General features: G+C 42.5%; 1 protein-coding gene across 4 annotated transcripts; it reads left to right on the top strand.

Moving 5' to 3' along the window:
- Window positions 1-37,710: 37,710 nt before the first annotated feature.
- Window positions 37,711-100,266, top strand: SEMA6A (semaphorin 6A). Of its 4 annotated transcripts, XM_059834437.1 has the most exons (19): window positions 37,711-37,810; window positions 40,487-40,604; window positions 45,791-45,851; window positions 47,348-47,410; window positions 48,261-48,362; window positions 51,147-51,237; window positions 54,193-54,312; window positions 55,369-55,457; window positions 56,363-56,580; window positions 59,333-59,464; window positions 61,669-61,824; window positions 63,253-63,429; window positions 64,146-64,286; window positions 64,382-64,462; window positions 67,606-67,664; window positions 69,488-69,508; window positions 69,641-69,691; window positions 76,639-76,803; window positions 98,866-100,266. In XM_059834437.1, exons 1-19 carry the CDS (start codon window positions 37,711-37,713, stop codon window positions 100,053-100,055), a joined length of 3,135 nt encoding a protein of 1,044 aa, XP_059690420.1. In that variant the 3' UTR covers window positions 100,056-100,266. The 4 variants fall into 4 exon arrangements, with proteins under 4 accessions (XP_059690420.1, XP_059690422.1, XP_059690421.1 ...); XM_059834439.1 differs by lacking the exon at window positions 76,639-76,803; XM_059834438.1 differs by lacking the exon at window positions 69,641-69,691.
- Window positions 100,267-121,896: the final 21,630 nt, after the last annotated feature.

A 121,896-nucleotide genomic window follows, 5' to 3' on the forward strand; every position in this document is an offset into this window, starting at 1 on the left:
AATTGCTTCAAGCTATTAAATAGTTTCTGGCAGTAGTTCTAGCATTTCTCCTTGCTCATATGAAGTATATTTTCTGTAGCTCAAAAGAGTATTTAAATACTCTCCTCTGTTTAAAGAACTTCCAGAATTTAGAATTATATAAAGTTTTTGCAAGAAGCAGAAACACAGACTGCAGCAGCTGTATGTTGTCCCGGTGTTTAGAAGGATAAAGAAATATTAATTCAAGTAATTCTTTATTTTAAAAGTGGCTTAGAAATCAGCTAGAAATGGGTTTGACCCACAAATCTAAGGCCATTTCAATTTTCCAATCTTTTTTTTTAACTTCTTGAGAAACAGTGTGCATTTGGATTTGGATTTTGCCTCAGGTCAGTCCCATGTGAACTCAGTCTTTATTTTAAACCATTTTATTTGTGTCTTGCTTGAGACACAGCATCTTTCAGCCTTCATTTTCTTAACAATAGTCATATTACGGATCTGGAACAGGTAAAATGCAGATTCTTGAAGTGGTTCTTTTAGCCATCCAAGAGTTGCTTTTGCATTAAGGACTGAAGCCCAAGTGCTCTAGTCTTAACAAAAAGAACTTGTCGGGGTTACCATGTTTTGGGGTTTTTTGTTTGTTGTTGGGTTTTTTTCTTTTACTTCAAAGCAAGATACCCACGGAGAGAGTTTTGTAAGTTTTGGAATAATTGTGCTCCCACTGCTGTTGATCCCCTGAGATCCACACAGGCTGAGAAATCAGCAGAAGGGCAGCACAGCTGGCTGATCAAGATGCCTACACTCACATACTGATTTGGGGCCTCTGGACTTCCCTTGTGGCTTTAAATTTGTGCCTCCCCCGAATCCATCTTGCCAGGGTACAGTGGGCACCCATCTGGGGAAGACCTTTCTGAAAAGGTGGCATGTTTGTATTTGCATCTTGCAGTTGCTCTATGGACAGATGCTGGCTTCTGACCTCAGTTCACACCTTTGCCCTCCGCTCAGTCCGCACCTCAGTCTTAGATCTGCAAGCCTGCAGGTGGTTTTGGGCAACGCCTTGGGTAGAAGGCTGCTGTCAAGCAGCTGGCATTGTGTGTAGAAGAAAGGTGATGTGTTCACAAAGCAAGCACTCAGTTCTTCAGTGTCAACTGATCAGGTCTCACTTTTTTAAAAAAAATAGCGAGTTGAGTGTGTTTAAAATGTGTCATGGCTGAAACGTCTAGAGACTGAGAACAGAAACAACTCAAATGCATACATACATAAATCAGACGTGCCAAAAGAATTATGAAAGAGTCCAAGCTTTCTCTTCCTGGGTTTATCGTGAAGGTGATGCACTAGAAATGCATTGGTGATGCATGGAAATTCATCCGCAAATAAAGACGTTGCCCGATTGCTTCACTTGCACCTGTTACCTGCTGGTAAACCAGACTTCTCAGACCAGGCATTTGTTTGTTTAGGTTTCTACTTTGTGCGAGCTAGTAACTTCAGGTTTGGGCTTCAGAATTAAGACTGGAAGCCTCCAGTTCTTCTCAGTACAAAACACGGACTCTGTAGGCATCTGTCCCGAGTCCATCTCAATACTCACTGAATAGCCTGGAAAATAGGGAAGTTGTACATTGGAGAGAGTGTTGGATTTCAGTGCAACCAACGCAAGGTTGAGATGGAGAATGTGTTGTAGCACCAAGTCATCTTGCCGAGAGTGGCGTCTCAGCAGCCCTGGCTCTGTAGACATGCTGCCAGCTCCAGCTCAGGTCTCACTGATTCAGACAGGGAAAGGTGGTTTCTACAAGTCTGTGATGAACCCAGTTAGGATGAAACAGAGGTGCCACTGAGTGACAGGGCGGCTCATACTAACTAGACAGATTTATCTTTTAAGAAATAGGTGGGATAGTCCATAAAATATTATGTTACACTCTTGTGATGGAACCTGTGATTTCCTAGGAACATATGGAGTATTTTCATTGACATCAACAGGTGTGAAACAAGGACACTTTCTCTGGCCATTACTTTGTCTTAGAAAACACTAGGACATCTTAAAAGTCACTGCTGTCATTCTCTGCTTTAAACTCCGTTGCAACTTTATGTTATAGTGTGAGATATAAAACGATTAAACATTTTTCTAGAACCTGCAAGTCTAAATAGAAAATTGAGGACAAGATGTCTCCCTTAACTGCAGGAAAAATCCTTACTTTTTATCAGTTTCAATGAAACCCTCTTCTAGAACCGAGTACTTCATACCTAATGCCTATTTTTGGCATTAACTCAGCAGGCAAAAGATGGGAAGCTGTGTTGTCCTGCTGAAGGATACATTGGAGGAGAAGAAGTACTAGAGAATTTATCTACTTCAGTATTTGTTGCGTCTTTGAAGTGTTAATAATATTTGGAATAGTTTGTATGTCAGGTTAATGCCTGCTCTGTGAACGTGTGAGAGAGATTGCAAGAAAGCTATGAATAATTTTTTTTTTCCCGTAGCAAAACCACTAAGATGGTCCAGGTTGAGGTATCACTTTATCCTGGCCACATTTGTTTGACTGAAGCTTCACTCAAAATATTTTAATGAAGAGAAAGATGGTTTTGGTAGGTGCTCCCCAGTTAATTAAGTTGAACTTAAATTTATGGAGACATATCGACTGCTTTTGGTATATGTAATCTCTCAAAAACATTATCTTTGAAAAGATAACATCATGACTGAGTAAGTCAACAAGAAACCCATAAACCTTGAAATTATGAGCGGATACAGCTGTGGTACCATACTGCTCTTGCTGGATCCCAACTACCCCCATAAGTGGTGGGACAAACACAGATATGTAGAGTAACTTTTAAGGAAAAAATGGTTATAGAGAGCAAGGAAAGTAGCTGTAAGGTCGAGGGTGAGGGGTGGAAGGTTTCTAGAAACAGAGGGATTGAGGGAATAGCTGTAGGTATATGTCCATACTGATACTGAGGGATAGCCAGAGCGCTGAGGTATAGGAGGGTAGGGCACGATGAAAGTGCTGTATTTCATTGCTCTCTCTACCTTACAAACCGGCAGTATGCCGTGGGACAATTCCTTTCTAATGAGCTGTCACCATTTAAAATATGTAGGAAGCTTGGAGTGGAAAAAACAGACAGCACAGGGGAGATGCAAGTGACATCGTTTGTCTCTCTGCCTGATTTCTTTACCCTTCATACAGAATTTGGTAGGTGGGGGAGGAAGAAAGCCCAGATAGGACTCTCCTCTGTCCCCACACCCTCCTCCTTGCCCCTGGGAAATGTCACAAAACTCCTTCGACTTCTGTCACAAGCTACTGGTAGAGAAAAGAAGGTTTTTCATCATTGCCAAGCATCTCGAGTGATAGGCTTGGACAGGCATTTTTTTCTGTGGGGAAGCAAGATTGACACGTAGCAGTGCAGAGAGAAGAGACACAGAAAAGAAGTACAGTAAGCAATTTTGTTGTAATAAATCTTGGGCAAAAAAGGTGGCAGGAGGCTTTACAATATGTGCGTTTTGAGGGAAGCTGTTCATGGGCTGTATGGTCTTCTTGCTGCCAGGCCAATGGTGAATTGATGTCTTTGCAGCCATGAGGGAAGGGCATTGGCATTACCCTTTGCAGCTGGCTGGTCAGCTGTCTGAAACAAGTTCATGGCTTTTGGCCAGTTTCCACTGAACTAGTAAAAAAAACTTCCTTTAAAAAAATAATCCCTGCACCTGGCACTGTTTGGGAAAATTGTCAGTAGCCTCAGCGGGGAAGCAAAAGCCTGGCTCAACATAGAGGTTAAAATCCCTAAGAGTTAGATTTTGATTTATTGTACCTTTTTTAAAAAATGGAAGCCTGTGTTTTTGAAGATAGGGTTTTTCTGGGTGGGGAAGATAAAGGGAAAAGCTGGTGGCTTACAAGGCAGGAGGCCCCCAGGTCTGCTGGACCCAAAACTCTTGCTGAGATAAGCAGGACTTGCCTTTGTGCAGGCAAGAAGTATAGGGTTAGTCTTTGTAGTAGGGGAAGAAGAATATCGGCGCAAGGATCATCATTTTAAGGTGCGAGCGTCACGCTGTGGCTGTAACTGTTGATATGCTAGGAGGCATGTGAAGTTCAAAGCCTCTTTTCCAGCTCTGGACCTGGATGTCCGCAGAGGAAAAACCTGCTGAGCCGGCTGCTCCAGAGTGAGCCAGGAGTACAGCGTGCCGGCTGGACAGGTAGTACCAAGAGGCAGGGCAGTATGTGTGACAACTCTGCCTGCGTCGTGATGAACGTGAGCAATCTGGTGTTTGTCACAGGTCTTAAAACTAAAACCAAGTGTAAATAAAGAACTCTGCTGCAAGCGAGCAGGATTTTTATAGCGGTTTCCAGGAATGAAATCAAACCTAAACTGAGAGGGAAATATTCTCTGCCATATTCAGTTTGTGTACAGAACTTTTCAAATAAATGCACTGTAAAAATGATTTAATTCTGCTGTGATTATGAACTTTCGCAAACATGCTGTTTCATATTACTCTAAAATAAATTTTATTAGCAACAGCTGTGACTCCTTGAGCCCCCAAATTTTTATTTTCTCAATAGAAAAGAGTGGAAGAAATCCTCAAATTATTGTAAAGGGAAGATTTTGTTTGTACTTTAAGCTAAAATGTGCTTGACAACATCCCAGCAATAATTAGGTGGACATGCTCCTGCTTGGAGAGGCTACAGTGAACTGCAGTGAACTGAATGAATTGAACAGTCTTTTCAGTTCCTGGAGCACTTTGTGAGTATTAGTTGCTGCGTGCTGAACAAGTACTAAAATCTAACTGAGTTATAAACAGTGCTACTCAGTGACAGGCTGTTTGAACCCAGAGGCAGGCTGCTATGCTGCATTGTGAATTACCCCCCCACCCCACACACACTAGATGCAGACACTCCCTCCCTCCCACCCACGTATATTGCATATGTTTTCTGATGGTAGTGTTTGTTTACCACCTGTGTCTGTGTTGGTTTGTTCACGGTGCAGTGCTGTGTGGGACAAGAGAGCATTCGGATGCTGAGGACATGGGTTGTCTTTCCCACATGCTCCTCCCTCATGCAGAAAATGCACCCAGTTAATGGAGCGAGGATGCGCTCTGCTGCTCATGCTCTGTGCTGTTGAATCCATTGTTTGGCTTCCCCCCAAAGATGCCAAATTTCACTTTACGGCACAGTGTGCTGCAGAGTTTGACCTTCGTTAAGAGGACAGACTTCTCTGTCCCCAGTTCTGCCATACAGTGCTATTGCTGCCAGCGCTGGGCGGCTTTCTGCGTGTGTGATGGCAACCTACTTCTCCGCAATCCTTGATGTGAGCAAGGGCTGCAGGCATATTCTCCTATACAGCTCTGCTAATGAGCTTGTCTGCTAATTAAATAGAAAGACGAAGCTGGCAATGTCTTTGATATTTATTCTCAGTGTGGCCCTTTTGACTTGTTTAGAGTTTCAGGGTGGTCTTGAGGGAAGAGATTTGGTAAGCAATTGCTGAGTTTGTATTATGTTTTATCAACATTGAAATAAAGTTTGTAAAATATTGTTTTGTTCTTTCTAAGCCAGATAATGCAATACAATTAAAAAAACTAAAGCTTAACCCAGCCCAGACTTATAATTTAGAAGCAAAGAAAGCCATGTGGGAAAGTCCTTTTGAAATTTATTAGCGTTTTTGTATATGCCACACATGTTCAATGACATCCATGATGAATGACTGTCAGAGGTTAAATAGCATTTATTACACACTTTTGACCACCTTACTTGCACTTTGCTTCCTAATTCTCCCTCAAGATTACTTTAACCATGTCAGCCTTCTTGAACAGCTTCAGGCAGCTGCCATCTTTTAAAAGGAAAAAAACCAAACCAAAACAAAAAAACAGCCCAGGATAGGAAGGTTGCCTTTTTACCCAGCAAATGAAGAGTGTCCTATCTAGAAGTACATTTGCCAAGGGTAAAACACATTTTTTGCTGAGGTAGAAAAGAGGTTTAAAGCTGAGATCCTCTGATCTGGGAGGGTGAGAGGCAGATGGCTGAACCCCCAGGTGATTTCTATCTGCTCACTCACTGCTCCCTATCAACCATCAGCGCTCTGCAGTATGCAGAGCAGGAGATTGCCATACCTCCAAGGAGAAACACACTACTTGCCTCCTAGCTGTGTGACTTATACAGGTATCAGAATGTAAAGCATTAATGCGCCTAAAAAACCCTAGGCTGGGTCATTCCAAGGTTTATGATTTTTAATTAGTTACTGTTTTTTCCTTCCATCCTCTGTCTATCCACCTCTGTAGATAGACGCTAGGTAGCTAAAGCACTAAAGTTGAACATTCACAAAAATATGTGAGAAATGGTACAAAGCGATAAGACAATTTAAATATGTGAAATGCCACAAACATTCAGTAATGCTGCTTCTGTTCGTGGGTCTTCTCTGGAGGTTTGTTCATGATTGTTGCTGAAGAGGGGATACCAAGGTAGCTGCACTTCTCGTCGTAATGTCCAGTATGTCCATTCCAATGTTCTCATGGTGAGGAGAGTTTCGGACATGTGCCTTGGTCTGCTGTTCAGCAAAAGAGTTTCTGGTGGAAGTTTGTATGCAGATTGAATTTAAAAATTTAATGTTACGGCTCTGGCTCTTTGCTAGGGTCAGGTCAACAAAATAATAAAGGAAAAGTTGAGATAACCGTATGCCGCCTTGGTGACATGGTAATTTTCACGGATTTCCCATACAGCAGAATGATTTGTGACTTCCCACGGTTACTTCATAGTGCTAATTGCAAGCCCAAGAATTAAAGGACTGCATGTCTACTGATATTGAGTAATACCTGATAGAGTAGATCTCTTTGTAAACTTTTGGCAATCCTGGTAAGTGTTGTTGAATGTGTGGCGACTATCAGGCTAGGTGCTCATTTCAGCCGCACTCATTAAATGGAAACAAGTGTTGCTTATGTTTGTGTCTTCTGTATGAGAAAATTGCAGGTTCAGAAATGGGCATTAGGAACAGATTGTATTAAGAGGAGATTATGAAAATCTGCAGACATTAAAATTTGTGTTCAGGTGAAATCTCTTGAAGGATAGATGTATGTTATATAGGATGATCTCTAATTATTTCTTCGTAATTCATTAATATTCAGTATGTATGAGAACTGATCTAGACATTGTAAAGTAAAATGGAAATTTTTCTTTGTATGATTATGTAGTAGAGGAATGTGAGTTAATTACCGGAGACCTATTTACAGGCTGTATGGGAGAGTTGGACTGGCAGGGAAAGCACTGTAGATACAGTTATTTTCATTCTGTTGTCTTCAGTGATCATGACTGGGTGCTAACCACTAAATACATTGTCTAGTTTTTGCAAAACAGAAAAAAATATTATTTTCTGTGTAGGGACACGAAGAGGTGTAATATTAATTGCCTGCTCTGTATTTTTAGTGGAAGTACTAAGGAGCAATCAGTTTTATTATTTTGCTTAATAATAAAGGTTAACGCTAAAGGATATGTTCTACCGGAGATGCATTTGATAATTTTCCCTCTCTTACAAATAAAGAGATTTTAATGTTTTATTTTCTCCAGGGGTTTGCTCTTACGGTTTAGCTTCGTTTGCATTTGTGGAGGCTTAAGGGAGATGTCACGACTTTCAGAACTGCTGAATATTGAAGACTTCCTGGTGCAGTCGGTGGCACTGGAAAGTGCGGCACACTTTCGGAGGGCAGGCCACAGATCCGTACTTCTTGCTTACAAGACTAGGCAGCACAGGTCTTGTCTTTAACCAGATCCTGCAACTTCTCTTGATGCAAAATCCTCGTGGACGGTTGGCATCAGCTAGAACCAGCCCATCTGGTGCAGCCATCCCATCCCGCTCCACCCCTTGCCTGGGTCTGCTGGGTTGGGCTGAGCTCTGCCCGAGGGCCCGAACAAGCTTGCCTCTGTCTGCAAGAAGTGGTACTCGAAAAGCTCGTTTTTATCGGCGGTTTGAATTCCTTAACCTGGGTTTGACAAGTGGCGATAAAACACGTCACAGAGTTTTTCCTAACACTCGTAGGAGAGTGCTGTTATTCTGGAGTCTCTGGAAATACAAGGAGACACGGTGTTGCCAAGCTTCACTGATCAGGTCTTCAAAATGATGAAATAGGGAGGCTTGCCATGCGTACTGAGGGACAAAAGAGTTCTCTCACTCCTGGAAATTCATTTAATATCGTGATTCCAGAAGCCAGAGTATCAAAGAAAATGCTCAGTGTTATACAGCCTCTTGATAAAAATCATAGGAGTTGGCAACCTGGCACACAGGAAAGCTTTTCTTTAAAGGTATAAATATGCATTTCATTAGCTGGCAAGTGATCTTCTGGTGATTCTTAAGTTATCTTCAAAAAGGTGTATGTTTTTGTCAGCTGCCATTTAACACAAAAGGTGACTTGATGAATAAAGAAATGAAGAGTTTATAAACTTCGGTGTTATTGTTCATTCTTTCTCAGGTGTGTCAGAGTAAACAAGGAGACATTCCCTGTGAGCAGACAGCGTGTGAAACTAGTGGTGTGCCTTCAGACTCCAGGCGGGTTTAGTGATGGGTTTCTTGCAAATCAGTCCTTGGGTTTAAGTCGTGCTTTAAACAGCTTTATTCACAGGCTATGGGACTGGAAAGCAAGGTCAGTGTAGAGTCCATCCTGTAGTTACTAAAGCAGATGGTTGAAAAATGCAAGCAGACATCTGCATCTGCTTTGCATATTTAAATGCAAAATAAAAAAATAGAAAAAGCACCTCAAGTTCTGTGGGTCTTTTAGACAGCGAGGGTGTATTTCTGAGAGGAAACTAAGAATAACTTTAAAAATTGAGGAGTGCTAGAGCAGCAGAAGAGGGAAATTGGTAAGAGCGTGACTTGGGAAATAGTTTTTTACAACTCGTGAAGAATATGAAGAGCAGTGACATTGCAGTTTGATTCTTGAACTTTATACAAGAAATTTAGGCTGTCATCAGCAATCAGACTGTCACTGGGAAACGAAGTATCATCTGCACTGAACCCTTTTTTTTTTAAAAAAGGAACAGTTTTCAGAATTTGTATCTGATTGTCAATCCTATTGTATTTGAAAGTAGGAATTAAAGCGACTGAATCAGGGCTGACCGAGAAAAAAAATACAAAAAGTGAAGGTCGCTCTGAATGGGCTGAGGGTAGTTCCACATTCACCAGCACATCTAGCAATGACCCTATGAAAAAAATCTGCTAAAGAGCTGGGAATTGGTCCAGTAAATTTGCTGCGAGTACATTCACTGTCTGGTGAATGGATTTGCAGCAGCCCTGTGCCCGCACCAGCTAGGTGTTCTTGTGGAGCAAACTGGCAAGGAACAGCATTTTTAACCCTCTATATGTAGGCACTGGAGCGTAGAAACAGGAGGAGCATCATCATGGCTCAGTGTGCAGAGGTTTACGAACTGGCATTTTGTGATTTTGTGCAGAAGGCCTATGGCTTTGTCAGCACAGGGCTCTGCCAGGGTGAATAAACTCTGCTTTTTAGGATCTTGTAATAAACTCACTCCCTTGTTTGATGTAGGCTCACTGTTGTTTTACCTTTTCAATATATATATATGTGGAGCTTGAACAAAGTAATACGTACTGTTCCTATGGAATATTCCAGGAGACAAACTCATTTGCTTATTTCTGTAAAAGTGAAAAGGAGTATAAAAAACTGTAAACAGAAATATTTTCTGGTGATGTTCACAAATGAATCAGATAGGTTTATGGATGTTAGAGATATTAAGATTTTGCACCTGCTTGCAAAAACAGGATATAGCCTCCAGGTAAAGCAGATCTGTTAAATCGATGCTAAGTGGTATCTCTCTTTCTTACAGAAAGACCAAATGTTTGATAATTACTTGCCATTAAAAAAACCCTACTTCTTCAGTTGATGTACAAACCATATTTGCAGCCCACCATTGTAGAGTATGAACACTTCTGAAATAAAGTCAGTTAGTGGAAATGAATTTCCAACTGGAATTCACAGTGGTTGGAAGGTATTCAACCCCGTCTCATGTAGCTAATAAGCAGCTCTTTGAAACGTCCTGCTTTAGAGAAGTAACAATGCTGTAATTTTCAGGGTTTGGGGGGGGGGGTGGGGGTGGGCTGTAGAGCTGGACTGCAGACTCTATAGAAGAAAGTTCCCATTGCTTTTAATAGCTTGTAAGATCCCCGAGAGTGGCTGAAACCTGCGGGAATCCTGCACGTGGCATGACAAGCCTTTAAAGCAGCCCTCGGTTACAAAAGCCTGGCTTGGGGATGTGGTGGGGAGAGGTGTGTGAAAACCGTGTCACAGCCAGGGACCAGCCGTACTATTCCTGGAAATCAGTAGGATGCAAAGACGCATTGTTCACAGCCTCTTTCCCATCTTTATTTCCCATACAGTGGCGTTTTGGGAAGCAACAGTTAAGGACACAACCTGGCAGCTCTGTGCCAACATCAGACGACTCCCTTTCTGGAAAAGTCTTGCAGCTCAGCTGCAGAGGTCTGTGTCCAGTTTACCCTCAGAGCCAGGATGAAAGCACTGAAAGGGTCTGAACCAAGAAAACTTTTCCTGTGAGCTGGCCAGAAAAGTGCTGTTCATGCATGCATTCAAAAGCAGAAATAGTATTTTATCGTGAAACAAGAAGGGATAAGGAAATATTTCTTAGCTTTTTTTTTCAACTCCCTTTAATTTTAGAACACATTTTTTATTTTTGTTGCTCACTGCACATAAAACATACTAAACTGCCAGACTTAATCTGAAAACCAATTACAGCAGACCTCAGCATTTTTGCATGCCTCGTGGAGTACAACACCTGCACTCCACAGGACTGAACTCTCCATTGATAGGGCTGGAGCCGTCTTCTACCAGGGTAAACAGAGACTCCAGACATGGCTGGCTGGAAAGGGTGGGAAGAGTTACCCCACATCAGGCTAGTTTGTACTAGCTTTATCCTTATCAGAGAATTCAACAGCAGTTACTTGAGAAAAGGTATTTTTATTTTATTTGTTCAGTGAGCTCTTGTAGTTTATAGTCGAAAAACATCTCAAGCTTTTGTCTGAAAGGAGCAAGGGAAACAAACATCTTGTGTGTACAGATGTCATATGGGTAGCTGGAAAGGAATTAGGGGAACTTGCAAACCGCTGCTGGCAAGATTGAGGTGGTGAGTGGGTTCAGGTATGAGGGAACAGTCCAATGCGTGTCAACGAAGTCCTGCAGTCTTACTGCCTCAGCTAAATTTTTAACTAACAGGAACAAGGGAGGAGAAATATCCTGTGCTTTTACTTGAAATGCCTTTGCTGCTTTCATTGTTTCCTGTAGTAATGCACAGGATATCCAGCTGATTAGCCCCAGCAGGCTATGTGATCTTCACAACATCTACAGGAACCTTCTAGGATGTAATCTCTTGCTGAACCTGCAGAAAAAAACTTCTACTGTTTACCAGCAATTGCAAACATTACTCCTACATATAGGGGTTTTGGAGAAATGGAACAGAGATGAGGATGTCAAAGATCTGGTCAGTTAGGATAAAGTCATACCATTTTTTTTCCAACCAAACTTTTTCAGGTCTCTTCTTTTCTCTGTATCTTTGATCTTCTCATACCTTCTTTTCTCTATATCACCGTGTCCTTGTTCTCCAGGACATAGACAGGTAAGACTCATTATCTACAGCTATGCTTGTCCACTGATCCCTGTATGAGTGATCTTATTCTGAAGTGGCCTTACCTCAGCTTAACTCTGTATGCTTTGGACGATTAGTATGGTTTAAGAATTAACTTGGAATTCACATCTTTCTTCAATTGTCTTGACTTCCTCAGGATCCCAGTATTGACAAGTTCCTAATCTTTACTGCAGTTCAACCAAATCCTTTCTTCCTCTGAAGGATTCATATTTCAAGCCTTTCTCCTTTCTTCTCTGTAATTGCAGCTGCCTTTCTCTCTACATCTTGATTGCAGTGGTGCCTGCTCCTCCGTAGTCTTCTTTCTTTTGCTTCGTTTCTGACTCTTTACCTCGTTTGTTTGCCTTTGTCTTCCAGTATGTGACAACATCTCGGGAGGTCTGAGCTTCTGGCTCTTTGATGCCTTGTACCATCAGTCTTTGAGGAAAATCTGAATCATCTCAGATTTGGGAGATCCCTGGGAAGCAGACAACATTGTATTTGCTGATCCCCACATTATATTAATAAACATACTTTCTTTGTAAACAGTGAGTCTGGTGTAGAGATGAAGCATTATTTACGCACACGTGAAGAAAATGTGGATGTGATGCAGGATTTGAGTTTGAGTTCCAGTTGCAGCTGGCTCTTAATTTTTCCCCAGACAAAAGCAGCTACTGCTAACTCAACCAAAAATTAAATGTTGCATTGAAGGAGACGACTTGCATTCATTCTTCTGTATCATCGAAAATACTTTGACCAATAAATAACCTGCTAATATGAACAGAATCGTCACTAGCAGAGCTGTGGTAGTTAAATAATTTCTAATAGTGCCTGTTCTTGCAGCAACAGAAAGTGTTAGCTATAATGTGTGCTTGGGAATGAGCATCAGAGAAACCAGTCATCTGCAGGTCTGTCTACATGATTACCTGCAAAACATATACTTTTTAAGCTTTTGTTTAGGTTATTAACTTTTATGTCCAAAATAGCAAGAAATAGCCACCAACACATCTCCATCTTAAAAGAATGGGTGCTTTCCTGTTCTTCATCTTAATAAAAAATGGGTGCTTTCCTGTTGGCATCAGAGTGAGTGTGAACCTCACAGCAAGAGAGAAATACTTGCTCTTGTGAGGTCAGTGGAAAAACTCTCACTAACTGTGATTTTGTTCCAGGTTCTTGCAAGACAATTCTGAACATGTGTGGATTTATCCAGGAATGAAACAGCTGGGGTGCCCTTCATTACTCCCTGTCAGAGTGGTCTGTGCTCCCAGCCCTCTGAACTGGTAGCAGTCAGAGCTGCCTCCAGTGCAGATCCATCTCTTCTTGATCGTGTCCGGATCAAGGCTGCTTTCTCTCCTGTTCTGAAAGCTGGAATTCAGAAGGAGTACTAGTGCACACATGGGCTCTGTGTGTCTAAGAGCAGTATATACTGCTTCCTGGTCTGGAAAGCCTGTAGTAGTTTAAGCATTTTTATATTAACTCCGGTGCATACCTAGCTTGCAGGTTGTTCTGTTGATTTTAATGATAGTCAAAGGTGAAAGTAGACATGGAGGTAACCCTTCGATTGAAAATAAATTCTCAAAAGGGAAAGAGAAATGGAGGATGAGAAAAACAGGAAGAGTCAGATTGCCTTTCATGCCCCAGGTTCAGCTTGCAAGTGGATCCCAGAAGCAGTCCAGCTGGAATCCCTAGTGACAGGGGTTGTTTCAGTACATTAATAAGGAGTGTATCCAAGATACAGTTGCTCAGGTCTGGCCAGAAAAAAATAATGAGCACACCCTCTGGTACTCTTTAAAGTTGGGCCAGTTGCAGCTGACACTTTCAAACCTGTCATCACCTTCACTGCCTTTGAAAGAACGTTTTGCTAAAAGGTGAAGGTATATGTTTTTCCCCTTGTTTCATCTGCACAACTTTCATAATCTTCAAGTAAATAAAAATGCCACTTAGGCTCAAACAGGTCTCTAGTCATAACGCTGGGGTTTATGGAAACTCAGATTTATTAGCTTGTTTTAACATGTTGATTATTCATCACAAGCAGAGTCAACAAATGTGAGTGCAGGAAGTCTTGAGAAGGGAGCCTTGTAACTGGATAACTGAACTTTTTAAGAAGCAAAGAATGAAGCTCAAAACCTGTCAGAAAAAAAAGTGAAATTAGGGTATTCTGAAAGTTCCTTGATGTAGGAAATGCCATGACCTTCATGTGTGTGATCCTTGAAAAAATAATGCTTTATGCTTGAACTTAGGTGTTCTTCTTAGTCATTTGTAAATTGGGCTTCCCAGTTCGTTAGGCAAAGAGAAAAATAGCAAATAAATTGGAGTGTGAGGGCAATAGACAATGTGCGTTGTATTTATTATTTACATTTTTAGGGAGAAAGGCCCCCAAAATTGGCTTAGCAAAACACCATGTTATTAAGCACTGCAAAGGCTAAAAATGTATGCTTTCTAATGAGAACCATGAAGGTTGGCTGTCCGTTGAATTCTAGTAAAAAGCATGTTGTACGTCATTTCACTCTTACAGCAGAGGAAGTAGGGAATTATACCACTGAAGCCAATACCATTGTCGAGTATGAATCAACCTGGTGGCAGTTAGGTAAGAACCTTTTATTTCATTGGCAACCTAACGTGGAATTTTCCTGCAGAGCAGAATTTAAACAGCGAGAGTTCCTGCATAGTTTTCACTACTGCTAGCATGGTATTCTTTGCTGGGACTAGCAAGATGCATATCTTTTGGTAAATGGAAACTTAAAGTACTTTGCTTTGTTCCGCTGAAAGGAGCACCATGTCGGTGAACAAATGGCCGTGAGGACTGAGGCTGTCCTCAGAGTCTCTGAGCCTTCAGAATTGCTTCCTGCAGTCCACCAACGTAGGGTCTGCTGCGCGTTTTTGAATGCTGTTTTTGTGATTGAAGGGTTTTTATGAAATTTGGCAGAGTGAAATAACTCACTGAAATAAGAGAGCACTAATTTAATAATGGGGGTTACAGAAAGCAAAAAAATGTGAACAAGGGCGTGATACAGCTAAGCAGGAGAATTCCCGTGTGGATAAATCAATCTTCTTTAAGGCTTACAGAACTTAGAGCTTTTTCCTGTCCTAGATATCCAGCCGCGTGTAAGATAGCAGCAAGTGTGCTAGAATTACTACAGTGTTTGAACCTGTAATGACAATAATGTGTTAAGTACTGGTAGACAAAAGTTATGTCTGCCATTGTCAGTATATAATCATTAACCCTTTTCTGTGTCCATGGCAATCTCCTTTCTAGCAGTTACTTCAACTATATTTTTAGCGTGCCGTCTTGTATGATTTATTCATTCAGAAAATCATGGCTTTCAAATGAAATCTCTCTGCAGTTGTTCTTTTCTTCTCAAAATGGACACCTTGTTTGTACAAGACTGATAGATGGAAGGACTGCATTGTCTCGTTTCACTTCCAACAAGTTGAGGATTTTTAGGCTAAGTTACTTCCAATTAATTAGTAATTTGCTTGCGCAAGGCCAGCATGTAATTCAAGGTTTCCTTTACTGCTGGGCTTTTTCTCACTGCACCCTGCACCTGCCCCTTCCCCTCCCACCCCCCAAATCTGTGCAAGTGTTCACAGGGTTATTCAGCCTTCAGCCCATATGGCACAAAACCAATTGTTGACCTTCAAAGTCTTTGTCATCTTTTAGAGAGCTCTATAAAGACCTTTTGCAGCAGGGATGAGAGAACTGAATTTTTATCTTACTGTCGGTATAGCTTGTTTGAATTCCCATAGTTTATACTAAAAACTCTTCGACACTGACCTAACTTTGCTAGTGGAAATGTTATTTGCAAAGAGTTTTTGGCCTCGATTTGGAGACAGAGCAATAAACTGTAGCCCAAGGGCTAAGAGAGATTAAAATTAAGGAGGGAAAAGGGAGAATTGTGCCAGCTAGGAAAAGGGGGAATTTCCAGGGAACAATAATGTTGCCATACACTTGCCTAGCATCCTTTATTTGATTATCTTGAAGTGCATTATGAGAATTAATGGAGCCTCATAACTTCCTTGTGAAGCAGGTACTGCATTATGATACTGATTTGCAGATGAATAAACAAAGGCCTCGTGCAATCCTGGGACTCCCAGCAAAGTCACAGATATTCTCAAGAGAAGGTTGGTAAGGGATAGCAAAGATGAGCTAATGTACCATGGACTGGTATCTACCGGTGAACCACCCATACAGTGCGCAGTCTAAATTTGGCACGGCTGCCTGGCATCCCTCTCCTGCAGAAAATTGGCTTTGAATGTTAAGATGAGGATGTTAAAGAATCCCCCCAGAAAAGAACAAGTTTGGAGACCTGGTATTTCAGCTGGCTACTAGCTTGCCACTTTGAACAAAGTTATGTCTGCAACTCCAGTTGAACAGCAACTCCAGTCCTGCTCTGCCTTTTTCTCCTGATACTTTATTGTGTTTCTCTTCATGTTCCTCCAGTGCAATTCAAATGAATTAGCAGTGGCTTAACTGTCTCTGCTAACACAGGGTTCAACTCAGCAGTCTGAAGGGAATTTCCAACCTCTCATTTTTTTGGCTATGATTTATTCTTTGGGGAGAAAAGATTGGAAACTGGGAAAAATTGTGCATTTCCCAACCTTTAAAAAATAAGCTGCAAGACCACTATCTGGTGACAGCTTTATATCTCCTGTGTTTGCCCCTACGGGGGAGCACAAATAGTTACACCTCGTCATGAAGAGCAGGCTTGAGTTGCACTGTGACTAAGTGCTTGATGCCTGCATGCCAAAATACATACCTTCTAATTGACATGAAAGCAGCTTCTGGCTTGGTATTTAGGATGTAACACAGCTCCTAGCACAGGCTTGGTTTCCAGAATAAAGCACATTCTTTTCTACCATGCATGTTAATGCATTGTTCTTCTTCCTTCTCCTAATAGCCCATGAGATTTGAACTTGGAGTCAGCAAAGTAGAAGCTTTGTGAAGCACAAAAGAACACCAGGTTTTTATCACACCATGCCTGTATAAAGAGCTGTTCAACCATTCAGTTGCTGCTTGTATTGTGCAGCTGTTATTCTGCTGCTGAGAACATCTTGCTGTCGACACTGAAGTAGTACCTGCAGGAAACACTGGCACACTGAGCCTTTCAGGAGGAGCTGGGCTTGGGGGTTTGCCAGATCCCTGCGTGGAGAGCCGAGGTATTTTCTCCCCCCGCGCCTTTCCCATTCTAAAATCCTGGTAAATAAGTAACAAATTTTTGTCCGCCTGCCAGCATCTGTTCCGGGACTTTTGCACGATGATGTCTTCCTGATGGTCCATGTTTCTTGTCTTCCAAACCCACCTCTCCAAAGTTGGCAGTGGGGCAGTGATGGGCGATGGCAGCACTGTGCCGCCTGGGTCCCCGGTGGGGGGGATGCGGCTTTCTCACACAACGGCCCTTTCTTCACCGAATTGATGGTCAGTATCTGGTCAGCCTCATCTATTTAAAGTCAGCCAAGTAGGGATCCCAGTGCTGGTGGAGAGGGTGCTTTGTTTGCATATGAGTTAACAGGAAATTCAACTGTTTCGAATTAAGCACAAACAACTGTGTGAGGACAGGGTGAAAGAAGTGTCTGAAATCCACAGAAAGGAGGAGGGTCAGAGATAAGCTCAGCCTCATTCAGCCTCCAGGGCTAAATTTGGCTCTGTGCAACTGGGGGTACAATTCCCACTGTAGTTCAGGGCTGAAATTCTTCTGAGCAATTAATGCAAATGGCTATATTTTTAGCCTGGCATCCTAAAGAAAGAAGACTTGTGTGATTGTATTGTCTGTGTATACGCAGTTGTCAGCTCCCAGTAACTGAAGAGTTTTTGGGTTGACTTAGCCCAGGCTGCAGGGCAGTGGTTTTCCAAGGACCCTCCTGAAACCAGGCATGCAGGTGAAAGAGTGTGGTGGCTTCAGAGAGGCGAAGGGCATGCAGGGAACTCTGTCCTTTTAAAGACATCAGCGTCAGGACACAAATTCCTAACAACCAGGGTTCACTGGTTCCAGTGCTTGTTTAGTAGTAACGTGTCCATATAAATAAACAGAACGTTCCTGCTGTAGGGTTGTGTGAGGCTGAATTTGGTATGTTGTATTTCGCAGTGCCCGACACATCCTATAACATAAACTAGCAGACTAGCTAGTGCAGAATATTAATTTCATAAGGTCTGACTTGCTGGCTACACTCCCATTGACTTTATTAAATTAAATGGCAGTTTTGTCTGCCTACGTTTTTTGGGATGCAGACCCACAGTTTGCATATTTTTAACAGTTTGAAAGTATAACAGTGCATGGCTCCTGATCTTTGCCATATGGGACACTAACCTTGTATGCCTTGTGCGGGAGATGTAACCCCATTAAAATTAGACAGTATTAGGAAAAAAATGCATGGAAAAATGCATGGAAATCAATGAATGACTGTATGCAAGCAACGGCAATGTGTTGGATAACAGCATGGCAGGCTGGTAAGTGATATACCAATGTCAAATATCTATTGTATGTGCTCAGGACTTAAATGCTCTCATCTTAAATATTTGTGCTTTGTTTGTTGCTTTTTCATTTTGGGGGGACTTTTTTGAGAGGAAGAATGCTGAAGGCACATCATCTGTATTTCTGACTGGATCCTTTAAATCCAGTGGGAATCTTTCCACTGACTCTACTGAGAGCTGAACTGATGCCTCATTTTAAAAATTAACCTAGTCTTTCTTTCACTTTGGAGTGGTGTAAAAAACATTTAAAACCCTTGAAAGTACAATTTCAGGCTGTAAAATGGAGCATTGTAGATCCCCTTCTCACGTGGAATTGATTTGATGTCTGGGACTGCCAAATTCCAGTCTGATACAAATTGCAACAGCTGAGTTACAATTTTTAAATCAACCCTGAAGATGAGGGATTTATAATGGTTTCATGGGAAGGATGTTTATCTTTGCAGCTGTGTGAAAATAGAGGTCTATTCCATTTAGATTTGTCTACCCAACTCCCATGAGGCAAGTTAGGCACATGTCATGTTGGGCTTTCTGTATATATCCTTGCTCCCTCTTATTTCTTGCAGGTTCCCTTCCCACTGCCTGTGCTTCTCCCCCAACTTTGTCCTTCCCATCTTGCTCTTCTTCCATTCCACCTTGAGGCTTAGAAGCCTTTTCCTCTCCTTGTGGGCCATTTGTCAGTCCTCCCTGATGCAGCCGCTGACTGAGGTGTACGGTAGTGCTCTGCAGAAGGACGTTTTCCTGTGCTTTTATAACAAGTCCCTGTGCTGCAGGCAACAGACACAATTACTATATAAATCAAGCCACACATGGATACACACAGGGAGCTGGGCCCAGACTCCAAATCCTTCATCTCTGAAACATAAGGACAATTCTCATGCACAGGCAAAATTCCCTTGGCTCAGTAAGTCTCCAGGTTTTCTTGGTTTGGATCTCACAAGAGTGATATCGTTGTTTTGTGGACCACCTGCCTTCCCACCCATGATCTAAAAGCTGCTTTCCCTTTCATTTATGATTAAAATGCATCTCTGAGAGAACTACAGTGATTGCCGACATGGAAGAGTGCATTTAAGAAAGCATTTAATGTATTTTAATGTATTTAGATGGCTTGTGACCAGAGAGGTGCTGACAGAAGTGATGGGGAATTGTCTTTCCATCCAGTAGTGACCCATGGGACACAAAGTGGGAACCTGTGTTTGAATGTAGCCATAGTATTGGGACCTGCAGTCTTCCTGCGAGCCAGCTGCTGGGAGGGCAGCATCATTGCCTCCTTTAATACGTGGCATCAGTCAATATGCAGAAGACTCTCCTGGAATTATTTCTGTAAGTTTAAAAAGTTCATGAGTTAGTAAAGGAACAAAATAACATACAGCCATGAGACCCAATTTCCAAGCATGGACTCCAAATGAAAATGAGTGTGATACACAATGGTAGCTTTAACCATGTGTTTTCTAACTCTCAATTCCTTCCATCCAGCTGATGTCCTTCTCTTATTTCCATTTTCTTAGAAATCTCCTCTGAATCTTTTCCCTTTCTTCTTCCTTTGCCCGTGATTGCCTTCCTTCACTTCTGAAAATTCCTTTACACATATCTGCACCTGCCCTTCTGCCTCACAATCTTTTTACAGCTATATTCCTTTTGAAATGTCCTTCTCATCTTTGTATTTTTTGCTCCGTCTCCTGCTTGACGATCATTTCTCTCCCTCCATGCCCAGATGCCATGACAGCTCTCCCTCCCTAGCCTGCTTCACCTCTTTGAACCTCCAGCTTCCCAGTTTTCACCATCTTTGTTCTCTGCTTCCCAGTGCCTGTACTCAGGTCTGCTCCCTTTTTTCCCCACTTTAGCCTTGCTCTTCCCCATTTCTTTTCCAGGTTTTTCCATCCAGTGTGTGTAAATATAACTGTTCCTTCAGCCATTTCTATTCTTCAGTGTGGGAAATCTTTGTAGGAATCTGAGAGTAGGATTTCATCTCAAGTGTAAAATACATTTTGGAGGTTGTGGTGGTGATTCATGGCTCCTTCTCACATCAGGCCCACTCCTTGGGTTTATCTATGAGTCCTAACAAATCCCTGGCACTGGAGGACGTTGTTCTTCCATTGATGGATGTTACTGGATCAGTATTGCCTTGAAAGCATCATAGTACGAGAACAGATTAAGACAGCAACCACACAGCAGTGGGGTGTGGATAGATGTAGCCAGCATCAACAGGAAGGATTGTTAGAACTTGTAACACTGCATCATCTTTCTACATCTTCACATACGCTCAGGTATATTCATACCTCTTCCGTGTCAGTCTTCACAGTAGTTTCCACAAGGCCTAAAACATAGTCCATGTAGGAGCACTGCTTGAATTTCATCTCTCACTGTACCTACCACTTCATACTATACTGGCTTGTACAGTTGCCTTTAATACCCGCTTCTGCGATTGCTCCCCATAGTGAAGTCAATGGGATTTCTACATGCAGAATGAATGCCAAACTCCACTACTTTAGAGTATAAAAGCTTCCCAGGAGTAGGGAGTGCATCTCTCTGTGACAGTACAGTGCCGAGCACACAGCTGATGCTCAATAAATAATGTATGTGTAGGCTTGGTAAGGAGTGGCTGTTCATCTAGTGCAGCTGAGGTGAAACATCTTTTTGTAATAAGAGGCAATGCATTATCACTTTTACTGGTCTATTTTATAATTTAGGCTTTAAAGGATGAAAGTATATTAGCCAGCTAGTTCAGGGGAAGCTCATTTACACCGCCTTCACACAACATGTCCCATGTTTCAAATGACAGGAAGGATAGCTAGTTCTCTACAGCCGAATACATAGTGATTAAACTGTCTGGGCACCAGCAGTAGGCAGCCATCGAACAGATCATTATTAAGATGGCTATAATTACAGAGTCAAAGCAGCCCCTTGCAGTGCACTGATAATCTGCTTTGAAAACTGGGGGCACAAAGGCATATCTCCTTTATATGTTGAGGCCCAAGCTGTGCAAAGTAGCTGCAGATTTTTATGTTACGTCAGTCATGTCTTAAGGTGTTAACTGCTTCTGTCTGCTGTTTGGAAGCTGGCCTGTTTTCCTGGCCAGGGGGATCTGAGATAGAAATAAGTGCTGAGTAACGGGCTGTTTAAAAAAAAAAGTATAGCTATGACACCTCTACAAGAGCTCTCACGGTATTGCTTTAGTCATTAGCTGAGTGGATACTTGAGCTTAATCAGTATCAAAGGGACATACACAAAGTCATCTATTTCATTAAGCTAATTTGCATGACTCGGCTTACCAACAATCAAATTTTCATGTATTGTCCATCTTGCTGTTAGCAAAATAAGGGGAGAGGGAGGAGTGAATGGTAAGCAATGCAAGACTGAGATGTGGTGGTGTTTATTCCTTTTTTCAGAGATACCTTCTAGTCTCTCAGGAGCCTTCAATGCTTTTGGATACCAGAGATACGGACTAGCAAGCTTTATAAAAGTTTATTTTTAGTAACCTCTACTTAGAAGTCAAACTTACAGAGCTTTATTAAGTGCAAGATCTTCAAAGCAGTGCATAGTTAGGCTTTTAGCTGCTGCTGTGGTTGAAGAGGAAGGTAAGTGTTGGTTTGGGAGGAGGTGATGGGAGGATTAGAATAGCTAAAATAGACCTTCAGCCTTCTCTGGTCCCCGAGAGACATCAGTGAAGTGTTTTGTGTGTGGCTTCACACAACATTGCAGTCCCAAGGGAATTGCTGCTGCTGCTGTTTATATCGTACCAGATCTGGCTGTGGCTTTAACAGAAAGGTGTAATGTGCTGAGGTAGCTGTTCTTGTTCTTCTGTTTTGTCCCTGGTGCTCATGATACTGTCCTCCTTCAGTACTGAATTTTTGTCTGTCTTCTTATCTATCTTTCATTCTTTCTTTCTTTCTTTCTTTCTTTCTTTCTTTCTTTCAAAAAGAAAGGTAGTATTTAATATCTTTCTTTTCATTACTGCTAGAATTGAAACTTAATGACTGTTGAGTGAAACCATATTCTTTTAGTTGTATCATCGGGTAACTGTTTGCATGTTAAACCTTCAATTAGTCCAAGACATTGTGACCAAGGTTTGCTTTTAAGTGTGAATTTGTTGTGATGATTAGATTATACTGGTTAAGCCCAGCTGTTGGAGTCTAATAATTAAACATAATTTAACTTGACTGATTAGGCATAATGAAGGAAAACTTTCATAAGACAACTGAAAAAATGCGGGGCATCATTTTGGTTGTTGTTGAACCAAGACTGAGTGGTGAATTCTGCAGTCTGTTCCCAGAGCCTGCCCAGGTTTTTTCAAACATCAGTGTTTCTAAAGTCTGCTGTTTAGGAAAAACATTTGATAACAACTCTTTTCTTATTTGGGTAACTTTTGTAGGTATAGCTAGAAAAAAATGTAGCTCTGACTGACCAGTTGGTAATGATGGAAAAACTAAACAAATGCATGATTATGAGTTGAGCATTTCCAGTGAGATGAATCATCATGTTTGCACTCCTTGAACTGCAAAACTGTGCTCCAAAGCCATGTCCTTGCCAAAACAGAAACTGCAAGCAATAACTCATCTATCTTGGGGAATGCATCCCATGTGTGTGCATGTGTGAGTGGTTCAGTTTTTAAGGACTCAGTGCTGGACTGGAGGTCAGCAATTGAATGCGTTTGTTCGAGCCCAAAACATTGATCTGAGCAGTTTGGGATGTTGGAAGACAGTTATTACAGAGGCTGTTATGCTATAGAAATGCTGTCAATATTTTTACAGTTTGGTAACTAAAATGTTCGCTTAGGGAAAAGAACAGGGCCAAACAAGACTTGTGAGTTTGAATAGAGGACTGCAGATGGGAACATTTTTTCTTGTACCTGTAAAAATTGGAAAAAAAAACCTTTATCCACATATGTATGTGTTGTCTATGTGGATTGTAAACTTTTCAGGACAAGGCCTTTTTTTCTTAAAAATTGCACAACAGCTAGCATTCTTGGGGTAAAATACAAGTTTAGGAAAAAATAACCAAAAAGAGCTCCAGTGCAGTAGTATCTTCTGCTGGTGATACTTTTTTTTTTCTTTCTGTTGGTAGCGCTACTTTAATCCCCGGCCGTATTTTGCTATAGGGATTGTAGCCCAAACTTTATAATTGCACCAGTGACAGACAGAAGCTAGGTTACAGTCTTCTAGTTTATAACTGAGTCCAGCCAGCAATAGAATTGATAGCGCAGACAGGACTGCTTAGTGCACTACTTTGTTCAGCTGATGCAGGATGTTGGTTGACTGTAGATGATGTGCGGTTGCTTTGTGACAAAGCAGTAATCAGTAATCAAATTGCTATTGTAGGAAATTATCAATTCATCTATTGTATAGCTTTGCAGAGTCAAAGAGAAAATAAGAAGGAGGAAAAGTGGAAGACTGCTTGCTGCTGCATAAGTTCAAAGGAGAGGTTTCTTATCCTCGCATTCAAAACTGTGTTACCTCTGAAGTTGTATCTGGTTTTGCTAATTAGAGCTGCTTTATTTCAGGCCTGTCATAAAAGAGAGCATACCTATTGTCTGTGTTTACATTAGAAATACCTTGAAAGCAGCATATTGGAAATGAAAGATTTTTATAGAGTTTGGTTTTGTGCATTGCTAAGCCTACACAGCAAGAGAAGAGACTGAAGTGGAAGTTGTTATGAGAAGATTTCGGTCCTCATTTGCGTTTCCAGTCAGGCAAAATTCTTCTGGGTGACTGTGTCCTGCCCCTGCAGAATGCACAGCAGGGGCAACCCGCTTCGTTCCTGGCAGAGGGAAACAGTTATCTCGGTTTGGTGAGTCATGGGAAAAGAGGGTGCCTCGCGCTATCAACTGAGAAAGAGCACGGCAGTTGATCTGTCTCCATGATGGAAAGAGAAGGAACATGCCTGGTGAGCTCCAGGAGGAAGGAGCTTCCTCTCCATCTTCTTCATTGTCCAGCCCCTGGGAAAGAGCTACCACATCTCTCTAACCCGGTTTCTCTGTATAACACCTGCCTTCAGAGCTTACCAGCATTCAGCTAAGAGAAATAATGTCACAAGTCAGCTTTACTAAAATGTACATTAAGAGGTATATGCCAAGTTTAGTCATCCTTTGATCATCCAGAGTTGTTTTTTTGTTTATGTGAAGCACTAGCGATCTTCTTAAAGCTGTCCAAAAAAGGAGGGAAGATACCATCTGTCCTCATGAGCTTGCAGCAGAAATAACGTTCTCAGCTTTTGGGGAACGTAAGGGTGTGTGTGAGTAAGGGGAGTAATCTGTTCTGGTGTAAGGAAAGCCAAATCTGTTCTTGTGTGAGGAAAGCCAAGTCCTTTTATGAGAGAGAGTCCCTGTATGTAAGTACTGGGAAGGGGAGGGATTGTGGGGAGCTCCTTAGGATTCAGAAAGGAAGCATACAAGCATTTCTCACAGCCTGTACCAGGGAGGCATCAGAGTTTTCAGTCTCCAATTCCGTTCCTTATAAAAGCACTTTATTGTACAGCATTGCCAGTTTGCAACTTCTTCTTGCTAGTCATAGGTTCGTGTTGCCCCTCCTGGCCCCATGCTCCTCCATGCAGACCCTGTGCAGGGTTTTTCGTCCTGTCCGGGGCAGTAAGTAATGCTTTTAGGGCAGCAGGGAAAATAAGTACGGTAATTTTCTGAGGGGAAAAAAAATGGTTTCTAGCTCTAAACTAAGGAGGGGAGTTGTGGTAGGCATCAGTATTCAATGAGTTAATCGCAATAATCAATAAATTTCCACCTTTTTCCCTCTGTTTTTCAAATATGTGAGTCCATACTCAATATTTAAATTACTGGTTTTTTTAATAAAATGGTTCTTCAGCATGTTCCGAGAGTGCCATTTATTCTGTTGCTGGACATGTTTCTGACTCCACGTGCAGTAAGCGTAGCTTATTGGTAAGTGAACTAAACAAAGGTCTTTCCCCTTTCTGGAAGTTTTGTGAGAGCACGGAGAACCTCTGGGCTGTTTGTCCGACTGAGGTACCTCTACGGCTGGTGTTGAGGAAAAGCTATTGCTGACAGCCCTGAGGTAAAGCAAATGTCAAGTAACAGGGTCCCTCAAAGCTTCCAGAAGAGATTTTGTAGGTTTTGTGCTGTCTTTCAAAGTTACATTTTTCCATCAGAAGAGGGGAAATGCCTGAAGGGATGTCCTTCAGAACTCTTTGTTGCTGCAAGTCATTGAGAGAGGTCTTCTTCCAAAAAGCTTTTTCACTGAGCCATCACAGATCATTTTGTAGGGGTATTGGTCCTGTTGTTCAGGATACCAGAAATTATCAATATATACAATCATAGACACTGCAAAATTGACTTTTTCATAAGCACAGGTTGAATTATAGGGGCGTGCATGTGCAAAGAATCATCTCTTACTTAAAGCTGAGGTAGTGATGTTTACCCCAGAAGAATAATACCTATGAGTTTCTGTTTTGAATTGCTTACAGGTAAATTTTAACAAGAAGAAATACAACATGGAATATGACGAAAAGCATCTAATTTGCTTACTCTAAGAAAGCAAGAATTCAAACCAAAAGAAGAATTTCTTTTTTTAAAAGATTAAGTATAACCTCAAATTTCATAGGAAATTTGGATGTGGTATTTCCTCACATTAGATGGGAGACTTTGCCCAAAAGCCATATCAAGTTAGCAGAATTTAACTGAGTCTTTATGTGAGGATGTGTACTTTTATAAGGATGAAGGTATTAAATATATACAGTTCTTTATAAGTGGAAGGCTTATAAATAGGTAAAGCAACATCACCTGTGAGCTGATGCAGATGGTATGAGCTGTAGAGCAGCTACAGGTCTTTCTGAAGTCCAGTGGGAATCGGTACTCCACAATCTAGCGGACGTCAGTGTCAGCATTTCCATTGGCATAAGTAAAAACAAGCTGATGCTCTTTAGTTGTAACTGCTAACTGTGTGACTGTGCTGCAAGCTGGAGAGTCACTGCTCTGTGGTGCAAGGAAGCATAATCTGTGAGACATCTTCCATAATTGTAGGGAAGGCTTGACATGGTGTTGCCGGATGGGAGTGCAGTTGAGAATGTCACACCTTGCTGCCAACCTGGATCTCTTCAAGCTTTTCTGGTGAGTTCAGCACGGTCCACGCATACAGCCTTCAGTCTCATTAAAAAGTAATTTGATTTTCTGGTCTAATGTCTTTCGTGCTTTTTTTATCTTCTATCTGCTGGCAGGAATTTGGGTCTTGGCTGTAGATCAGCTCCTGGCAGCTGATCAGCTGAATGTCCACATTATTGAGGCCAACCCAAAGTTAGAGGAAACTCTCTCTGCAGCATTTGATATAAATCACATAAGCAAGCAGAACTGCAGAGTAAGAAATAACAGCAGCAATTTGACAGCTATGCTGTCCTCTTCCCTGTTCCTGCACAGGAATTTCTGTTCTGTCAGGTAAGCTAGGAAGGATTCATTTGGGTTCAAAAAGACCTGACATACTTGTTAAAAACCCATAACGGTGTTTGCCTACTCATCAAGCAACCTTGCTGAATTCACATAGATGCACTCAGCTAAGGAACCATTGCTTTTCCTGTGTCCCTCACCTTTAAGGAATTAAGTTGCAGGGCGTGGCGGAGAAGAGGAGGAGGTTTGGGAATAGGTCTTCTGTTGTCTGAGAAAGACTTAGTATTTCAGTTAGAGCCAAACTTTCTTCAGTGAACCCCAGAGCGAGAGTCTTCCCATCCTGGTTCTTCATCGCTGGGATGATGGCTGCATTCTGTTTGTTGCACATAGCGTGGTTTTTTTCAACTCCACAAAATTAGCTGGAGTATTAGTAGTGATGTTTTCAGCATCAGTCATTAGCTGTGTGCTGTTGCCGTGAAAATTACTTCTCTTCCCGTGTATCTCATTATTTGCAGTTGGAACCTGAATGCAGCCAATCATTCCTAAAATAGCCGTAGGAAGCGCGAGCAATATAGAAACGTCTTTGTCTTGCTGCGGGGTTTTGGGCTGCATAGCTGAGCCTGCCCTAACGCAAGACCTGGAAACAGGCTGCTGTCTCATCTGGGTGACAGTCTGGATTGTCCTTTGCAAAAACGCTGCACGTGGTGTTGAAAAGGCAGAGTATATTCCCTGCAGAAGAAGAGAACGACTTTGCCTTGCTCTACCAATGAGCCGGAGAACGGATTAAAGGCTTTTCCTATGCGCAAGGAAGCTCATCCATCATGCCCCATTCAGGCAGTCACACTCAGTGGGCTTGTTCTCTCTTGCTACACTGAACCTTTTTCTCCACAGCTTTTCCAGAGAAGTAAAGCACATAATAACAGAGCTATTGCTTTTGTAACTTGTACTACAGGCATTTGTCAATGCTGCTTTGACTTCCTTTTCTATGCTGCTCTAATTCCCTCATGCTGTGCTAAGAAGCAGGTGTGAACAGATGTGTAAGGATGCTTATATTCTTCAGTATGTGGGTGAATGTATGTCAGGAGAAGAGAGTAGTGTATTTATGTGGTGCAGGGTCTCATCTCTGTCTAAGTGTAATCTGTTTTTTTACTTTTTCTGACCCACACCACCTCAATTTTAAGTTTGCCCTTGAAATCGCATCAGATAGTTCATGTTTCCTCTCAATAACAGACCCCCAGTAATTAGAGTGATCTTGCACTGTTCTATTAATTACAGGAATTGTGATTTTTATATTCAGAGGTTAATTGATGATATCTGCATGTAGCATTTTCCCTTAAAATAAATTGAATTACAGTAATTAACCTTATGTCCAGGTTAACAGACAATATCATTTGTCTCAGCAGTATCCTGGAAGTAGGATTTTTCTTATGTGTATGTTGGCTTCCTTCTTTGCCTTCTGTTTTCTTCATAACCCTGAAGTGGTGGAATGAAAAGAAGAGTGAAAAATGTGTCATGTTGGCATATTGAGGTGATCCCTTTACTCAAAAGGCATTCTTGAGGATAGGGTACTTTCTTGTATTAACTTGTCCATAAAGCTATTTGGATTATATATGATGTAAAATTTGGGAATTGGTTGCGCATGAATCTAGGCAGAGCAAAGCTCAGAGTCTGCCACTTGCAGCTAGCAATTACTAGCAAACTGCAGGAACTGGATTATTGCAAGCATCATGCTCATCTCAGAGGAAAAGCAAACTACATAGATTTTCTGTCTCAGAGTCAGATTTATTCTACTCCTTTAAGGTTTCCAAAAATATCAGCAAAAAACATTGGGCAACAAAGAGTAATCATGAAAGATAGAGATCTATGAAATTTCTCTAAAGTTTTAATAAAAAATGTTTCCTGTGATATCTGAGCCTTTTAAATTTGGGTGAATGTCTATGAGAGTATGGGCACATGTGAATGAATGGATGGATGTCTGAGGGAGAGAGATGTCAGAGGTAGTGCTGAGAGACAATATTCCCAGTTAATTTGATTGTTTTCATAGCACTTGGAGTCTTCAGGCTTTTTCCCCTACCTGCTTGTGCTTATCCACAGGCATTTTTAAAATTTCCCTCAGGGATGACATTTGTTTTGTGGACATTTTTCATTTTTGCAGTAATCTATTTCATGCTGTTCTGCAAGGTGCAGAGAAACCTGAGAAAACTGGTTTCATAAACAAATTAGGGGCTAAAATTATAAATACTTATTGAGAACTCTTTGCTTACCTGCATTTTTTATCTGTCAGGGACAAACATAACTTATCGTGATGAGTTTGCCTGGTTTCCAGAGGGAAGAGCCTTCCCCTTTTTTCCATCTGTAGGAGTCAGCTTGCCTGACCACAACATGTCTGCATGTCCTTGTGCTGAGCAGCCTTCCCCACAATACGATGCTGAGGTTTGGCCTGAGTTTTCCTGCTGCCATGACTAGACTTTTGCAGCGTGGAATGAGCAGTGGGGTCTCCAGAGGTGGCTGTCGGGGTAAAGCACTTTCAGGTAGTATGGTGTCCACAGCTGGAGTAATTAATACATAAATGGTAATGTCTGTTCTTAGCATTTGCAGTGTTACAGTAGATTTCATTCACATTTTGAGGGTAGGGGCATAGTTTGATGTATCAAACCACTTCGTGCCAAAGTTGATTAGTACCTTTTGAAAAAATACTCTGACAAAACTTGCTGTTTCACTCAAGGTAAATGAAGCCAGGTTAATGAGTCAATTTTTGTATAAATGGATTTAGGGCCAGAACTGGCCAAATTACACGAAAGCTAAGCAGTGTGGTCTGATTACTTAACAGCTGACTTAAATGTGAGGATTTGCATTTCTCTACTGTTTTATCACCTTAAAAAATGGACACTTTCATTTCAAATAAATGGGACAAGTTTCCTGAAGAATACAGCCGGGGTACATGCATTAAATGCGTGAACGTTTCTTGCACTAACAAAAAGCAAAGGAGAAATGTTTGTGATTACATTGAGCTTTAAACACAGTGATATGTTCTATGGGATCCTAGCTTTTTCTTCAAAGTTAACCTATGCCCTCGTATATTGATCTGATCTGTTATGCAGATGTAAGAGGACTGGAAATTAAGTTTTTCTTCCTGGTTAGAGGGTGAAGAAGGGCTGCAATCCATTTAAGTATGTATGAGCAGTGAAAGAAAGTAAATGGTAAGAACCTGAGGGAATCTGACCTGAGAAGTTGACTGAGCTGTAGGGATTGTTTTAGGATTACTGCCTGATCCTAATGTTATGTTTACAGCAGGCATGTGGCAGCTGAGACAATGTCTGTAAGGCTGTGTCAAACTTTTAGTCAGTGACAATTGTCAATATTGTTGTGCAAATGCATCAGACTTTGTGTTTCATCTTTGTTACCTAAAAGGAGAGGAAAACAAAGGGAGGCCACATTGCTTTCCCACTACAGCTTTGGCTCACCTGCGGCTGCATAATTTTTATTCCATCCATCAGAGGAGAGAATGGAAGGTCAGTTGACTGGCACTGATATTTCCCAGGCAAAGTGAGGGTTGGGGAGAGTAATGGTGTTCCTGGTAGTGTATCTGTTTTCTATTAAGCATGCTGAGATGAAACAGCAAAGTATATATTAGAGATGGCATTCTCTCCTGTCAAAAGGCGGTGATTGCTACATTTAGCTCTTAAATCAATTCAAAATCTTGACAGAGGTTTGCTGAAGTCCCACAAGTAATCAATAGAACTATTTTTATCTCTTAAATGAGTGAGGCTTTTAAAAATAATAAAGACATCTTTGTAATGACCGACCAAGCTGTTCCAGAGTTAGGTCTGTTGCTCTGTGTGGTTGGGGGTGGTGAGTGAAAGGGGTTATTTAGGCATTGCCTTTGTTCCATTCTGCAGGTTTATAACCCCAAAATAAAATTGTGAATATTTCTGGCAGTCATCCTCCAGGCACAGATGGCTTTCCTCCCAGTTTTGGCAAGCTTGATTTCAGTATAAAACTGAGCAATTATTAGAAAGTGAAATATTGCGGGATATCATACCACTACCGCCACCATCAACATCGTGACAAATGGAGCGTTCATTGTTTCTGGTGCCATGTGAAAGAGCTAGTGCCACTGCAATACCCCTTCCTCTAAAACCTGTACCTTTGCTGCTGCTGGTGATGCATAGACGGAGGGGACGGAACAGAGCAGATGCTTTAGCAAGGAACTGTGGCCATTTTCTCATTTGCGTTGGCTCTATATTTCAATGCAGATATCACTGAACAGGTGGCTGATGAGGCCCCCGTGGACTGTTTACAGTAAAGGTTACAACCAAAATCGATAGGCCTGAGATGCTTCTAATTCCATCTGGGAGATGTTCATCTTCCATCTGACTGTTTCCTCTCTGAACAGCAGCATCCTATTAACGCCGCAGTCATCGGGGATGTCTCACTCGGGTCAGCAGAAGGTTCCTCCTATTTAGGCCCCCATTTGTTCTTTGCATTTTCTTTTTGCACTGCGCTGGATCGAGCAGCAAGGTTGATCTTGACAAGACAGGTTGCCAGCATTAGGCATGCTGAGTTTTGCCTACTGACTTGACACCTGCTACTACTGTTCGGCAAGCCGAGGCTCATCAGTGCTGCCTGGGGGTTGTCCAGATCTTTTCAGCTTATCGCTTACTGAAGCAGGAGGTAGTGATGTTACATATCATAGCTGACATTATTGTGCGTGATGTATGGCCTTGTAAAGTTGCAAATGAGGGGAGAGGAAGGCTGGTAAGGACTCACGTTTGTACAACCTGAACAAAATAAGCAAGTACCCCTGAAACTTGCTTGAAAAGTATTTTGTGTTTTGGCTGAAATTTTATTTTAGACATGCATTTTTGCAAGTATTGGTGGGAAGATCCATGTGGCCCATGTATCTGTGTTTCATCAAACTAGTCATGAAGTTTATATTATTCTTCTTAATGAAGGTAGATAGTATTGCTTACTATATGAGGCAAAATCGCTCTCATTGGTGTCTTTCCCTTGGGCCTAATAGTCATGTCTGGCATGCAGCCCACAGCAGCTGGGCAATGAGTAAGCAGTACTGAATCCAATTAAAATGGTAGTAAAGCGTGTATAGCAGAGGGCACCCATGCATTCCTCTTATGGTCAGGGAGAACTTTTTGGTACACACAAAAGGTGAGAGGGAGTGTGCTTCATACACGTAATTTAGAGTCAACAGGGATGGTGGAGAGGTGGGGGCTTCCCTTGGGCACTGCCTCCATCCCCCCCACCAGCATTCAGGAGCAAGCCCTTGCTACCACGTGATTTGAAGGAGCACAGGTGATTACCCCAATGCATTCATGCACCAGCTTCTCTGCCGTAAGGGCCAGCTACCTGGAGTGCCAGAGTGCTTTTTTGGCCACATGAAATGAATGGCCAGCTGTAGAGACAACAGGAGCAGGACAGGAGAGGAAAGATGAATGATGGCTGCACCATCGGTCACAAAAAGATGTTGGAGGTCGGTAGTGATGATGGGCACAGAGCTGGCATTAAGTCTCTGTGGCCACCTGCACCACCATTCAGGTGACTGAGCAGCAATCGTTAGAGAAAGGACAAGACAAGCAAAAGAGCTGGCCATGCCTGGCACTGTCCTGCCACGTGCCAATTCAGTTGTAATGTCTGGCACTCCATGCTGTGTCTTGCTGATAGCCACTTGTGTCTCCTCTCTCTTGAGCTCCCCAAGCACCCGCTGAGCTTCTGTTCACTCACATCTGTCTGATCCCCTTGGCCCCACTCAGCCTGGGCATTTTGCATGATCCCTTCTGCTGCCAGGTGCAGGCGTGTGAGGTGGCTGAGCAGCAGCTAGCCCACCACCCGAACAGGCATAGACAAAGGATGCTCTCCTGAACAGCTCCACTGTGCTGGTCTAACTTCCCTTGTTTTCTGGAAGCTGCAGCCTGCAGGTTGTATTCCTCTCTTTTTGTTGTTGTTGCATTATTTCTAATTCCTGATTCTGACTTGCACAGAACTCTTGTCTTTCACTTTCTAGGAACTGTGAACTTAAAGGGGTAAATAGCAGTAACGGTGTCTTCCACTCAGAGATTTCCAAAGGCTTAGCCAAAGGAGATGAAGGATGCTTGCCAGCATCGCATGGCAAATCTCTACCATAGCAGGGAACAGCAGTCAGCTTGGCCGACTGGTTTCTGTGCTCTGCCTTCAGCGTGGCAAAGCATGTGCTGTGTAGATCAATGTGGACTTTTTTATGTATGGGTAGATAGATCTTGCTCTGTAAGTCTCTTTCGATGAGACGCTAAAGTAGGGCTTGGGTTTCTGATTCACTTGCATGCCTTTAAAGCTCCTACTGCAGGAGAATCTCAAATCTTTTTGTTACCTCTGTTATGCAACTCAAATCACTTTCTTCCCTGCTTTTTTATGGTCCTTTTCTTTTTCCCAGGGTAAGAAATGCTGATTGTGATGAGAAGGGATATTTGCTGAGTATTTCCAGGGTCAGTTCACAGAGGCTGCTACTTTTTCTGGTCATGCATTTTTGCTTATGCGGTTGTTCAAATTCATCAGACTTCAGTTTTTAGTTTCCTCGCTGTTTGGTTAAATGCTGTTCCTTCTTACTAGACTTACTGTCTTTTTGAAGAATAAGTTATTTCTACATCTTTGTGGAAACAAAAGAATTTGTTTAAGACAGTCACGGTTTTTTATGGCCATTAGGTTTTCTGGTCTTGCTTCATGCATAACACAGACCATTGAATTTTGTCTGGTAATTCTCACATTAAGTTTAATAATTTGTGGATCGAAGTGCAGCTGTCGTGTATGAACACAATCCATCATGGTATAAAGGAGGTTTGTAGTAAATGAATATAACAAGATCTGTCCGTTACTGAGCAGGCTTACTGTGCCATGGGAAAATTCTGACATGGTTACATACTTTGATTTTACTTGGAGTTACACTGGGTTAGCTGAATGTACAGTGAGGCCAAAGTAACAAGATGGGAGGTTTTCTAACATGGAAGAGTGTCCCATTCAATAGTTATTTATAGATGTGTCTATGCAGTCATTGCTGTTGCTGTTGAATTTGTTCTCAAGATCAATTCTGGCCTTACAGTTTTATGGAGTTTACCATGAGGTTAGCTCTTCCATTTAGGATTTTCCATGTGATTTGTATAACCTTTATGGAACTTACAAGCTGTAGAAACAATAACCTGGTTACTAGGGTATTATAGCAGGAGCCATGTAATCATTTCCTTAGCCAAGCAGCTATTCTATATGCATTTCCACCCAGACTGTTGTTCACTAAACGCTAAAAATATCAGACAGCAAAAAGCAGAGCTCATCATGGTGGCTTCTTGTTGGCTCAGATAGCCATGGATAGCCATAGTGGAGTGCACTTGGCACAGAAAAAGCAGGCTTTTCTCCTTGATTTGGAATGATCGTTACTTTGCTGGCTTCAGAAACTCCTTCATGCCAACAGCATGATTTTTACAAAATTAAATGTCCCTGTGTCGAGCATACGGGTGGGGGGGGAATATGCATATGAATATGAATATTTGTATGTATATGTATACATAGGCTTTGAATGAGTAAATATAATAGTAATAGCAACTATTTTGCACTAGTATCCAAATGTCTTACTTAGAGGTGGTTCACCTTTGGGCTGCAGTGTACAAACAGAAAAACTTCTTCCATCTAAGAAGGCAAAACTTTGATTTCTATATATGTTAAGAGATCACATGGTTTATTTATACTTACCCATAATAGGACAAAAAGGAGGGAACACAGAATTAACCAGAACAAGTCATCTTACATAGGCATTTGAAACCATCAACTGCAGCAAGAAGAATTAGAGCACCAAAGTATCTTGCATAAAGTTGTGTTTGCATTGGTCTTAGGCATGCAAGAAGCAGATTAGTCGGGATTTTTTTGAAGCTTGGCGGAAATCTGATCTACTCCACCAACTCAATGGCTACAAGTCATTGCATTAGACATAGATTATAAAACATGCTCTTAAATTTGCAGGGATGTATTTTATTAGCGTGTGTGCTCACTCTTCTTGTTACCACTAGCTTCCTTCAACAGGACCAGTAATCATGTTTTGAAGAGAACTGGAGTTCTCAGAGCCAGTTCTCTCTCAACCAGTATGGCTTAATGCAGGCCAGCTTGAACTGCAGTGTTCTACATTAGCTGAAGATCTCTCCATTGATGTTTGCAAAACTTTTATTTGGAGACAGTGCCTGTACTCACTCAGCATCACTGTCTAGCTACTCATGCTTCATCAGACACTGCATTCACAAGCACTTCTGATTAGAAAGTAGTTTCAGCACAGTTGCAAGTGAGAACATTTGCATCACTCCCAGGAGCCCAACCAGAGCTGAGTATTTGCTGAAAAGGAAATTTGTACTAAAAATACGTGTGACCTTCTCGAATCAGCACTTTTCTGAAATTCCACTGAAACAGTATGGCTCTTTCCACCATTGTAAGAACAGCAAAAGTAACATTATGTTTGAATAATTACCTCCTAGTAAAAAGCTGCCTTTGGATGCAACTTGAGACCTACCCAATGTTACGTTATTGGCACAGGTATTGATACATATGTTTAGTCCACTTGAATCATTGACAGATCAAAGTAGACATTTTGCATTTACTTTGTATGAATTTGAACAACTATGTTAGCACTAGAGCAACAGAGAATTATGCTTTTTTTCTCTCTTCTCCCTCTTTTGTTCCCCAGAAGCTACCCTTAATAATGACAGAGAATTTTATAAACTGAAAAACCTACTAATCTAGTCTTTGTTAGAAGACAATATGTCCGTTCATTTGTCAGTTAATTCTTTTCAGGTAAAATAAGGATCTGGCCCAATACTATGTACATAAAATGACAAAGTAAGCGTGCTAGGCGTTGTTCATTTTCTTGGAAGCTGTCTCCCATATATATTTACGCAGAGCGGTACACATCTGAATGAGAAGTAGGGAATGATGGTGCAGAATCGCCCACGGGAAAAGTTTTTCAAGCTCTAAAGTGGAGTGGCAGTGATACGTCTGCAGTACTGTAATGCTTTCCTCATAGCGTACACGCATTGTTAGATAGTGGATGATGTGCTGATAGGGACTAACAGAAAGCAGCTATTCTTATGCTCCAGAGTCTCACTGTGAGCCAAGTGGTTTGAATTGTCAGCCTGCAGACTGATACTGTGGATGAATAAGGTTTAAGTGGAAGAATTGGATTGCTTGATAAGTTTATACCCATTAAACTGTTGCTCCTCATAGCCATTTCAGAAAAGACTTCTGCAATCGACTGTAACAGTTTCAAGAAGGAAAGAATTTCATTCTGTTTGTGTATTAAGATAAGGCACTTTATTTTGTCACTTTGCATGGTACTTACAGGGGCAAAATTTTTAAAGTGGCACAATGACGTTTCGAAGAATTGTGTAGAGAGAAAGGAATTAACTCCTTTAATGTGTATATCTGACTTTTAATTCAAACCTTTTGGGGGAAACTGTGTTTCCAAGTATTATATTTACTTCTGCTGCTTATTTCTATTTTGGGCATTCCTAAGGGCCCCAAATGATGTTTCGCTAGGCATGGAACCATAGAGAAAGAAACAGTTCCTGCCCCAGAGAGCTAACAGTCAGGAGAAAATGTAAGAGGTGATTAAAGAGACAAATGGAGGAAACAGGTAAAGAAAGTGTCTGCAGGCAGACATAGCTGTGTCAGTAATCATACACAGCTATCGGCCTAACCACTGCTAGATGTAAATGCTTCTCTTAGGGCTTGTATGTACTGTCTTCTAGTATGTATTCTCACATAAGGTATAAAAAACTGTCTGCATTGTGTTGCATTTATTCTTGCTATTTTTATCCTTTGCCATCCGTCTGACACTGTGTTCAGTTAAGGTGTCAGTCATTGCCTTACATTAATTTTTTTTTTCCCCCCCAGTCTCAGTCTAACTCGGTCGCTCAGTTATTTTGTTAATAGAAATAGCGAATCAGCCAAGTTTCCAATTTGTGTGTTTGAATAATAATAGGCAAACACAGAGTATAATAAATCATTAGTCCTTATGGACTGTATTGCCCTGCAACAGAGTCCCTATTCCAATCCAGTTCTAGGAGCTGAAATGGTATTTGAAAGCAATAATTATTGTGACGTTTTTCAGTTGGGTAAAAGATGAGGAATCAGCTGCATCTGTGAAATTACAAATGAAAATGCAACACTCAAGACTTGTTAATGCTTTTTTTGGCATCGAAAAAGGAGTCATAGGTATCTAATATTAAATGGTGTTGCAGAAGGGCAGGTTAGCACTTTGCCAAATTAAGTTTCAAAGACTATGTAGGTTATGAAGTTTGACTTTCTGCCCGTAAATCTTGAATGACTGACAGACTACTGTAAAATAGCTTTATTCAAAAGGAATCTTTGGCAGGCGGCATCAAAGGTTTGAAACTCTGGAAGGGATGAAAAGAAAACCCCACTTTTACACTGATTTCCCCTGCAGATCAACGTCTATGTGAAATTTGCCTGGGAATTATGAGCTATTTACTGTATTATGTGCTGTTTTCTTTCACTGTATCCAAAGTCCCCTGTGGTTCTTTTTATCTTCAAGATTTAGGGATATTTTTGTACATGAAATGTGAATGAGTGAATGCATCCGTGTAATACAGGGGGGAAAATGCTGGTTTTACACAGTTCGGTTCTCCCTTATTTTATCGCAAGTTGGAGTATTGGTTTTATGGCACCTAAATTTATGGGTACATATTTTTATGGTAAAGCCCAATGACATGTTCTGCATGGTCCATCAAGCTCTCTCAGTGTTTCTTCACTTGATTCACAACTCTGCAGGGTATGAATCAGTCCCGTAGTATAACCCTTAATCTCTTTTTAACCAGAATAATGTAGTGTGGCTTTTTTGATTTATGGTGTGTGTCACTCTCTCATCATACAATTATGTAAACCAAAGAAGGGGAAAACAAAATATTTCCCAAAAAACTCTTGTCAGCTCTCGATCAGTGCAGGGGATGAAGTTTCTTTATTGCACATAAGCAGCTGAGGCAGAAAATTCTTTGTGACTCACAGATACTTAAGTCGATCCTCAAGCAAGATGTGGGCCCCCACATCTGGGGCATGGGCTAAAGGGAAACTGGTCTGGTAGGGCGGTTTCTGCGTAGAAACATGACGTACCTCCTCAGGTACAGTGAGAGGCTTGAGGAGAAGGAAAGCTCCCTCTACTTTCCACTGACTTTTTTTAGCTTTCTGTATGCAGTGGTTAAAACTGGACGGACAGAAGGCGCTTAAGCCCTTGTTTGTCTTCCACAGGGTGAAGTGAAGAAGTGAAGCCTCCCAGCTGAACTACTATGAGGTCAGAAGCCTTGCTGCTATATTTCACACTGCTACACTTTGCTGGGGCTGGTTTCCCAGAAGATTCTGAGCCGATCAGTATTTCGCATGGCAACTGTAAGTATAAAAGGCCAGAGGAATTCATTTGCTTAATACTGATCAGGGGACTTCAAATCAACAGTATTTTGTTACAGTTGCGATGAATAAAGTTGTTTTTCTTGATGTCTCCCAGATCAGCCAATTTACGTTCTCAGATACTAATACAGGAACACGACTTTTTCATGTTGACTTGTAACTACTGGGTGGTAAACTGCCTGATCTTCTAAAACCATCGCCTTTCTCCTTCTCAAACAGAGACACTTCAGTAGCATAATCAAACCAAATATCTTGCTCTGTGCAGCAGCAAAGGAAGGAAGCCTTCTCGACCCCTCCGCCCCATAATCAAAGTGTCCCTCACCTGACTTGTGAAAATGTAGTTTTAGATAACCAGTGAGGCACCTCAGAGTAGCAAGCATAGCACACTAAAGTAACTAAGCTCTGAAAACATAAGTTGTCAATCTAATACAAATAATGGAACTTACTTCTTTAAGCTCTGATGGATTCCACTTTAGCATTAGGCATTTTTTGCTAAGCTGGAAATGTAGCTAAAAACCAGATCAAGACAAAGAATCTTTTGTAACAGAATCTGTCTTCTTTCCTACCAGCAGTAATTGGCAAACTCTCCAAAATCTAGAGTAACACAGACAGCTGCGAGTCAGTATTGAGATTTGCTGGCTGAACAGGTGAAGAGCTTTCTGTGCATTTCGCCATGCAAGTTAGGCTTAGCATAACTGATTCTTTCACATTTACCTCAACTCAATTACAATTACTGCAAACAAAAGTATTCTGAAGTCCCAAAGGTTCAGGTGTTTAAAAGGAAGTCTTTAGTGCCTGGGTCTGTAAAGTATGCTAAGGAGTAGCGAGTCAGCAATGAGTAGGCTTATGTTTAAGCCTACTTTGGGTCAGGAATTTGAATTTAATCTCTTGATTGTCCTTGCTTACTGTGCTTTGGGGTGGCCTTGGCACCTGTAAATTTGTCTGTTTTGGGTAAGGCCAAGCAGAAGGACAGACTCCAGAGGCACACTTGATGAGCTCCAAATGCTGATAGGCATCTGGGATACAAGAAAAGGGCAGAACTGCTCTGAAGCAAACCCTGCTGAAACATGTCTAGTGTGAACATTAGGTCTTCAGCACCAACATTTTCATCCTCCAGAAGGGTGACGCAAATTGTCCTTGCTAATGTAGAAATAGCCAGTCTTGATCCTTTTGGTGAAATAGAGCATGGGACAACTTCTTCCTCTGCAGCATGGCATGCTGAAATGCACATTAATGTACAAGCCCCCTGCTCAGGCTAGATCCGTGAGTTACAGAGGAAACAGAGAACAGCTTGGCAGTTAGACTTGGCATTTTGCATGTAGGACCTGGTCAGAAGGATTAAGCTTCTGAACGTACATCCTGCCTGTGCTATCTTAATTTGTTTCTCCAAGAGTTCTCAGCATCTGATTTGCACGGAAGTTCCTGTTTCTATACAGTTTTATCACCAGGCTTTCTGACACATGGCACTCTCAAGTGCTTTGCTGAAGCCATGGTGTGAATCAGTACTTTGACCAAGCTTAACAGGGAAAATACTTTTAGAGGACAATAGCTGAAAACGCTAGAGCAGCAACTGAGTTTCTGAGGAAACAGACTGCCTCTAACAGCTCCAGGTTTCTGGGAAAGCATATTGATGGGGAAAAGGCTCAGGCATAGCTAGATGCTAGTCAGCTCTGTATAACATGGACATGCAGGAATTCTGCACTGATGATGGTGCTCATCAGAGGTTTATCCTCCTCCTGTCTTCTGACTGCTGTTTTGTTTACTTAACTAGCTCCCTAGTTTGTGCATGTAGATGTCGTGATTGTGTATATACGAAGTCTAACAGCAAGGTGGCCCTTGATCAGAAGTGTTCACTGTTGCTATAGGTTGTACACACAGATCATCTGGGGAGCAGCAGCACAGCCCATGTGTGCTGAGGTATCACCAAAAAAATCAGGGGAATAGAGTGAATAAATGCTCTTGCTGACTGGTAGAGCTGGGGGGGAAGCTGACTTGTCGATAGCATAAGCTCAGTACAGGTCTTCCAGTCAGTATTGTTGTCCAGTTGCCAGAAGAACTGGAGTATCAAACTGGTTGCCAGAATAATATGCAGTGACTTTCATTTTATAAAGTTCAAGTGCTGGTTTCCCACCGTTTCTCAGAAATCCCCACAGCTGTTCTACGATGGCAGTCCAATCCTGGAGGAAATGCAGGGAGCTGGCAGTTCGAACCAAGGAGAGCCAAGTCTTTATCTTTAACCACTACCAGTCCAGCCATTGTGGTGATTGATGGGCCACTGTGAAACATCTTTGTCCTGCTAGACACTCTTTGGCAGCCAGGAGCGACCATTTAAGCTCTGCAAGCAGTGAAAGAAAAACTGTGAGAAAATGCCATGTACCTAGCTGCCAAGAGCTCCAGAACTGCTTTACGCTCTAAAAAACCTCACAATTTTTGTCTTCTAGAAAGCTGATGACTTTCTCCTTTGCAGCTGCAAAGACTGTAACCTTGAAGAACTCTCCAGCCCTCTGCGCCCATGCCTTCCAACCCCAGACTGCGGTGCCGGGGCAGAACAGAAACCATAGGTTTTGGCTGTAGCTGGGCTCCAGAGTGCTCCATGTTAGCACAGTTTCAGTTTGTGATTCTCCTTTGACCCTGTTTTTTTTTTTCTCCTTCCCGCAGATACAAGACAGTATCCGGTGTTTGTGGGTCACAAGCCAGGGCGGAACACCACGCAGAGGCACCGGTTGGACATCCAGCTGGTCATGGTCATGAACAGGACCCTCTATGTTGCTGCTAGGTCAGTAGCTCCCTGCTTGGCCACTCCTCCCTTGCTGCTTTTGGAGGGGGAAGTAGAAGACGAGGAATATTCAGAGTTGTTTGCTGCCGGACGCGTTATTTTTAGGATTTTCTCACTATCAAAGAGAGAGCTTTGCAGCCTGTTAGTAAGACATATTGGAAGCCTTGTTAGTCAGTCAACTAAGATTCAGTTTTGTGAGGTGCTGAGACAGTCCTTTCAGGACTACACACCTCTGCCTTCCTTTCAGTCTGGCAAGAGGGAAGTTGCCAGAGAAATTGTTCAGCCCCGTGGAGGAAAGAGTCTGTCCTCATCCTGTAATTTTGTTTGTGCACAGCATTAATGACATATTTTAGAGAATGATTCTGCTGGTGTACAAATGCATGTTCAGATAAGAGTTATTAAACTGTAAGGTTGCTGTTTTAGGCATGTTTTTAATATCATAAGACGAAAAAGAGGCAAACATGTTTGCTGCTGTTCTTTTGATGTACTCAGCAAGGTTAATTGAATTTGGTGTCTGGATTTTTTTGGAGAACTATAATGTGTAGATACAACCACATGCCTTTTTATAAAAGTTGCATATAGAGCCACTCATTCAGTTTGCATAGCTCAGCATGGCACCATCAGCTTCAGTGGAGCTAGACTGATATATACAGCTACCAGCCTGGCACAGATCAGACGTTGAACACTTCCTCTGTCTGCCTGTTGTTAGAGGAGGAGATTGATGATCTTAGAGTGGGAATTACCTGATGGACGCAGGATAAATGCAAGAAGAGTCCAGATTAGCAAGGGTGGGTAGTCCAGTTTAGGAGCTCTTGGACCCAGATCCTGTTTGGGACCTCCCCACAAGCTGCCCCTCCGGTAGCAGCTTGTTTTCTGCTGGTTTTCTGGTCCTTCTCCTCCATCGGAGAAATACGCACCCTTCTGTATGTGCCACAGAGAGCCAGGCTGTTGCTGCAGATGGGAGAAGTGGTGGGTGGGATGGCCGGGAGGTGAGAGGGGACAGCTGCTGAACAGGCAGCCTCTCGCCACCGGCTCTATCCTCAAAGCCCTTGGCAGCCTCCGGGAGCTGCCTGGATTCCTTCTCAAACAGCCACTCCCCATCTTCTGGGTAGTCAGATGTTTCTTGTGTGGAAATCTGCCTGTTGATCTCCACTTGGCACCAAGTGATCGGCTGCATTACGCCGGCAGAGTCACTGTGAGCCGTTTTTACATAGCTGTGTCCCTGCCTGCAGGAAGACCGCACTTCTACCTGTTGACCTACCCAGGCATTGCAGCCTTACCAGCTCAGCGCAGCTCCTTTGGGCTTCTCACATACACCAGTTCGTACAGGATCTGGGTAGCAGAGCACTCGTGCCAAGCCCTTGCGCCAAGTCCGGGCAAAGAGCACGCATGCTTCCACGGGGAGCTGCGGTGGTGCTGGTTGTAGGGCACAAAGAGTGGGCAGCCCCACAGCAAGGCCTCCCTGCGCTTTGCCTGAGCTCAGGGCTTAGTATTTTTGCTGCACTGAGTGTGATAATGAGCGGGGCGGGGGAGCTGGCTGAAGGGGTTTGAAAGGTGGTGGCAGGATTTCCTCCTTTTCATGGCTGAGTTCCCTTTGCTTTCCTTATTTGTTTTCCTTTAAATTAAGAAATCATTTGCAGTGAGGAGGTGGTAAATCCGCTTTGTGGATTTTGCTCTGCTGTATTCATAGTTTGTTCCCAGACTGAGATTGACGCAAGTAGACTGTCGCAGTGCCCAAGAAACCGGTATTACAGCAGGAAAACCCAGTGAAACATTTTGGGATATGAAACCACTGTGTGCACAAATTATATAAAGAATGCTAATATTTGGGGGATAGTATGTGTACTGCTATGTCAATATGCATTCTTATGTATTATGTGGCTATATATTTGTATAAAACAGTTTACTACAATGAGAGTGCTTACGTACTCCTAGGGTCTAGTGATCTACAAAAAAGAATAAGGACCTGGTCTGTTTTGTACTTACACCAGCCCAAAAAATCATCTTACACTTTTTTCCTGTGGTAATTCAAAAACTCTTTGACATATTCTTTTTCCCCTCCACATGTTACTGAATAAAATCCCTGCTGGGTTGAGAAGCCTACGTGATACAAGTTAAAATTCAAAGGTCATTTCTATCTTTAAGTAACAAACTTCAGAAAATGAGTCATCCTTTGATAACTAGTGTGAATGAAAGTTTCTAACTGCAGTACCGCATCTCCGTTAGAGGTAGTAGTAAATCTAGAGACTGAAGCAAATGTCTGCAAAATCAAAGGTGTTTCTCAAGGAGTTTTGTAACAAGATTCATTGAAACTGTAGCTAACATAAATCCCTTAGCTATCGTATCAGATGTTGCTTTCATATTGGTTTTTTTTAGACATTGAAATACAGCAATGTAAAGTTTACGTTTGTACCCAATTGTCTAAAAAGCAATCAAAACAACTGATTAAACACTGAGAGTTTTTATTTGGGGGTTGTTGGGTTTGGGTTGGGTTTTTTTTGTTTGTTTGCTTGTTTTAGAAAATCCAGCATTTAGTTTGCAGACAGTTTCCTTGCACAGGAGAGGACTAACTCAGATATGAGAATCGCTAACACTTTATTACTGAGCACCTGGCGTAGAACAAAATTTCTGTCTGTCAGTTGCTTATTTTGTCATGTGGGATACTTGACTCCTGTATTAGCTATTACCAAATAAAATATTGTGTCGCTTCGGAAAGGTTTTATTTCATATTATCAGGCAGAGATATCCAGCCAGTATAAATGAGAATAACTCAGCCAAAGACCATGAAGCCGTGCTGTCCGAATATCTGGCTTGCAGTCTGCAAAGGACCCGCTCTGTTTTCTTTTTTCTCGTGGGAAGGGTACTCCCTGACTGTCTCACTCACACTCGCCTGCACCCACGCACACACCCCCTTTTCTAAGTTTGCCATGTCTCCTCCTCCCATTGTCTTGTGCGGTGGCAGCTTTTGTTCACATTATCTGTCACCCCTCATGTGTATGTACAAAATGGTTTATTGAGCCCACGAAGCATCAGGATGGCTCCCTCCTCATTTGCAGTTACACGTTTCCAGATGATGCACTGAGTGGCCAAGGGTCATGCACAGCCGGTGGCATTATTTAAATTCCCTTCCTCCACAAGATTATGCCATGGCAACAAAACTCCGTTCTGCTGACTGGAGGTGGGAAAAACGGAAGCTCTAGGATTAAGTCAATTTGTGTTAGAATAACTTAATTAGCAGCGAGCTGTACACATACCACAGCTAGTAGGTAGTAGGAGTTGGGCAGCAGTGGGAAAAGGAGGGCAAGGACAATCCCGCATTGTCTGTGTTTAGAGAGCCCTCCCCTGAATTTGACAGCTCTTTCACTCTCTGCTGACATCGTCAGCAACTATGTTTCACGTACAGCATGAGAAAATTATATGTAATTTGCCTGATACTAACCCTCTTTCAGATGATCCGGTAACTTAGCATCTGACTTTTCTTTGAACTGTTTCTTGAACCAGAAAGTAAGTCCCCTGAAAGTTGTTTTATTGAGTGGAACTAAATAACTCAAGCCTCATTCTGAATACCACCACTTTATTGCTTTATTTTCTAATTGTCTTGTTTAAAAAGAAAAAATCATGACCACTGGAAAGCAAGACTGATGATTAAAATCAAGAGCTATGCTAGAAGAAGGTTTTAGAGCTTCAGCCGCACCTAATTTGCAATTCAAGAGATTTTGTTCCCACTTTTATATAGTAGGAGTGACAGCAACAAAGAGTGATGTACATAAAAAGGGAACTGTGCCGTAATTTATGAAGCTGGTATCACACTAATAGGTAATTTTAGTCCAGCACCAACCCTGACCACTGCTCTGCTAGTAAAGTCAGGCAAATAATAAACTGAAGCATTAAACCAATCTTGGAAGTAAATGACAGCTCTGGTTTTACAGAGTCTGGAGGAGAAGAAAACCCACAGCTCCTCACTTTGGCATCTTAGAAAGCAAACAGCCTCAAGCACCATAGCAGACAGCAGATTTTCAAAAGCCAGCTCCCTGCAACAATGCTGCCTCTTTTCTCCACGTGAGAGAAGTGTTGCTTACTCCTCTTATAGCAATGTTTTGTGTTTGCTTTATTTAAGAGGCTAGCACTGTTTCCCCAAAACCCAATAAAATGAATCTAACCTGGAGAGCAGGGATTTCTAAAACGGAAAAAGTCTGTATCCTACTTTCAGCAGACCCCTCCAATGCTGTGGATCATGCTCCAGCTGCACAGCTTCCTGCATTTTGAAAGAAGCCAATGTTATTTCAAGGAAAACTGAGATGGTCAGTCCCAGTTTGATGTGGCAGTTGCTACAGCACTGTGGGTTGGTGGTTTCTTTTCAAATTTTAGGTTCCATACAGATATGTCCTTGTCCTCACCTTACACCGAGGAGAATGTTTAAAAATACCTCTTTACCTGAGTAGCTGAGTCTGTTTCCTCTTTCCAAGGCAAGATTGGCAGCTAACTGTAGAGAGGGACACGTTCTCAGGAAAACAAGAAAGTAAATGCAAGAAAGAAATGTGAACTTTTTTCAGCGGAGTATTTTACAGTTTAGTTTGGCTACCAGTGTGTGAAGAGAAGAATGATTTCTGGGAATAGTTTTGTGGCTGTCAGCCTTTTGCCTACCATATTGTCAATCAAATTATCACAGCTGAGGTTAGACGCATGATTTAAAAAAAAAAAAAAAAAAGAAGGAAGCATTAACCTCTTTTTAACCCTGAATGGCTAAATGTGGCACAGTGACTGCTAGCCCAGGAATCTGGCAAAGGCTATCTAAGAACTATTGTAGCTGATTTCAGGATACGCAAAAACATCTGCATGCTAGATCATGGCATCTGCTCTAGGACCTATAGAGCAGAAATTATATGAAGTTCATCTCCTTTCCAGAATCTCATTTGTTCAAGTAATTTATTTTGGGAAAGAATCCTACTTTGAAGTTTTGTAGCATTTTTCTTTTTTTCTTAATGGTAAGGAAGATTGTTCATGTTTATACATGAAAGTGCTTTTCTGGGAGAAGCAGGTGATGCTGTCAGTAATGTTCCCTGGTAAGACCTGTGATCTTTTTTTGAATGGATTATGGATTATCTTGTGATAGATAGCTCTCTTCATAGAAAATGAACTGTCTGACTACTCCATTTGACTTTGCATTCATTTGCCTTTGTTTACAGGGACCATATTTATACTGTTGATATGGACACATCACATACAGAAGAAATTTATTTTAGCAAAGTAAGTAGCTTTTATCATCATCTAGAAACCAAGGACACTAGAACAAGCTCCAAATAAATAGGAAGATGACATTGTTTCAAACAATTTGCCAGCACTGCTGTAGAAACTGTAATAAGCAAGTAAGATGGCATTGCTGATCATATTTGGGGAAAGCTAGAATAGCAATCATGTCCTCTGTGAATTTCTGATAAGTAATTTAGCTGGGCTGATAAGCAATCTGTACTGAAATACAGTGAGGTCCCTGATGGAACATCTGTCAAAACATCTATTCATTTATATTCAGCAGTTTTCTATAACAGCTATACTATCCCAATTAAGTATACTGAAACTTTCATCATAAAAAGCAAGTGCTATTTACATATTTTCATGCACACAAATTTTATTCACTCATGAAAGTGATCACTAAATAAAATCTTATTATAACATCACTTTGTAGATGTATTCTCATTATCTCCATGGGAAGTTACATTCAAACTAAGAAGAGCTTTGTCTGCATTACCATATTACATATTAACATAAACATACTAGAAATAATCTTCCTTCAGCTCCTTTGCATTGCATACACATTGTGTAATATGTGCCAAACACAGCCTTGGACCAGCAGAAGATCATACAAATTTGGGCATTGGATGAACTCCACTGTAGGAGTGAAGAGTGTTTCATTGTAACTATGAATGTTGCTGAAGATGAACTTATGACCAATTACTTGTCAAAAAGTTAGGGCACAGGCTTGTAATGGAAATAAACATTCATGGTGACTCTTTCAGCTTAGGACCCTTCATGAATACACAGTGCCTCAGTTTACTGATGGGAAACACTGTCAGGACTGTTGTGGTTATAGTGTCTAAGATGTATTTTAGGCCATATGTTTTTAAATAAATTTTTATTTAAATTAATCAGCCTGCCACATTTGACCACTCCTGAAACTCACTGCAAAGAAGTCCAGGCTGGGATTTACCTGCAAGTGTTCTGGAGGAAGAGTATTAGCAGATAAAGTCAGCAGTATCTTGATAGGTGGAGGGCTGTCTGAGCCTGTTAGCTGACTTGAGATGATAAGAATTACCTGAATTTGATTTCTTTGCTAATCTAAAACACCGTCTTTCAGAACACATATTTCATTTAGAATCCAGTTAGGGTTTATAGTCCATAAATGTTTATTCTGATTTGCAGAACAATATCAAATTAAAAGAAGAGAGCATCTAGTACTTTTAAGAAAAGTGCACATATTTTTGAAAGTTGGCCGATTGCTGAATTCCGTTGGTTTAGGCTTTAAAAAAATGGGATAGGTTTCTAGTCTAATGAGTAGATGGCGACACAAAATTAAGTGAATGCTCCACATCACTGATCTTTCATTGCTGTGGTGAATTAATCATGGAGAAAGGGTGCAGAAAGCTTTCAATAAATACATGTTCAACAGCTAGCCTTCCCTAAGGGACTTCTGAAATCAAATGCAACAACCTCTGGGCTCTAATTGATTTCTTTCTTGATCCTTGCAGAAATTGACATGGAAATCTAGACAAGCTGATGTAGACACGTGCAGAATGAAGGGAAAACATAAGGTACACAATTTTCTTTTCTTCTGCATCTGCCACTTCAGTTTAGTTGCTTCACTGTTATCTTGGGCTGCTGTCTGTGATGTGGAATGGATCATGCCATTCGCTTCTTGCCAGTAATTGCTTTTTCCATCAACTTACTGAAGGCTTTAATTTGCAAAAATAGTTTGCTTTTAATGTGATAAAACATTACGACAGGAGCCACAGCAATATTCTGACATACTTAAAGCACTGGGGATTTTGGACATAATGCTTAGTGTACTGATTTTGCTTACCATTGCCTCAACAGCTAAATGTTGCTGTCCATCCTCCTGCAGGAATTTACTGAGAAGTTTCTGTAAAGCATCAGAAAGCATGAATGTGTACAGTTGTAGAAGGACTGCTTCTCACACCAGTTTTACCCTATTGTAACCTATGACTAGCACAAGTGGTAGCAGAATTAGATGCATACGCTTTGATTCTTTATACCTGCTTCCCCTTCTAGTTACAGATGCTTTATGCCAATACATTGCATTGGTGATGCTACTGTCTTACAGCAGCATAGATGAGAAGAAGATCAGATTTTTCACTCTTGAGGAAAGCAAGAGCATTCAAACAAAAACTGACCTATGTGAACAGTAGCAAAATCTGAGCTATAATATGAATGTCACATCTTCAGTTCTTTGTAACCATTTTTAAACCACTAGAATATAGATCAATTGCGTCTTGCTCATTGTCAGTTAAACATAGTTGAAATAAAGCCCAGAATATCACAGTGGCTACCAGCCAATTTCATTTTAGACCTGACAATGGCATAAAAATAAAGCCAGACACCCAAAATGCAGTAGCTGAAATACTTTTTATTATTTTTCTTCAGGATGAATGTCATAATTTTATTAAGGTTCTCCTAAAAAGAAATGAGGATACATTGTTTATCTGTGGAACAAATGCATTCAACCCTTCTTGCAGGAACTACAAGGTATGTGATCTGTTTGTGGGATTTCATTTATGCCTTGTCTTTCTGTTGGATTTATTGTGACTATGCTGGCAGTGCATCATTTAACTCTGCAGCGTTTATCCTGACTTGTTTCAATGCTACAGAGCTCAGTGTTGATTGGATTTCTGAGGATTGCTTGAATTGATTACCTACTTCTTTACAACTCCTGCACATCAGAGTTCATTGTCACTTTGCATTGCCCTCCGTAGGTGCAGAGTCCTTCAGATCCCTGCTTGGGGATGTGGTCACTCCTCACAGAGTTCCTCAGCTTGTCACTGACACCCACATCAAGTCATAGACTGATGCTGAGGATTACCTCTGGGGTAGCACATTTTAAATGTCTCTATTGTACTATTCTCAATCCCAAAGCCAGTTCTCAAGACACTTGAGGGCTTAGCACAGCAAAAGCTGGGAATGTTAGTGTTGGGGACCCAGCAGATATGGAAGCTGTGGAGATCCTATGGCACTGTGTGCTGTAAAAGTGATTGACAGCAGATCTCCACAGGGAAAGGTAGAGCAGGAGGGCGATGTATTCCTCACTAGCTGGGGATCTGCAAAGCCAAAACATTTTCTAGAGCAGTGTAGAAAACTCTGCCGGTCCATGGATACTCAACATTAATTCCTTGGCCCCAATTTCTTCCTTTGACACTGTGTGTTCCTGTCATCTGCATTTTAACAGGGCCCATTTATTCAAGTATTTCCCATTTTCTCAGGCTTGCACCAGTATAATCTGATGTAACCCCGAACTGTGGATGTCTTTGGAGTAGCTTTGAAATGAATTCGCATAGGCCCTTGATATCCAGACTCTGCTTTTCCAGGCACTGCTATCTCCCACAGGTCATTTCTAATCCTTCGGGAAAAAGAAAATTCAACTTTGCTAATGCTGCTTCTGATAAAGTCACAGCACAATTCTCATTCATTTCATTGGGTTCAGAGTTATTGTAAAAAACAGGGTTAAGAAGTTAATATCCAGGAAAACGACTTCTTTAGTGGTATTTGCTGTGACTGCTGCTCTTCCTTGCTTTTTCTGCAATGCTGCTTTACCTTGTTTAGCCACTGTGATGGCTCTAGTCTAGGAAGCATGGGAGAGAAGCTCAGCATAGTCTTTTCTTTCAGTCTGTGGAGGAAGAATAAAATTTGAATAAAAATACAAGCCTGCATCATGGTAACTGTGTGGTACAGGTAGCTGCTCTGTTAACAGACGTTTCTTCTTTTCTTCCTTTCCTTGCATCCCGCTCCTAGTGTGCAACGAAGCTTCTCGGTCTCAGTGCTGTATTTAGTCTTCCAGCACAGTTTGTCATTTTTTAGCTCTCAATGCCATTAATGTGGCTAACAAATCTCAATCAGTCCCCCTGCTAGAAAGCTGTCTTTTAATACAAATACAGATTTCCTTGGCATCCTGATGTGAGGGATATAAATGGCCCTCCTTACCCTTACTGCAGGTGTTTCATTCCCTGTGATGCATGGCCTCTGCAAACTGCCTCGCCTGTTGCTGAGCTGCAGGGGCTGGATAGTGATACCTCTGGGAGTCAGCAGAAGATCTCTCCAACACCTACCCTGGCTTTTCCTCCCTGTATTTCTGCATTATATAGAGAGAGTGCTAAAGATGTGCCAAACAGAAAACAGGGCTGTCCCTCCACACCACCAATGGAAGTGTGGATGAGCCTGGGGCGTGCAGCTCGGTGGAGGGAAAGTTGCTCAGGACTGTAACTTGTTTCCTTTCACTATCACGTGAAATGCTTTTCAGCCCTTGAGTAAACACAACTAATTCCCTTCAGAGTGGATTTTGACAGGAAGGATAAATGACAGAAAACAAATGATGATAAATTGTCCACTGGAGGACTTGGGTGCTGTAACATACGAGCTGAAAGTTGATTGGAGTACTTGATGGTGTTGAGTGGGGTATTTTTCATGCTCTGTGAACCTGTACTGTATGTGATTTATACAGTATGAGCTGCTCAAGTTACTTGAATATGCTGGAAAGATTCTTATTCCCAAAATACGGTAGTACAAGAATCGTAAAGAGGTAAGAGCTGTACCTTTCCCTCGTAGCTCACTAAACCCTCTTGAACTTAGCGTAAAGTTGATCTGTATATTTGTATCATTATCAGTGCCCGGGGTGAATTTATTTCCCAGGAGTTACACTTAAGCCTCAGGTTTTACAATTCCTACACAGATTAATTCTTGCCTGATGGTAAGAGGATTTCTCTGTGACACAGACTCAACTGACACAGTAAGACTTGGAGAGCATCCTTCTGAGTATGCAAATCAAGGAAGAGAGCACCACTGTTGAGACTGGAGCAGAAGGATCTCCGGACTTTGGGGAGAAAAATGCACACACAGATAATTGTCCTAGTGTTGTTTCTTCTGACTGCTGTGGCTTGCAGTCTTTTCTGTGTATAAGAGCGCTTCTGTTGGATCACTGTTGAGGGTAAATTTTGAATCCTTGCCAGAACCACAGGCCACATAGCCTGCTACAGTTCAACAGGAAGTTTGTGTACAGATAAAATATAGACTGAAGACTTTTGTAAAATGTGTCAGGGCAAGAGTGATTAGCTCCAAGAGAATGCCTGACTTAATGGACACACTCTTCAGACTGATTTTATTTAACACCATGATTTTTGTCAGGTTCTTAATTCATAGTCAGGAGCACAGTTAGAGAAAGGACCTTCCTCCCTGCCCAGAAAAGAAGAAACACTGTCATAAGCCTCATCCTAGTTAAGAAGTTTTGTTTCTCTACCTGAGGAGCTCCCTTTCATTTTTCAGATGGATACCCTGGAGTTCCTGGGAGATGAATTCAGTGGAATGGCCAGGTGCCCCTATGATGCAAAGCATGCCAACGTTGCATTGTTCGCAGGTAAAGTGACGGAGATAAACATTTTGCTTTCTGTCCTGCATCCCAGGCTTGCCAGAGCGCTGTGTCTCTTGAGTCCAGAATGCCAAAATCTAAAATGTGGCAAAGGGAGTGAATAATGACTAAAAATAGGGAGGAAATCACTAGCATGGAAGCCTTCCCTTCTCTGGGATTAACTTCACCACCATAAACATTGCCTGAAGCTTCAGTTTCCTGGTTCAGTATTTCAGTATTTCCTGGATTCGTGATAATATGATTCCAGACCAGTGTGAGGCACCGTTTCTGGCTGCATCCGGCTTCTGCGAAAGTCAAGGAGAGTCAAGGCTTGTGTGAACTTTAATGAGGAGTGGGCAGGATGTGCTTTTTAACAACTCTAAGCTGAAGTTAACCTTCATAATAAAAGGAAGTTAGGGAACATGCTGTGATGTCCTCTTTTCTAGATCTAGAAGGAAAGGGAAGGTGATTTTATTTTAAAGCAGAAAATATCTCAATGTAGTGCTACCAGCTGTTGTAGACAAAGGAGAGAAATCTGTTGATTAATAATGATTTATGCTGTATGCAGCAAAATACAGTTAACTCTGATTTCTACTACAATAGTTAAAAAAGTGAGTGCTTATTAATGGGGTTAATTTGGGCTGTTGATTGTGGAATTTTTGTACGTCTCTTCGTGAATTCCTGATTAAATTGTTTGTTTATTGACCTTCTCTTAGTGTGAACCCTGCTGATCTTTTCTTAGATTTGGCTGTAAAATAGATGGTGAAGATAGTACAGCATTCACCCATGATAATGTCAGTCCTTTTCAGCAAGTGTGATGCTAGAAACCAGAGCCTGGGTGCTTACGTGGAAATACATTAGCTATTCCTCTGAAGATTTAAGAGTGTGCAAGTATTCCAGCCGCTCTCAACTGACTCTGTAGCCAAAGGGCTGTATTAAGCACTACTGTGTTTGAGGTGGCATCATCTGCCTTACAAAGGAGAGATTTTTATGGCAGGTTGCAATTTTTTTTTTTTTTTAATTCTCTATAGTGTAAATAAATGGGTCCTTTTCTTTCAAAAATAATGGTGAAGATGATGGTGGTAGTATGTAATTTCTTAATTACAGTCAAAAGAACATAAAGTAGAAATTCTCTGATTGTAGCAGGTGATTCATAAACCATGGAAAGAGAGAAACACCTTCAGAGTAAGATTTATCCTATGTTTCTCAGATTCCCTATACTTAGGGCAGTCTGAATCACCTTTCAGAAGGGCCTTTCTCACTATACTGGCCAAGAAAGTGGCCAACTTAATGTAAACATTTACCTTGCATACAGCTGAAGTTTGGTAAGATGACTCCCACTCTGTCACTAAAGAAGTCCTCGCATTATTTGAAAATAACAAGAATATTTTTAGAAATTATCCTACTCTGTCATGATGATTCAGAATGAATTTGATACTGTTCAAATAAATTCTTGTAGAATATACCCTGTAAATCTGCTAGCTTCCGAAAATCACTGTTTGATATGCCATACATATTGATAACCATGATAACTTTTCAGAGTGCAGTGAAAAGCAGTTGCAGAGCAGTTTAGGGCACTAATCCAGCTCATCTGAGCCTTTTGGGTGCACTTACATGAATATGGCTCTTCTTGCAGCATGTAGCTATTACAGCTGATATGTGCGAATTGTAATTGGTCACATGGTCTTCAGGAACTTGGCAGGAAAAAAAATAAATGTGTGATTGTATTAACATGATTTCAGACATCCATATCTAAACAATTCAGCTTTTTATTCTATTTTAAAATTGTTTTTAGTATCTGCTTTTTTTGTAATTATTTTTTTCTGGTTTTGCTAAGAAAAAAAGCCCATTTTTAAATGGCCAAATAATGATCGGGAATTGTGGGGCTCAGAACAAAGAGTACAGTCCTGCTAATAAAAAACAGTCTGATTTTTAAATCTTGAACTGAAATTAAGCGTTGTCTGTAAATACAGTGAGGAGAGCTTGACCAACAGAAGCCCCTCTGCTTTGTCCTGGGTATATCCTCAGTGCTGGTGCCTTCAAGGCACCCAACATAATCTCTGTCAAAGGAGATGTAGGCCATTCTGATTTTTGTGTAGAAACAACTGAGACACAAGTTGTTCTCTTTGTGCTGCAATGCTTGTGCTCCTACCAGACATCATGTTCCAAGATCTGTCTCACACATGAAAACAGCCCTGTACAGTTACCATGACCTGCAAACAGATTAGACAACAAATATAATTTTAAAATGTTCTTGGAGCTCGTGCTTTTACCTCCTGATAGTTTTGCATCTTTTGGTTGTCCTTGGGGTGCCATTTTGTAGTCTCTTTCTTATCACTTGTCCTCCAGTTCTTGAAGAGAGAGGAATGCATAATTCATGCAGGAAATGCCTAAAACACATTTGAGAAAAGAAACATAGATAGGCAATCCTCCTCCATCTCTTTGCTTCCCTGTTTTCCCTGGGCTCCCTGCACACTATTTATTTTTTTGCTGGTGATCTTTGGCAGAGGAGAAGTGCTCTCAAAGGGAGAGATTTGCATAAGTGTCAATTAGCTGACAGTCCCTAAGACCTGTCTGGTTTGCCCTCCCAGTTAAAACTAACAGTTCTGTCGTAGCTTCCCCATATTTATTTTGCTCACACACGTAGGCAGAATTTATGAGCATTGAACCAGAGGCATGTGCAGGGAAACTGGATAGGGTAGTTCAGTATGACTTACTTACCTAAACTGGAGAAGAATTACTCCATAAGGTTTCTTCTCCCACAGCATCCTTCTGAAATTTTGAAAACTGGTGACTTGCTTGTTCAGTGCTCAGCCCAATTACCTAGCTGGATTTTTTCCCTTTAGTGTTCCTTAGGAGATTGTGATGAGTTAGTTTGCCCCATCTCATTTGACTGATGAGAAAAAGCAATTGTATTATTTCTAATGCTCCCCCGCTCTTGTTTCTTCTTTCCTTCCTCCCCAGAGGGAAAGCTGTATTCTGCCACAGTGACTGACTTCCTTGCAATAGATGCAGTCATATACCGGAGCCTTGGAGACAGCCCAACTCTGCGGACAGTTAAACATGACTCAAAGTGGTTGAAAGGTAGATAAACAAACAAAACAAAAAAAAGCAGCATCTCTGATGAGAGTCTTGGATTCCTGACAGACCTCTCTATCATTTCATTTCACCAACGCTTTCTGGCAGAAAGAAGAAACTAAATTACATCTCTTACTTACACTGATCTGTTTATCTCTTTTCCTCTTCTCCTGACCCCAAGTTACTGGACCTGACAGAAACTGTGAGCGTGGTAGATCAGAATATATATTCCAGCGAGCTTTCCAAGCTGAAATCCATCAGTTTACAGCTGTTGGATGTAAAGGTTGGAACTTGCAGGGCTCAGTGTGCTTGGGCTGTGTTTGAAAATATTCCTGCCCCAGGACTGTGTTAGGTAACAGTCAAGGCTTCATGAAGTATAGAGAGTTTGTCCTGTAATATTAAGATCATCAATGAAAATAAAATTACGGGAATATTGCACAAAGCCTTTCTTTTATGGTTCTTAGGGACTGTACAGCTGCCATTGAATTAGGCAATTTCTGTGCTCTAAATACCCTCATTGTTAAAAACGGTGCTGTTTAGCTTCACGTAGGCGTTATGAATAGTTAGCATTTGGAGTGATTTTAACAGGGAGCAAAGCCATAGTTTGAAGTCTTTTTCTGCATGCAGCAATGTTTTGCCAGGTGTCGACTTTAGCTGTCCCACTTTGCTTGCTGCTACAGACACGTGTGGGCAGAAACAGTTACATGGTTTGTTATTCCCTCCACACACAGCCTGCATGCTGTAAAGAGCACTGCATGGACCCCTCAGGCATACCATTATATATTGCCTCTTTACCTTTCCTCATACACCATGCAGGGCAGGCGTATTAGCAGCAAGCACTTAACTACCTTGCAGTGATGTTGCGCAGATTTTTCCCCAGCTGTCGTGTCCCCAGACAGTGATTCATCTGTGGTGGTGATGTTGCTACTTCTGAAAACTGAGCAAGTTTGCCTAATGCGAGCATTTCACCTTTGGATGTTTAGTGTGAATGTATTTGTTTTCTCTTTGCATGCTATATGCTGTACATGGTGCCTAAATAGGATGTCTCGGCCTTTTTTCTAGAACCGTACTTTGTCCAGGCAGTGGACTATGGCAATTACATTTACTTCTTCTTCCGGGAAATAGCAGTGGAGTACAACAGCATGGGAAAGGTAAGGGCAAAAACATTGCCTTGAATGACTTTGTCAGATTCAGGAGGAGGAAAACATATGCTACTCTTGGACCAATGCTGTTAGGAGTGACCTTGAAATAAGAACCATAAATCATGATGACAAGGTCATCATTTTGAGAAGATTCCTATCGCTCAAGCCAAAAGGTTGGTTGGAGTGAAACATTGCACTTTCTTGAAAGGAAACACAGTGTTTTCTTACAGTGATGGTGTATGCTGGAATCTCTTTTCTCAAATCATAAAAAGCACAAGGCAAATGTAGTTAGTTCAGCATAGTAGGTAATTGTTAAAAATAGATTCCAAAGCAGGGAGATATTTTTCTTTAAGAAATCTGAATTGGAGTGCTGAGTAAACAGGGGCAGGAATTTTGTGCTCTGCCGTTCTGCAAAGAATTATTAAACACTTTCTGCATTTTTGCTAATTTCACAATAGCTTTCTGACTAAGCAGTCAGAAAAGCTGACCAAGGTCACAAAGGTGGAGAGCAGGAATAAAAGCCCAGCAAGATTTGCATAGGTTTTAAGTGCTGAAAACACGAGAGTCAGAGCAGGCAGCGTGTGTTGCAGGGATTGTGAATATAAAATGTGCTTTTGTTTGGGGAAATAGAAAGCTAAGCAGTCTGTATGGAAATGAGTTTTATATGGGTTGAGAACAGATCTCCTGACGGATTTATGGCTGTATAGTAAATGCCACAGCCTTATCTTTTATAGCACACTGTTCCAAAGCTGAGTTTTTCTCTGTTTCTTATTTGTCACAGATTATGAACCATGGGATTAAATTAAGCATCTTGCTGTGTTATTCCAAATGTTTTCAAAGCAGAATTCCAACAAAGTCTTTTAGTTCAAACAAACATTTCATTTTCTCCATTATTTTTGCTCTACTCCTTCCAGGTAGTTTTCCCAAGGGTGGCTCAGGTTTGCAAAAATGACATGGGAGGATCTCAGAGAGTGCTGGAAAAACAGTGGACTTCCTTTCTCAAGGCTCGTTTGAACTGCTCAGTTCCTGGCGATTCACACTTCTACTTCAACATACTGCAGGCAGTTACAGATGTTATCCATTTCAATGGCCGGGATGTTGTTTTAGCAACCTTCTCCACTCCATATAATAGGTAATAGGCAATAGGTGCAATAACCTTTTACCTTCTGTTTCCTTTATGCTTTGCTTTTCTCTGCAGTTTCTTTTTACTTTATGAAGGTACAAGAAGTGATCGCTCATACAATGTAATTATTATGTACCACACGCTTACAGATAGTTTGTGTTTCATTTTAAGATACCCTGGTATTGCTTACTGCATTTTATATCTGATAATTTAGAGCAGCTTTCAGCCATTTACTATCTGGACATGTTCCTTGGACGTACTTTTCTTTACATGGGAATAATTCAGACCGATCACCAACTTTTGCAGCGTGTGACTTGCAGAATGTTATTCCAAAGAGAAAGTATGATTTTTTTTTTTTCTCACGGAGAAAGGACTTGGTCTGTCCTGTTTACATCTAAAGCCCCAAGAACCACGTTAGTACTCCTTCCCTCCATTACATGCATCCCTACTGACTCCTGCATTTTCTCCTGGGAAAGCCAAGATCCTACGCTGTCCTGCTGGCTGGGGGAGGAGGGTTCTCAGAACACCTGTATTTCATTGTTCACATGGTTTTCCAAAAGCATTGGTTCATCTGCAAAGAATTTATTACCATTAGACATTATAACATGTTTCTCCAGAAGTTACTAGAAGAGTAACTGTATCTAATTATTGAGGTCTCCCAGATAAGTTAAAAAAATAGAAGCATTCTAATTAAAAAATATATTGCTGTTTCACAGAGTAACGTTTGAGCTGAAAGGGAAACTTTATTGCTGAAATTCATCTGGTTTTGCTGTACACTCACCACCTCTTGTCAAAGCCTGACCTCAGTGAGGTCGTGCACAGAACTGGCTTCAAATAAGAGTAAGCCCAGGCCTGTAATGTATAATCACTGCTTTTGACATCAAAACGATAGAAACTGCAATGGAATAATTATGCTGCCAATAGGGAATACAGGCTTAAATTAAGATGATCTCTTTTTATGCAAACTGGCTTAATAAAAACAAGTGAACAAACAGAGATTCAGCATCAAAAAATAGATTGTATCTCGAGGGTATCTCGAAACTGAAATTGTCCTCCTGCTCTGTTAGTATCTCCTGTGGTGTGTCACGAATAATACTTTTCCTTAAACCCTGCATTTTAAAATCTAAGTACTTGTTGTTAAAACCAAGGTGCTATTTCATAGCCCCCATTTTTTGCCAGCCATTGAAGACGACAGGAAGGCACATAGGCTTGGAGACACCTCATTAACAGACCTACCTCTGACATGGACACATCTCTCTCTTTCCTCCTGCACTGAGGAAAAGCTGCAACAAATATCTTTGATCTCTGGAACAAAGCTTTCCCCTAGAGTGAGCTGGAAGATTCCCCAGTCTAACCTGAGGTCACCCAGGGTAGGAGCTGGTGATGGATTATAGTCCAGTGGTTGGGAGATGGCTTGGCTGTGACGCGCAGTACTCCATCTGTATGGCTTTATCACACTGCGGACCTGCAAATTGCCATCCTCAAGAGTAAAAGCTGTTGCAGTCTTCTCACAGCAGCAATCCCTTGAGGTGTCTTTTAGGGTGAGGTCCTGTGTGTGGCCGAATATACCCTTGACCAACTCTTACATCAACATACATGTGGCTGCCTCCATTTAAAACTCTTGCTGTGTAGTATCATGTTAATATAGAGCTTTGAAGTTTCCTTCCATATGAAAACACAATCTGTGGAGATCAAAGTAAGACTAATACTGTCTCCCTACTTGCTGTTTCCTTCACTAACAAGCATTTTGAAACCTTTTGATATTCAAACAGTCATTTTCCTATCAATTTGTATACCTTCATAAATTTAGTTTTATTCTCTGTAACAGTATTATAGTTCCTACATTTTTTCTTTGGTGTGTAATAACCTAGTAGCTAAAAGCAGAATTGAAAGCCTCAGCCAGCTGGGTTCATGCTATTTACCTGATAAAATCAAGCGGTGAAAGTCAGACACAAATATAGTAGTTCATGTGTAAAAAAATGAAAGATGGATAAATTAATAATTCATGCTTCCAAGTGACTGACCATGGGAAACACCTAAGCCTTTCAGAAAGTATGTAGGTAAGGTTATAATTATGTTTAGACAATGCTATCGTGCAGTTGCATGCGAATAATCAAGAAGTTGAAATTTACAACTTTATGATCTAAAAATAAAATTGAATTTGCTTCTATAAGCTCTTTACACCTCATTGAGTTAAGCAAATTCCTGAGCATAGTTAACTCCTTTCCGTTGGGAAAAATTGGTGGAGATCAGGCTGTGGGAGGATGGAGTAATAACTTGTAAATGGCAAGTCAATGGCATGCTGCAGCATGCTCCCAGTATGATCAGCACCAACTTCTGAACTGTCTGCAGTGTATTTCTGAGGCATGACAGGGACTATAATAATTAATAACAAGGGATGTTGTGACTTACAAGAACTTAAATTTCCAAATAATGGGCTCTGAATGAGACTGGCTATTACTCCTCATGCATCGCCAGTGGTACGCAGAGTTTCGCAGATTCTTTCCCTCCTTCAAGACTATTGCAACTACTTGTGTTTGTAGAGGCTTTGAAAAAAAATTGTGCTGGCAGGAACTGTCTGCTGATTGGTATATTTCAGGCATTTCCATGGGGCTGGCTTTTTCTGTCAATACTCAGAGGTTACAGAGTTCAGGATTGAGTAGCCTGTGACAGGAAGACTTCTATACAGCGTGTTTTTCACTCAAGATTTTATGCATAACTGCAGAATGAGTAACAATTTCTGGGAAATGTCACTTTGCAGCATCCCTGGCTCTGCAGTGTGTGCCTATGACATGCTTGACATTGCCAATGTATTTACTGGGAGATTCAAAGAACAAAAGTCTCCAGATTCCACATGGACACCAGTTCCTGACGAACGAGTGCCCAAGCCCAGGTACGTTTCATGTATAGTGATAGTGTTCTGTTCCTGCACACGGCACAGAGGTTTTTGACAATTTGAACATCCTTGTAAGGTGCAGATACAATTGAAGATACATGTTGTAACAGTAAAATACAAGTTGAGTTGCATTTGGATCTAAGGTATGCAAGTGAGAATTTTTCCACTTAAACAAGATTTGTGTAACATAAATCAGGCCAGTGTTAGATCTACTTGGTCAGAATAATCTATCACTTAAGAGTGGCATGAGTTACACACCTGTTGCAAATTGGTTCAGTAATGGATATATCTATCTCATTACAAAGCCTGCACCAGTTCTGCAGTTTGCTGTTCTGCAGTTGACATGCATTTTATGTGCCACAGAGGATGCATCATGGGGAGAAAAAAACAGCATTCCATCAAAATGGAGGTTCAGTTTATTTCATTCCTCCTATGAGTTGTTTTCTTGTTTTCCCTGCTTCCACTTCCCTCCTGTTTGCATGTGGCTCCGCTATTACACTTTCTTCCTATTTCCTAAAGCACCTGTTTCGTACAAGTTGCTGTTGACAGCCACTTGTTAACTCATTTACACCAGTGGCATTTTGCTCTGAGAATATGATATGAATGTAGATAAAGCAAGTTCATTTATCTCAGTCAAGCTCTATCACTTTAATGTATGTTTTACATTGCCTGTGATACCTTTCATAACTTCAAAAGAAAAACACATCTGAAGCTCTGTGGTGGCAACTGAGCTTCTACCTAAATCCAAAGCTGGCCCATCATGTTTTAGAGTTGCCAAGTATAGCCTAGTTCCCTTTTTGGCTGAGGTGCACAGCAGGGTTTACTTCGTTACTCGATTAAACCAGTTTTGAGATTAAAACAGGATTAAGCCAATCATGTGATTAGGATTTAGGAGGAAATAGGCCTCCAGATTAGATATACAGAAACCGCAGGCACCACAGTGCCATAAGGCTGCTCCCTAGAGTTCTCTGGGAATGTCACCTTATGAATCGGTGCCCTTGCAAGGACCTGGGAGACTTGTGATGCCTTTGGTTTCTCCTTCTCTGCCTTTGTTGCTAATTCTATATGCAGTTGCAAGACAACCAAAATATTTTGGATACAAAGAGGCAGTACACAGAGTCTCTCCATGTAGTGTTCATTATGCAGCTGTGTTGGACCAGACTCACTGACCCAGCTAGTCCCCTCCACTCCTGTGCTAACTTCCTACATAACATTGCCTAAGGTTTGAATATTTATCGAAATCTGAGTGACAGATATGATAGGACCAGTGCTCTATTTGGTTCGTATATTTTGGCATTACTCCGTTGATGTCAGTGTTTCTGCCCATGTCAGAGCAGATGAAAATTGGATGCTGCAGCATGTTTATGAGTGGTTGGTCCATCTTTCATCTTCCCATCTCACAGTGGCTCAAAGCCTTGAAGAATCATAATGCTGTAGGAAATGAGATCAAATGAACCTTCTGTTGGAGAAAATAACCCACAAAAAATTAGTAACAGGCAAAGCATTTTGCTGCTTCCTGTGTAGAGATGACCTGTCCAGGCAGGAAAGTTAAGTTACCTCTGAGCAGCAGGGTAGATTTTAGGAACAGAGTGAGCAGATTTGCATTTAAGTTTTCGAAGCATGAGTACATAACATTTCAGTGAAAGTCCTCAATGTGCTACTGTACTTAAATGGTGTCATCCAAATTGAAAGAAGGGTAAACCCAGTGTTTACATGGATGCTTGCTGAGTTGTTTTCTCCAATACCTGTCCTACCAGACAGGACTGAAAGCATCATTCTTTCACAGGTGCTAAAAAATCAACTTCCTTCTGTATGTTAGGGACTGCTTTTATTCCAGGGAAGAGCAGTCAACTAGGTGAGTTACAGATCAGAAAGCACCTGTCCCTAGTGGGGAGCATCAAGTCAAATGCACACATGCAGTAATTAGGTTCTATGTGAGTTAATGAACTACAAACTGTGTGTCACACTGCTGCTGAAGAAATGTCTTTGTGCTTTTAGGTGACATGTCAAGCCCTTGTGAGTGGAGGATAGAGCAGGATTTTAGGCTTCCCCTGAGGGACTGAACAAGTCTACCAGCCTTCTCAATCCTCCATTTAAACCCTTGTAATGCACATCAGATTTCACTGAGGGCCTGATTACAAAAGGAGATTTGTACTAGCCATCAAATAAGTGTTCTGGTTTTACCCTCTTGTTTTATTTAGGCCCGGTTGCTGTGCTGGCTCTACATCATTAGAAAAATATGTAACCTCTAATGAGTTCCCCGATGATACTCTGAACTTCATCAAAACACATCCACTGATGGACGAGGCTGTACCTTCCATTGTCAATCGACCCTGGTTCCTGAGAACGATGGTCAGGTACGTACCTCCAAATGGACTCTTGTCCTCGTCATAGCTGTCAAGTTGTGCTAATAGTCCTGCTCAGAATACTCTCAAACTCTGTAAACATCCTCGGTGTGCTGGGCATGAATCCAGCTAGGAATGATGGCAGTGTTGAGCAGATGCCACAGAAGTCCCTGAGCGGCTTTCAAGGTAGGAAAAAACCTCAGTCCTTTCCAGCCATGCTGTGCTGAAACGGGATCTTGGAGGAAATGCTGTGCAGGGAAGGTTGACCCGCCTGTTGGCTTATGGGTCAGTGTTTCAGACAGCTCTGTAGAAAACTTTGGGTAAGGATCAGCAGACAGCCCAGGGATATGTACACAGGATACAAACATGCCTGCCAGGATATGTTCACAGGATATGAAGATGTCTGTCGGGATATATACTGGTATGTTTTAATGTTTACAGAAGTGTACAGACAGAAATAATCACATAATCTGTATCCTTTCTATGGTAACAAGAGAAAAATAATAATGAAGAGATTTGAACAAAGACTCATAAATCAGCAAGCCTCAAAGACACCATCCCCTTCCTATCAAAATACATTCCCACTCTCTGCTGTGGTCATTATACTGCTTATCTACCCTCCAGTTGTGAACAGAATAATGTGACTAAATTTTGCCGTGTTTTCCTCTCTTCCTCCGTACAAGGGTAGAGTTTTGTGCCGGGCAGTGTTTAGCTCTGAAAGGATCTGACTTAGTATTAGTAATGTATCTTCTGTCAGGTTTTTATGTCAGGTTCTGCACCTCCAACTAAAGATGAGACCAGCAAGTTCTGCAGAGTGCTTTCCTTTGATCACCAGTAACAGATAACTGGTACCAAATCACCAGTACTCATTTTCAATAAATTGTGTCATCCCAAGATTCACCATCATCTCAGCACTGAACTCACTTACTGGCAGTTGTGTGATTATTTTTAGTGAGTTAAAATGGTGTTTAGCTCCTCACTATTGCACTCACACAGCTTTTCCTGACAAAAGAGTTAAACGCAGATCAGTTGTCATTATTGCTGCTTTTAATGTGACAGAGCTTGAAATTAATGAAAAATTTCATTGTGCTGATTTTCTTTCCCTGCTTGAAGAAGTCACGAGGCTAGTACTTTGCTTTTGAGTGGAAGGATAATTCCTAAATGGCCTCAGACTCTTAGGACCCCTTCAGCTTTCTGCAAACACTTCTGCTAGCTATTGGACATATGAACATGCAGACAAACACACAAAATTTCCCCACCATTTGGGGAGCCAAACTGGTACAGCCTGTGTTGACTTATAGGGTTATTCAGCTAGGAAAATGCTTAAATATGTTATATAGTTGCTAGAAGGTTACCACACAGTTATCTGAAGTGGAAAAAGTGATAAAATAAATCACAGTCTAATCTGAAGCGATGCAAAATGCTGTATTGTTATTCTAGATACCGCCTGACCAAAATTGCTGTGGACTCTGCTGCTGGGCCGTTTCAGAACTACACCGTGGTTTTCTTGGGATCAGAGAAGGGAATCATCCTGAAGTTCTTGGCACGGACAGGAAACAGTGGTTTCCTAAATGATAGCCTTTTCCTGGAGGAGATGAACGTTTACAATCCTGAAAAGTGTGTATCTGATTCTTTGTACTCATGTAAGGGTGACTTTGAACTTCCGATTTCCCAGAGAACTAGGTTGTCCCATGAAAAGGGAAGTGGTTAAAGAAGGCAATTTTTTAAGTAGTTCTAAATTGTTTGGGGCGGGGATGTCTGCTTATCAGTCTCTACATTGCAATAAGATATTTTTTATTCAGTATGAGTAGAAAATAGCCCATCCTATGCAGCAGTTGATGGATAATTACAAGTGAAATTCTGCAAAGGAAGATTAATTTTCTAATCCTATAAAAAACCTGATTCCTCTCCAAATAACTTAACAACCAGCAAGACGCTCTCCAAGGGAAATTTCCTGCATTTCAGCCTTCCTCAAATATGCTTAAGGGGGCTTTGAAGTGGGCCATAATCATGCACAAATTTCAGCTACTTTGAGTGCTGGAGAAGAATAAACACAAAAAATGAAGGGCCCTCAGAAAGCTTGTCCGGTGTGCTGTCTCTCTCCACTTTTTATTACCCTGTCCCATGCATTTTTAATACTTGCTTATATGTCTGTCAGTGTTTTTAGTGGCTATTGTGTGTTCTTTTTCCTTGGCTTGTTCAAGTCTACCTTTCTCAGGGTTTTTTTGTGGAAGTTTTTGGGGGTTTTTTTTCAGCTTGAGGAATCATTACGTTTTCGTCTAGTTTCCCAGCAGAACTCACTTACAACTTTATCTCACATTTTTCCGAATCAGGTGTAGCTACGACGGCGTGGAGGACAAGCGGATAGTGGGCATGCAGCTTGACAAGCCCAGCAGCACCCTATACATCGCCTTCTCCACCTGTGTCATCAAGGTTCCCCTGGGACGTTGCGAGCGTCATGGCAAATGCAAAAAGTACGTGTTTTCTGGTGGCTGTCAGAAGCCTGCGCGCCAGGTGTGGGGAAGACGGGAGCACTCATGAATGCCACCTTGTGCTCTTCTTTCTCAAGGGCCTGCATAGCATCCAGAGACCCCTACTGCGGATGGGTGAAGGAGAGCGGGGCTTGCACACAGCTGGTCCTTGGCTCCAAGTGAGTAAGGGCTCTGGCTGGATGGGCCATGAAGCTCTGGCGGTGGCACTGGGTGGTCTTGGGCAGAGCTTTTTGAAACATGGGACTCTTAGGGAAGGAAAAATGTGGGTGTTTGTTTCTACCTTATTTGCATTCGCCTATGAAATGTCTCACAAATTTTTTTGATGTGAACTCTCAGCTGATTGGTAACTGCTGAAAGAGGAGGAAGAAGAAAATAAAAGAGCTGTACTAAGGTCTACCTACACTTTAGTAAAGCCTTTGACACCGTTTCCCACAGCATTCTCCTGGAGAAGCTGGTCGCTCATGGCTTGGACAGGTGCACTCTTCACTGGGTAAAAACTGGCTGGATGGCCGGGCCCAGAGAGTCGTGGTGAATGGAATGAAATCCAGTTGGAGGCCAGTCACAAGCGGAGTCCCCCAGGGCTCAGTTTTGGGACTGGTCTTGTTTAATATATTTATCGATGATCTGGATGAGGGGATTGAGTGCTCCCTCAGCGAGTTTTGCAGACAACATCAAGTTGGGTGGGAGTCTTGATCTGCTCGAGGGTAGGAAGGCTCTGCAGAGGGATCTGGACAGGCTGGATCGATGGACCCAGGACAATTGGATGAGGTTCAACAAGGCCAAGTGCCGGGTCCTGCACTTTGGCCACAACAACCCCATGCAACGCTACAGACTCGGGGATGAGTGGCTGGAAAGCTGCCCTGCAGAAAAGGACCTGGGGGTGTTGGTCGACAGCCAGCTGAAGATGAGCCAGCAGTGTGCCCAGGTGGCCAAGAAGGCCAACGGCATCCTGGCCTGTATCAGAAATGGTGTGGCCAGCAGGAGCAGGGAGGTGATCGTGCCCCTGTACTCGGCGCTGGTGAGGCCGCACCTCAAATACTGTGTTCAGTTTTGGGCCCCTCACTCCAAGAAGGACATTGAGGTGCTGGAGCGTGTCCAGAGAAGGGCGACGAAGCTGGTGAGGGGTCTGGAGCACAAGTCTGATGAGGAGCGGCTGAGGGAACTGGGGTTGTTCAGCCTGGAGAAGAGGAGGCTGAGGGGAGACCTCATCGCTCTCTACAACTACCTGAGAGGGGGTTGTGGTGAGGTGCATGTTGGCCGCTTCTCCTAAGTGACAAGTGATAGAACAAGAGGAAATGGCCTCAAGTTGCACCAGGGGAGTTTTAGACGAGATATTAGGAAAATCTTCTTCCCTGAAAGGGTTGTCAGACATTGGAACAGGCTGCCCAGGGAAGTGGTTGAGTGACCACCCCTGGAGGTTTTTAAAAGACGTGTGGATGAGGCGCTTAGGGACATGGTTTAGCGGTGGACTTGGCAGAGTTAGGTCTACGGTTGGACTTGATGATCTTAAAGGTCTTTTCCAACCTAAACAATTCTATGATTCTATGATTCTAAGGTCTGTCTGTTGTTGAAAGGAGGGAACTGGATGGGTATGTCTGGACCAGCCCACACTGGAGCCATCACAGCTGATTAAAGAGGCAATAGAATCCAAATTAAATTACTGAAGCAATTTGTCCGCTGAAAACAAAACCAGTCCTTCTAATTTACTGTGCATTACTAAGAGGAATCACAGAGCACAGTAAGAGCTTAAAGCAGATTCAGAGAAGTGCTGGATCTCCCCTTGCTTAACAGTAGAATTTAATTATTTTATAATAATGAAGGTCTGTGAAGGTTTATTTAAATGTGGTTACTAAAGCCTCCTTGCAGGGAGCAGACCCACTTCAGACCTCTCATTTCTCAGCCACATCTAACACACCTCACACTTGCCCACTCTGAGGTACAACTATGCTTCCTCAAGACAGTGGTCTAAGTGTAGCACAAGCATCACACAACCTCGATAGCCTCACAGCCGGCTGTGCTTAACCCTGCTTCTGTGTAGGTCTTCAGTATATAATGGATGAGTTACTATCCCTGTGCTTGTGTGTTGCTCTCAATTTGCTATTTTCTTTCAAATTGTTTGTCCACTGGGGATGCTATAGCTATATCTGTCTGTATACGATTTACTACGAGAGTGAGGACCTATTCATGACTGGACATTTGGTAGAATAATGTTAAAATGCACCTGTGTCCATATCAGATTTTCTCAGCATTCCCAAGGTGCTTGAGTCTTTTTGCACTTCCATGGCAAGCTGTAGGGGACTTCTGTACCTTACTCTTAAAAGCAGCTCCTGTGTTTATCAATAGATCCATCGAGGCAGAGGCAGCGCAGCTTGCCATGGTGCAGTCCAGAGGCAAGCAAGGCAGGTCACTGTCTGTCCAGCACATAGCCCTTAGGAAGGGGATCCAGATCAGCTGTGGAGGTGTCTGGTGAACTTCTAAACTAGCCAACAGGAGGCAGAGACATTAGGTGCCCTCCTGGAGTAGGTCACAGTTGAGCAGGAGTTTTAAGAATATGGAGTTGGGAATGAGGTGCCTGCAAGGCTAATTATGCCTCAAGGGCACGATCCTAACTAATGTAGGCAAGGGCTTGTGTTGGTGGTTTTCCAAGGCTCTTGTCATTCACCTTTGTCCATACAGGAGCTTGGAAGAACAGCTTCACTAGTTATCCAAAATCACAGACAGCGGTTAGGAGCGTAAACTGGGCATGTCAGCTAGAAAAGCCTGTGAGTGTTTTTCAATAGAGCCCCTTGAGTTCAGTGGAACGCCTTCTGTGAACTGGACCTTACGCCTTGCAGCCTCTTCCAGTGCAGTACATAAATGATTGCTGAAATGCAGGTTGCCTTCCCCCAGCACAGTACCTATCCAAGTGGTTAGCTTCCTTCTCATGTCCAAGTATCGGTGCAACTTGTCCAGTGTATGGACAAATTAAGGTAGGATCATAATTGCTCATGATAATGTCATTGTATTATAGAGTTAACTGTTTAAAATATATGAATCTATTTGCCACTCTTTACAATGAGGCATGCAGTGGATTTTAAAAGTCATAATAAAAAGACAAAGCATCATCAGAAGCCAAGAAATCATTAAGCAATGACAAATAACTCGAATATCTATGTTGCAAGTTTTCAGCCTTCGTGTGGAAGTTCCAAAGAAATGGCCAGTTTCATGGCGGGGCTTTATTTCAGTTGCACATGTGATAATTTCTTTCTGGGAGTGCTTGTGACTTGTTATTCATACTGTTTTGTTTCTTTCTATTATTTAGACTGGGATTTGAACAGGACATAGAACATGGCAATACAGATGGCCTGGGTGACTGCCAAAGTAAGCAAAGCTTTTACCCTCTATTTACCATGTGTCACAGCATCCTTCTGAATGCCTCAAATCACCATTACCTGTCAGGCATTCTTCTGTAGCAATACAAGCCACAACAGGGACAGCAACTGCAGCTAGCGATGCAGGTTCAGAGGAACAGTTGTTTAAATGTAGTTAAAGAAAATAGCCCGGTTGGTGTGATTTATACAAACACCGGACTTCAAAGCAGTTAGGTAGTGAGAAAACCTCAATTCCGGAGGATATTGATTATAGCAATGACATAATGAATTACGTGTTCATTGTGTTTATTAGTCATGGTGGTTGGGTTGTTTATGTAGATCTACAGAAGTGACTTGGTTTCTTGGTGTAGACTGTGACTTGGACTACATTCCCATGCAAGACAGGGAGACAGTGAAATGTATCTTCAGCTTTGGATCTGGATCAAGGAGTGGGAACTACTTAGTTTGTGAATCTTAGTGGATTTTACACACAGGGTGGACAACATAGTGGCATTAAGGGTCAGGCACTACTGACCCTGCCTAAGAAATTTTAATGGTAAACCTTAGGTACTGACAGCATGAGTTGAAAGCTTAAACACAGTCTTTAAACATTTACGTTTTGCGCTGAGGTGCTTAAAAGTGCACAGCTTGCACTGCGTGCAAAAAAACCTGTATGCTGATTTCTGAGCCTTCAGGAATACCAGCATCTGTGTTCAGGACAGCTCTCATTCCAAATGTTCTTGCCAAGATTGGTTTAATTCTGAGCCCCAAATATTATTTATAAACCTTATGAAATCAAGAATCACATTCTTTTCGGTGCAATTTGCACTGATGCCTGTAGATGCAATAAAACTGCTGAAGCTGACGAAGTAATGTACAATGAAAGAGTCATTACTTCTGGAATACAGAGCAAAATAATGGAGGGCTAGAGTGTGCTGTGGGATACAGTGCAGGCCAGCTGCTCTGGAGAAAGCCAGAGCCTTCTCATGCCTTGTGTATCCTTGTTCAAGAGCCATTTATTACTGTGATCACTGTGCTTGAGGGATTTCAGCCTCTGTATGCCCTCCATCTCAGCTACACCTCCCTCTGCCTCTGCCCTAAGATAGGGTTATGTAGGCTGTCTCTGAAGTTTTTGAAGGAGGTGTACACATAGCTCCTCCTGTGCTCCCTGTAAAATGGCTTAGCAGCAAAATCAGGTCAGTTCCCAGCTGGTGCAACTTTGCCCTTTTCAGCCAGTTCTGCTCTCCTTGAGCAAATAGGTTAGGCAGGAGTGGAGTGTACCTGATATCAGTTAAATATAAATGAAGGGCAGGAAATTATTCAGAAACAGCACATTGTGCTAATGGAGAGAGATCTGCTCCTGTGCAGAGTGCAACAAAGCCCATACCCTGCTTAAATCCCTCCTTAGCCCTGAATGATGCATTGAACCTTGACACTGCACAGGGGTAAATTTCACTCCCTGCTAACCCAGCTGATCTTATTACTTCATGTGGTATTGGGTCATGTGAGTTTTGTCCTCATTGACTCACATTGCTGGCTGCATCACTTGTAGTGCCTTGCGTTAGATTAGGACTTGATCTTGCAAAGAAAGCCAATGCAAGGAGGACACTGGTCTTCCCACTTGGTATCCCTTGCGCAGGGCTGGTCATGAACAGTTTCAAAGCCAGACATTGTTTTTGGGTATGTCTGAATATTAGTTTTGCCTGGGTCCTTAGGGTACTAATCACATACGTATAAACATCAGCTGAAGCATAGAAGGTTGCTAGCAGCAAACTATTAAAAAGAAAAAACGAGAGAGAAATAATTATTTTTCCCCTGTTATTTGTCTTTCAGATTCCTTCGTAGCCCTGAATGGTAAGGAAGTTCTTAGTTTCATTATTTACTGACAGCAAATCCATTTTGGAGGAATCACTTTTTACTAAACTTTTAAGTATTTTCGTAATTTTGTTTTATTTAATGTTTCTTCCCAATTTGTTTTGTTCATAGACATTTCAACTGCTTCACCTGATCATGAAATGTCTTACGACACAGTGTATGGTCAGTTTATGGGTGTTTTTAAAAATTCTCTTCAGGTCCTTGTGTTAGCTAGTAGTTCCTGTACTCAAATAGCCATTACCCTTTTTTACTTGTTTTGTCTTGTTTTTGAGGGCCTGATTCACTAATCACAACTAGGATTAAGTCATACCTCTTGATTTTCAATCCCTCTTTTCTAGTCCTCCCTCAAAACTGTCTCCATTGAATTAAAGTCAGATACGGCCTATTTTTATGGCGCGCCAGCAGACATGATTAAAAGCATGCTTCATCTGAACACTCAGACAAAGGAACACTTGGGTACAGTGATGCATCTTATCTGTTTGCCAGGAAAAACAAGATAGCTGCTCACATCCCAATCATGAGTCGTCCAGGCTGGTCTCATGACTGCTAGAGCAGCCAGTCAGAGATATCTTAGGGAGAGGAGCAGAACTGTCCCTGGGTTACAGAAAGACCTCTTATAAGGAAAATTAACCTGTTACCCATGTCAGCTGAGACTGGGTTATGCCTCGATTCCTGAAAGCTCCTCTCACTTCTAGGTTGAGTCATTTATGTTGTCCATGCTTGCAGTATCTTAATGCCTGAATGGTGTCCATTCTGTAGAAAAAAAAGGGATTCACACAGCAAATTAAATTACGTGAGCTGAAGAGGAGCGTATCTGCAAGCCTAGAGTAGCAGTTTCCCGTGAGGCAGCTGTTAATCTGTGTTTACAGTACTTTCCACCACTTTGTTCTGTATATTTGGAAGTGGATTACGCTGGTACTTGGAGTGCAGAATAAATGTCTTCATAAGGAATTACTGCAGAATAAATAATCACTTTAAATTCAACCCTAGACTTACATTGCAATAGTTCCTCTTTATAGACATCCTGAACAAAGACAAGTACTCACAAGCTAAGAGAATGTGTGGTATTGCTCCCACTGAAGTCAACGGCAAATCTCTATGTGAAGTTGCTTTCAGGCGGTACAAGACTAGGAGTTCATTAGAGCTAGGGCAAATTCACCATATGTTTGGCTGAATGTAGCAAGAGGTAGGTTAGTGTGCAGTTGTGATGAACATTTAATTGATCCCTTTATTTCGTGCCTGCAAAACATGTAGGTACAAAGCAGAAGCAATGACAGCTCAGTACAGCAGAATATAAATAACTGGAGGCACAGTAATACTGTTCAACATTTGTAAAAATAAAGTTAAATTCCCCATGTTGTCTATTACCAGGAAATGGAAAATGTGCAGGTGAAACTTGTTTGAAAGTATGATAATGAAAACCAGTGAAAGGAATATACAAAATCAAAGACAAGTTGAGACTTCATACTGTGTAGAAGACTCATGGTTTCATCTGCATATACAGCTTGTACTTTCTTTCATTTGAAAATTGCTGTATTTCCAATGCACAGAGTAGTAATTAAAGAACAGTAATAAAATCCGTACTGCTGGATGTAAAGAAAAAGAAAATGGCCTTTGGCATAGTGCTGATGTGCCAGAAATGTCCTAGGTTTCCTGCTTCTAAGCGCATTCATAGGCTGCATAGTCATATCTGTGAGGCTGTGGTTCTGGATCCTGTCAGCTAACATATTAATAGGGCCTTCAGCAAACGCTGATATTTTAATCTGACCAAGAAAGCACAAAAATGGTTCAAGTGAGCAGAAGAGTGAAAGAAGCTGCAGTCCCAGGGAGTACAGGTTACAAAAGAGGTCCATTCTACTGTCCTGGCATGTCAAACCCAAAGACACCCTCCATGAATTAACACAGCTCTTCAAGTAGGACCCTACTGCCAGATACAATGGAGAAATGCTGAGCCAACGTTAACATTGGTTCCCATTCATTCCCTGTCTTTCGCAGATGATTTCATTGACCCTCCTCAGGTACATCCTGATAACGTGGTCTCTAGGCAAGCCAGCTCTTCCTTTCATGGGTTTAGTTGAAATACCCATTCTGATATACGCAGTGTTTCTTTTCACCTACCATGGCAAAATACAAAAGGAAATGTGCTAGTCACTTCTATTGATCTTCCATGTGAGGAGTGTAAAAAATACCAGCGTGAGGTAGTAAACCAGTCTCAGTAAACATGCTCATGTTTGCTAACTGTAGTGACTGCTCTGAGTCATTTTTATTCTTGAGAAAACTAAAATTTTATAAACGGTGCATTGTAGTGTTATTGAGTACAGTTAAATGCATAAGTAAATGGTATTTCATAGTAGATTAAATCTCAGAATGCTGGGGTATATCAGAATGCCAACCAACTGAATGCTTAGGGTGCTTTTGGATCCAGTGGGCTAAATATATCCAAAGGCATCTGAAACTCCAGTTGCAAAAGAAGTCTTAAAGCCTGATTCCCTTGATTTACTCCACTATAAATCAGCTCACTTCAACAGACTTACTGCCCATCTGTAGCAGCATGAATGAAAGGAGAACCAAGCCCTTAATCTTCGTATTCTTGGCATCAGCCTCCTCGTCAATTTGGCAGATGGGCTCCCTTTTCTGGGGCAGTCTCACATGATCAGTTGTAAACATGTAAAGCGCAAAGTCCACACAGGTGACTGTTCAAGTGCATCCCTTTGACACCCAAGGAGAAGATAGCAGGCTGAAGGTCTGGCTGCAGAAGGTCAGAGAGAAATTATGCAAGAGCCACCTATTTCGACAAGGAGATTAGGCTAGATTCCTCTGCAAAATTATAAACAGCTTCAACTACCTTTGGAAATACCAATTCTTAGTGAATTGGGCCCTTTTTTTACCCCCTAGCCATAGTCCTTCCTCCCTCTGTAGTATTGATTTATTCTTTCCCTCTAATTGTCTAATTAGGTTGCTATAGCTGTTAATAGAATAGTGTGCAGACATCTTAACCTCTGAGATCCTAATGACTTGTGCATATTAGAGCAACTATCAAATACGTGTTGAAACTCTGTCTTTGTTTTAAACCTGAAAAAACCTCCTTATATTTTACAAGTGCACTTCAGAATGAGCTGTAGTTACAGAAGTGCAGCCCTTCTGAATCATTACCCATGCCCATAGACACACTTTTACTCTCCTGTTACTTGATTACAGCACTCCAAATGAAAAGTTTTTGTAAATAATGGAAGCACCTAAACCAGATTTTTTACAAGTGTGTCTATTTTGTTTTTTACGTGTTTGCTTTAAACAAAGAGGTTTGAAAAGCACTGTGTCTGCAGTTTTTCAGATGGATTGTTTTAAAACAAAGGCAGTATTGTCTTTTTAGATGTTTAGGTATTAACCGATATTAACATAGAGTTACTGGCCACATCTCAGATATGCTAAAGCCTTTTTAAATTGCAGTGAAGCCTATTTACACAGTCAGAGTGGTAAAAATGGTGTCATGGGGGAAAAAAGGCCCACTACGTGTTGCAAACTATACAGCACATTGTAAAGGTTTAATAATGGCTGTGTGTGAGAGGGCCAGGACTGGGTTGCCTGCCACTTCAGGCTTTTCTTTGTTTATTAGACAAACTTAACTAGCTCATATATTTGTGGTGCCACTCTGCTCAGAGGTGAAATTCATGCAGTGGGACTGGCTATTCAAGCACTTACAGGACACAGTGGCTGCTCTGCTTGCAGGAGCCGCCACTGCCCAGTAGTAAGCGTTTGCAGAATACAGCTCTAACACAAGTGAGACAGGCTATTAAGGTCTAATCTGCTCCTGCCCTGGTTCCTCAAAATCAAATGGAAGAAGGTTTATCTCAGTTACGTGAGGAAGGTTGTTTCTCAGTGTGTACTAAACTAACACATAAGTAACAGAGTGAATAGACTGATTTCTTGCGTTTGTGTGAAACCCTTTTCTACCTAACGACCATCTGGTACACATTAATATCTTCACAAAGCCTTAGCTTTCCATTACGAAGAAGTTCTCTATGTATTTGCAGCATATGGTTCAGGAAATCTTTTTTCAGAAAATGTGTCCCTTAGGCATATATTTCCTCTAGATTACTGTATTAAGAAATGTTTTTCTTTAACCATACTTACGGCTTTTGCTTAGAATTCCCCCGTTAAGCACACCCTAAAGTGCAAGTGTCTGGACAGAGATATGGGCATATAAATACATATCAAACACAGGCATAAAATATGATTGCTACTTGGCAAGATTTTCTTCTCTTTTACCTCCTTATCAAGCTATGACTAATTGCTTTCTTATGTGGAGTGCAGCACTATTTGTAGGCTGACCAAATATTGTACACATTATTGCGGTTGCTGAATGGGGTATTAACTTGGAGACTGGAACCCCATGAATGCTGGCACTGTGGTTTAGTCCTTAGGGAAAAGAAGACATGGAAATCTCATAATTTCCATTTGCTGGCCTGTTCTCTGTCCTGTTATTTTTCTTATTTCTTGGGGATGAGCACAGGAGTTGACAAACATAAAATGGTATAGGTGTGAAAGCTTTCATGCTCAAGCGTATTCTTGTTTCAGGAGGGCACATGTTTTCAGCCACTGGACCTCTACCTGTCCTTTTGGAAACAGGCAGCCCTGCTGCAGGACTGCTGTGGAGCAGACAACACATTTGGATCGGAGTCCATCATCCATCTAACTGTGTGTTACCAATGCTCCCAGCCATGCTGTGGCTTACGGAAACTTTTTAGAAGTGGATAATGTTTGGCTTCTCTTTTCTATTTGAGCGACATTAAAAGCTCTGTCTTCAACAAAATACAGCCTCTAATTCACCATGTAAAGCAGGATGGCTGGGGGAAACCACACTTCCTATCATGAGAGGTAAAAAATAATACAGTGCCCTTGTCAGTATAAGCCTTCAGCCTGAGCTAAATTGTGTTAATGATTAGCTGTAGTAGCTGAAGGTTGGCTCCGTGGTGAGAACACTGTGAATGTGACCAGTTTTCCCTGCGAAGCATACCAGTCACAGGAGTTAGTTGTGTCCGTGTCCTATGCAAAACACAGTCCAAAGTGCTGCCATATATAATCCTGTGCAGTAAATCAAAAGGGCTCCTCGAAAATACACGGAGCAGTACAGACATTTTCTTCCTCTGTAAGATGATTAATATTCAGCAAGACTTCTTTAAATCATAGCAGCATCTTAATAGAAGCTGCAGCTTTTTTGCTGACTTCATCAATAGTTCAACCCCATGAAGCTGGTGAAAGGGCTGGATAAAATGAAACACATGCGTGCATCGAAAAGCATGGGAGCATTGGTGGCCAACATTTAGATTTTTGTTTGCTAGAGTGAAATTGGGGACCTAGGTTCATCAGCTCTCTGTGCGCTTCTGAGTGCTGGGACTGGATGGCTTTAAAAGCCATCTAAAGCAGCCTTTTTGAGATACAGCTTCCGAACGCTTTATGCTTATCCAGTGACTGTTCAAAATAACATACAGAAGCACAGTGTCTACCTGCCCAGCTCTGTGCCTTCGCTGTGAGGCTTTAAATTTGGGCTCTTTGTGTTGCTCTATCTCTGCCCCAGTGAGTATCAAATTATTTTTCTGAGTAGTGAAACACCATCAAAGGAAGAAGCAGGCAGAGGATCCCTGCTAGGGCAGTCTGTAGCCTGGTGATTGGACTCCTCTCCAAGGAAGACTTCACATCTAAGGAAGGAGAATTTGCATGGCTGTTAAAGAGGAGGCAGGAGAAAGCAGGGCTGCTGTCAGTCTGTCTGGTGGTATCTGAAGAGAAAGCGTTATCTGCCATTCTGTCTGCGAATAATCTAGTCCTCTTTCAGGAAAGTAGGTAAAGGAAAATATTGTTACTCCACGTCAAATTAACCAGGGCCAGAGCTGCTTGTGTCCTGCTGAAGATAACTTGTTTTGATGCATGTGCCGAAAGGGAACTTTCAGAGACATGTGCGTTTTTAAGGTCAAAATGTTGTGGTGTGGATGGAGTTTCAGTGCCCCCTCCCCAGCTGCAGCGGAACAGCCCAAGCCAGTGGGAAGTCCAGGTTGGAGACATTTTTCAGAGACCGTAGACTCCAAGCACTCCAAGCATTTTAGGTGCTGACGTACTTCTCAGGATCTAGCTGAAAAGGACGTATGAATCTACAAACATATCTCTGCCCCAGCCAAACCGCTCTTAAAATTGTGCAGTGTTTCCAGCGGGGCATGTCCTGTGAATGTGCTGCTTGTTGGGGTGTGTTTGATCAGTGAGGAGCTTGCCAGCCTTATTCAGGACAGCAGTAACAATGTCTAGAGCAGTTGTAATGGAAAAAGGGCATCCTCTGTCCTAAGAGGAAGCTATGGCAGCAGCTGCTGGAATCATGGGTTCTTGGGCAGATCCACATAGTAAGGCGTTGTCTTCACTGTCACTCTGAGCAGAAATGATGTTCAGTTTCATGCTTATCTCAGAGCCATTTTGGACCATCAGCTCAGACAGGACTGATGGCGAGGGTACAAGTGGGTGCAAGTGGCTGGCGGGCCCTGCACATTTCCCATCCGGAGGGCGATGCCGTGGTGCGAGCACGCCGGTGCTGGGCAGTCCTTCATTCCCCCGGGGGCACGGGCCAGAGAGCTGCTGACATCACCATTTTGTAGCTCTGCTGCCATTCCCCTTCAGTTTCGGCCATATTAGAAGTTGTTCCATTTTAAATTGTTTTTAAAATTGCTTTCTAACTCAGCCAGTACCAGACAGCGTGGGCTGACACTTCAGTGTCAGTCAGGCATGTGTACTCAATCCAGCCAAAAGATGCTTGACTCAGATGAAGTGTGCTCACGCTCTTCCACACTCGTGTAACTCTGTTGAGTAAAAGCACTCAACCGCGAGCTCAGCAGCAGACCGAGGCGTGTGCACACCTCTTAACACCCTCTGCCTGACTGATCTGGAATGTTCAAATCCCCTGTTTCCTTGGGGCGATGCTTTGAAAGACTTTTGAAACATTGCGCAGACTAAGACAAGACGTTCGCCCATCACGGAAGCAAAGCAGTGCGTGCGTTCCTGAGCGTGGTGAGGCAGCGTGGTAAGTGACTAATGAGACTTGTCTTCCCTACCTGTATTTATAATGTAAACAGGACACTCCAGTTCCCTAGTCCCAAGCACCACCACTTCCGACTCTCGCGCTCGACAGGGTTATGATGCTAGGGGACGTATGCTGGATTGGAAGGATGCGCTTGGTTCATCTGAAAATACAGATCCATATGTGGCAGTTTCATCCCATAATCATCAAGACAAGAAGGGTAAGGCCTTGGAAATGACGTCCTGTGGTGAGGAGGGGCGGGGGGAGGACTAAAGTGTAACTGCTTCCAGCTGGCTCGGAGTAACATGTAATAAAACTCCTGTGCTATAATTAAAAGCTTATTGTAAAGCCTGAAACTAAACAGCCAATCTCAGACTCAGTCCTAGATATTTCACTGCCTAAGGAAACCACACAAAACAAACAGAAGTGTATGCCTTTGCAGTGTGTGTTGTGCATGTGTACGGGAAGGAGGGGAAACAGTGGGGATTTAGCTCTCTTTAAACTTCATCTCCCCCGTTGTCTGGCAGAGGAAGATCTGTGGCTTCCCATTGTTCTTCAGGGTGCATTTTTATATTGCCTTGTTGTCTGAATTCCCAGGGCAGCACAGCAGATCTCGGCTAATTTCACATTATTTCTGTCTCTTGATGACAGACAGAGGTGCTGAAGGTCTGCTCTGGTTTAGCCATTGAAGTAAAACTGACGCTAGAACTAACCACTGGACCTAAGTCCCACTGTCTTCAGTGAGACCTGAGCATCAAATACCTTTAAGAGTGGGGGCCGAGGAGGTCATTAGCGTATTTTAAAAGATACGGAGTTGACCGCTGGTGGAGAGAGATTCTGTGTTGTGTTTTTAAAGCACCAAAAGTTTAGGATTTAGGTGTCGTTTCACAGTGTTCAGCCCTGTGCTGAAGCACATGTGGGTCTAATACAAGTGACAGCTCTGTCATTTGGCTTCCAGTCCCCCTTTGCTATAGATATGGAGAATTAGGCAGAGAATTACCTACATTTGCCACTTGAACTTGCTTAGAAAAGGAGAAGCTCTTCTCCACTGTAAGGATGGTGGTGCCCCCTCCTTCCATCCTGGCCCTCCATCACTCTCCCAGCTCCTTTTAATCTGTGCCTCAAAGAGGTTAAAATGGTTCCTTTGTAAATAGGGGACTTAGGTTCAAATAGCTCCACTGCCTAGAGAGATCTGAGTCCTTGTTATTCTTCTCCAGGGTGTTCTTAGATCGCTTCTTTCAATCTCTTCTCTGTTGAAGATGTTTCGCTCTGTATGGACTAATTAAGTACTCAGTGGGGCAGGGGGAGGATGGGTATGAGCAAAACTCACTTGCTGAGTGGTTAGGGCACTCACCAGGGGCAAGAACACACATGGGCTTCAGTCCTTTCTGCTGTGAATACTTGATATAAAACACTTAAAATATTAATTGAAATGTGGATTCCAGTCTCTATTGTTCATGCATTTTACATGAAAAACTCATTAGGCAAAAGCATCAGCTGTTCCTGGAGAAACTACTGGCATGCCAGACCTGCTGCTTTGCATTGTCTGCCCAAACTAGTAGGTTACTAAATCGTACTCCATTCCCTCCGTCTGACCCAGTGAATCTTGAATTCCCTTGATTGGCTGTGGAGACTTTCAGCAGGGGGTAATGAGCACGTTAACATTGCAGAACAGTCTTCAGCAGAGCTGCGCGAACAGCTGGCGGCGGTCTGGACCCAGACTGTGAACTCTGTGCCTGTTATTCACAACAGCCCCAGACACGGTGCCTCCCACAGTCCTGGGATATCCTGGATTTCTCACTGAACTCCCCAGGATCGACCTCAAAAAGCCTTCACGGTTCCTAGCCATGAAGACAATGGGCATCACCTGGCTGGCCCAGCAGAGAGGAAGCCTGAAGCGCTTTTCCAGCTGAGGAGGCCGGTCAAATTAGGCAGGAGATGCGGTAAAATTTCCTGAGATGCCATGGCAAACATTAATCTAGTAGCCTTGGCTTTTAGGCTTGATGGCAGGAAATGGAATATGAAGATTAGAATTCCCCCAGGCAGAGGACATGAACTTGTCTCCCACCTCGCAGCAATAAGCTTTTCCTGTAAAAAAGGGAAAAACTGGCATTTGCTCTTTTTCCTTCAACTGGGTTTTAGAAGTGGCCCCTGTTCGAACATTTTTTTTCAGAGCTTGATCCTATAGACATTCTGGGAGAATAACTGCAAATCTAAAGCAAAAAAATTAATTTCTAGAACCTGATCAGGCTTACATGTGAGTTCAGCAGAGAGCTCCTCTGCACTCTGCAGATCTGTGGGCTGCTGAGCCTCGGCAGAGGAAGAATTTCAGGCAGCTGCAATACTCAAAATCAAAACCGTAATTTAGGGTGCAAAGGACTGAGGGTGCTGAAGACAAAAGCTGAGATTCCTAATTCCTGCTTAAGCTCAGTTTGAGATATTGACCTCATGTTTTCAATTCCTCGGCCCTTGCTCTTCAGCTGTAGAAGGGTAATTCAGAAAAAGTGATTTCTGGGTATCACGTATGTAGAGGAGGGAAGGCAGATAAGCCTGCATGCTCTTCTAAAGATGGCATGTGATTTACCTAGCACTCCTCTTTCCTCTCAGCAGTAAATCAGTGATAATGCTGACAGCCAAAAAATAAGGCTTTTTTCTTTTTCTGTTGAGTGTTTTAGTAACATCTGGTATTCAAATTGCTTGAGGTGAGAGGACATTTCTTAGAAAATCCAGTGTTCCCTCTTCTGAAAGTAAGTAGTATCTTTCTTTCCTCCACCCTGAGAGGAGGGGATGTCATTAAGCAGATTTGATGAGGAAGGAAAGAAGAGATCCTTGAACCCAGCTCTTCTGCTGGCATCAGACAGGGGAGCAGTGTCAGAAACCACAGATAGTGGAAGATCTAGCCCTTTATGTACCCAGAGGAATGCGGAAACGTGTATGCATTTTAATGGCACTGTTTGTAATGTGTGGGTCCCTACTTCACAGATCTTCTGCGAAGCAATGCTTAATAGATGGAAATCTAGCTCTTAAAAGCATCTTGTATGCCAGTAGCAGCTTCCAGAAGAGCTTGCAGTGAAAATATTAATAAATGTGTAGCTGTTGGATTCTAATCATTTTTGCTTCAATGCACTGACTGATGAGGTGGCTTACATTCAATAGTTCCCTCCCCATGGAGTGATGGTTACCAGAGAGCCTTATTAGCACTTGACAGGGTCATTTAAATATCATGCATTCTTTGGTGCCTAATTACGAATATTTGCAAAGCTGGAAGCAGTCTACACTCAATCAAAACAATGGCGGCAGAGGTGACCGCATGGTTGTTTACCATTACCATCTACTTGTGTGTTGTTACTCCTTGCCTTGCCCAGGCAGAGCTGGTTGGCTCCAAAATTACTATTCATTTGATGTTTTAAAAGGGCAAAGGAAAGAGTTCTTACACAAAATTAGATCAGAAAATGTTACACTTACTCTCCTTTTATCAAGATTTTGTTTTCACTTTTGCTGTAATTTTTTTTACTTTCACACATTCACAGAGAAAAAATATTCTCTTTTTTTTTTAAAAAAACCATTTTCTCTTCGTTTTGCAAGGTGCTTTGTGGTGTTCATCATTTGTTGTGTCTAATCCTTTGGACAGTGTTTTCTTTCTTTTCCTGTGCTCACAAACGACTTCTTACTGATTGTACTAATTGTACAGAATCCACTTGCTGCTGTCTTTTCTGCAACATGGGTGCTTTGATGATGTCACATCCATCCATATGCTTCACTTTTAATTCAGCACAGGCATCTTGGGGACTATCTGTGGGGGCGTGAAGAGGGGGTTCTTTAAAAGGGTTGACTCATGGGAATGTGACATTTGTGTGCCACAGCTTTAGTAGCTAAATATACTCTGCGATTGTTGTTTCTGAGCTACATCACATTTCTTGCCAAGATGAAAATGTGTAGTGCAACCCATAGAGTGGGAACTATGCATTGCCATCCCACTGGCATTTTCATTTTAGCCAATAAGGAATCTGCCCTTCCTATGGCAGAACAAAAAAAAAAAAAAATCAGCTCTGATTGGACAAACTGCACCCCTCTTTCCTCTTCTCCATCTCCTCCCCAGAAAAAAAGAAAAAGAAAAAAAACATGTTCTAGAGTATGTTTACGTTTTGTTTCCTTTCTTGCTGTGTTTTAGAGTTAATTTAATTGTCTGTTTCTCACCTTTGTCGAAAGAGTTTCCCCAGCCTCGCTGTCTAACCTTCCCCCCTGCTGCCATTGTTCTTGGTCTCCCTCCCTCCGCAGTCGTGAAGCTCCTCCTGTGGAGCCCTCCAAGGCTTTACCCTCTACACTCCAGTAGTGCCGTAGCGCTCTGTCTCTCTGTAGTCGTCCTACTAACGAAGTGGGGGGAGTAGACACGTACCGCTCGTAGAGAGGCCTACGTGAAGAAAACAAAGTGGTATTCTTCAGGAGTAGCTGGCCTTGCCCCTCATTACCCTGCTGCCCTTCTCTGCTGCCTTCTGTCCTTCCTGCCTCCCTTCAGAAATGCCTCATGCTTTTCAAGTCCTGGGTTCATTAGCACAAATGCAGCCAACGGCTCAGTTTTTTCACTCACTCCTTAAATGCCTGGAGCTTGCCTTTTAATTACAGTGTTGATAAATTGGTTGCAAATTCAGCTTACAATTTTGTGGTTCTGCTGCAGCATCTTCTCCGTAGAATTCAGGTGGACACGGCTGAGCTGGGAACTGAAAGATGAAAGTGTAGTGTTGCTGTTAGCAGGCTTAATGGCTGTATTCTTACTTGTCTCCATACTCAGTAAGTGAAGATTATGAGGCAGCATCTCCTTTCCTTAACAAGCCTTTTGTCACTTTCCAAGTAACAATGGTAAAAAGCTGATTAGAAGCAGGATGTAATGGACACAGGTTGCAGAGTTAAGAGTTGCTGGTGTATTTGGATCTCAAGAATGCTCCTGTAGATACAGTATCTGGTAGGAACTATTATTGTGAAATACAATAGATTGTAGAATCTATATTATTATTATTATTAACAATTGCATCCCTTCCTCTGGTACAGAATTAGACATCATTAGCAATAGTCAACTCCTCTATTTGGAGAGAGCTGTGCTATTGGGGAGCCCAAGGGCTGTTCATTTCAAAACCTGACTCCAGAAGGTATTTCATATTGTACACAAGTGGCAGTGTTACTAAATTTTACTGTGATTATCGTTACTTGAAAGATTTGCCAAGTGCTGACAATGCTTGTCTCTGGAGAGTCTGCAAATGTTCATGCAGATTCTGCTGCAGTGAGACAGAATTATATGAAACTTCAGGTACAGTTATGATGAAGAATGTAAAGTGCTGATTTAACAAGATGCTTTACAAGTAGACATGAAACGAGAGAAGAAAAGATCTGTGGCAAAGCAAAGCTTCAGACTCTTTTTTGCATAAATTAAACAACTGGTGCTCATCATGAAGGGCCAACTTTTGTACCAGGAAGTACATTTGCAGAGTATGTTTTTACACAAAAATGTTGTTATATGCTAATATCTGCAAGGACCTGAAAGATTCAAAGTCTGTTTTATCAGAGGAAGCAGAGGGAAGTTATTATCTTGCTGGCATTTTGTAATAATTCAGAAGAGGATTTAAAGTGGCACAAAATTTGTCAAAACTTATCCTTTGAGTCAGTGTTTGCAGGTCTTGGATCCAAGAGGGTTTGGATTTTCAAGCTGAAGCAAATACTCTGCATTTGATCTGTATCATCGTCCTGGCACTTTCGGAAGGAACTGACCGATCACAAAAAAAGTGTTAGGCTAATGGGAGAAGGAGTTGCACTGTACTCACTTCTGCCTCAGTGGGGCTCGGGAAGATCTATAAACTCAAAGCATGTGTGCCTGAAGGAAGCTACACAAACATTGCTATTCTTTCCTGTGTCTCAAACCATTGTATGCACAAACGTAAATCAGATTGCAAGTACTTTGCAGTTCACTAACAGTTTCAAGTGCTGAGGAAACAATGAAGATTGAATCGCACTGGATCCTTCGCTTACTACACTTTTAAGTCTTTTGCCCACAGTCTAGTAAAAGAGTGCTGTGAGAAAGGGAGTAGGGAATTTGCCCTGATTCTGTCTATAATTCTGTAGCATTTGGTTGAGATTTGAAGTGAGAGGTGTGGTTACTTGGAGCTTTAGTACTTCACAAAGGGAAGCTCTACACAAGACAGGATGACATGGGACTTAGTCCGTTTAAACTTTTATAGATCCACATCTAGATTAAAACCTACTTACTTTCCCATTAGAATTTAAACAGAGGTTGGTTGGATGAGTCTCTGCTAAACAAAGCCTGATAGATTTTTTTCTAAAATCTTCTTAGGTAAATTAGCATCAGCTTATTGTAAACATCCCTGTTTCTAGAGGGGGGGCTTATTTACATTTGTCACATATACTAGCTGCCTGGGTGAAATATTAAAAAAATCTTTTTTCTGAAACAAATAAACAAACAACCCTATATTTGTCTAGAATGGCTCTAATGAGCAACTTGTCCAGGAACTGAATGTCTCTGAGGCTAATCACGGCATACCTGCTGTGGAGCACAATTTTAGCTCCGCATCAGATAAATACCAGAAAGCCATTGTTAGCAGTTAAATGGGACCAAATTTCTCAGCAGAGTTTGTAATGGCCAGATACGTGTGTCACCAGACCAGGCTAATAACTAGCAAAGATGCCAGAAGATTGACGACCTCACCACGCTGGAGTCACTGGTATCCTGTGACATGTACCAGAGGGCTGTGCAGTCGGGATTAAGGGAACACACCATACTTGTCCGGAGGAATGACACTGATCCCTGCTCTGTTCTGTCTTGCATGGACAAGCTGTCTGCTCCCAGGGCTAGAGACAGCTAATCATCTCAGATTGCATCCTCAAGTTCAAACAGTGGCAGTAGAAAACTAGATGCTAATTAATAAGATGGAAATTGTATATAAAATTGATGAAAGAAGAGTGCTGGAAGGATGTTTCTGACAACAGACTTCCTTCAAACTTGTTTTCATTACGTTTTTGTAAGTTTCTATGAGAACAAGAGCAAAGAGACAGAGAGGAGACAAGGCACGCAGGAAAGATGACAGAAACGGCCCCCCTGGGCAGGGCCACACCCTTAAGCCAATTTTAATAAAAACTGGGGATTGCAATAGAATACAGGGCAGTGATTTAGTGTGTCTTCTCTGTGACTAAATCTTCATTTCAAACCTTACGTAAAAAGCCACAACTCGTTTAGTCACAGATGTTCTATAGTAACCTTCTGAAGGTGCAAGGAGAGGCACAGTTTTCACTGCAAAAGATAGGCAAGGATGAGGGAATCAAAATAATGGAGGGGATATATTCCAACACACACGAACTGCCTGTGCCACTCCTAAAGAAATGCCTATACTTCAGCACTGGCACTAACTTAAAATTCTCAGAAATCAAAATGTTTTTGTGTTTGGTTAACAGTACAGATATCAGATTTAACTAGCAGAAGTGGAAACACCAGTAGCAAGATTAGAACCAAGAGCTTAGTAGCCAAGAGAAGACATCATTGGTAATAGAAGAGGTTGTGTCTATGTGCAACTCCTGGTAATGCAAACTGTCAACAGAGCTTTTCTTTCTAAATGTCCCTATATTACTGGATCCTACAAATAAAAGAAAGGTGACGTTTAAAATAGGGCTCATCAAATGCCAAATGTGGCTGCAGGAAACAGCAGGTATCCTTGACCTGTAATTGTCTGCCTGCATAGATTTAAAGTCAGGCTATCCATTTCCAGGCTGCAGTGAGCAGAGAAGCCTGTCTGGCTAAAACAGGGGAAAACTGTCATTGCCCCAGGACCTTGATCTGCTTTTTCAATAAAAGAGGCCACGTCTAATTTGTCAAGGCAGCTGCTCAGGGTTCAGGGCATTAGAGCTATTGTGTGATGGACTAGATCCCCAGCTGCATTCATCCACAGACACCCGGTGAGGACAGCTCAGCGGAGGAACACAGACTGCCTCATCCTCTTGTTCGACCCTTGTAGCACTGACATATTTATCAAGAGCTGGGAATTTGCTGTAGGCTATGCTGGCCCCACAGGGCCACTACTCTATCTGGAAACAGCAAAGCAAAAATTGGTGGACGGGATGTTAAGTAACACCAAATTTCATTTTTGTGGCATTTATATTGAGTATAGGAAGATGTCGTGCCATACAAAGATGCGGAATAGGGAGGGCAACCCAGCCATCTAAATAAGAGATTTCTGAAACTGGTTTGAAATTTGAAGGGATTTAAGAGCAGAAAATCTAGTAGCTGAAAGACACTTAAAGCGCCTTTTGGTATTACGTTAAAGCCAGTGTACAATTAAAATGTCAATATGCTGTTAAAAACATTCAAATAATTCATTTTTTCTCATATAGGATGTGCCTAGTTTCAATAATTATATTAATTAATAGGTAAGATGTCCTGTAGTAATTTTACAACGACCTAAACATTGACAGTCCTGGTTCAGAGCACTTTTAATGTGATCTGTGGACTGTGAACTGTTTAATTACATGCCTCTGTACAAAACACCACCTACATTCTTCTCATACAGATAACCTTTTAGTGAATGGTATCAACATCCCTTTCAGTATGTAGAAAGGATTTTGACTGACTCTTTTCCTTTTTCTCTTAGTTTTCTTGAAGACTGTAAAAAAGGCAATCTTAATTCTTTATGTCAGGATGGGCTGGTGCTTACTGATTAACAGCATGCAGTTAATTAAGAAAAGAAAAACCTGGAGAGGGCATAATTTAGATTTTGCCGTGTTAATTTCATTGAACATTAAATACAGATAACAAATGTTATCGCCTTTGGAAAGCAGTCGTTCCTATGAATATCCTTAGTTTAGTCAGGTGTTTAGGCAGGTGTTACATTGAGCTCTTTAATAGTCATTTAGTGAGACACTATAGTCTCTTGTATCTGATTACTGTTGCTATGACTTTTGCTAGATTTTAGTCATGTGTTCTGAAGATTTTCTGTGCCAGTAGCTGAGAAAGAGGGTAGGGAAAAATATGTTGTTATTCTCCTGTTACAAAAAAGAGTCTTAAGGGCATTTTATTGAGAAGTGTTGAAGCAGATGATAGTGCAAATTTACCATTATATCAAAAATGTGCATCCTGACATCCCCGTGAGGGAAAAAAAAGCTTCACTGGCCAAGCTGTAAGTTTTTGAAAAATCTCAGTCCCTCACACCCAGAAGAGACTTGTCACAGTTAGGCAACTAAATACACAGACAACTCCATGTACATTGAGCATTGGTGCTATGACTGATAAGCACTTTAACCATCAGCTGATAGTCCGACAGCTCTCCCTGCCCCAACAGATCAGGATAAGTCAGAGTCCCTGCTGAAGTAGATTTTAACAGCTCCATTGGCATTAGAAGAGCTTAGGGCAGTTTAGAGAGAAGTTGCTCAGGAAGCATTAAGAGACATTTCTGGCACAGCTGTACAATACAGCAAACCTTTGGAAATAGCTAACAGTGCATTCATCACCAACTTTGTGTTGGCCGGGAAGAATACCTGTAATACTCTGAAATAGTGAGTCCCAGTGGATAGCCTCCAGACCATTTCCAGGCTCCTATGTCTACCAAAGTAGTTAGCCCTGGATATTAAACTGTAGTTCTCCCACCAGCAACCAAAGATTGCTATCTTCTGTGGAATAAAATCCCAGATGAAGGTGCAGCTTGGTAGCATTGTCACAACTGGGCATAAACTAGACAGTTCTTTCACATGCCCAACAAGGATTTTTTTAATTGGAAAATAACACCAGCTGCATGCTGTCAATAACATGCCATCTTGTTCATGCTCCATCCCATCTTACCCACAATTGTGATAGAAAATAAAAGAACAGCTGTTAAAAAAAAGGGGGGGATGCAGGCACATTTTAAAGCCCTACAAAGCTACTGTTATTCACGATCATGTTCTTGTAGAAAGAAACAGAGGGGTTTTTTTGGAGAGCCTGAAAGATATCCAATTACTAAACACAAACAGTACCAACACAGACAGGGAATTTAAGTGTGCACAGAAACACCTACTGAACAGCAGCACACCGAAACCGTCATTAAAATAATTCCAAAAGTCTTTTGAGCAGCAGATATTTTCCAGGTGTTTCCTTATTCTTTAAATCAGAAAACTATACTGAATTCCTGTTTGGAAGCAAGTGAGACAGAAGGCATAATGCTGGGTAAACACTGAGTACCGCTTGTTTTTAAAGAAGCTAACAGATGTGGTCTTGCCATGCGGTGCAGAAAAGGCCGTTGGTAGTTTCTTTGAGCCTGTGGTCAGCACATTTAATTCCTGCCACCAGCTTATAGCTCCCTTCGAACAGTTCAACAATTCTCCATGTGTATTCATTGCTGAATGAGTCCCAATCAGAGGCTCTCAAAGGAGGGCACAGAGCAGGAGTGCCCTCTGTCCCTTCTGCCTGCTCTCCCCACTGAACCTCTTGCATTCACCACAGAGCCTGCCCAGAGGTTTGGGCAATCATGGCTCATAATAAAGAACATAAAGAGCACTGCTCTTTTTTTTCAGATAGCATTTGGCTTTATCTCTACAAAACACTAGTCTCTATTCAGTGTCTTAAAGAGGTCTTACAGTCCTGCAGCACTTCATATGCTTTTTGTCTAAATATGACCAAGCTACAGGCAATGCCCTGAGTCACTCATCCAGTAAGACCAATTAATTTTCCGTACCATGGGGAATTTGTATATCTCAGTGTGCAGTTCTCACTCATTGAACTAAATTACTAGTATCAAATCAGTGGGTACTTTCATATACCCAGCATCAAGACCTGGAAAGAATAGTTTATCTCTACTTGGTCATGGCAAGACAGCTCGATAACATCAGCTGTGCTTCCGCGGAAGGTTTGGTTTCACCTACACTGTGTTTAGAAAGGAGGAAAGAGAATAAATATATGTTACTGAGAGAAAAGAGATTGTGATAAAATTTGTTAGGATCCCAATGCTAAGAAAAAAAAGAGGCTTTAACCTCTCATATGGAAATTTGGGTATCTGCAGATCAGTAAACATATCTTGAGAACTAGTCTGCAGATATGAAAAAGCCAGCCATGGTCCTTGTTGGAACATCTACCTTCATGTTGATTAAATAGCTGTGCAAGCTGCCTGGTTTGCCTCCATCAGTGGAAAATACTGGCTTAAAAAAAGAGCATGAGCAGAAACTGAACAAACACTACAGTAAACCCAGAAAACAAAGATTTGATCCAGTACCAGAACTGAGTGGAAGGCTGGGGGAGTTGTTGTATTGCAGAAAGAATGCTGCTTGTGAGATGTGTAATAAAGCAAGTCCACAGGTACATTTGCCTGGCCTGCTGCTGGACAGTCAAGAGGCTGTCTTGAGGGGCTTTGGATATATGGTAGAGAAGCCACTGGTTTGCACACAGTAGATTTGCTGCTGGCCCCAGGACAGCTTTCTTGGAGCTGGGTCAGGTACCTGCTTGCTAAAGTATGTCCTCTGAGATGAAGCTTCAGGTTCACCTCATCCAGGGAAGCAGACTGGATGGAGTCATCACTGAGCATGTTAAAAAATGCACAGACAGAAAACATCAATGAAGTTATGGCATCAAAGTGTAAATGTACGTGCAGTGCAAGCAAGGTGGGGAGGTGATAAAAAAATTAGGTCAAAAAATGCAGAGAACTATAAATTTGACAGACAGAAAAATGCATGAAGGAAGCCACCACTGGAGATAGATAGAAAATGAAGTGAGAGAGAGAAGACAGCAGCACCAGGACAAGATGTCCCTCAGGGAAATGCTGTTTTTTACCTCAGGATGTGGCTGGAGTAACCCTGCTTGCTTTACTGGAGATACTGCAGATTTGAGTGAATGTAACTGAGAGGAAAGAAGGCTTCTGATATTTATATTGGAAGAGTAGTGAGATGCAGAAGAAGAACTAGCAGTAAAATTAGTCTTGCTGACTGTTATGGCCAGTGTTTCAAAACTCATCGCAATTCCTCCATCACTTAATGTATTCAAAGGCAGATGAGGCTATGAGACTGCAATACAGAGGGAAATTATAAACCTAACATCAGACACGTATAAGCTATTTTTTGCCTACAGCACCAGCCCTGCAAAAATTTCCAGAATAAGCAGTCTTGTCTTTTACTGATCACTGGGGCATGTTTTAATTCTTAAGTCCATGTTTTTTGACTACACCTGCAGTGTTCATGAATGTAGGAGAAATGAAGAGCTAATACAGAGAGTTTGCTTTCTGTCACAAAATATACAGTGCTCTATACAGCTTTAATGACAGAAGACGTTTCATCCTCCCTCTATGTAAGAGCAGACCTAACATGGCCAGCCACGTTCCTAACGTGCACCAGCAACCCAGTTGTGGGCAGAAGGACTATTCCTAAGAATAGTCTGTGTGCATGAGTAAACACTGTTGGTTTGGTCACATAGTTGGTCAACAGTTTAATAATCATTTCCAGGGACCTCATGGAATAGGATAGATAGGGTATGGTCTTACTATTTAAATGTCTTAGATGTTTAATAGGTGGCTCCTTCATTAGTTCAGCTGTAATGTGTTCAGTCACACTAGTAGCTCAAAAGTAGCATTTCCATTTTTGTGTCTTTAAAGAAGATCAGAGCTGATGAGGAAACAATTTTTACTTTTAGGTCATACGCAGCGTTTGAAATTTAACCCCAATTCTTCCATAAGGCTGCTTTGAGCTTCAGCCTGCTAAGCAGAGCTGCTTATGTTGACATTCAGCAAACTTCACTTTTCCCTGTTGTGCAGAAAGGCCATAGTTCAAAACAGACTGTAAAAAAGGAGAGGAAAAGCCACAGAATTTCTCAGTGACAGCTTCTCTTTCCTTGACACTGTTCATAAAAACTGCTTCCAGAAAGGCACTGGGCTGCCCAGAATACCTAATGCCCACAGCAGGGGAAAAAAAAAAATAACACAGCATTTGTTCTGCGCCATCAGAGGAGCTCCATGCAGTGAAATGGGAACTGTGAAGATGAGAGATTCACTTTGCAGGCTACAACAACTTCTCTGGAGCCCTGAAATCATGCATATTCAGCCAAACATATGTAAATCTGGTTTAACCCAGCTGTGAAAGATCCCCTGAAGTAAACTAATAAAGAGCAGCTGGATATGTTTAAGCTCATCCCAGGCATAGTAGAAAGGTCCCAGAATGTGCACTGAGCTTTTTCTACGTCATTAGAGGAAATGCAGCAGACTTTAAAGGAAACTTGAGTTTTAAGATGCAAAGCAGCATAAAGTTTGCCTCTGCCGAGACAAGCTACAAAAGAATTAATTTTCCTTGACATTTGGATTTTATACATCTTGTTTTAACTACTGCGAATGCCTGTGTTTTATTTTTTTAAAGGACCTGCTATGTCTCCTTATTCCCTATCACACAGAGGCATCTAAACTTATCATTGCTCACTGGGAAAGGGTGAGAGGTGAAGGAAAGTACTGAAATCAGGAAAGTTCAAAATGATCAGCCACTGCATACCACCTGCCAGTAGGAGAAAGGCTGTCAAGCACTTTCTAGTGCAAGAGCTGGCCTTGAGCCTAGCCACTGGGACAAATAAAATTGGGCTGGCTTCAGGACTGTAATGATTTTCATCAATACATTACAGATCCAGGAGGCTGTGTATCTCAAACCTTCTCCCATAACTGCAAACTTAATAAACTTGTTATTTATAGAGATACTGCTTAAAGTAACACAACTAAAAAAGCTCTAAGAGCTTGCTATTCCAGTCCTTTTCAGGGCTGCTTCCCCATTCTTTTCAGCGGGAGTGGGAGTTGTCTGTGCATGAATTTGCTGGTTCAGATCTTGTAATTTCCATCTATAAAAATCCCTTTCAGAAAAGAATTGCTTTTTTCTAATTTCTCAAGATTAGTGAGTGTGGCTATGGTGTAGGTTTTGTATGGCCACTGTGGCATGCAGAAAAATTGGATTGCAGGCTCATAATTGAACTAAAAACAGATAATTGAAATCTGTTCTGAAAATGTTACTTCAAGACTCACAGATTATCTCATATGGATGTGGTGGAGTTGTTTCTCTCACCTTTCTTTTATTTATAAAAAAATAAAAGAACGAAAATTCTCCATCTTCCCACTGCGAGCAAAGCCGCCTGTTGATCTCCCCTCTTTTAGTAAGTTACAACCATCTTTTTTCTGTAGAGAGTCGTGTTGACAGTAATTCATCAAAAGTGGAGAGATGTGATACAACATGGACCTTTTAAAAGGAGAAATAAAACCACCCTTAGAGATCAATAGATTAACCTATCCTGGAGGGATTGCTTCTGAAATAGATCTGATTAAGCACCAGAAAACCCTGACAGAGGCCACTATGGCTGATCTGATTGTTTAGATCCTTTTCAAGGCTTTGTTACGTCAGGCATGTTATATATTGATTTTTCTTTTCATGGTTTTGAAGTACAATTTCTCCTCATACCTCTAACAATCCCCAGGCCTCTTGTAACTGAAAGTTTTCTTTACCAAACTCATTCTTCTCTCCAAGCGCTTGCATCCTCTTTTTGTTTGCTGAATATCTCAAACTGCTAGCTTGGGCAACTGGCTTTGAGAGCCGTAGGGCAGAATCTGGGGGGAGATGGATCGCTCTTCTCAGCAAAGTCATGGAAAACTTACAGTTGCAGGCCTTTATGAATCAACAATACAGCTTTACTGCGAGGGGAGGGAAAAAAAGCATTTGCCAGCAGCTTAAACTATGAATGTTTGAGCTGCTTTTTTCTAGCTGGTGACACCGAGAGTCCAGAAAAACAACTACTGGGTAGAATTGCACTGAGTCAGCAGAACAAGTCCTTGCAGCCAGAAGGAAGATGAAGGAAAAAGCTTACTTACTCCTTTCAACAAAGCAGTTCCAATAAAGTGGCAAACATCAAATCACTGGGATTATAATGTGGTTGGTTTATGTCAAACCTTGAAATTACTCCTTCAAGGAAAACAATGAGATAAGCCCTCAGAAATGCATGGTAGACTCTGGTCATTCCTGAATTTGCTATCACTTTAAATTGGGGTGTCCAGTCTAAATTCATCTCAATTTTTTTTATTCCTATTGCTGCTTAAAAAGGAGGAAGAAAGCTTGTTAATACCTGCAGGGATTTTCCAGGCTGAAATAGTCTTTTAGCAGCATGAGACTGCCTGTAAACACATTTCTAACACCTGGAGACACATGTTGAAAACCTATTCAGTGGTATTTAAAAAAGATATTCTGAGGCCCATAAAAACCTCCATTCGTAATAAGCCTATACCAGCGTTTCTTGCAAGTCTAAGCAGAGAGAGACATACATCAGACAGAGAAGCTTGCACTGAAGAATGAAATTTACTGCAAGACTTTCCCCTTAAATAACAACAGTAAAGAAATCATTGTGCCTTTCTGGAACAATGACTTGTTCTGTGAAAGTGTCAAGTGATTTTGTAGGTGTTGGAGATGGAAGTGGGCTCATTCCCTTTTAGCTAGAGAGGTGAAGTTTAAGACAGCAATGACACTCACTCCCTGACTGCTGTTAATGTGTGGTCTAGACATAAATATTACTTTATTCCCTGATAGTTATTCCCCCACTTTCCTGCCAAAATATCATTCTTCATTTCCCACCTGTGTGTTTCAGTTTCATGTGTGCCACCATTTTGGGTTATTACTTTGCCATCTGTTGCAGGCAACTTTGGAAAGCTAGACAATGACAGCTCCCTGCAGAGGTGATCACAGAGCGTTCTTCGTGAACATGGCATGTGGTCCGGGCCACACATCATTTCTGGGAGAGAGGTGTCTTTGTGTCCACACTGCAGCTAACTGTAGTGTTGGAACTGCAAGGCATTTTTTTTGGTGACAGGTAGCTAGGTTATTCACACGCAGGAACTTGTAGTTACGGGACCAGGTATTGCACCCTGCCCTGCTCTTGTTATCCTCACTGACTTCAGCTTGGTTGTGAAAGAAGGCAGCATCCAGACTATTGTATCACTAGAACAGCCTCACATTAAGCTATTCAAACAGGGAAGTAGTTTGTTATTTGTTTTGTTTTGTTTTGTTTTCAGTCATCAAGCAGTTTTGAGGGTTATAAGCAGGAATTTCAGTTTGTGCTCACTGCAAAGCATGCGCCAGGACCTAGACTTAGAGGAATGTGACTGTGGGGCTCTTCTTGATGTTCTGCCATCCCTGTTCCTGATCACAGATGAGACAAAGAAATTTAGGCTCTATCATGGGATGTTTGTTTTTATACTGTACATGCTAAAAGGACACAGCTCTTTTGCTGGGCCTCTGGAATTGAGGTCTTCTTTCTGCAGATGCCTGTTAATTGCTGTTCTCCTCAGACAAACACCTTGCTTCAGATCTCTTTCCAGGTAGACCTTTGATCAATACTTTACAACTGCAGCTTTTCAGCAGGTTTTAGCTCACTTTCATTTGCTTCTTTAAAAATAAGTCAAAGACTTTACACAAGTCAAAGGGTATCATACTTAATGTTTCCCCATAAAAAGTAAGCCATTTATCCTGTCAAAAAAGGAAGTTTGTCTGGTTTAATGTAATTTATTCTTGGCAAATTTGCTTTGGCACTTTTTTTTATAATGACTTTATCATCCTTTGGATGCTCATAAAATTGATTGTTTAATGACTTGTTGTAGCACCATTCCCATCCTAAAAATTGGACTGGCAGGTCCTCCCTTTGGCTCATCTCAAAGGCAGGAAATAAGCTTGTCCTTTCCCAGAGCTCTTGATGCTCATACTTCCTCCAGCATTCTCCAAGATACTGCATAAGTGTCTAGAAATTCCTTTGGCTAGCTCCTTAAGCAGTCAGGGACAAATTCCTTTAGGCATCTTGATAACATCTACATTATCTAAATATTTTTACCTCTTTTCTCTGTTCTGGTCAACACTTACTCCCTGTCTTTGTTACATTTCTGATCACAGATCAGAGTGGGGTTTTTTGCTGAAAAGTGAAGCAGGAAAAGGAGTCCATGTCTTTTCGTATCTGTCCTCCTTTATTGAAGTTTGTTGTACTGATACTCATTATTCTTATTCAGTTATGCTCATGCCATGTATTCTTTAGAATTATGAAGTCTATTACTTTGTGATTATTTAATCCTAATTACATTTCTGCCTTCAGAAGTTCTTTCCTGTTAGAATTAGAAAGAGCAGAACATGCCCAGAATAGCTTCATCAGCATTTTCATACAATAATACTTTCAGCACTGTGCACATCTTGCTTTTTAACTTTTTTTTTTTAGCCGATATAGAGGTACAGTCCTAACCCTTGAATACTTTTGTTAATTGGTGAAAAGAGGAAGCTTCATCTCCTTCCTACTTACAATGATCTAGTATACAGTAGATCTATATCATTGTATCACCTCTGGTCTTTTCTCTCTTATTTTCACCCAGAGACATTCAACACATCTGCTTCTCACCTTTTCCAGAACTTTAGAAAAAGTATATGTATTATTGACATAAAATTTAACATCTCCTTGCTTTTTCCCCAACTACCTTTAGTGAACAAGCTAGATCAATACTCTACTCATGTGATTTATCCAAGCACTAACTCATTTCAGAATTGAAACACTTTGAAGGTTTGGAAACATTTTTCTTAACGTCTTCTTAATCAACCAGCCAGCCAACACTGTGCACCTTACCTACAAGGTCTGCTGGAAGAAAGAATGAATTATGTATAGCAGAATAATACAATACCATATCGGGTCTTCTCTCTCATTAGATGAGTATGAAGAGGTGATTTTGCATGTTCCAGACTGTTACAGTACAGGGCATACTGACTGAGAAAATGAATGGTGATGTTAGGAGATGCAGACAAAAGGAAATGGGATGAAATTACAGAAAGTTAGTGGAGGAGGAAGGATCAGGTTGTCTATGGGAATCAGAATGGCCATGAAAAGCAGAGGATATCAGGTGACTAGCCTGGCTCTTTTAGTAGCCAGAAATAATAGTACATCACATGTGGGAAGACCTTGAAGTCCTAAGCCCAGTTGTGATTTGCAAGGGACAGAGCTTGACTTAACTGGAAGACTTCAGGGAGATGATAGATAAGTGTCAGCATGTTTGTGGCATTAGTGACATGTAAGGTCTGATCCTTGAAGGTGCAAATATTTAACCTTGTCTATGTCTTTGAAGCTTTTTCAGTTTTACTACTATTTTTACCACCAGATCTCTCCCAAGTATAATATTAATATAGGTAATTCTGTCAACAATATCCCTTTGCAAAGAATAGATGGTTATTATCCATGGTGATGCATCTCCATGTACTACAGAAAACAGTCAAGAGTATGGATGAGCAGTTCAGACCACATAAAATGAAATAAGCAATGTATTTTCACATTTGGAAAGAACATATTGCAAACAGGAAAGTGCTAGACATAATATTTTAAAAGTAAAAGTATTTAATGTAGAATAATTGTTTTCTTATTAAATAGAAGATAAAAATAATATAGTGATATTTGTATCAATCATATTTTACAGTCTGGTTCCATAGCATTTTATGCAGCCAGCCCAGTCAATTTTCCAGTACCTAATGTCTTAGAAGGATGTCACGTAATATACAGCTATAAGGCTTCTCAATAGCAAATATTTCCTCAGAGCTGGGAGTCCAAATACTTTCCTTGACTTTCAAAAACGTGGGCCCTACATTTTTGTAATTATTTTCTCCATTTCTTTTAATTCTTTGAATAATGAGTGTTAGTGAGTGACGCTGGACTGAGCCGTGGAGACTGTTGTTATTTAACAACTGCAGGACAGGTAAAAGTGCACACAATGCAGTCTGTAAAGTGGCACGAACACTGTCCTGTCTGTTTGCTTTCAAACTGGCTTGTTTTGGGGACATAGTTGGGATCACACACTTGCTTATTCATCCCAGTCTGTGAAGGCAGTTACCACTGATGCCAGAGCTTGAGATGTTGTTTGACAATGATTGCAATTATCAGCCTATTTCATATTAGATTTCCCCGCCCTGCGGTCATGACAGAAGGATGCTGAACGTTCCTCATACTTTTTCATTACTTAATTGTATCTGTTCTAGAAACATTAATGCAGGGTCAAATCTTGCTCATCTTATTTCATTTAAGTTAAATTTTTTGGGATTGCTTGCATAACTAAAGACACATGGATGTAATCCATGGTAAAAAATAAATTATATCATTAACCTGACATTGTGTTCAGAGAAGATCCACCTGCCTAGAGTAAAGCCACTCATGTTAAATATCCTTTAACTCTAGTACAGAAAACATAATAAACATCAGGAACGTTTGAGCTCGAGAGGAAGTAGCTGGAATCAGGCTGTTTTACGACCCTCATAAGTTTCTGCTAATAAAACACCTCCAGCGCGAGCGACATCATTTCAACTACGCCTTTCTTCAACACACATGGTCACTCAGTCTGAACTGTGTGGTAATTTTGTAATGATGTGAGTTGTAATGATTCAGTATCTGTTGGTAACGTAAAACTGAAGATTTCATTTTACTTTTGTATGCACTGATGCAGGTTTGTGCTTAAGGCTATCATTTACAGAGTGACTTAGCCTAAAGCAGAAGGCTGAGGGTGGAGAAAAACCTCACTTAGCCAGTAGGAAATGTCAGGCATGGACGCAAGCTTTAAGCCATTCCATCGCATCCTATCACCGGACACTTGAGAGAGAGATTAGCACCTCCCTCTCCACTCCCCATCATGAGGAAGTTTTAGATAGCAATGCAGTCTCCTCTTCTCTAAGCTGAACAAACCAAGTATCTTCAACAGCTCCTCATCAGTCATGCCCTCTAGTCTTTTCACCATCTTTGTTGCTCTCCTTTGGACACATTCTAATATTTTTATATGGTTGGCCCTTTTGGCCACCAGGGCACATTGTTGACTCATATTGAGTGTGCCATCAACCAAACCCACCAGATCCCTTTCTGCAGGGCTGCACAACAACCTTTTGTCCCCCAGTCTATACGTAAAAGGATATTAAGTTAGTAAGGCATCACTTACCCTTCATGAACCCATGCTGGCTTTGACTGTAGGTGCTTACACCCTTAGGTAGGCAGAGAGCCAGGATTTTGAATCTTTTTCATGCAAAAAACGTTGGACTTCAGTGCTCAAAAGGGCATATCTCTGAGAAGTTTCTGCATGGAAGGTGTCCATGAAATTAGGCCTTCTAAATGTAAGCGTTCCTTAACTTCAAGCCCAGCGATGCATTTCTGGATAAGACTTAACACTTCCCTGACCTTATCCTTCCCACCCATTTAAGACTCTCTGTTTCTGATTCTCAAGTTAATGACCGCAGACAGTTTTACAAGTGTAAATAAATTTGGTCTCAAAATGCTGCAGAGTCTTGCATGTGAACATCAGCAGGTGTAAGGTCCATGGAAGACCAACACCTTAGCAGTGAAATGTAACTACTGCTGACTGTGCCATAACCACTAGACTGTGCTTCTGGTCTATATACAGCAATTTTGTCTGTGGATTTAAATTACCGGACTAGGTTTTACCACTGCTTGTTAAGTGCTGGTGACAAGGAATAGAAAAACCTGCCTCTTAAAAAGCTGCTGGGCTTTAGAAGAGGGTGCTCTTTGAAACACTTAATTTGAAGATTGTTTCTAATTATATATTGTTTTCTGAGACTTACTTTCCTTCCCTTACTTTTTTACTATTAAGACATTTATATGAATGCAGGATCTTATGTTCTTAAGCAGGCATCCGCTCCTGCTATTTATTCTCCTCCTGAAATCATAATCCTCTATTTTTCACAGCATAATAATTTCTGTGGCAACCAACTGTGATGTCACATGCAGGGGATTATGATTTCAGGAGCTGTTTTGCTTTTAAAGTTCCTATCTTATAAGCAAATATCCCTTGTCCACCTAAATGCTGCAATTAAATGGGGACAGAGAAATGTATGCTATAGAAGCAGTACTACACCTAGCCAGAATACTTACCAAAGGTTTCTGTGAGATAGTGGCAACATTTCAATGCTCTTCTAACATAATTTGCTGAGGAGTATTTTGCATTTGCTTCTAATTCTGGGCCACTAATACCTTGTCTGCGAAATACATGAAAAGACGTTATTCTAGAAGGAGTTGATTTACGACATGAAAGTTTTGTATCTTCACGAGGTCTCAGGAGAGCCTTGGAGGTACATTTTCTGTCTTGCTGTCTCTCCCGTAATAAGGGCAAGGATTATATTGCCTTAGAGTATGTGGAGCTTTTAATGTCCTGGCACTTGGACCCTCTCTGGAGAATGAGGTGGGAGAGATGTTCCTTCAGCTCCTTGTCAGGCTGTGGCTGCTCCTTGTTAAGCACTAAGAACAAAACCAGAAATTAAAAAAAGCAAACTAGAGGCTCTGTGCTTGTATTTCATTAGTGCTGCTGGCTTGGTGCCCAGCTATGTCAGAAAAAAATTACTTTCTTCAGAAATTCAGGGTATTGATTAATGCTGTATTAGGGACTTCAGATGGAGGCGGCGCACTTTGCCAAAGATGCCTTCTCTGACAGAGGAGGCTTGGAGGGCCAAGTAAGATTTTACAATGATCTCTGATCACAGGACAGAACCACAAGATGAGGCTCTCAGAGTCAGGGCTTTCAGCTGAGAAGGCATAGGCTTCAGCACAGAGGACAACCTATTCATGTGTTCACAACAAGAAAGAGCTTTTAAAATTAAAATAGCAAGGACAGTCATCTAGCAGGCTCAATAGATTTCAACACTGTGCTCTATCTTTCATAGTTATTTCAGCATCCTCCTGAAGCTCAAGCATGTGACACTGACTTTTAAAACACATGACAAAGACAACAGAATGACAAACAGAGAAAGAACCCTTAAACAATGTGGGATGCATTTCTCCGGTATTTGCAGAGCTTCTGTCTCCTCTCTTCCTTCTAAAGGTTTTTCAATGTGAATAGTTTACCGTAGTAAAATAAGACTGTATTAGTTGAGGAGACATCAGATAGAGGGAGTGGAGGAATGAGCATTATGTCAGAGGAGAAGAAATTATAGCTCTGACCTGCTGAAGTCAGTGTGAGTTGCCCAGGGCCAGGATTTCAAACCTACTGCACTTGCCCTGCAAGTAAATTCTCTCTCCCCTCCTGAACTTCATAGTTTTCAACTCCAGATCTGAAAGCTGTACTGACAGCCCAAGGCTGCACATGCAAGGTGTAGCTGTCAGGTACAGTATGTCTCCAAATTTTGGGCAAGCTGATCAAAAATCATCTTGCAAAACACAAACAAACCTCCCAGGGTTAGCCTTTGGACAAAGTAGTTAACGATAAGTAGATTTTCCTCATCCTTAGTTTGTTTAACAACTGTATGCTGTTTATTGCAGGAGTGATTCGTGAGAGTTACCTGAAGGGTCATGATCAGCTGGTGCCGGTCACCCTGTTGGCCATTGCTGTTATTCTTGCTTTTGTCATGGGGGCCGTCTTTTCGGGAATCATAGTGTACTGCATCTGCGACCATCGCCGCAGAGACGTGGCTGTTGTGCAGAGGAAGGAGAAGGAGCTGACGCACTCCCGCCGGGGCTCCATGAGCAGCGTCACCAAGCTCGGTGGCCTCTTTGGGGATGCTCAGTCCAAGGAGCCAAAGCCTGAAGCTATCCTCACGCCTCTGATGCATAATGGCAAGCTGGCTACCCCAGGCAGCACTGCCAAGATGCTAATCAAAGCTGACCAGCACCATCTGGACCTGGCTGCCCTGCCAACCCCTGAGTCCACCCCAACCCTGCAACAGAAGAGAAAGCCCAGCCGTGGCAGCAGGGAATGGGAGAGAAACCAGAACCTCATCAATGCGTGCACAAAAGATATCCCCCCGATGGCCTCGCCCGTGATCCCAACCGACCTACCGCTCAGGGCTTCGCCTAGCCACATTCCCAGTGTTGTGGTCCTGCCCATAGCCCAGCAAGGCTACCAGCACGAGTACGTTGACCAGCCAAAAATGAGCGATGGGGCGCAGATGTCTGTGGAGGACCAGAACGCCACCCTTGAGTACAAAACTATCAAGGACCATCTCAGTAGCAAAAGCCCCAGCCATGGGGTTAACCTGGTGGAAAATCTTGACAGCATGCCCCCAAAAGTACCCCAGCGGGAAGCTTCCCTCGGGCCCCCAAGCACCTCACTGTCGCAGAGTGGCCTGAGCAAGCGGTTGGAGATGCACTCTTCTGCTTACAACGTGGACTACAAGAGAAGCTACCCTACAAACTCGCTCACGAGAAGTCACCAGACGTCGACCCTCAAAAGAAACAACACTAACTCTTCTAACTCGTCCCACCTCTCCCGCAATCAGAGCTTTGGCCGGGGCGACAACCCGCCACCGGCCCCGCAGCGAGTGGACTCAATACAAGTCCATGCTGCTCAGGCACAGGCTGTGACTGTATCTCGGCAGCCGAGTCTCACCACCTACAACTCGCTGACGAGGTCAGGGTTGAAACGCACACCCTCGCTAAAGCCAGACGTACCTCCCAAACCTTCCTTTGCTCCGCTCTCCACGTCCATGAAGCCCAATGACGCTTGTACATAATCAGAGCGGGGGGGGGGGAGGACAGCAATTAAGCAGAGGTTGCCCTTGAAAGCCAGTGTTCTGCAACTGTTATCACTCGCTCCTCTGAGAAGATGGGTGTTGCAAGCTGAAGATGTGTTGGATTTCTGCTCTCTGGGAAAAGTGGAATATTTTTTTAAACCCGAGCCATATGACCCATGGTTGAAGGTTTGCAATTGCAGGACTCACCCCCACAACCCGCCAGTTCTTTTCTCAAAAGACTAACCCTCCATCACAAACGTTGAGCCAAAAGCACAGAGGTGAAAGATGACTGTGACATTTCACCCCACCCCCCAGCTGCACAGCGCATTCCTGAACTGGGAAAGAGTGCTCTGAAAAGCAAAACAAATAATTACAAAAACAAACAAATTAAAAAAAAAAAAATCCATTGATAAAGCTAACTCTGACTTAACAATGGCAGAAGTTTACTACTTGCAGGTACTGTGAAATGATGCCCATCAGTGTTACAGCCATTTGGTTACAGCAGTTAAATGCCGCGTTGGGCAAACTATGTCATAGATTTCTGCTACCCTTCTCTTTTAATGAATAACATGTGACTGTTAACACAAGTAACTCCTCTTATTTATTGTTCAACTTTTGTTTTTCCTAATGAAATGACTTCTGCATATCATCCTGCGAGCAGCTCTTCAGAAGTACCTTGAAAGTTATACCTATTTAACACGAAACCCATTAACTGGAGTAATTAAAACTCTTTTATTTTTCCAATGAATTCACTGAGTTAGATAAGTTGGAGCTGGAATTCTGAACTTTGTGCCTGGACTTCCTGATTAGCTGAAAAAAAAGGGGATATCTATTTAAGTCTCTCAGCTAATTAGCTGGCTGGGCCTCTGACCTAAGACAGCAACAAACAAATACCACAAGTTCATAACTTCTAACGCAACTGCAAGAGAAACTCTTAAAAGGCGCACATTTGTGCACCATTGCTATCAACATGGCTTTGTCAGTAGCTAATACTTTCTGTGAAGGCACCAGCTTGTGATGTGCCATCTCATTTCACCTTGCATGTGAGACGGCAAACAAAATCCTCAAACAGTGTGAACTAGTTAATATGCCGCGTGTTACCATGCATAAATTATGGTCTTATCACACGGGTTTTTCGTGGGAATATATCTGTGAATAGCCTGTTTTCTTCCACATGTAAATTTGTGCCTTACACCCTCAGTTGTGTATACTTGTGAGCTGTAGTATGTAAAACCTTTTTCTTTTTCCCCTTTGAGTAATGCAAATATTTATTGATCCTTCCTCATCCAAGCCCCTTCAAGAACTGGAGTAAAGACATTCAAAGAAGAGCGTGGTAATCATTGTCATAACCCCGTGTCCCTCAAGAAATTAGGCTAGCACCATACCCTCCACTTCAATTTGACTTTCTAGCTGTGCCAAGTCCCCTCTCAAAACCACCCAGTCGGCGATGCTCCCAAGGCACCATGATGGGGGTTCTGCCTTCGCCCACCTCCCGCTCCCCCTGTACCACACGTCAGCATGGGGATTGTTCTCACTGGGCAGCAGGGAAGTGACCAACACCCTTGTCCGTGGGACTGGTGTGTCCCCTGGCTGGGGACGAGCGCCGGCGAGAGGGGCCAAGCCCTGCAGAAGCCCGGCTGCACACCCCGCAGCACGCAGGGCACACGGAGCTAGGACAGGCAGGCGGGCTCCTGCTGTAGCTACCCCGCTGCTCCAGAAGGATGCTGCATATACTTCTTTGGGGAAAAATGTAATTTTTTTTCCTTTGTTACTTTTGTGTGACTGTGCATGTAGCTAGCGTGGGAGTGTGCGCGCGCACAGGTGTGTGCGCGTGTGTGTGTGCGCGCAGGTGTGTAAGTTCCTTTCCAGTCTTTCAGTTTATGCAAAAACGTAGATGTGTTTTTAATCTGTTACAATAACTGTGTCAACATACTGTAGAAAAATGATGGGGATCGCTTCTAAGCTTTTTATATATATATATATATCTACTGAACAGTATGTTTGAGTAAGGTGGTTGTTTCTGTTTCAATTTGTTTTTTAAAATTTTATACTTCCATTTGTTTTTCAGGGTTTTGGTTTTGTTTCTGAATGATTGAAAAGACAGATTTTAAGTCCATTAGCTTATAGATGGTATATATAAAGTCTGGATGGTCTAGACCAAAGTGTGTAACAAGGGTGCTTGCATGTTCTTTCATTTCATCACGGCTTCTTTTATGAAACAGTTTTGTTCACCGTTAGTGAACTATGCAGACTGGAGTAGATAGTTCTGTACCCAAAGCAATGTTGTTGTTTTACTAAAAACAAACAGAAAACCCTTTGAAAACAGTAGGTAGCAAGGTCTTTTTTAAAAGAACCAACTCGCAACCTTTTTACCAAGCTCCAAACACTGGAGCACCAAATGCACAGGTCCCATTGACATTACCCCACAAAGCGTTCTCCCAAAACATAGAGACAAATAACCACGGCAACAGCTTGTGCAGCGATCTGCCTTTGTGATGTACACCGTACCAGTTACCGGGTTGACCTTGAAACATGCATTTTGTACTCGGTGTCTCGGGTCTTCTGTTTTCATCCTTTCCCACTCCCAGTTCTCTTCCACCCTTTGTTTCTAGGGGTTCATGAACCTATGTGTGCCTTTGCTTTCCACCCTTGCTATACACTGGTAGATGCAACAAATTCAGACTCTCATTTGTTGTAAAGTTGTAAAGTATTGTGAAGTCACCACTTTCCCTTCATTTTCACATCCCCCTAACATCGGATTCACAACTTAATGTATGTTGTAAAAAAAAAAAAAAAAAAAAAGCAAGAAAGAAAAAGAAAGAAAGAAGGAGGAGAAAAGGGGAAATAAAAGCTCTTGATTACATACGGTAATAAAACCAGACTGTTCTACCTTATTTCTTGTGTCCTGGTTCTTTTGTTTCTACAATGACTTATCCTTTTCCTTTAAAAATACAAACAAATGCAATGCTGATCATTTAGATCAGGTTATGGTGAGAAAGAGATTTGTTACTTGCTGTCTCTTACAGAAGATGAACCTGACTTTAGAGTAAGGTGATGGTAATTAAAAATTGAATCACACATTTGCTCTCCCTCTATTCATATTCCACATTTTCTTTTTATGAGGTTGTTCATCATCAAATATTTATGGCAGACTTGATAGTTTAAAAAATCAAGGCTTAAGCACGCGTGGTCCACCAAAATAGATCATCATACAGATGTGACTTCATCTCCAGGCTTTACATATTAATAACGGAGGAGCCTGTGTTTTCTTTTAGCAGGCATAAATCTGTTGTGCTTCATAGGCCTGCTTTAGGGGATGTTGCCTGAGACTTTAATTCTGCAAGAAAATGGTAGTAAACAGATAAATAACAAAAGAGTATGTAATCTCCCTAGTCCTGGGAGTCATTAAAACATACCTGCGTTCTCCACATTGATTTTCTGTAACTGTGAATCACTTAACGCTCAGCCATTACAGTACAGGTAAATGCTTGGTTATGTTAGTTACTCGGCTTAGTGATTTTATTTTGTGACACAAGTTTCATGTGACCCTGTAGACACGAGGGACCTGATCCAGTAATTTATCCTTGCTCAGGTCATACTTGGGCTTTCCTGCCCTGCCAGGACACCCTGTTTTGGACAGGTGTGTGCCAGTCCCCCACCTTGCACCACAGGGAGCCCTGACACTGGCTCAGCAGAAAGTGGTGAAGTGCTATAGCTTTCCTCAAGGAGCGGGACATGATGGGTTTAAGAAGAGAAGTCACAAAGCCTTGGTGTGCTTTCCTCGGCGGGAGGCACACCTACAGCTCCATCTCCCCCTCTCTGCCCTGAAGGACGCGAGGGCTCCAAAGGTGGTGGCCTCGGCGTAGCAGTGACACACAAGAGCAGAGCATTGCAAACATGGTTTTTCAGTCCCTTGCCCACAGGCACATCTCTCCTTTTATCTCAGGTGCAGGCTTCCTTTGAGCCGGGCACAGTGGCACGCAAACGTGCACTGTGGGCGTGGGGACGGGACCTGGCAGGCTGCCCCAAGTGATGCTGAGGGACCCCTGCCCTGGGGACGGGGGGCACTGCACAGTGCTCCACACTCTGCTATGCCTGACCTGCGTGTTCCCAGAGTCGTGGCAAATGGGAAAGCAAATGCTCTCTGGGTCCTTAGAGACGCCTATCGTTTTCAGTCCTGCAGCCGGTCCTCTGTGAAGTTACTTTGTCCAGCTTTGTTTGAAATGCTTCGTACAAGCAGCACCTAGGGAAGCTATTCAAAGATTAGTATACCTCTCTTTTAACATTAATATTCATATTCCTCTATAAACAATTGCAGGCTGCTGCCTGGAGGACGGGGCCCAAGAAGACCTCTAGCAGTGGCACTGGCTGTCTCCTTTGCAGAGCTCCTCCATCTGTTGCCAGGGAAAGGAAGGTCCATTTAAAGCATGAAGGAGGGAGGGTGGGAAGGCGCATGCCCTGATGCACGAGCCGTATGGGGTCTGTAACTGCTCTGCTTGTATGGCCACACACCGCTGCCCAAGGGAAGGTGTGAACCTAGCCCCTTAAAGCAATTTTCCCTCGCAACACCTCCCCGAATGAGCACCTCTGCACTGGCACGCACAGTCTCTGACAGAGATCCGTCTTACCATACTGCTTGTGCAGAAATGACCAGGAGGGGAACTGAAGGAAACAGGGTGCCTCAGACCCCACTGCCCTGGTGGGGTCTTGGCCAGCCAAGCACTGCGCAGGCACCCACAGCAGTATCCTGCCAAGGAAAGGTCCCTCCACTGAGCTCCCCCCTAAGAAGAGGCAGTGCCCTCAGCCTCCAGTATGGTGGCTTTTGACAGGGGAGGAGACGACTGAGCTACCCGATGTCTCTTTGAATCATGAGATCCGTCCCCTGCAGGCACCACTGGTGCAGAAACTCCTTGGTGTTGAACTGGGCAAAGAAGATACCCAGGAGAAAGCAGAGGTGCTTTGAGCACTTCAGTCAAGTTAATGTTGCCTTATTCATCGTAATAATGGTACTCATGTTGACCTCATTTTTCACGTCCAAGCTCCTTTCCAATCAGCATTAATTTACATAAATATTTTTACACAAAATGAAACCCAGCTGAATGACTCAAAACAACAGGTCTCTGTAAATAAATCCTGGTCCACTGCCTTGTTCTTTCCCTCGCCCTCCTATAGGAATACCTTTTCAAACTACACAAGACCGTCGTTTCAAAGGTAACTGCAAATCCTATCCCCCTGTAGCTTCTACAGCAGAGGATATTTTGCAACTGATAGCTCCTCACATGAAAAAAATGTAGACAATCAGGAAAAGCATGGGCAGTTCAGTGCACTTTACTGCCGGCAGGATGGCAATACGCAAGCCTGATTTTGCATGAAGGGGGGTGCCAGAATAAAGTGCCAGAACAGTAATGCATCAACACTAGGAACAACACAGTGGTCCAGCTGATGGCCAGAGTCATTTCTGGGGTGCAATTCTAGATCATTCTTCTGTCACACAATTAGGGCTGCAGGATTACTCTGGGCTCTCTCCCAGGGGTGGACATGGATTCTTGCTCCCTAAAACTTACTTATAAATCTTGTTTAAAATAATGTGGAGGACCTTAAGTGGTAGTCTTGTCTACCCTATTGCACTGAGGGAGAATCAAGCAAACCTAACCTGTTCTTGGTGGCTGATTGTCTAACCTCTCCTTGTAAACATGATTTACTCTGGGAAGAAGCGAAAGTCACCCAAGGGATCAACATTGAGCATTTCAGAGTGTCTGAAGAAAATAATAAGCTAAGAAAGTGGGTTGGACTGGCTTAGTTAAGGCCAGTTTTCTATTTATCCAATTAAAGTTAATTTCCCAGAAGTATGGCACCTGCTCCAACCAACAAGTGTTAGAGAAACACGCTGTGTGTGTAATATTCATATGCTTCCTGCTGATGCGTGTGGCTGCTAATGAGTCTCTAAGTAGTCTTTTTATTACTTTTTTCCCTTTTTTAAAAAGAGTAGAGATGCTTTTCTTTCCAGAGGAAGTACTAAGACCATCATCACACGCCTTGTTCAGGAGAACAATGATGTGTTAGACTTCTTTGTATGAATAGAAACAGGTAAATAGTCATCTATCCCCTGACTTTGTAATTTAAACAGTGTAAGTCAGCAGGGAAAGGCTATAATTGGAGTCAGAGTAAGTGAGGTGAAAATTGCTAGGTGGCAGTACCATCTGCATCTTGTTTTAATTAGCTAAGTTTATTATCAGAATATAAAACTTTCTGCTATTCAGGTCCTTGGCTTACTTCAACCATCAGTCCAAAGTGATTGCCACATATCTAGGTAAGCACAGTAACTGATCAGCAAAGGAGAATTATCCTCCCCACTGATCTGGCTAACAGTTACCATGTCTGGGAGTGGGAACAAAAATATGACTAACCAACATCATTGTCACATCTGCTTAGTGTTTCATGACAAACTCTATTAAGGCTAACAGCACCACTGTTAATTCAATTAGAACAGTGTTTTCCTTTGCTGGCCATGATGCATTTGGAAGACCAGCAACTGTATGCAGAGTGTGGCTGGCAGTCCGCTGCAAGGAATAATAGCATCATAAATAATATATTAAGACGAAGACAAATCTAGCAGGCTGCAGTCAGAGCACATCAGACATATAGCTGAACCCTGCAATATCGCAAAGGGGGGAGGAAAAAAAGGTAGCTATGACAGGAAATTATAACAACTATAAATGACAGGGACTACAGGAGGGAACAAAACTCATTAGGTCAGCTCTTTAAGCAAAGTGCAGGGGAAGCACAGGCCAGCCTGCCAGCAGCGGTGGAGGCACCGCGTGCCCTCACATTCATCCTCCTTAAGATGAAACAGCAGACGTCTAGTGCTGGATTTAAGGGATGATGATAAATAATGAAAGGTAACTGGCAAAGAGCTCGGTGGAAACCCAGCTCTTTCTCTGGCCTGCAAGCTCTGCCCTAGAGATCATCCCCACGGAGGACCTTCTCCCCACCTGCAGCCGGGGACCAGGACGGCTGCACCCTCCTGGGCAGTCAGGCTGCCCGTTCGGGCTGCCCCCGCTGCGGCAGAACTGCCACCCCCAGCACCAGCTGAGAAACTGCCCCGTTTTGGGGAAGCACCTTGCACACCCAGGGGTCTCAGCCTGCCAGAGCGAAGGGCACAGGTAATCCAGGGCGGACGAGTCCTTTGTTCCGACCCGCTGGATTTGGGCTAGCAGGTGGCACGCATCAGCGTGGGGGCACGGCCACGCACTAGCTAACACCAGGGAGTAAGAGCCATGCTCGTGGAAACCCTGTTCCAGCCTCTTCTGTGATCAAAGGGAAAAAAACCAAAATGTACTTTTGCCTCAGCCAACATGCTAGTAAGAAGGTGTTGATAAGAGCTTCCCAAAACAATTTCTGCCTTGCTGTGTAAAGAAAGGCACTCCGTGTCAGAAAATAAATAAATAAATAAATAAAAGGGAAAAAAAAAAAAAGAAAACAAGAAGATTTCATTTCTCTTGACTTTTAGAAATGATGACATAATCTTATCAATTCTCAACAAATACAATCTAAAGTATTCAGGCTGCTGATAAAGGTATTGCCTCTGATGGTGCAGCAAACTGCAGATTGAGCTTTTTTTAATGCTGCATAAATTGCCTGTGAAGCAACCTTTTATGAGATGTGGTGGTTCAAACAATTTTGCAAAGAGCAGGAGACAAAGAGTTCCTTTTACACTAAAATGGTTTCCTAGGAAACACTGCAAAATGTAACATGATATCTCTTCGTGGAAATTCAAGGACTTGTGTGTGCCAGTGTGTTTATCTCCTGACCCTCTGTTGGTTTTTTTTCCTTGGGTTTTTTTGGTGTGGTGCATGTTATTGCTGGCCAGCTTTACCTTTTCATGGTATCACGAGAACAGAATAAGCCTGTACCACAGCAATCCACAATCTGAAGGACATTTTTCTCTTTGATAATCAAATCTCTTCGCTAAACAGAAAAGAAAATTTTTGATCGAAACCAAGTCTTTTCATCTGTAGCACCGTGGTTTCAGAATAAGGAAAAAACAAAGACTGAAAATTCTCAGAGCCAAATTTCAGATTTCAGACAGTCCTCATGCCTGACCCAGCGTATTTTCTTGTCTGTATGGAGTCTATACCACACAACATAAATCGGTGGGAGTAAAGCAGAAACCAACACCCTGCAATGCTAATCAGAGATCTGGACGTGTGTTAGAGGAAGATGAGACACATGCCCAGATCTTCCTTTTAATTAAATCCTAATAATCTGCCCATCTCACAGAAGCACTTTGCCCTTCCCTACGTGCAAGCAGTGTGCCCCAGAAACACAAAAGTTTCTAACTGGGACGACTCAGCTGTTTATCCAAACGAGAGAACTATGTCTGAATTTACCTGACTGCATGCCTCTTTCATTCGCTATGTTACTCTCATAGCTGATAATAGTGACACAGCATTAGGTGCATTTCCTATGCATGTTAAAAGACTGCAGAAATATTGATGCATAAAACCCTTTCCCTCAGCCCTGACCATTCTCAAGACCTTGATACGCTGAAGTCCTTAGGTTGATAATACATGACCCTCTGCAGTGCTGCTAACACGTCCTTCATCCTCCCAGTTGCGACCTGGACACCCAGACCTATGCAGTTCTGCGCAGCATTATGTCCAATTAAAAAAGCATGGTGGCCCAACCGCAGAAGCACTACGACAGCGCATACAAGGCAACAGAGCCAGACCGATCCCAAGCCTCAGCATGGCTAGCGGTGCGGGCACGCCTAATTTCTTGCAAGATATTTTACAAGGAGTTGCTTTGCAATAGATCATCACCAGATAAAAGATTTGAACAGGGCTGGGGATAGGAACTGGATCCTAGGACTCCCTTTGCCTGATTTGGAGAAAGGGTGAGCCAGTATTTCAGAAATAATAGCATTTAGTTTAAGCAGAGCATCATTCATAGACGACAGAGGCAGCACCGGCTGTCCGAGGCAGCTCAGCCAGGGAACCTCCCCCAGTTAACTGGTCTTTGAGAAGCACACACCCAATTTACTCATCCCTAGTGCTGCCTTCCCACCCCAACTGCTAAATTTTACCACCTTGTTGCAGCAGATGGTCCTTCATGCCTCGAGCAGAGCTTGGGCCAGTGGCAAGCTGGAGCAGGCATGGTGATGTGTCCGGATCTGGTCCCGGGAAAGGTCCCTGGAGTGTTTCTGTGCTGCGGGTAACTGACAAACAGGGGGAAAAAATCACGGCACAAAGTCCTGGGATGTTAGCTCATCTTTATAAGCAGAGCATAGCCCAAGCAGCAGGTGGATTAAGGGCTGATGTTTACTGTCGGTGCGGAAATGTGAACTTTGGGGAACTACTGAATTCGGCAGGGTGACCGAGGGTAAAGGAGAGAGCAGTGTTTGGATCCACATGTGCACCCTGGAAGAACTAGAGTGCATTCCTGCTGGAAACACAGGTGCCGACCCAGAGAAATGCTTAACTGTAAGCATGATTTCATCCAGCGAGCTCCAAGTTTTAAGACTGAGCTCTGGGCAGGGGCCCTCTTGAAGAAAAGACACTAACCACATTAAAAACAAGTGCTAAGCTTCTTCCAAACCAACCCAGAGCAGACAGCCATACATCCTCCATAAGAACAACTGGCCTTCAAGCCAGGAAACCCCAAGGAGTTACCTGACAGAGCTGAATGGGTGTAAAGTGGTGCCATGCCAATGAAGGTAAATTGCGGACTTGGGACTTGCTTCCACTCTCCCTGCTCATGTCCCACTAACTCTGTGTGGACCTATCGGTTACCCTGCGTGGTACTCACAGCTGTCCTCGTGGACGCACTGCAAACACCAAGGATAGAAGAATAGGGCTTGGCTGTTGCAGCCTGTAACACTGTCTTTTTCATCCTCTGTTGTACTGACTCTGCTGTACTTATAGGACTAAAATGCATTTAAATGAGATTTCATCTTTAAGATCAGCAGGTAATCAAGCCCACAGAGATGCGCTATGGTTATATAAACACTTTCTGAGTAGAAATGCATCCCACTTCCCCACTGGCCTAAACTGTTTATTCTGGGTGCCCAGTTACTGAAGATTTAAATAATTAATGTCTACATTCAAATAGCTCTCCTTTAGGGTAACTTGTACGTTTAAATATCTCCTAGCTACAGTACATCTGAATTTAGAGATTAAAAACCCTATGCAGACAAACACATTTACTGATGTGGGTAATTCTTACTAAATATTAGTCAATGCAGGGAAACCTGACTTTCAGGCAGGGGCTTTCTGAGATAGAGTCATGAGTTATTCAGCCTGCGATGCCGGGGCTTTGGCTCTGTCTCCCAGTGTAACGAGCTCACCACACAGTTTATTTAGGCTGTCCAGAAGCCAGTCTCACCCATAATCACAGATGATACAAGATCTTGTCTGCTACTCGAACACAGAATATGAAATACATTAGGCTGACTGGCAGAAAACTAAATAGTCTCCAGAGTATTTGTTTTTAAATGAACATGCTGTTTTGCGTAACAAATGCAACTCAGGAGGTTTTTTTTGTTCATCTTAATTTTTCAATGGAAGTACGAAAAACAAGTCTACCTGAAGATTGAACTACTAACTGCTACAATGCTGGGAAAGACTTTACTCATAATTAGAGTTGGCCTAAAAGCAATAAAAAACCTTTGGATTCTGTGACTACATCATATAAGAGAAAGGATGAATTCCCCCCTGATCTAGATAAAGAAGTATGTGGCCTTGCCCCATTGCTTTAAAAACAGAAATGAAAAGCTGTCCCATTAGCACTGATCAGCCAGGCAGTGTTCTAGTGTGACATTTTTCCTGACTTCTATGCATTGCCAGTACTGCAGTCATGACCAACAGGATTTGGCATGTCTGTGGGACCTTCACCCCACGGGACAGGGAAGGCCTGAGAGTCACCGCTGCTGCCGCGGCTGGCACTGCACAGCGCAGTGCTGTGAGCGCTGCAGGGGGGGGGGTGGCTGTGGGTGCAAGGATCGGGGTGGCCGTGGGTGCAAGGATGCAGCCACCAGCAAGGATGCTTGCAGACCTCTGTGGTCATTGCACAAAAGTGGCTCTTGCTCCCTTCCAGGATGAAAGTCTGTGGGCATCCACAGGTGCTTTCAACCTGATTTGGAGAATGCAGGGAATCTTCATGTATTTCCAAAGGGGGTTGAGTCAGGCTGTTCCTTTTTAAATCCTTCTTTTCTCTCTCCTTTCCCTCTTATCTTGCTAGCTGCCCAGCTGGGACTACTTTGATGCAGGAGAATAGGCTGGATGACCCATTTTATGAGCAGGCAAAGTGAGGACTGAAGCCATTTTGTCCCAGGCTACCTGCAAACCAGCAGTAGGAACAAGGGGCAGTCACAAGGTCCCAGGTCACTGTCATCCACATTGTCCTCTGAATTGTGGCAGGTTTGAGGAAAGGCACAGCTCCAGAGCCCGCAGAGTCAGGTGGCAGAAACAGAGAAAAAAGGAAGGGGGGTTAGAAAGGAAAAGAATTCTCTTTTGTCAAGAATTTCCAAATAGGGCAGGCACGCGGGTATTCCTGTTTCAAGCAAAAGGAACCAGGAACAAAAACGTCCCTTCCCATAGGGTGGAAGAAGAATAAAAAGGGAAGCTGCTGGTGTGAGAGCAGGGAAGGAAAGCAGCGTGCTTCCCTGGGGCGTGAGAGCCACGGGTCGCTTGGGGCTGGGGTCTCCGCAGAGCACCTCACTGCCTTGCCTGCACCACCCTGCCAGGTGATGGGCTGGGCACCAGCTGAACCGTCGGCTCCCACCAGCCCCCTGTGCCCCCCGGCCCCTGCCCTGCCCTCAGCGCTGCCCTGATGCTCACCGCACGGCCAGCTGCCAAGGGACAGGCGGGCAGAGGGGATGCCTCCAGCATCATGGTATTTCTGCTGTCAGAAACCATCCTGCAGGAATTTGAACATAAAACTTCAAATTTCCTGATACATGTATGTAATAACTATATAATAATACAGATTTAAATATTTATATAATTTACATATATGATATGTACGATATAATGTATTACATATATATTACACATATTTTATATATATTTTAGAAAAATACTCAGCTTGATAGTATACAACAAATTAACTGCATATATTCAGTTCTTGGTACAGCAACTTGTTTGCAGTGGTAATTTGTGAAGATTATTTTTCAAGAGCTGACAAGCACCAATCCTTTCTCCCTTCTCTCCCAGTCCCTTCAAAAGTGAGGTTTGATAGCTGTAGAAAATCTGGCAGAAAGCAGCCCTTTGCACCTTTTTTACTTCCACACGGCTTTACCGGGAAAGCAAAGGGCTGCTTGGGGCGGGGGGTGCAGCAGGAATCTGCCCCAGTGCTGCAGTCTGGGGGTGGCGGGTGCATGAGGGGGCTCCCTCCCCAAGGAGCAGCATTGCCACTGGGGTGAGGCACAGCAAGGTGCCCAGGGATCTCGGGGACCTCATGTCTCCCCCAGAAACGAAGTGTGAAGGTCCAGGTCACAGAAGGAAGCAATCTTGGGGGTGGGCAGAGGTGCAGCAGCAGGCTCTTCCACGAGGAGGGAAGTAGTAGATGGGGCTGAAAAACCTGCTAGCTTCCCACAAAAGAAATAACCTTACGAGGCTAGAATTTAAATCATTTAAGAGAGATGGTGTGGTCTTATTCATGCAGCTAATTAAAGGTTGCCGCACGTAAAGGGGAAAAAACCGAAATGGTAACATTTACAGCAATAAAAATGATGAGTGATTTGTTTCCAAATTATGCCAAAGACAAAACAGCCACGGAGCCAGCAAAGTTTCTTCCCCTTCTCCTCCGGGGTATGAGGATTGCAGGCAGCCAGCTGCCTCCTGCCCAGGGGGCTGGCACTGGCCAGCAGCAATTAAACACTAGATTATAATTGGGCTTCGGTGAGCTACCTCTCTAATCAGTCACCAGCTGTACTGCTGCTGTCAAAGTAGCTTGGATGGTCTTCACTTAGCCTTTCTTTCTGTTTATTTGTGGAGGGTTTGTATGGGTTTATTTTTATTTTAAGTGGAAGCTAGTGCCAGAATGGAAGGGCTACCTACCATGTACCGCTATTTCAGCTGCTGTCCCTTTCCCAGGGCTGCTCTGTGCTCCCAGCTAGAGAGGGCTGGGAAGGTCCCACAGACGAAGTGCCAGCCAGCTGTCTGCACGACCAGCATGATGCACGTGACAACGCCTTTCTTTTCCTGCTCTCCTTTGCTGCCGTGTGTGGTGGTGAGCCTCGCGCCTCGGCGCCGCGGGCCATCCCCGACCGGCAGCTCTGCCAAGGAGGCCTGGAAGATCTTCAGTCCCAGCAACTTGGAGCTGGACCACATCCTTTTCCTCCCTTCGGTCCCCCCTGTGACCCTGCTGTGCCAGAGAGGAAGCGCTGGAGAGCTGTAACCCCCCCGCACAGGCTGGGCAAGCGCTGCTGGGCAGCAGCGTGGGCTGGCGGAGATAAGCCCAGGTCCCCGGATCACATCACGAGGTCATCATTTTTTAATGTATCTTTTTTGCATCTTGCAGAATCCAGATGTATTCACAGGCTCACAGAACAGCTGAGGCTGGCAGGAGGCCACCTCTGGAGGCCATCCTGTCCAACCCCCTGCTCAAGCAGTGTCAGCTAGAGCAGGCTGCCCAGGGCTGTGTCCACTTGGGTTTCGAGTATCTCGCCGGATGGAGACATCACAGCCTCTCTCGGCAACCTGTTCCAGCACTAGATCACCTCCACAGTAAAAACAGGTTTTTCTTACATTTAAATAGAACTTCCTGTATTTCAGTGCATGCCTATTGCCACCTGTCCTGTCACTGCATACCACTGAGAAGAGCCTGGCTCCCTCCCATCAGATATTTGTATATTTATATGTATTCTTTTAATACCCTATGTTTAATATAAAAATAAAAGAGGGCTTCTGTAACTGAAGCAATAACTGAGCCAAGTAACACATAAAGGAGGAGAGGCAAATTGCCAGGAAAGCAAAAGCGGAATGCAAAGCTACATGGTAAAATACGTAGTTAGCTTGTCTGTCTGCGTATAAAAGCATCAAGAAGATTTGTTGTCAGATGCTAACAAACTTCCTCAGATCATATATTTACATATCTCCTGAAGTGTGTGTTTCAGTCGAAATGAAAAGGATTTTCACTAGGTTAACACCACCCTAATGCCCCACTACATTTCAAAAGCTTGCGCTATTGCAAAGCACATCTGAAACTTCGAAATGAGAAGGCATTAGAGGTTTTCAGATGGGGCAGGGAGAAGCTGCCTCACCGTGGCTGCACAAACCACTCCTCTTGGCACTTCATAAGCAATGTCGGTTTGAAACACCCACCTAGCTGAGGCCCCTGCATTCCTGCTGGACAAAGCCTGGTGATACTATAAACAGCAGCAAACAGCTTCTTGCAGCGGAAAATACTGGACCGCCTTAAGTACAAGTACACATTCACCCACATCCTACAATGTCCATTAAATTCAGGTAATGTTACTGCAATTAAAAACCATGCATTTTCCAAGAAACCACAGTTAACCCATTTGTTTAGCATAGCTCATCAGAATAACATCTCAGATGCCACTATGTGGTAAGCACTGGCGAATAACAATGTTTTTAATGGTAAGTACTGCATGTAACATTCTCACTTGAAGACCTTTGTGCATTAAGGAGTTTTCCTTCTGAATAGTTCCATTTAATTTCTGCATTTTCATTTAATTCAATGTGCAGTAGCAATACGCACAAGCCAGAGTCAGGTGTTTTTATTATCCTCTGCTTAGGGTAAAGGATTACAGTAAAACAGTCTCAAAATCTCACTGAAGGCCATTTAGGATTTTTTTAGACCTTTTCTGAACCCATCTCCATAGCTACATCCATCACATTGCCACTTGATGAACTGCTGTTGTACTTGCCACCAGTTAAAGGACATTTCTAGAGAACACCGCAGCACCACGTGGATGAGACCAGTCGCTCTGGGTAGTGGACACTGCTGGGCAGTACCACGCACTGAGCCTCAGCCTTCCTCCGTCCATGTAGCTTTATGCCTTATTAAAGTCTAAACTCCTATCTGTAAGTTGAAAAACCTGTTGGAACTTTTGGCTTCAAAACCTCAAACACTTGCCCGTATATACATTAGATGATGGAGGGAACTAATGTAGTCTTTAAACCAAACCAAAACTCCAGGAGAGACTGAGGTTATGGTGGCTCTGATTTTCACGGCCATCCATCACCTGTTTTGCATTTGAGGGAAAAGGACTTTACAGACAATATCTTATTTATTGGTAAGATATAAAAGAAAATATTTGCAGATAAGCCTGATCACAGAGACAGAGGCTTCAGATTGCTGCTTTATACAGAGGTAAAACCCTTTCTGCTGGCAGCCTACCAAGCAGGACAGCAAACAACCACCATGTGTAGGAGGCCTTACAAGCACCATGGATAATAAATGCCAGTCAAGCAGGTAATTTTGGTAAAGTATGAAATAATTCTTCTGCCTAAAGCTATGAATTTCCTCAAAAAGTTTACAAGGAAGAGATGGAAACAAAGATTTCTGCTTTTATGTCCCACTTGCTTACAGACTCCCTTTTTTGGTTATAGATAAAAAAATTCATCTTGCTAGGAATGCATTTTTGTCCTGTTTATGGACATGCAAAATGGCTTTATTATAATAAGACATTATTGTGTTTGTAGCATTTATTGACATCTCTGAAGTCTTTTAAGAACCATGGATGAAAGGTGCTATAGAAGTGCCAAGTACATCATAAATTATTAACTGTTTCTTCAAAATCTGCTTGCTCGGTCTTTGTTTCATCTACTGATAGCAGATTTCAGAATGAGATACGCAAAAGCCCTTTATGAAACTTTCCCCTCCACACCATCGTGTCTGTGCTGTGCAGGATGAGGCAGAATCAGAACAAATCAGAAAGTATTATATACTGTTTTCTGCAAGGCACAGCAGAGACACTTCCCCAGTGACCTGAAGCCACCCTGTACCTGAGAAACTTCACAGGCCTCTCAGTTCTCTGAAATTAAAAAAAAAAGAAAGAAAGAAAGAAATTTATAAGTTGATTATTTGCAGTTACACCGCTTGAGTTTGTGTCTTTCAGAGCGTCCCTGCAAGGAAGGGATCCTGAGGGCAGTGAGGTTAAAAGTAAGCAGCAGCCGCGTACAGCCCTGCCATGCCGCTGTGAACAGCCGTGCCTGGGTAAAATAAATTATGCAGCTGCTGCTGGGCATTTAAAATGTATATGAACAAGCTGTCAGTCCAAGATCTAAAACTTATTCAGTTATTCAAACTAATTCAATTCCATCACCCAGCTCTGACACCCCCGGCACTTGCTGCAGACCATTTTAATGGGAAGTGATATGTAAGTGCAAACACCCAGGAGGCGGGTGGCGGGGGGATTTTTCTGATACAAGAGTCATCACCGTGGTTGTTAGCAGCACTGGCATTTATGTGATCCTAATTACAATGTAAGTGTAAGACAGGCGAGGAAGGTTCACACTCCTCTCCCTGCACTGCTCTCACACTGTCTGCAGCCTCCTGCCACCCCCATGCGTCCCCCCCACCCCGTACATCCCCCCAAAGCCCTGTACATCCCGCATAGCCTCCACCGAGCATCACAGCCAGCTGTGCTGCCTCGCTTGCCCTGTCCACAGACAGAGGCAACACGTTTCACGTCCTGAATGTCTCTGGTAGGACTCACATCAGTATCGTTCTAGCCTTCAGCATCTCTTAGGTCAGACCAAGATACCAAAGAGTAGCCTGAAAGAAAATGGTTGTTTGCAAGAAAATGTTAGGAGCAGTGAACTTTCCCCCTCTGTTAGTTAGCCTTCGTTTAACCACAGCACAGACCGTTGTGACTGTTAGCAGACCTGATACAGCCACTCATCTTTGTGAGAGCGATAAGAGCACGGAAGGAGGTCTTGCCTTGAAACCAAGTTCTGATCTATGCTAAAGTTCCCGGTTGTCCTCCAGGATTTTCAAACACCAGTAAAGTCTAGACACAGATATTTTGTTTCCAAAACAATATTGCATTAATTGTGCATGAAGATAAATGACAAACTGTCTCTCTGGTAGAACCTAAACTATGGTTACTAATGGGGCTAAGTCCAGCAGGGTTCTCACAGGACTGAGTCTTGGCCTAACGTTATTTAATTTGTTTTTAATCAATATTCCAAAAGATGATATAAAATCTTTGACAGCAATCCCTGCAGATGCTGTAGTGGCTGCTGCCCAGCACTGAGCATCGAGCAGGACGGGTTGTGGCTGCTCACTGAGCTGAGCTGAATGCCACTTTTCAATGAATTTTCGGGTATGCGGCAACCTACCGCCCAATGGGATAATTCAGGTGGGATGCAGGGAAAGGCTGGCTCCCACGTGCCATACAGGCTCAGTGTGCACCCCACCTTGAAGGGAGGTAGTGGGAGCCATGTCTCTGCAGGAAAACACAGTGGTGGTCATGGTCAGTGCATGAGGGAGAGGGAGCGGGGTGAATTTTGGCCTTCCCAAGGACACCGTCCAGCTGCCAGGGATGTCACAGCAGTGTCCCAACGCCTATGCGTCGTGCAAAGCCTGGGCTGCATGCTGTTTGGCTGCCAGGACGTGGCCTTTGGCGTGTGAGATGGCTCAGCCTGGCTAAAACCTCTGCCTGGAGGATGTGCAGGGCTGCCACGAGACAGCTTAGTAGCCTGTGATTTACCAGGGGCCAAGCTGAGATTGCTTAATGCTCGTTACTTAAACTCTGCAGGGCTCTGCTGAGATGCTGTTGCTTATATCAAAGCTGCACCCACTAAGGTCAGAAATCTGAGGAGGTAGAAGGCAAAACAGAGAGAAGGGACTTAGTTCAGGTTTTATATTCCGTTAATGGCCAAGCCAAGAGTAGAACCCGCTTCCCCTGCCCCCAACTTGCACCCAGGCTGAGCCTTTAACCTTGCTCTTGCAGCAGCAGCACTGGAACAGAAAACCAGCTTTTAATGACATTTATGCGATGAAGTGGGTTTCTTAAATACAATGGTAGTTTTCAGCAACTTGTAAAGGAATTCTCCATTTGCTAGTCAAGGTTACCTTTGCCATTAAGAGGGTTGTTGTTTATATTTTCTTTCTTTTTATATACGGAAAGCTTTAAATCTGCAGCTTCTTTGTCCACACAGGCCTACTGTGCCAGCTTATTTGAAATAAGGTGGAGACCCAGCCTTCTGCCGGGAGGGGCTCCTCCAAACACAGAAAGCTGCAGCTCCAGTCCCTGGCTGCAGCCGCAGTGCCTGCCACAGGGGCTGGGAGTGCACCAGGGCATTTCAGACCCGAAGGAGCCGTGATGTTCATGTTCCCCCTTCCCAAAACATGCAGCTGAAAAAGAAAAGGAAAAAAAAAAAAAAAAAGAAAGAAAAAAATGGCATCCTTTAGAAGACATTTTTGACAGCACTGATACATAGGTTAGCCCTGGACTTTGTTTCATCACATGAACATAAGGCAATAAATTGCACAGCAATGCAAATACGAGTCCCCTCTGCTTTCGCCACATAGGCTTTCCTCCACAGGAAACAATGCTGAGGGGATCCCAGAGTGGGACAGCTGCCTCTTTCTGACACACTAAACATTTTGTGGGGTGGACAAGCAATGCTATATGTCAGAGCAGTAGGCGAAAGTGCTCTTGACCTTATTTCATATCATGCACGAGTACAAACAGTGATCATGGTTGGAAGATTAGACACTACAGATCCCTCAACAGGAATTTTCCTGGTGTAAAATTACTTTCTTTTAGCCTTTGTTTTGCATCTCAAATGAACCGGTTATCAGAACAGAAAAAATGTTCCTGCTTGTTTTCAAATCAACAGTATTTTCACTTACCATTAACATCTTGTAGCTGTGCAAAAAAAGCAATAAACATGACTGTGGGGCTTGTTCATTTTACCTTTCAGAGGTAAAACCTATACGTATCTAAAACATTCTCAGATTCCTTTGCCAGACTCACTGAAAAGAGCACAATTCACTTCAAACATTGATGTAATTATAATTTTCTCAATTAAAGGGCTTTATTTGCTTAGGTCTTTTTGAATGATTGTGTTGCATGTAATAGGAAGAATAAGCATCATTAATTCATTATCTTATTATTATTTAACATGTAAATTGCAGTTAGGCATGAAGGACCTTATAATGCAAACATCGGCCCTTCAGAAACACAAAGCATACAATTGGTGTGTGATTCCCAGCACAGGGACCTTCGGAGCGCGGAGGGACTACCCAAGGAGAGCAGGATGGAGCCCCAGCAGTCTCCTAGCTGGTTTCTTTCTTCTTTCCACGCCTTTGCACATTGGAGGCAAACACCTATGGCCTGAATATCCCAGGGACAGATACGAGGGAGAAGTGTCCCTATGGCTTTTCTCCCCTAGCCAGCCTGCATAGATGGCCTTCAATTTAGATAGTGCTCAACAGAGCTCTGCACATGGGTGCAAACAAAACTAAGCAGGGTAGGACCAATTTGGAAACAATAGTCTCTCTTTCTCAGTATGTATATAGGTGAGGAGATAAATCCAAGGATTGGGTTTCAGGCTACTTTGGGGAAGGGAGGGAAAATGCACGTTGTGATCACATCTGGTTTTGCCTGCTCTCTCAGTTAAATGAGGGGTATGGGTAGGAATAGCTGGTAACAGCCGAGTGTCACTTAAAATAGCAGTAGGTCATACTCACACGATGCTTTTCGAGGAGGGCAAGGTCTGGTGCTAGCTGTAAATGGGGAGAGCAGCATGTGGGAAGCAACTCAATTGACAGGCAAGGACCCGAGAGGTCACGTAATAGGGTTCAAAGTCTGTTTAACCATGCAAAGCCGATCTGGGAAAGTACCTAATAAAGCATCAGCTAGGTGAGGTGCCGCTTTCTGAGTCAAATCACACTGTCTGGGATAAATCACTGGAAGAGCAAGCCCTCCGCACAGCGGCCGTGCTGTTAATGGGTGTCATGCCTGCGCTCTCTCTCCCCCACCATCACACGCATGGGCAGGCACATGCAGGCTCGTGGCCCCCCACCACCCCACTTCACATCCCCCTTCCCCACATCCCATGGGAAGGGGGGGAACAGTGAGAGCAGGCACAGGCAGTTGCGGCCAGGCTCCGAACAAGAAAACCTGGGGATTTATGTGCTTGTTGTAACCAGAGCTCTGGTCCCCAGAGGGCTTGAATGCATTTTGCTGGGTGCATTTTGCCACCTGCCTGGACAGGCTTGCAGCCTGCCCTCTCCTTGCAGACTGTGCCGGAGGGAAACGTTTTGTACGGCTGCTCACTGTGAGCACTGGAGGGTTGGCAGAAGTCAGGGGCTGCAAAGCCCATGGGGGACCCCCTGCCAAGCAGCCGGGGCCATGAGAAGGCTCATCATCTGCCTTTTGGGGTGCCCCAGTGTAAGGAGAAAAACAAAGCAGAAGATGGGTGGGAGAAGGATTTCTAAACACACATGGTGGCGGTGCTCAAAGCCCTATGACATCAGCAGTGGCTTGTACAAAGTTCCAGGACACAGTCCTCCCCTGTCCTTGAGGACCTAAGGATGGTGGGGACAGGGTGCAGGTGGAGGGGAAGCTCCTGTGCCTGGATCCCACCAGGCGGTCTCACCAGTCCTCCTGGCTGGCAAGCCACAGGGCATTTTTCATCCACTGGGAAGGATTATTTAAAGGATAAAATACCTAAGGGACTCCAGACTTGGGAGGACAGAAAGCATTTGTCTAAGCTTATTTCAGGGAAAATAATACATTTCCAGCACAGTTAGACATGAACGCAGATTTTAACCTATAAAAGCACACAAACAAACCATGCAACAACAGCAGTTCAAAGACATCTCATTTACTTAGAAGCAGAAACTGTCTTCATTCAAAGACATGACAGTAACAAAGTAGGGGATGGAGAGCTTTAAAAAGGGACATTTTAAACAATGTTTAAGCTAGTCCTGAAAAACTTCAGCCAACATTCAGTTAAAAGTTGAAGAGAAGGAAGAAAAAAATACTAATTCTTTTGAAAACCTCTGTGAAACAGCCCTACTTTTTTTCCTAGTTTGTTACACTTCACAATTATCTTGAATTAGCACTTTGTTAAATCAATTGAGTCTTTCCTGTTAGACCAAAATTATGGGTCAAATATAGGAAACATCGCTCCTTTGTTTTTACAAAACAAACTATTTGCCAAATGCTGTTGTGTTTAGCAGTCTTAATTTTATTTCATCATGTTATTTTATTTTGGTTGTTGAGCTTAGTCCAAATAAACCTCAGGTAACCTAGATTTTAAAAAAATTAAAATGGTCATTATTTGAACTGTAGAAATTCATTCTTCCATCTTCTGCAGTTCAATATATGCTTCAGGGCTTGTATGCGTGATTTACGTGCCTGTATACACACCCCCAGCGCCAGCTCACATGTTCCCCCATCTTTGCAACTTGAGCTGCTGCATTTATGATGCCGCATAAGCTGTTAGAGACCAGAGCAAAGGGACCAGAGTGAGCAATGCTCTTCTGGGGACCACTCCCAACAATGAGAGTGCACCTCGGGGAAAGGAGAGACTCAGCAGGAGGAGGTTTTCTGCCCTAAATTGCATCTCTCATTCAAGGAATCTCTTTTATATCCTGCTCTGCTCTGAAATCTCTTAAGCTGCTTCTGGTCCTGCACAACCCCAGGACGTACGGTGTTGTGGGATGACTGCTTACAGCCTGGCTACAGCCCAGGACACCAGGTGGTTTTGATCCTCTGTAGCCTAAAGGAAAACTCTAGTAACTGGCAAAATCCTTCTGGAGCACAAGTTCCGTTATGAAGATTAAAGAGTACATTTACATGCCCCATTGACTCCCCATCTCTTTTCAAATCTCATCTGAAAACATAGATTTT

This window comes from Gavia stellata, chromosome Z, assembly GCF_030936135.1.
Source record: "Gavia stellata isolate bGavSte3 chromosome Z, bGavSte3.hap2, whole genome shotgun sequence".
Lineage (NCBI taxonomy): Eukaryota > Metazoa > Chordata > Aves > Gaviiformes > Gaviidae > Gavia > Gavia stellata.

What these genes read in the sequence shown, in the direction of transcription:
- SEMA6A (XM_059834437.1), top strand. Translation starts at nt 37,711, where the DNA reads ATGAGGTCAGAAGCCTTGCTGCTATATTTCACACTGCTACACTTTGCT. An exon ending in GAATGAAGGGAAAACATAAG is followed by an intron (nt 47,411 to 48,260) that starts GTACACAATTTT and finishes ATTTTTCTTCAG; the next exon opens with GATGAATGTCATAATTTTAT. An exon ending in CGTCATGGCAAATGCAAAAA is followed by an intron (nt 64,287 to 64,381) that starts GTACGTGTTTTC and finishes TTCTTTCTCAAG; the next exon opens with GGCCTGCATAGCATCCAGAG.